The following is a 128,498-nucleotide window of genomic DNA, read 5'->3' as shown; positions in this document are numbered from 1 at the left end:
GAGTTCAGTCACAGGTTCGAGAACGCCCAGCCACAGAAGATACTTCAAATGTTAAACGACTCCTTTGGCACACCTGACGACGTTGAAAGGCACAAAACTAGTTGTGCCATTTTCAATGCTCGGATGAGGGATGGAGCCTCAGTGACTGATCATGTACTGTACATGATCGAAATGATTGAGCGCCTAAGTAAACTGGACTTTCCCCTGCACGAGCAGCTCGGTAAGGATGCGATCCTTAATTCATTGTCCAAGTCCTTCCTCCCCTTCCTTACTCATTTTCGGATGACAAAACCTGCAGTGAACTACCACGGCTTGTTGGGGTTACTGCAGAACTTTGAGAAGGATAACCAGCTCCATAAGAAGTCAGGGAATGTTGTGGGAGGGTCTTCTTCTGGTCGTCGACCCTTTAAGAAAGGGAAGAAGAAGAACAAGAAGAAGAAGAATAAGAAGGTGCAGCTGCATGCTGGGACGTCTGCACAGGGTCAGACCAAGAAGCACAAGCCCGATCAGAGCCAGGCAGAGTGCTTCTGTTGCAAGAAGTAGGGGCACTGGAAGAGGAACTGTCCTCTATACATTGCCTCCCTGGACCCGAACAGGCCGAAGAAGAAGCAAGGTTCTTATATGATAACACCTTGCAACTTTTTTATTTGTGATACTACTGCCTGGGTATTGGATATCGAAAGCCCTTATCATATTTGCAATTCGATGCAAGGTCTGCAGGTCAGTAGGAGATTTGATGAAGGCGAGAGATTCCTGAACGTTGGAGATGGAAGCAAAGTTCCAGTTCTAGCATTAGGAATCATGAACCTTGTAATCAATTCTCGAAACGTAATTCTGAGTGAATGTCATTATTGTCCAAACTTTTTATTAAATATTATTTCTGTAGGCCTTTTGGCCATAAACGGTTATCAATTTTTAATAAAAAAAAATATTTGTAATATCATTTTGAATGGTGTTACAATGTTTGTTGGACAACTTAATAATAAAATTTACTTTCTATCACAACCTGTTAATATGGTTCAAACCTCCGGTAAACGTCCTAGAATAGATAATGTGTCAGAAGTCTACCTTTGGCACTATAGGCTAGGTCATATCAATAAGAACAGGATAAACAGATTAGCTCAAGAAGGAATTCTTGAAGTAGGTGATTGTGAATCACTTCCAACCTGTGAGTCCTGTCTTCTTGGTAAAATGACCAAATCACCTTTTACTGGAAAAGGTAAGCGAGCCAGTGAACTCTTGGGTCTGGTACATTCTGATGTATGTGGAACCATGAGCTCAAGTGCAAGAGATGGATATTTTTACTTCATAACCTTCACAGACGACCTATCGAGGTATGGGTATGTCTATTTAATGAAGCATAAATCGGAGTCGTTTGAAATGTTCAAACTATTCTGAAATGAGGTAGAAAAATAAACTGAAAAGTGTATTAAAACTCTTCGATCTGATCGAGGAGGTGAATATCTTTCCAATGATTTTCTGACATATCTTGGGGAGAATGGGATTCTCTCTCAGTGGACTCCTTCTGGAACACCACAACATAATGGTGCATCTGAAAGGAGGAATCGGACCTTGTTGGACATGATTCGATCCATGATGGGGTTTGTTGGTCTGCCGATCTCTCTCTGGGGATATGCGCTCGAATTGGCTTGTTACCTTCTAAATAGAGTTTCGAGTAAGTTTGTAACCAAAACGCCGTATGAGATATGGATAGGACGTAAGCCAGTACTCTCGCATCTTAGGGTTTGGGGGTGTCCGGCCTATGTTAAATGTTTAATTATGGACAAGCTTGGACATAGGTCTGACAAGTGTAACTTTATAGGGTACCCAAAAGAGACCAAAAGGTATTACTTCTACCTAGCTGATGAGCAAAAAGTGTTTGTCAGCCTTAAGACAATCTTTTTAGAGAAGAAGTTCCTTGATGAAGAGACTGTTGCCTCTAAGGTCGAACTTGACGAAGTTCGGTAGGTGAAAAATCCGACGCAAATTGCTAAACCTGAACCAGATTTGATTAGATCAGATCCGGAGCCCATTGTTCAAGTACCCTTAAGGCGATCTGGTAGAGTACCACGTCAACCGAACAGATACTATGGTTTCTTGATCCGGAACGACGATCCTATCGAACTTGATGAAAATGATGAGGATCCGATCACCTACATGGATGCAATGCAGAGACCTGACTTTGAGAAATGGTTAGAGGCCATGAAATCCGAAATGGAGTCCATGAAAATCAATGATGTGTGGATATTGGTTGACCCATCCGAAGGAGTAAAACCCATGGGGTGTAAATGGGTCTTTAAGAGGAAGAGAGGCACAGACGGAAAGGTGAAAACCTATAAAGCCCATCTGGTTGCCAAGGGATATCGTCAACGTTATGGAATAGACTATGACGAGACGTTTTCTCCTGTGGCATTGCTCAAATCCATTCGGATTATGCTTGCGATAGCTGCCCATCTAAACTATGAAATCTGGCAGATGGATGTGAAGATAGCTTTCCTAAATGGAGAGCTGGATGAAGAGGTGTATATGATACAACCTGAAGGATTCATATCCACAGATGAGTCTAAGGTGTGCAGGCTACAGAGATCCATTTATAGACTTAAGCAGGCATCACGGAGTTGGAACATACGTTTTGATAAGACGATCAAGACGTATGGCTTCGTTAAGAATGGAGAAGAGCCCTGTATTTATAAGTGGGCTAATGGTCCAGTAGTAGTATTTCTTGTATTGTATGTGGATGACATTCTCTTAATCGGGAATGATGTCCCTGCATTACAGAGAATAAAGATTTGACTGTCGTCACAGTTCTCCATGAAGGATTTGGGAGAAGCTTCCTACATCCTAGGAATGAGGATCTATAGGGATAGATCTAAAAGGTTGTTTGGTTTATCTCAGTCCACGTACATTGATACTATGCTGAAGAGGTTCAGCATGGAGAATTCCAAGAAAGGCTATCTTCCGATAGGCCATAGAATTTCTCTCTCGAAAAGGGATTGTCCGACAACACCTCAAGAGAGAGAGCGTATGAGTAGAATTCTATATGCTTCGACAGTGGGATCTATCATGTACGCCATAACATATACACGACCAGATGTGGCATACTCACTAGGGGTAGTGAGTAGATACCAATCTGATCTAGGGAAGAATCACTGGAAGGTTGTTAAAACCATCCTGAAATATTTAAGAAATACTAAGGACCAGTGGCTTGTTTATGGTGAATCGGACTTGAGACTTATAGGGTTTACAGACTCTAGTTTCCAGTCTGATCACGATGACAGTAAAAGTGTGTCGGATGGATCGAGGTGACGTCGACCTTCAGAAGATCGACGGAAAGGAGAACCTGACTGACCCATTCACTAAAGCCATTGCGGTGAAGGAGTTCGACAACTACAAGTCGAAGATGGGTATTAGATATTGCACCGATTGGCTTTAGGCCAAGTGGGAGATTGTTGGGAATAGTATCCCAAAGTCAATCGTCAGTCTATTGACGGTTGTGCTCTTTTTTGTATTTGTACATGAATTATGAATTAATAAAAATTATTTTGGTATTTTTCATCACAAAATATTTCATCTTCTAATGAACTCCTATGTTGTGGTGAAGTCCTTAGGACTATTTAGACTTGACAATGAAGGATTTGTCATTTAGTCCTTAAATCTGTTCGCGACCAAATGATATGTTGTTACCAAGGACGACAATGTTTATCAAGCATAGGTCGTTGTGTGCCATATAGGTTGGTTGTCCTCTTAATCAATGAGTGTGGAAACACTGGTATGGCATACAGGTGAGATGTAAGGGTACATCTGCACTGAACGTGACCCACTCCAGAGCTATTTCTGCTGTCAAAATTTGCTCCGATAGAATATGGGTATAAATATCCCTCCGACCTGAGACCGCCATGGTGACTTGTAAGCAACTCACTATACTTAGGTACTGAACTACCTGAATTTTTAATTCAGTGACGGAAGGTTGCTGGGTGTAGTCAAGTACTTGACTTATTGGTGCGTGTGTCTAGATGGGATTGACCACTCCAGTTTAGGAGCTGTGTATAGTCATGTTTTAATTTAGTAAAATCTTGACCAGGGTAGTCCTTGTGAGGAGTCACAGGACTGTTTGAGTTGAGCACGATTCGGATGATCTGATCAGGGTTGACAGTTTAACCCTGAGTCGTCCTAAATACAGGGGTCAAAAGGATGAATAATACAGTAATCCTATTCATGTAGGTTCTGAGTGTTGCGATTGTGACTCTTCGACCTATCCGGATGTTGGGTACCATTGCTAGATGGTCACTTCGATTGGTACAGGAATTGGTTCCTGTGCTACCGGCTTAGGTTCGAACCTGCGGGGTCACACACATTAGAGGTTCCTATCTGATCTGATGGCTGGTGTAGAATCCTACATGTTTGGGACTCAGTGATCAAGAATCAAGATTCTCCGATCATGAGTTCCACACATTATGGGTACCGGGGTCAAGAGTCCCACTAGTTGGGACTTTTCGATCAGGGTTACATATCGATGAATTCTGATGTCCGATTGCCCATCGGATTTGGACTTAGTATTTATGAGAGATTTAATTAGTAATTTGATCACTAATTAACTCAATTTGATTGAGTAATTATTTTTGGATCAAGTCCAATTGAATTGGATTCAGTTGGGTTTGATCCGATTAGGTTAAGAGTTGACCTAATCGTCGAGATAGTTTGGTCCCTGATTTGATCAGGGGTTGGGCTTGGTCAATTCTTGATTTGATTAGGATTTTATTAATCCTAATTAAGCCTAATTAAGTTGGTCTAATTGGACTTAACTTATTTGGTTCAATTAGGTTGGTTTAAATATTGAAACCACCTTGACCCAATCTCCATGCGCCACCTCACTTCCATTGCACCCATTTGAATTCATGAGAAGAAACTTCTCATGAATTTTTTTCTCACGCCAAGCCCTCTCCATGCCCCACTTTAATATGCCAAATGAATGGATAAAGATGATTGGTTGGCCATTCAAATTCAAAATAAAGTTTGAATTTGAATGGGCAATCAATCTTTGCGCCTTATCTCTTTTTTTTACGTTCCATTTATTACATGAGAAAAATATTTCTCATGAAATCACTCCATGCATAATTTAAGCCATGCCTCACGCCTTTAGTGGATAAGAGATGAGTTGGTGTCCATTTGAATTCAAAATTTGATTTGAATTCAAATATGTAATTACTCATCTTTATCCTTTTCTTTTGGATAAGACATTTGATGTTGTTATAAAAGGAGGAGAAGAGTGGGGCGTGTAAGAAGAAGATTTTTGAAAAAAAATTTTGGGGCATGAGGAAGTCTTGTGCGTGAGAAGGAAGTCCATATCCTTTCAAGAGAAAAAGAAAGAAAAGAAAGAAAAGTGGGTGCAAGATTTCTGGTGAGTTTCCTAGAGTTTTAGCCTAGGGTTCGGAAAGTGAGAAAGTGAGCTACAAGTATCGTGAGCCCATAAAATCTCAGAGAGATCTTTAACATCCTCTCAAGCACATCTGTTGATGATCCGGAGTGTCCGAAGAATCGACAGACATCGATCGAAGGAGTTCGATCAGCATCGGCCGTCAAAAGGGCTCTACAACGAGCTAGCACTCGTGAGGAGTCGATCAGATCGGGAGCTTCATGTGGATAATCTGCAGAGGCCAGATATGCTGTGTGGCTGTATCGCGACGATCAGACTCTTTCAACGGTGATCAGATTGCAGCGATCTACTATCCGCACAAAGGTATTGTGTTTTGAACACATTACAGTAAAGTGTTTACTATTCGAATTTGAATTTCAAATTTAAATGAATGCATGCTATATATCATATTTAGATCCTAGTATAGGATAAATTCATATTAATTAATTAGATTAATTAATATTTTTCGCTATAAAATCATAATTTTGAAAAGTTTTAAAATTACCATTTTACCCCTGCACTGATTTTCCCCACAGTATGTCATTTGGTTGTGAACATATTTCAGAACTAAATGATAAATTCTCTTTTATTATATTTAAAATAGTCCTAAGAATTTCATTATAGCATAGGAGTTCATAAAAGAAGATGTACAGTTTGTGATAAAAAAGTCAAATAATTTTTATTAATTAAACAATTCATATATAATTTACAATAAGAGCTTAATCATCAATAGGCTGACGATTGACTTTAGGACACAATTTCCAACAGATTCTATTGTGATCTTTATGACTGTAAGACTGAAAAAGAAAGTGAGTCTCAGAAAATAGAAAACATATGCTAAAGGAAAGTTGAAAAATTCAAAGAGAAGCAAATTTCTACCTAAAGAATTAATCGGACTCAATCCAGCATCATACAAATACTGCTCAGACAATAATTCTTGCTACTTCGGAACCTTGATGCCAAGCAACAAGTGGTAGTGCTCCTTATCATCTTCAAGGACCACCTTATTTTTATTCGAAAAAAGATCGGGAGCACCCTAAATCCAGTCGAAGCCCCAGAGATGGCTGGTAGAAACAAAAAAAAAAATATTCTTCCATCTGTGAATGGAAGATGGTAATAAATTGATGACAGTACTAGAGATTGAAGAACCACCATCCTCTCTTTCAAAGATGTTTCTTCAACATAAATAGAGTTAAAAAAAGAGAGATTCTCGACTCAAAATAGAGAAAGAAACAAAGAACAATAAAAGAACAGAGAATCCTAATGGAATTCGGAGCCAATTGGATGGGAACAATTTGGTACCAATCAAAACACTATGGATAAATGAATGAAGTGGAAATTGAAGTCCAGACCAAAAAAACTCTTCATAGATGGTGAGACGACCATCAGGAGGATGAGTCACTCGACCATCTCAATCCGAAGTTGAGAATTGATTTCGACTTGGGATCCGATATTGGTCCCTCAAACACTAAACAATCGATCTCTGATAATTCTGACCTCTCATGTAACGGACCTAAAAGACTCTCAATGGCCGAATTATCTGACCCTTGAGAATCAGACTGGTTCCCATGAGAAGAGACCACCTTCTCGGGGTTGTCTCGAGAAATTGGCTTAACCCTATCCCATGAAGGTGGGGCTCGAGAACCTTGATCTCTCACAAGGTTCTCACCACTAGACTCATTTCTAAATGATGACATCTTAAAGAGCAAGAAATATGGAAAGAATTATAAAATAGAGAAGAAAACAAGAGAAACCCTATAAGAATTTGAGATTTGGATCGAAGAGGAAAGCAAAAGGGGAGGAATTTGACCTTAAAAATTAAGCAACTTTGAAGATGAACACAATGGAGATGACCACCCCTCTCAACTGTAGATTGGAAGGCTACGGACTGAGAGAAGCCAAAACAACAGTAAGGCAAATGAAAAGGAAAGTAAATGGAGAAGACTAACATGGCTAAAAATGTCATCTACATATAGGGAAACTGAACGGCTGAGATGGAAACCCCGAATCCCGTCTTTCTTAGTGATGCTGACATGTGGCAAAAATCTTAGCTAACTAACCCACATCCGTTCGGCGCACCACCATTGTGATCTTGCAACATAAGATTAATCTGGGACAAAAGTATCCAGACCATTACACTGTCGACACGTGGCCACATATGAGCAGTCCGAGGGCAATCACTTGAATCACTCAATCTTTCAAAATTTTATGAGATGGCACTTTCGCAGTCTATAATCATAACTACTATCGAGCTTCGAAATAACAAAACGGCTACATAACACGTAAAATGAAAAGACAACTGCATGACTTGTGAAACGACAAAATGATCCGACATGCCTTTTTGACACACTATAGATGCAGACAACGATATAAATGACACACCGAATATATATTAAAAATCGAGTAAAAAATCTAAAATCCTGACTTGCTCCTTCGCCCAATGCTTTCAGATTAATTCGGACTCGAGAGTAAGGGACGAGTGTTGGGGTAAATACATAGAGCTACAACCTCGGTATGATACCGACAATCTTACTAGATCTACTCAGATACTTATTGACCGAATTAGACTGGCGATGATCAAGGACTTATTTAATGATACGACTATGTATGGATCTATAATCATGTCAGTATTTGATCGATTATCTCATTCGGATAGACGAGTATCAAAAGAACAATTACAATACATGATATGAATACTACAGATACTAACTATTTTCTGACATATCATAGGCTGAAATAATTGCCCACTAAACTCATCTAAATTTGATAACTTCCACGTCCCTACGATCCAAGGGGTGGAAGTTACATGCAATGACAAGTTCAATCCCCATATAAAAGGAGAGGGGGGTGGGGTAAGAAAGAGATTAGCGTAAGCTTTTCTTGATATTAAGCTTTCTCTTCCTATGGTTTGCTCTACTATTCCTTTAATTTTAGCTGATTTAAGTATCGAAGGTTCTTCACCGAATAAATTTCAGTAAATAAATTTTCTTTTTAGATTCACCTCTTATTTAGGAGTAAGATGCGCTTACTTCGCACTTAACCGAAGGCCTCACTGAAGTTTTGTGGTAACAAATATAGATATAAATTTTTATATTTAATTAATATTTATATCTCTATCTATACTTATAAATAAAATAAATAAGAAATAAACATATCAGTATATTTGTATGCAATCCGATTTCAGCCTAAAACGGACACCCTGGCCATTACCCCTTGCCATCCAGCAAAAAAATAATTTACGCACTTTCCATCCGCAGCCTTGCGTGACGGCGCCACCCGCGCATTAGCGCTATCCGTCCGATATATTGCCAAAAAATAGCAAGGAAAAATGGAAAGCCGTGAGAAAAGAAAGGAAATAAAAAAAAAGGAAAGCCGAAAGCTTTCCAGCAAATGTTTTTTGTTTTGAAGAAATACACCAACCCAGCGGCCTTTTCTCAATCTCACTCCTACTGCTTCTCCACTTCCTCCGTGGATTCACCACGATCTCCACCTCCGGTGACCGCACCTCTCTCTCATCCGAATGTTCCGCTACTACCTGCTTTTCTCCCTGTTAGTTTTAACATGGAGTCCGAGTCCGGTCACCGCTAACCCCGAGACCAACCTCTTAAACATCGGCTGCAGCCAGTACAATGTCAGCGACCTCAGCGTCTTCCTCGCCAACCTCAATGCCAGCTACGCCGACCTCCGCGCCGAGATCTCCAACTCCTCCTTCTCTTCCTTCGCCACCGCCGAGCGGCCGCGCGCCTCCAACCCCGTCTACGCCCTCTTCCAGTGCCGCCCCTACCTCTCTCAGGCCGATTGCCTCGCCTGCCTTGCGGCGGCGGAAGACCGGCTCCGCAACTGCTCCGCCGCCAATGGCGGCCGCGTGATCTTCGACGGATGCTTCCTCCGCTACGAGAGCGCCCCCTTCTTTCACCAGGACACCCTCCCCGGCAATGTCGGCATTTGCAGCGGCCTCATCGGCCCGGCTGCCGCCGCATTCACGGCAGCGGCCGAGAGGCTGGTGCGCGACCTCGCTGCCGCCACGCCACGGATCCCCGGGTTCTTCGCCGGGGCGGAGAGGGGCGGGGTGTACGGGGTGGCGCAGTGCGTGGAGACGGTGAACGAGAGGGGGTGCTCCCAGTGTCTTCAGGTGGCGCTCGGGAATATCCGGGGCTGCCCGCCGGACTCCTACGGGAGGGCGGTGGACGTCGGGTGCTTTCTGAGGTACTCCAACGACCCCTTCTTCCCACCCAATGAGGGGTGAATCTCGCTCCCTTCTTGGATTCAGGTGATCAAACCCTTAAACATTATAGCTTTTCCAATAATCTACCGGAGATTTCTCCTAGCTGCTAGGGGGAAACGCCTGGGAAAGGACTGGAAGTGTCTTCCCCATGCGTTTTTCCATTTGAATGCGTTTCCATGAACACCTGGTTTTCATGCGGAAACGCAATGCTGCAAGCTGCTTATAGTACATTTCAGAGCTGCTGACTTGGGTGCGATGGTGGAGTAGGAGGGTGGAGAGCAAAGGGAGGCATCATTGGAGGAGTTGTAGGGGGACTTGGGGCTCTGTCGCTTCTAGGTCTGGTGGCATTCCTGTGGGTCAGACGGTCGAAAAAGCCCGAGAAGGCTCGAACAGGTAAAGAAAGTCCAAATCACTCGCCATCATGCGTTTGTCCTTTAATAGGGAAACTTATTACATTACTTGCTATCTTTTTTTTGAGCCTAATTTATAATTTAGATGTGTTCTTCTCCTTTGTCAGGAAGGTGTTAGTATCCAATTTGCATACCTTATGATTCTTTGGCATACTTGTTCATTTTGATTTCAAAAATCTAAGAAAGACAAATAGAGAAGAGAATCTTTGACACGTTTGCTTTTAGGAAGAAGAGTTGGAGCTCCACCAATTATTTATTTAAATGATGCAAGAATTACTCATGACAAAGTCAAATACTCAAGGCCAGTCCAAAACAAGTTGTAGGTGCTATTCTTTGCAGTTGAATGGCCGTGAGAGTAGAGCAAGTCTAGCGTTTAGGAATATGCTCTTTACTTTAAATTTGGCTTTTTTTTTTTTAATATAAAAGTAGAGCCAATTGTTTAGTCTTCTTTGACTGTACTTTTGCATTTTTTTGAGATCAGAATGGATATGGCCTGGTTGAGGTTGGGCTCGTTGCCTTTTTTATTTTGTTTTCTTCTTCTGGAAACTTATCTAGAATTCATTGAACTTATTTTATCTAAATCTAAGAGAAAGGAAAGAAAGAGCCCATGCTTAATTTTGTTCAAAAGCAGAAACAAGCAATATCTGATAAAAACTAAGTTACCTTTTTCAGATAATAAGCATTTAATCTAATAAATTTTCTTGGTTAACTTGATTCACGTACTTGAGGTACAAAGTGAGTACCGTATATGCCATGATCCTTGTAAAGACATGATTTTATTGTGTTGAAAATCCATTTGCTAATGATTGTTTGCACATGCGATTTCATTGTCATTACCTGCAGGATAATGTACCGATAATGTAGAAGGTTCTCAAACAGAGGCCTCTACTTTGATGAGAGTTATCATGCTTTTCATTCTCTGCAATGCAATAGTCATACTCAAAAATACTTTTAATAAGTCTAGCAGATGAAGAATTCAGTCTTTTATGGCTTTAGAAATATACACTAATTAATTATATCTTATGTCAAATAGACTCCAAGTCCATTCTCTTTATTTTCAAGTTGGAATATTTGTTAGTATAGTAGAACCTGCTGGTTTTTTCTTCTTTGATCATACTTTTGGCTTTTCGCTAGACCTGAATGAATGTTGCCCAGCTGAGGTTGGATTCTTCATAATTGTTTTTGGAACTTGTTCTCACTTTGTTAAACTTGTTTCAGTCAAACTAGAGAGATTGGAATAAACAGAGAACCATGCTTGGTTATGGTCAAACAAGGGAACAACTAAAATAAGTGAATATTGTGCCACTATATTCAAGTATGCTCCTTTTTAGGGGAAAAAGAACTACAAATATTCATGTCCTTATCAGTAAATGCTAGGTTTAGCTTGCATTAGTTTCTTGACATGGTGAAGAATGATGACATGAAAACCTCTTCTTTCTTTTATGTTGCCCTATTCACCTTTTCTTTTTTGTTACATAATTGGTTTAAAAAGCATCAATTTGCAAGAACAACAGACGTGATTCAAACAAAAAAATATCCATTTTTTATAGGGATCTCCAAATTAAAACAGATGAAATGTGGAAGTGATGCGAACCAACAGTTAAATTGTACTCCACAGTTATTGAGAAATATATTTAGAGGAAATTTCTCATGTACCACAATAATTTCAAACAAAGGCTACAATGTGAATGCCTTATTCCCACATTATTTTTTTATTTTGTTCTTAAAGTTAAAATATTGAATGTTAAAATTGCAAGAACAATAAAAATTTTCGATTGCAGCCCTTCTGCTTCTGATTGTTGGGCTTCCAGGCACCTTCCTGTTCTTTCTAGTTCACTTAGATGTCCATCGCATGCATAGATGAGTGAGCTAGTATAAGGGTAACAACTTTCAGATGTTCCATACTGCATCATTTTGTCTTTTTGGATGGATAAGCTGGGTTTAAACTTGTTATATGTATGAATATATGTATGCTTGTATGTATGTACATATGTGTAGACAGATGGGGGGGGGGGAGAGACTTTGTGCACATGAGTACAGATTCTTGTATATCTGCTGTACTTGTAACCTACATGAGAGGCCATAGACAATTGCAATTATGTATATGCAGCTATTTCTTTCATAATGAATTACGTTGCACTGTTGCAACCCATTAAATTATGGTTAATAAGTTCCATTCTGTCAGATTATTGGTATTTGTATTATCTGCCCAGGTTCATTATGAAAACATTTGAGTTATTGAGTTAAATGGCCATGAGTTTCTTGACATTACATTTCAACAGTAAGGCACTGATTTGATCTTCTGGAACTAGTATTTTTTCTTCATAGGTTTTTGTAGATTATTTTGTGGCGTTCACACAGTTTTATGTTCTTTTTAGATCTTATACTTCTTTTCAAGACAGTGAATAGTGTTACTTGGGTCTTCCGATAATTCTTCAAAGAAGGAGGTTTCAGAGCCTAAAGCAGACTTTTTGATATGATTGGTTGATCTGCATTTTTCAAAATAATCTTTAATTTTATTCCTTTACCTTGCTGTTCTTTCTCCTAGCATAAACATATCCATCAATCCTTTTGCCAACTACTTGGGGTTATCTTTGTCAATGTTTAAGTTCTTTATGTTTCGTTGTTCCGGTGCCCTTAAGCATTATTGATGGACTCAACCATGAGAAATCATGGTCATTTGGGGAAACTTAAAAGATTTTATGTTCTCATAGTATTGGAGTTCCTATTAGTCAGCAGCAACCAGCTCATCATTTGAGTTCATCAATGGAGTAATGGTGTTATTAAGTAATGAGTCTAAGCAATCCAACTGGCCAGCTATTTAGTTTCCATACTTCTTTTTTATGCAAAGTTACTATATGAATAAAAGATAAATTTCCTTTTTGTTTGTTTTCTATAAATATAAGCTTTTTTCTTGTGATTTATAGATAGTAAAAATCCTTAAACAATTTGATCACATTTAATTTTAGTTGTTTGCCACTTTTTAGGGAGATTACCATCTTTTAGTGTGGGAAACAAGTTTTTGATATCTCTCTTTTCCCTATTTGCTTAATTACTGTGTCTTCTCTTACTCCTGTCCTTTCATCCTCTTTTCCCTTCTCTACTTCTTTTTGAAGATAAAATCAATCAATCATGTCATAATCAGACATTCAGACTAATATGTCATAAAACCACTCAAAATCTATTCCAAACATTATGTTAGAACCAAATATCTATTCTTATCTATAGTAATCATGGAATGATCTAGAGATTTATCTGTTCTTCGTTTCCAAAATTTCTGAGGAAACCTGAAACTGGATCCTAGAAGCCCAAGAACACTTGTCCATACACATTAATCAAATTCTTATACTCTATTATAAACTGCAGTAGTCCCTAAATCCCTGATTATTTAGATGCTTTCCTCCTATTGTCTCATCATAAAAGATTACTCCCACTTCAAAACTTTTTTCTTATTCAAACACTAATCAGAAATTGCATCTCTCTAGAAACTTTAAGCAGCTATTCAAAGGCTTAAAAACATGAAACAAGGCTTGAAGGAAGAGATTTAGACTAACCTGAATCAAACTGAATGGTACTTGGACAAGCAGAGACAAAGATTAATGTCCAAAAAAACATATGGTAATATTAAGAGGACCTAAGAAATTGTTGTACATGATGATATAAAAGTGATGTAACCAGTTTTGGCTAACATAAAGTTGACCACCCAACCTATAATGTGCATCTTTTAGGGTCATGTACCTTTTGCTTGTTTATGACTTCATGTGTCATCATCATACCATACATGTATACTCAACTGGATTGCCCTTATAGTTCATTGAATTGCATTCATACAAATCCACCAATCTTGCTTGAGCTTTAAATGCTAGATGCCCATATCTTTTATCATATATTGCCTCTTTTCAGTCTTCCAAGGGTTCATGCTCGACTAGGTATATTCTTTTCATCTTCCTACTTATTATTATTTTTTAAAAACTGGTACCATGGCCTTATTAATCTAATTAGATGATTAAATCAGATGGTTTACTGAAATTAGCTTTGTTTTTCTTATAATAATTTCTCATGAAATTTGTTTTCCTGTTGTGTAACATAATTGCTTGTGCAGGAGACTTATTAGGGGCAACAGAACTCCAGGGTCCATTGAATTTCCATTACAAGGATCTAAAAACTGCAACAAAGAATTTCAGTAAGGAAAATAAACTGGGAGCAGGAGGGTTTGGAGATGTATACAAGGTGAGAGGACTTACAAATTCTATAGTAGCTTCTGTAGAATTTACAGTATAATTTCAGACCTGATATACAAGTCATCTCATTAGTTCCTAAGGAACAATGGGGCTGCTTGTTCCCTATATAAAAAGTCACTTCATCAGTTCATCCTCTTATAAAAAAAGTTGCTGTTCATGGTGATACAGGTGATTTGGAACCATCGAATCTCCTATAATGAGAGAAAATATCATGTGATCTTGCAGATCTGTTTCTTTAAAACCCAGAATTTCGAGGAGACACTCCCTTTTCCTCTTTTCCCTTTCCCTTCTTCCTCCCAGCCCCCTATTTGGTTGCATACTTTTAACACAGCTCATCACAACTCCATCTCCCTTAGTTCTTTCCACCACTAGGCACTCATCCCTCCACCTCCTTTCTCCATGGCCTCCTTGCTCTCATTCATCTTCTGTCTCTATTGACTTCATCATTCAAAATGGGTCTCTTGAAGAATCTGAAGTTGGGTATTGGTAAGATATTTTCTCCAGTTTCAGATTCCTCTCTCTTGCTTATTTGGATCGTATAAACTAGAATTCTTGGGTGACCCAAATCATTCTTTTTTCCAAAAAAATATTTTATGAAGTAATTGATTATGCGTATCATCATATTAGTGTCTATGCCAGCTGAAATTGGTGACCTCCAGTAGTTTCGTGTAGTTCATCCATTCCCACTTAAGTTTTTAAACTATTTTTATTGAACATAAATTTTGTGGAAAGTGGAATTCTTTAAGTTGAAGATGGAGAAATAATATGTTGTCAAATGATCTTTTCTCTTAATTTGTAGTGATTACTCTCTGCTATATTGGAAAGTTAAATTCCAAGTATTCTTTCTTGTGAAGGAGTAAAGTGTACTATGATGTTCTCCATATGTTGACATCTCAAACTAAAGCTTTCTTCTTATAACGGATGGCAAAACCACTACTTGAGCTGTATGAGGTTAAAATCCAAACTAGGTACATGGATGCTTGTTTGACTTAATTGCCTTTAAGCAAAGAAAGAGGGACCAACGGGAAAACTAAATCCATATACAACTGATATTAAAACTATACATTAACAGTTGCTTCTCATGGATGCTAAGAGCTCAGGTATGATTATGTTTATAATTGACTATTCAAGATTGCCTTAAAAAGTCATGTTTTAGTCTCTACAGTGCAGAGTCCCGTGCAAGGTAGGGTGAACCGATATTGGTGACGGTATCAATTGTCGGTCGGTATGGTACAATACCAACACTCAATACAGCATGGCATGGTGGTTTGACTAGCACGTCATTTTTTTTCTTTTTTTGATTTTTAAGATATCTAATCAATTTTTCATTATTTTTTGAATGATTTTTAAGCCCAAATTGATGTTTGTTGATGTTATTTGATATTGTATCACTTCGGTACACCCGCGATTAAGCATATGATGCAAATCTAAACTAATATAATGTTATGTCAGAGGAGAACAACCTTACAATGACTAGATATTATCGAACCCTAAATTACTCAAATTAATTAAAAAATATAAAAAATAAATAATTAATACATATTGAGATTTAGAATCTCGTCGAGTATCAATATCGTTCATAAATATCTGGATTATTTACATAATCTGATGGAACATCAGCCCATCCTCTAACCATGTAGCATTGTCGTCTTCTGTACTCATCGCATAAGATATACATGTTGGATTGTAACTTGTCCCAAATCTCTCGCTAAAGCTCTGACTTTGAGAAGTATTCTTGGGCTGATCTAATGACTGTGGAGGGGTCCATCCGAATATGCCGGCATCAAAATTCGATCTATAAGATGCTTTAGTTTGCATAGGATAGTAGTTGCTGAAAGATGATATCTCGGATGCACCATATCCATATTCATATGGATCATAAGCTGTCTATAGCTGTGGATAAGAGGATCTATAATATAATGAATCTGATACGTCTGTAGATCTAACTCTATGTATGAGCTGTAGTTGCATGATATTCTGAATGATCTCGAGGAGTCCATCGTTTGTATGAAATCGTATTCTCGCGAGCTTTATCAGTTTATATACCATGGTCCTATCCTGTGTGGCATGTGTAAATTAGAACTTACTGGTGAATCGAATATCATCTTATGACTACATCTCATAAACGGTGGTTTCCTATCCTTCGCTCTTTCTCTGACTACTAGATTCTTGCCGATCAGAAAAATTACTATCATTACTCTGTCTGGTCTCTAAATCTGAGTGGATCAATTGATTGCTCTACCCTCTCTATAGGGATTGCAACCATCTTTCCTCTTCCTTTGTCTTTGTGTTGAGTAGCATCTGTCCCTCTTGTCATGTCTTGTGAGAAAGCCTGCAGTGGTTGATCAACTGGAAGCTTGCGTGGAATATTAATGGTTGCCCATTGCTCAGCATGCATCCTAAGCTTGCTAGCTATGAAACTGATTGATCGTAGAGGCGATCCTATCTCATTAAGCTTGGCTCATGTTGCTAACTCACAATCTTTCGATCATCAGATATTCCTCATCATTAATAAAGTTATTTACAGTTGGATCCGAGTATTTCAACTCAACTTCCTCTTGAATGCATTTTGGTCTCAACTTTAGATTGTAATGAACATATGTAAGATTGTTAGGCATTTTTGTGTCACATGATTTCTTTGCTTGTTGTGGATAAAGATGAAGGTCAATCAATTGCGCTCATAGCTACTTGAGGAGCCGTTTGAGAGAGGATCCGGATGGCAAATCGCTTTAGAGTAGGAGCTACTAATTGAAATGGACCTATTATTCAACTGCAAAAGTATTAAGATTAAACAAAATTAAAAATAAAATTGTAAAAGCAATGAGGTGGCTTTTCTTAATCTGTAATAGTGATCGTTGTGTGTTTTCCATTGGTGCTTTAAGATTAGTTCTCGAAGGCTTTCTCGTGTGATCGCTGGTGATCGACCTTGATCCAGTGGTCTGTGGCACCGGAGGGGATGGCGAGCAACCCTGGGGGGTGGATCGGCTGGATTTGGGATGGAAGAGGGCGGTGAATGGGTTCTCTACTTGGGTCTTATTGGAGCCATCTTTGGAGGAGGTGGAGCTTGTCTGTCGCTTTCCGGAGGTGGTCAAGCTCTCGAAGGATGATGTTCAAGTGGACACGAAGGAGTTGGTGGCCTCGGTTGTGGTGGCCAAAGCCTTGGTTGGAGAGTGGTGGTCAAGGTGGTGATCAGAGAATTTTGGTAGTGGGTGGGTGTGAAAGGGGAGGTGGCGAGCTACAACCTAGAGCTAGGCCACCTCCTGTTCTAGTTTGCAAAGGCTGAGAAGAGGGATTTGACCCTCGAACAGCCTTGGGTGGTCGCCAGCTAGGTTTTGGTGGTGGAGCTCTAGTGGTCGAGATTCCTCCCATCATGAGTGATTTGATCGATTTTGGTGTGGGTTCGATTTTCGTGGCTTCTGGGGGAGCTCTAGGGGGAGGCAGTGATCTGAAGTATCCTTCATCTGGCTGGTGAGCTATCATCAGTGGATGACGTATGGTGGAGCGGAGACAGCTCGGCTTTGTTCGGGCCTACGTTAAAATTGACCTCTCCCGGCCATTGAGACTGGAGGTGCTGATCAATAGGTCAGAGGGACCTTGTGGTAGAGGTTTGTGTATGAGAACCTTGACAGAGTTTATTTTTGATGCGGCCACTTTCATGCTCCGGCGGCATGCCCTGTAGCGGGGAAGAGGGAGGTCAATAGCTGGTCTTCACTCGAAGAATGTGGTCCGAGCCGATGGAGAGGAGAGGCTTGGGCCATGGCTGGTTGCCGTCCGGTAATGGCTGCCTGGATCGGAGGTGACCAAAGGAGTGGGGAGGAAAGGGACCGAGTCCACTCAGGCCCCTGGGGTGGAAACTAGGTGCTGATTCCAGAGAGTTCAGGGAGCTCATCGGTGATTTAGGCTTGATTGACCTCGGCTACATCGGATCCAGATTCATCTAGTGCAATAACTGGCTTGGGGGAGCTAGGGTTTGGGAGATTGATTGGGATCTTGCTATCGCAGACTGACTTTAGTGCTTTTCGGAGCACCAGGTGCAGCGTCTTCCGAGGATTGCCTTGGACCACTGCTCGCTTCTCATTACTACTAATGGCCTGCACCTTTACAGGGCTCTGTTTAGATTTGAAAAGTTTGGGATTTTCTATCCGACATCGTAAGACTTGATGAAGGAGATTTGGAGGATGCCAGTTCGTGATGATCCAAGATACCAGATGACCAGGAGGCTTAAGCTGGCGAGGCGCAAGCTCATCCGGTAGAACCATCTCGATGTTGGTGACATTTTCAGATGGATCAAGTGGTGGAGGCAGACATTACGGAGCTTTAGAGGAGAGAGGATCGAGAAGGGGGGCCTTTAGGAGTCTTATGTGAGGGAGCTTCGTCACATGCTCTCCAAGCACCACTCTTTATTGAGATAGCAAGAGATGCTATGGAGGCAAAAGTCTAGGATGTGGTGGATCAGGGAGGGTGATCGGAATACCAGATTCTTCCATCAATCGACGATGGTCCGGAGGTCTATCAATCATATTAGACAGTTAAGGAAGAGCGATGGTAGAGGAGAGGATAGTGATGAGATCAGGGATTGGATCCTTTAGTTTTTCAGATCATGCTAGACTACTTTCTTGGACGGGGATGACCACCTCTAGGGGTCCGACCCTATGTGTAGAATTTCTAATGAGGAGAATGAAGCCCTAACTAGTCAGTGTAGGTTGAGAGGTGCATGGAGCCTTTTGGTCCCTCAGATAGGATAAAGCCCTAAGCCCGGATACTTTTTCCCTCTTCTTTTATCGTACTGGCCAATCATCGATGGAGAGGTCATTGAGGAAGTGCAGGTGGTTTTTGAGTTCAGAGGTATTCCTGAGTAGTGGAAGAGGATATTGATCACCTTCATTCCGAGGAGACCTGATGCATCGGCCCCAGGGTATTTCAGGCCAATCAATCTTTGCACCATTCTCTATAAAGTGTGTGCGAGGGTTCTGGTTGGACGACTGAAGCTGGCTATTTCACATGTGATCAACCAGGAGTAGGGTGGTTTGTCAGTGGCCACTGCATCACCGACGATATCTTGTTTGTCTAGGAGTTTATGTATGATCTGTAGCATGCCCTCATTCGTTGGAGCCTGCTGGCGATCAAGCTACATATGGAGCGGATTTATGATCGTATGAGTTGGCGGTTTCTACGATGGACGCTCCATGAATTCGATCTTCAGGACAGATGGATTGACTAGGTCATGGACTATGTGGAGGCCCCGAGTTATGCCATCCTGATCAATGGCATCTCGATGGAGTTCTTCCACTCAGCGGGCGGTCTTCGTCAAGGGTGCCCTCTCTCATTTATTTTATGTGCTGATGCTTTGTCTTGTACTCTTTAGATGGTGGTTCAGGAGCCAGAGCTGGAGTGTTACTGGCTTGCTCCTGGGACTTAGCTGCTCTCACACCTTCTGTTCGCAAATGATTGCTTGCTCATTGGTCGGTCCTCGATTCGAAATGCGAGTGCTTCGCATATGTTATTGAGGCCTATTGTTGGACGTTTGGTCAGTTTGTGAATCTACAAAAGTCTACTATCACCTTCAGCCTCAAGACGAAGGTTTAGATGAAGTAGGCCATTCGGGACAGATTGGGGATCTTGGAGCAGACAGGGACATTGACCTATCTTGGGGTCCCTATCATGGGGCAGAGACTTCAGATTCGGGATCGTCCAGAGGGCTGGCAAGCTAATGCCTTTTTTATAAAATGCTACTTATTTTTTTAATTTTATTCAAATTTAAGCCTAGGCTGCTATACATATGATATATCAAAATTTTGATAAATGGACACCAAATTTATATCGAAAGTAGCTTCAAAGCCCCGAACAATATTTTGATTTGACAATTAATTTTTGAATTTTATTTGTTTAAAATTTTTTATTTCAAAAATATATTTTTAATTTAAAAAATTATAAACTTAATTAAATTAATGATTTCATTATCATTGTGTAGATCATCTATAAATCTACAATATATAATAAAATCATATCAAAATCAAAAGTTTTGGCATAATCCCCTCTTGTTTTTTCAATTTTCATGGATTTTGAAGTTGAAAGGAACACAAAGAAGAAGAGGAGAAACGGAAGTGGGAGATAAACTCACGTATCTTTATTTGTTGAGTTCTCATTTTGCATCTTGCTTATATTGTAGAAGGGGGGAGTTCTCTTCGAGGATGAAAACGATGGAAGAGAAGTCTCTAACTTCTCTTCCTCCCACAATCTTTTCTTTTAAGATCCCCCAGGACACCCACTATAGCAAACAACAAGAAAACAAAAAATAAAAATTGGAACAAGGCCAAACTGGTTGGCTCGGCCCCAAACCATACCGAATTGCATGGTTTGGAATGGTTCAGGCCCTGTTTCGATTTTCAGGACTGAACCGATCCAATTCCATGCCAGTTTGGCTTAGTACAGATTGAACCGTGTGGTTCGGTCTGGTTCAGCGAACCATGGTCCTATGTGTATGATGAGATGGTCTCTATTTTAAGTCTCACATTCTGCTTTGGCAAACTAGCTTTGCTTCCCATGAGCTTAAATCAATCACCTATGGCATCATCTAAAAGTGGATTTATTGAATAATATTACTTTTAGAAAGATTCACTAATGCTTGGATGCTTGTGTTCATATCCATTGAAAACAATACCTTTTCCATCATAATGAACTTGTACATGACCACCTTCTAGTTCATGATTGTGAGAAGGGATTGATACATGTGTGCGCTGCCTAAACACCGCATTTTTGTACTTCAAATTTCAAAATAGAGAAGAGTACAACTTACCTGCTGTTGAGACAGTTCACGGATACTAGATATCAACTTGCCACAATCTCATTGCCTTGCAAGTTCTAAAAATCACATTCATGGTGATACTGGATAATTCAGCTACCATAATGTTTCTACCATGGTGGCAGAAGTTGAACTTAGATGGTGCAAAAGATGAGCAAATTGCAAAACACTTGGATTTCTTTGATATGGTCTTACATTTCTTTAATGCACATTACTCTTTCATAAGTGTAAAATTGAATGAATATAATTTAATGTCTTCCAGGGGGTTTCCCATCATCTCCATCTTCTAGGAAGATCATATGGATGCCAATAAATTTTTATTATCATTGTTTCAGATGTCAGTGAAAGGAGATGGGTGGTGAGGATGGCAGCCAGTGGGAGGAGAGGATGAAGAAATGAGGGTTTGTGGTAAGTGGCTGTGGAAGGGTTTGGGAGGTTGGTGACTGCTGGAGAGTTGTTGTTGGAAGGTGGAGTGTTGGAAGGTGGAGGGAAGAGTGCTTGGTGGTGGAAGATGAAAGGAATGCGGTGGTGTCTGGTGGTCTAAAAGTAACATGCTAGAGGAATGGAGTAAGGATAGAAGTAGGGAAAGAAATGGTCTCTTCAAAGCCCTAAAATCTTTATTGATTCTTCAGTTTAAATCTCATGAGAAATTAAATACCAGAATGTCCATGGTAAATTTTCTAATTTTGCACAGTGAACAACCTTCGAGGTTGTTCCTTGGGAACTATATGCCATCCCCAAATATGCAATGTCTCTGGATATTTGTATATGCTGATCTTGTTTTTTAGTATTTCACACAATTATTTTGGGTGTTTTAAATTGTTGATCTGTGGCAGGGTGTACTGAAAAATGGCAAAATAGTTGCGGTGAAAAAACTGGCAATAGCTCAAACCAGCAGGGCAAAGGCTGATTTCCAGGGTGAGGTGAAGCTTATAGGCAATGTTCAGCACCGAAATCTGGTCCGTCTTCTTGGATGTTCTAGCAAAGGTCCTGAGCTGCTGCTTGTTTATGAGTACATGGCAAATAGCAGCCTTGATAAGTTCCTATTTGGTACGAAACTTTCTAGCTTTAACTATAAACTTAATCATATATTGCTTTTCAGTTTTATTTTGTAGGTTGGTTTATAATTAGGCTATTCCCAAATAAAATCTGTGCATTGTAGTTTATCTGAAAATGCCTTGCATGAAGTTTACTAGCATACTAATTCCAAACAACACTTGTAAATATTTTCTTTTCCATTTTTAACTTAGTAAAAATTCAAAAACAATGAAGCTTGTTTTGTAGAGAGATGTCGTGGCAGACCATCTGATGCCTCATTTGTTAAGAGGCTTTGTGATGTCTTACGCTTTGTTATCACTTTGTTATTATGTATACCACTTAATTAGAAATGTTCTGTTGCCTAATTTCCTTTGGATTATTAGTATCACATACTAAGCTAGATGTGATTTAAACTCTGCATGGCATGACATGCAGAACTATATCCTGTGGAGTACTGTCTTATACCAACATCTAATGTACACCTATTTGCCAAATTATATTCTAAAAAACTTTTTAAGACACATTAGGAAATCTTTTTTTTTTTTAATAAAATAAATGTAGTCAACTTAAATTTTTTATAACTAGGAATATGAATGAGAAGTGCTAGGTTCAAATGGTGTTTCTCAGTATTAACTAAGAAATACTGTACACCATTTTTTGGGGCTGAAGTGTGGAAATGACTGTTCTGCAGCCTCATAGAAAAACTTCAGTTACTAGATTATTTTAAATTCCTAATAAATGACAGCCGTGCACTTGTCACGTGGCAGTGCATGATCAAATAGTTTCATGAAGTCAGTGTAGACTTTCAGCTGTCTAAATAAGAAAGCTAAAGAAAGCAGGAAGAAATGTCATAGTAAAAAAAGAAAAGATAAATATGAGTAGGTAAAAATAATAGAAACCCCATCTCTTTCTTTATGTCATTCATTCAGGTTGGTTTTTTAGAGAAACAAAACTACAAATTAAAGAACTAATACAAAAGTAGGAGCCCTTTAGGTCTTGATGCATGATAATGTAATCCAGACCTGTTGAACAATGAGAGGCCCAACGAATAAAATTAAATGAATGTTAATAAGTAGGAGCCATTTACCTTGGTGCTTGGTGGCCTAGACACTAACCTATTCAAACGTGACATGAGCCAACATGAAGAGATGACTTCAGGAAATTTTAATGTTGGATAAGCAAGTCATCATCTTTAAGGTCAAAATGGTATCATTGTAAATGTAAAATGATCCAACAATGCCCCCATAATATATAAATATTAAGAAAACTAGAATATTCTATTCTTAACTTATACTGTGTGGTAGTGTTTTTCGGAATTCTATATTTGCTTGGCGATTAGCTAACCCATAGAGATCCAAAAATAAATTTGGTTAGGTTAGGACTATGGCTTTTGGGTTCATATGGAGGCACATTGATATGCTTATGGTGTGGGATTATTTGAGGGAAGATTATAAATGCATAGGAGGAATGGCTCTACATCTATGAGAATCATAGCTGGTTAAACTCTCAATTATGGTTGGGAAAGGAATACTCTGTTGTGATCTGCTTTTGGTCTAAGTTTTACTAATTTACACACTTCGATCTGTAGACCAGTAGAACATAACACAAAATACAGGAAGCATAATGTGCGAGGTTATAAGAGACCATGATTAGAACAAAAGGCAAGTAGGATGGAGTAATAGTTCCACAGAAATATTTAAAATGGGTGCCTATTGATTCGGTATTTAGATGCATGATGAATGGGAAGAAAAAGACAAAAGCATGCATGCAATGTAGGATGATCTGATGAATGTGTGTGTATGAAAGAGTAACGACAACCAAAGTGGCCACATCCATTGATGTGGATGGTCTCCCGCATTGGATGGATGATGATGAGATATTGATATGTCAAAATGACATTTCTGTTTAGTAGTAAGATGTGCCACAGCTGGGACATGGCAATATGTGGATGTATATGCAAATTTATGTGTATAAAAGACATCCATAAAGTAGAGTGGATTATCAGAATATTTCATAAAGTAAATCGGCATCCTTAGGTGGCATTTTTTGATGATCATTCAAGTCCATAGACCATATTCCATACTCCATAAATTTACATCGGTGTGATAAAATCTAAAATTTAACTAACCATCATATCCATTCCAAAAAGGTTTTCATTCATCTGCAAGAAAACCCTCATCCTCATCTCAAAAAGATATCTAGGAAGTATCCTGCACATACTTGAAGTTTCATGGGCCTTTTATTAGAATGTGCCATGTATCCCAGCTGCATCTGATGCATATGGTCCTGGGATGCATCTTAGATATCATGTGAGCATGAATTTAGAGATAGTGCTGGTATCAACTTTGAATGTCTGGCTCCTCTCCAACTCAAAATTTGAGACAGCTGCTTGGTTCTATCAATGTGCCTTTAGCAGGTCTCTTAATAGCAGTGTCTTGATTATTTGCTGATTACTTGGTGAGTTGACGAAATCATTCATGATTTTTAATGCCTAAATATTTGGTATATGGTAGGAATATGCATTTAGCCACTACACTCAGTGTTCTTCCCCATTATGTATGGAAAATTTAGGATCCAATAGAGCACAATCAAGGTTTGACTTTCTAGCCATATTATGTTTGTTCACACTAAGTTCAGAAGAAACAAATCTTCCTCCTATATTGAAGTCACATCAGTAGATTCTTCAACACCGTTCCCACTGTTCCCAGTTTTGGATCACATGTACCTGTTCCCCCTAGCATGTTGTCTAACAGTAGTAGTAGAGTAATAGGCTTATGTCGTATGAAAAGAAGTTGTAGGCAATAGGGAGCATAATGCACTGTCTTGGCTGTTGAGAGAGGCTCTGGCTTGTGGTGGTATGGACTACTGACTCTGTTTCTTGTCGCAATATGGTTGATTGGCAGCTACAATTTGTTGTTTGGTTATTTAACAATATGATTTTCTCTTGAATCTTATTTGCTTAGTTATCGTGGTAAATGTTATCTGCATTGTTTCTCTTTTATTCATTCTGAGCAAACTAAACAAAATGAGATGCATATGTACTTCATTTATGAAGATTACCTGATCATCATTTATGAGAGCTCTTGGATCTTTCTAGTCTTTGGAAATTTTGGATCCTTGAGCATAGATATTCTGTGCGCTCCAACTTAAAAGGAAGTTTTCATATGTATGGATATCTGCTATCTGGGTATGGATGAGATGGGTAACTTTCTACCTGTCCGCATTGTTCATTGGGAAATTTTGACTTCTAGCACATTTCTGACCAATTATATAAAATTGATAGGATTGTTGTAAAAGACTGTAGCTAGGAGATGGGTGGCTATGGGACTGCAACAAAATATAAGCTAATCCATTTAAACAAAATGTCCAAAATAAACAATAAGCAATTCAATAACAAAGCTTAAACAATATTATTAACATAACTGAATATGAAATAAATTAGATGGATGAATTAAAGCAATTAAACAACAAATGTGAAGCAACAAAATAGAAGCTAGTCTATTTAAACATTCAAAAATGAAAATCCTGACATAGAACCCTCACTATGTGTCCAAAATGTATACATATTTATATACATTAAAATATATGTATGGAGGTAGACCAGGCTATGATCAAGTAGATATGGGGTTGGATGTGGCCGCCTCCTTAACCATAGGATGGGCATGGATCTTCAAGCAAGTAACATATGCTTAATCTCCTTTGCCTCTCTGCAATAGTGAAGAAAAAGTATAAGTAGTCACCACAGAAGGCTCGCCTCCCATATTCATGCCTCCCACCGTCTTCTCTTTTTCTCTCTCATCTTTCATAATATAGATCCCCACTTCCCCTAATTTCCTACCTCTCTCCTCTTTCCTCCCATTCTATTTATATACATTAACATATATGTATGCATGCGTGTGTGGATGTTTGGAGGCACACTTGGCTGTGATTGACCGGATATGGGGTTGGATTTGGCTGCCTTCCTAACCAGTGGATGGGCAGGGATCTTAAAGCAAATAATGTGCCATTAATCTCCTTCGCCGCTCCACCATAGTGAAGAAAAAGGATAAAGTGGTCACCTTAGAAGGCTCACCTCTCTCATCCATGCTATCTCCCACCAAATCTCTCTCCCCCTTTTCCTTGCTTTTTTGTCCCTCTCATCTCATAGATCCCCTCTTCCCTTGCTTCATCTCTCTCTCTCTCTCTCTATATATATATATATATATATGTATGTGTGTGTCTATATATATATATATATATATATGCTCGTGCATGTGTGCACGCATATGTTTGGAGGTAAAATGGGCTACAATTGAATGGATATGGGTTATTTGGCCACTTCCCCTACCATAGGATAGGTGTGGATCTTAAAGCATATAACACATCGTTAACCTCCTTCACCATTCCGCTGTAGAAGAGAAAAAGATAAAGTAGCCACATTAGAAGGCACTCTCTCCCTACCAAGGTTCCGATCGACCGACGGTTGTTTCGATCGACCGACGGCACGGTCTGGTACGGTTTTGTACCGGATCGAACCGGCGTGAACCGATAGAGGGAGGATCAGAGGAGAAAAAGAGAGGAAGAGAAAGATAGAGGAAGAGAAAAAGGGAGGAGGGTCTGCTAGAGAGGCCGCCGGAGGGCCTCCGGCTGGCCGCCGTGGCCGTCAAGTGGTGTAAATGCCGCCTGCGGCTCCATGGCGTGAAAGAGGGGCGATCGCCCTTATTTCATGGATTTTTAAAAAAAGTCCGATAACAGTGAAGCTGGCAATAGATTTGCCGGACATCACTATTTTTGGATTTTTTTTTAAAAATTTGAAATAGTGAAGCTGGCAAATCGAGTGCTGACATCACTATTTTTAAACTTTTTTAAAAAAATTCTAAAACAGTGAAGCCGGCAAATCAAGTGCTGGCTTCATTGTTCGTCTTCTCCTTTTAAAAATGGCTGATGCCCATCGCTTCCGCGCCTCTGTCCGCATCGCTTCTGCCGCCTGGTGGCCACGGCGGCCATCCAGAGACCTCCAGCGGCCTCTGCCGTCCCGTCCTTCCATCTCTGGTGGTCTCCCCCCTCTCTTTCTTTCTTGCTCGTTACGGCATCCCCATCGGGCGAACCGAGCTGCGGCGGCTTTCGCCACCTCGGGCGGTCACAGAGGGCGACCGCCAGCTTCTGTAGAGGGCCATTGGCCTCTCCCTCTCCTCTCTCTCTCCTCTTCTATTTCCCTCTCTTTCTTCCCTGGCACCGACGTATGCCGTTTTCTCCACCGGAACCGTCTCGGTTCTCCATCGGTCTGGTTCGGTATGCCCCGAGCCATTTGGTTCGGGACAGTTCTGAGAACCATGCTCCCTACCATGCGACCTCCCTCCAACTCTTTTTTCCCTTTTTCTTCTCCCTTTTGTTTCTTTCTCATCTCATGGATCCTCTCTGCACCTACTTGGCCTCCCTCTTTCGTTCCCTTCCCACCCATTCTGTGCTCTGCTTATATTCCTCTGAATCATATCTTTCTTCCAATCTCTCTCTCTCATATACTCCCCTTCCCTTTCTCTCATCCTCATCTTTGATCCATCTTGTATTTTCTAGTTGGAATTCATTAAGAGAGTGTTTGGTATGGGGTGATGACCTTAAGATCAAGGTTGATAGGGTGGAGGTGATGAGATCACCGTGTTTGGTTACACTAGTTATTCTATGTGGCAATGATCCCAAATCATTTCTACTCCTAAAATCACTGCCGAACATAGTGATCTTAAACCTGTCCTTGAGGATGGGTTTCCAAGGTTACCCTAGGGCAGCGATCTTGGGTTAAAATTTGGGAACAAAAATATTCTTTAGTTCGGTAAGAAAAAATTGGTATATCAATAAACCATTGATATATTAATCGATTTTGTATATATTATATGATGTTGATATTACATATATAGTATTCATGATATATATATTATATTATAATATATCATTAATCATATTATTATTTAATTATACTTTTATAATTATAATAGGAATATATTATTTACTTTATATTTATATTATGAAATTATTAAATATATTACTTATATTACCTGGTTAAAATAATAATAAATACAAGTATAAATGAAAATATTAATTCTGTTGGAACAATTAATATATATTTTTATAGGATTAATAATCTTGTTGTCAAAATTATAACTGGTATGCCAAAACAATTCAACATTGTATGGACTTGATGCTAGCCGTTCATGTGTACCTATGATTTATTTGGGAATTTTGATTGTAAAATATATGGAATATATCAAGCAATGGTGCTTCTACCAATACTGAGATCTGTGACAGTTGCTAAGTGGCACAATACTGTACAGTATTAGTATCGTGCCATTTTGGTCCATTTCAGTTTTTTTTTTTTTTTAATTTTTAACTTTTGAACTGAAGTTGGTATATGACTTTTTAGTTCAAAATTCAAAATTTTTTAAAAAATAGAAACGGAAACTGTCAACTCTCCATTATCCTGAAATGAAGATGGCAGGAGAGATAGGCAAGTGAGAAAAGAAGAGGAAGAGAGAGAAAAGGAGAGGGAGCAAGGAGAGAGAGAGGGAATCCCTAACTGAGAGGGAGGGGGATGGAGGGGGGGAGGGAGATGGTGGGATTTCTCAGTTGTGGTTGGCGAGACGGGGTTTCGAATGAGCAAATGGGTGAAGGGTGAGATGAGGGTATTGAAAGAGTGAATTGAGGGATTTCAAAGCAAATAGAAGTAGTCTACGGGGGAAGGGGCATTTGGAAATAAAACATCGGTGAATCGACTCGAGAGGCTGAACCATCCTAGGCCAGCTTTAGTACGATTTGTTACAAGCCGAACCATCTGGTTCGGGTTAGTTTAGCATTCTTTGATATTACGGGTAGTTTTGGTATTATGTAGTCAGTGATCTTGGATTCCTATGGTATACGCAACAGGCCACTTATAGACAACCGAGATCTTTAATCACTAGAATATAGCATACCAAATATGGTGATCTTAGATCATCAGGATCAAATTACCTTGAGATTGGGATCTCTAGTGACCTAGAATCACCATAGTGATTCAACCAAATGCCACCTAACAGTTAGGAAACACTAGTAAGTAGTGACACAAAAATTCGGTAAAGGGATTGCCATTTCTTTCTTTTTTTTTTTTTTTGAGCAATAACTATGTTTTGTTTGGAAAATCATATTTGTTACTTGGAATTACTTCTATTTATATGTTGCAGAAGACAAGGTACTTGATTGATGATGGTAGAAGACTTAATTACCACTATCAATTCATGGCCTTACATAGTATTGTATAGTAATCAATAGGTAATGAAAAGAAAGAAACTAGATGTCTACCATGCTGTCAACAGGGCTAGGCTGCATGAGGCTGCATGGCCATGGCCAGCGACAAGAATAAAAGAATAAAATTATTTTAGAAGACTCCTGTAGCACCATGTCTGATGGCCAGCAAGCAAGGGAAAAGAAAACATAGAAAGAAGAAAAGTTAACAAACAAAAATAACAGAGAACTGAAAATAAAATAAAAACAGGAATCCTGGCCTAATAAAGAAGAGACAGTAGCAAAAAAGAAATAGAGAAAAGGAGATAGTGGAAAAAGGAGTGGAGGATGAAAAAACAGGGGAAGATCAGGTTATCAATAGGAAGTAACAGAAGACAAAGAGGGCAACAAAACATGAGGAAGAAAGAGAAGAAAGAAGATGAATTAACTCTATGAAGAACAAAGAAAGTAAAGAAAGAAGAGAAAAAACACATCTGGCAACATCACTGGCTACTGGCATCAGCTCCACCACCCATACCACTAGTTGAACCACTAGTGGCTTTTGATAGATTGCTTTCCTACCTGTTTGGTAGTGGTCTCCACTGACTGGGAATCAAGGTTTTAAATCTGAGTCTTAGACCAGGTATTGGTCAGGGATTATGTTGGATGGGACCATCCAAAATTCCAAACAATGGTGATGGGTTGGCATCCCAGTGATCCCCATAGATGCCATTTTTTGTCATTGTCTGTGCTTTTAATTATTGTTCATAGGGCTTTTGGGGTTTATTTATCAAAATTTAGGATCAGGGTAGGTTTTTGGAGCTGATGGTTGGGTTTATGATGCTGGTACTGAAACTGAGTTCTTCTTCTTTCCTTCGTCCTCTCCTCTTTCTTCTCTCTTTTCCTCTTTCCACCAGGTGCAAAATTAGGCAAATGAGAAGAAGAGCTATTTTAACGGGTCCCTAGACCTGTCAGTTTGTACTAGTTTATGCACACTAACCCAGGCATGACCTACTGATACAGACTAGTATGCCCCAATTTACAAGGGTCCCGCGTCCCATAGTCATGATAGTTAAAAAATTTCTGCAATATACAAATGCTTTATCTGAATGACAATGTTCTGCATATTCTTCTTTCATGTCAATTGCATTGGTGTATCTTCTTGGCAGGTGACAAACATGGAACCCTCAACTGGAAGCAGAGATTTGATATAATTGTGGGCATGGCTCGAGGTCTTGTATATCTGCATGAGGAATTCCATTTCCGTATCATACACCGTGATATAAAGTCTAGCAATATACTGCTTGATGAGAATTTTCAGCCCAGAATTGCAGATTTTGGCCTGGCAAGGCTTCTTCCAAGCGATCAGAGTCATCTGAGCACCAAGTTTGCAGGAACCTTGTATGAGTGAAAGTTTTATTTACATTTTGTTGATAGTTGTAACTTATATATGTTTCCTGTTTTGTAGGCAGAAATGGTAACCTAGCAATGTTTTGGCTTTCCGTTTTACGTAATTCTGTAACAGGGGTTATACAGCACCTGAGTATGCAATTCATGGACAGCTATCTGAGAAAGTTGATACATACAGCTATGGAGTTGTTGTCCTCGAAATAGTTAGTGGTCGGAAGAGCAACGACATAAGCTTGAGCCTGAAACTCAGTACCTTCTTGAATTGGTGATGTTATTCAAAACCTCTTTTTTGCTGCACTACATTTACTTTCTAAACAAAAAGGCAATGATTTCACCTGGCAATATTGAACTATGCCTTAAAACAATGATTTTACTTTTTATACTTCATATTTCTCTTTAGATGATTCTTCTTGAATCTCTAATTTGTCTTGTTGGTTGAGGTCTTCATCCCATGCTTTATAAGGTCCTGCAACTTGATGGTAGTTTCGCATAAAAGAGGTTAATAATAATATCACTGGATTTTTTTAAGGCTTTATAGAGGGTTTTACTGGTTTTCTGAACCTGAACTTCTATTCAAATCCTTAACTACTAGAATCTGCCTCCAAATTCAATTGTCAATACGATTGAACTATAAATTATTAACTATTTTTTGTATCATGTAACATAAATGTAGCAATAATTTTTGAACCTTGTGTGATGTTTTACCTGGTGTATCAAACTGCTGGGGAACACAAAAGCTGATATTCCTCGTGTGATGTAATACTTAAATTGCCTTTGAGGCCTTCGGTTATAGAAGTTTAAAAAATATGTAAGCAAGTTATTGCAGTTGCACATACCAAAAGCTAGTCTATGATAAATGGAGCATGAACCTAGCTATCTATATCTGAAATTGAATTCATTATGACCGTTTATTTGGTTAGGTAGTCCTCAATCCAAGCTATGTACAAGAATAGATTGCAAAAACCTATACATACTAATTGCAAGTGGATTCTATTAAGCAATAGAAGTTTGAGTAAATGATCTTTATTCCTAATTTGTATTTGTATACACTGCTTTCCAACATGTTAAGTGGCCAAACTTTTGTGTAGGCTACAAAAGGAACAAAAAAATTGAAAAAAGCTGGTGTTTAAAGCACCGCTACTCATGTCAACTGACCAGTCACCCAAGTCCTATGTCAGATCAGGCCATGCAGCAATTGATAAGTTTGAAAAACCGCTCAACCTAGAGAGTTGGGCATCTGAACTGCTTGACCTGGGTGAGTCCAACCAGATCCCACCTGGCTGGTTCCTTGATATTAAAATTTCAAAATAGAAAGAAAGAGAAAAATGGGGAATGATGCAGGACCAATTGGGAATGGCATACAATGCATAAGAGGGCCTAGGGAATGGACTAAATTAGAGTTTGCATCAACAAGTTTCCTACCTGTCCCATCATAGAAAACACGGCAGAAAAGGTATTTTCTAGCAATTGTAAAATTCAAGAATACCAAAAAAATTGTTTGAATCTTGTAGATGAGTTATGGGCCTAGGGGCATATGTTTAATTGTAATCTATGAGGTTGGCCAAGCCAATATCGAGACATATTGATCGGCCACCTATTCAGTGCGGTACTGGCTAGGTAATTGGTACCATATTGACATACGGTTTGTGATGGCATGCTAGTTTCGAATGGGCACATCATTTTTTTCTATTTTTTTAATTATTTTTTAAGTGAAAACTCATCTTTTTTTTTTGTTTCTTAATGATTTTGAGTCTAATTTTATGCTTTTTTGATGTTTCTATCACTCTAGTATATCTTAAATGATGTTTCTTGGTGTTTTGGAGTTATTTTTTTGAGTCACCATGGCATTGCACCGAAATAAGCCAAAGAGATGCTCTGTGGATCCCAAGTCTAGAAAGGTGGAAGCCAACGGTGTGGTGGTGGGGTTGTGAAGAGTGTCATGACTTATATTGTTAAGGATGATATCATGGTAACACTAATGTCCATAATTTTGTCGAGCGAAATATCCTCAAATCAATTTATGAGATACAAAACATATAATGATACAATTAGTTGTATGTATGTAAAGTATAATATGCATACCGACATGTAGAATCTTGTTGAGTGCCGATATCTCTCGTACATGTCTAGATCATTTGCATAAGAGGCACATCAGTCTACCATTCTAACAAAGCAATGTTGTTGTCATATATGCTCATCCCATAAGGTACATGTTCTGGATTATAGCCGGTCTCAAATCTCTCGTTGAAGCTCTAGCCATGAAAGATGTCCTTCAATTTTACTAAGGTTATGGAGGGGCCCATCTAAATATGCTGATGCAAAATCTGATTCGAAAGGTAGGTCAGGCTATGTAGGGGAGTAGCCACTAGAAGATGATGCCTCATACGCACTATATTTATATCCATATGGGTCATAAGATGCCTGTGGCTATGGATAATAGGATCCAGTATATGACTTGAAATCTGATATGTCCATGGGTCTTACTCCATGTGCGAGGTCTTATGTAGCTGCATCATATACTAAACGATCTTGAGAAGCCTATGTCCTAAATGCAATTATATCCTTGTGGATTTTATCAGCTTATCCACCGTGGTCCCTATCCTGAATGGCATTTATAAACCGGGACTTACTAGTGGATTGAAGACCATCCCTTGGCTATGTCTGATAAGGGATGGTCTCATATCCTCTATTTCATCCCTGGCCACTAGATCTATCATCATCAGAATCATCATTGCTGCTTCCTTAGTCTCTGAATCTTAGTGAATTGACTCCTCCATGCTCTTTTTGGGGTTGCAACTACTTTTTCTTTTTTTTCGACTGTGTTAAGTAGCTGTCTACTTTCCCCTCATGCCCCTCTTTGCCTGGCTATGCTGGAAGGATGTCACCCTGTTGTCTAAGACGACCAGATTGTATGGTGACCTTATCTATGCAACGAGAGATCATGTCTTTGAGGGGATGTCTCGAATATGGAGCATGTGATGGCTGACTCCCTAGTGACCTCTTTGGCCCTGGCTGATCAGCTAGAAATATGTATGAAATGTTGTGATCTACCTATCACTATACATCCACCTGAGCCTCGATGGCTATAAAATTGGCCAGTCATGGAGGCAATCCTGGCTCATTAAGCTTTGGCTTTTGCTGCTGGCCCATAAGCCATCTGATCATCGAATCATCTTCATCCTCAACAAAAGCATTATGGATTTGATCCAAGTACTTCAGCTCCACTTCCTTTGGACGTATTTCAATCTCAACCTCAAATTATGATGAACATATACCAGGTCATTGAGGCACTTTTGTGTCAAATGGTTTCTCTGCTTGCTATAGATGAGGGCAAAGGTGGACCAGTTGAGCTAGCTACTTGAGAAGATCGTCTGGGAGAGGATTTGGATGGCAAGCCGCTTAAGATTTTTTGCCAATAAACCAAAATGAATCTATCAATGAGCCAAGTAATAATTATTGTCATTGATATCTAATATACTTGGATTCATATTTTTCTTGCTTACGTAGTTGTCAAGACTCCAAAGTGGTCGGTACTTTCCCTAAATATTTTCATCTATGAAAAGATACATGTTATAATATGTTGTTGATTGAAGATAGAGTTAACAAAAGCATGCCACTTAACTTATCTCTTATAGACACAAGGCTGCGATTTCTGGATTAGGCTCCATCATTTATATCATACTATACAAAATGATCAGAAGTTCGTCATCTATGTCAATCTCTGGTTTATTATATTGGAACCTTGGGTTCAGGTAGCAAGCTACAAATACAGTTCATAATTGTTTTAGTAAAATTGTACAAGTAGAGGAGCAGTCATTTTCAGATGGTTCTTGACTTCTTACTTGTGTGTTAGATGTGAGTCTCTATCTATCTAGTAATTCCACTGTTGCTCAATGATGCTAATGTACTCTTTAGCATGCTTTGAATCTGCCTCCCTATTTTGATTCTTTGCCCTCTTTATTATATAATATAGGAAGCCTTTCTAGAGGTATCTTTTGTTGTTCAAAGTCGGAAGTGCTTTGGTAACGGTTTGATAGCCTTCACTATCTTCTTGGCTCACAGTTAGAATGTCTGTCTCATCACCAAGTTCTCAACATTACTCCTCTTAATGCTAGCCCTTGCATATCTTCTCCCTTGCCATTCGGCACTTACAAGCATTTGAAGTAGGCTTGCTTTCCTCTCAAGGAGGCTATGAAGTACAATGTAGTTTGTAGTGAACCGTGTCACACTTGGTCTCAAGATTTCTTCTCCTATATATCTCATCAATAACAGGATCCATGTATAGTTATAGATAAATCTGATGATAGACTGAGTTGTCTTCACTGTCTGCATCCTATGAAGCTTCCCAATGTCTATTAATATGATGTTGATATATAATATGTAGCACGTAGGGTCTAAAAAATATGCATCTGCCTCTTCTTTAAGATCTTTCCCACGGTCTTATCTTATACCATGGCCCATTATCAATAATAACCTTCATGACATTTTCCTTTCCTATCTGGTCAATCACCTCCTCCATCAATTTGCGGATGTACATCATCGTGCACATGATCGGAAGCATCAACTGACTTATGGGAAAAGTCTTCGTATCACAGTATATCAGAAAATTGATGATGCTTTGTCTGGTCCAATTATCACAAATGACTACTAGTCTGCATGTGGGCCCCTTGGTTAGGTATGATGCTATCTTCTTCTATAGCTCATTGTTGTCAAGAAGCTCATTGTAGATATTCTTTGGTCTTGGAGGATCTACATCCGAGCCGGCAACTTGTATGGAGGAAATGATAGACCTAGAATATATGTTACCTCGCACATTCGCCAGGATGAGGCTCAAGTAGAATCAGAATCTAATAGCTTGTCATGTATTCTTCTTCTTATTCTTCTTCAATATGCTGTCAACTTTTTGTTGCTTCAAATCTTTGTCGAAGGAGGCACGTGGATCTAAGTCATGGATGATTTCTTTTTGTTACCAAAAGCCCCAACATAGATGTAATATGGCCACCATCTCCATTGATGACCTCCCTAGAGAGGAGGTCCTCCTGAATTCTAGCTCTCCCCTATTAGCTATAGAACCAAAGCTCAACTCACAGTATGACGGTCCAAATTGAGTCCTATGTCCAGCCACCTCATCTTGCTGCTACTTATCATCTAGCCTCACCTGAATGGTAGCCTGGATCTATTCTTTGTTATTTGGAGTGGAGATCTTCTCTGACTCTTGGGGTGATAAGAAGATGGCTTTGCCGCTTGGAGATCCACCATCTTTGTGGCAATTTTTTTTTTCACTATTTTTCATCAGCTTCAGACCTTCTGTGGGCATTTCCTTCACATAGATATATCAAGATAATCATCAGTCAAGCACTGCTTCATCCTAGTTATCTCTGCTTCTTTGAACTCTATGTTGCATTAGTTGCACCTCCAGTGGTATCGACTTGAGAGCATTTGTCTATAGTTCCAAAAATATTATGTTCTACATCTTTTTTTCTCATTGAATCCATCCTGATAGGTTTAACAAATGTGTTAGTTTATTAATTTAGAAATAATAAAGTTTCTTTATCATAAAAAAATATGTTTTCTACTTTAGAAAATACTTTTAAATTATATAATATATAGATTTAGTTTTTCATAATTTTTTGTGTTATTTAGATTTTTTAATTGAATAATTTTTTAAATGTCATAAATTTAGAAAAATATGTTTTCTACTTTAGACAATACTTCTGAATTATCTAATACATGGTACTAATTTTTATATTTTTTAATTAATTATATATTTTTAATAATTTTTAAATTAAAAAATAATTTTTAAATAAAAAATTTTAAAAATTAATTTGAGTTTAGATCCATGTAGAATCTGTCCTAGATACTACATATATTTTTCTAACTCCATGGACATGCATCAAAGGCTACTTATTTTCATTTTTGTTCAAATTTGGGCCTAGACATTTATGCACATGATTGCATCCAAACTTAAATAAATAGATACCCCTAAACAAGATTCTAATTTTATAGTAACTTTTGAATTTTATTTTATTTTTTATTTAAAAAATTATTTTTAATTTGAAAACTATAGCTTTAACAAAATTAGAAATTTTAGTCTCATTGTTTAGAACATCCATAGATTTACAACATATGATGAAATCATGCCAAAATCCAAAATTTTGGCTTGACCTCCCCATTTTTTCAATTTTTTGCTGATTTTCTACCTCAAAAAAGGGAAAAAAAAACCAAGAAAATGAGTGAGGCAGAGTGGGATTATGTGAATCTAACAATTTCTTGTTTAAATAAGCATTTATTGGAGGGATTTGAGTGGGTTTGACATTATTTTTTGAAAAAGAAAGGCATGAGAAGCAAATGAGCTTCTTATGGTCTCTCTCTTCTGTTATTTGAGGGGAAAGGCTAGTTCACCCATTTGAACTGGTGTGAATCGACCGACTTGAGCTGGTTCCACTTGAACCACTTGGTTCAAAGCAGTTCGCATTGGTTCAGGTGCCCTCTTTGTTTTAACTGCCTGAACCATGTTGGTTTCTAGGTGGCTCGATTCGGTATGCCCCGAACCACCTGATTTGGGCCGGTTCAGTGCACCATGGTAATCTGTCGATTGGTGAAGGTCAATAATTAACTTGTAGGAGAATTCAAATTTTAGGCATGAGAAAATAGCACAATAATATATTAGATTGTAGTGGAAATACAGAAAAGAGAATACTCAAAAAGAATAATAAATGGAGAAGAAGAAGATGAACAAGAGGAAGAAGAGGAAGAGGAAGAGACAAGATAAAGGTAGAGAGGAGGGCTGAACTTGGCCTAAAGAAATCCTTTCTGTATCCAAAACAAATCATGTAAGATGCTTTTCAATTCAACCCTAATAGACCTTTTATAAATTTTACGTGACTTGCTTTCCAAGCAAACTAGCACTCTTAATAGGCAAATAGCTGATCCCCAAAATATTTTCTGAAAAAATTCGAATTAACATGTGATCCTATATAAAGAGACAAGTAAAACAACCAAAAATCAAATTCTAATGATTTCATGACCTGTCCAACTCAACATATACCTAATATAAGACTCTTTTACACCAATTTCATTTAAAATAGGACTTAAAACTAATTCAGAAAATTACCTAAATAGAAGTTCTGAAAATACAAAAACTTAAACTACATTTTTTTAATTTGCCGGAGAATCCTATTGTTGTTGAATTCATGGGAGGGTGACCTTTCATCACTAGATTTGTGACAAAGGAGCTTCTTGTTATTAGCTCCATGGTAAGTTCATTGTCTCTGGATTTGTAGCATAGGAGCACATCATACTAGATCCAAGATGGAGAGTGCTCTCCCCACAAAATTCATGGAGGATGACTCGCACTCCAAGTCCATAGTGGAGGGCACCCTTTGACACCAGATCTATGGAGTAGGAGAGTTGCGTAGGATTTGGGAGGTGGGCCATTAATCTAGCCTAGGCTTAGAATGAAATCCTATTCTTCCATTTTCCTCTCTTGTCTTCCTCTGACATAGAAACGATAGTAAATAGGAAGTCTCAACTCATTGGAAACTTATGTGGGCAAGAGGAATTAAGTGACCTTCTCGAATGATAGTTGAACCACTTTTGGATCCATTTGCCATCCTAACCCAGCCATAATAGCGGGTTGGATCGGGTTGGTGACTCAGTGGGTTGGGTTGGGTTGGTGACGTTTATCAAGTCTAGAACATTAGTATAAAGTTTAGAACTCATAAGAGAACAAGATTTCAAAACCTCAGGCTATCCCTTTTTGACCATAGATGGGTAGGCATATTGGCAGCATTATTTTATCTATATCAAAATACACGTATTTAACCTTTTGGAAATGTGATGATTGATGCCAACTCAAAGATGTAAACATCATTAGAGATGCCCAACTTTCTAGGCAGATCATACTGTCTTAAATATATGGGTTCATTTAGTAGATTGCCAAACTTGTGGGATAAGACCAAATATTCCAAGGTTTGTTTAGTACCAGACCCTGTACTGGTTCTATCTTGTTATAGTGTCAGTACATGATACATATGAGACAATGAGGCATACTGAGTATTGATATAGTACGAGATACATACTAGTTGGTTACCGGTATGGTATAATATGGTACCAATCGGTATGATAAATCTTGATTCCAAGTGTTGGGACATAAAAGTCAGGTTGAAGGCAAGAATTCCAAGTGATGGGAACGATTTGAGTTGTGCCAAACCCACAAGAAAAAGGCCATACACTTTGAAAGAGAGTGGGCTAGCCTAGTAGGGAAAAAGAAAAATACTAATTTGATACAAAGCTAGCCCCATAAGGACAAGGACAAATTTTTAAATGTTGGATATAATTTGGTTATGGCCTACCTCATTTGAAGAAGACCAAGGATTTCTAAATATTTAAGTGAATCTTGTAGGATGAAACCTAGAATAGTATTATAAGGCCGACCCCATATAGAGAAGGCCTCTTAAGTGTTGGGAAATAATTGGAATAAGAGCCAGTCCAGCATGGAGATGGCCAAAATTCTAATTATTGAGGATAATTAGAATATGGCAAAGGCAAATCTCATATGAAGAAGGCTTGGTGGACATGCCTAGAGAGAGGGTCAAGGCATGATTTGAGGAAAGTTTGGAGTCGCCACCAGTTCTTTTAGGAGAAAAACCAAAAACCAAAAGGGGAAGGGTAGAATAGGTTGGATGAATGGAACTTGAGCTTTAGTTGAGGCTTGAGGGTAGTATCAGGGAAGACTTGATGAATAAGATACTCTGTCTAGCCCTGGATACAAAGACACAGCCCTTTACTCATCTATGTAGCCTAATTATGGCATCTGTGCCATGTGCCTATCCATTGGGCACATGGTGGCTAGGTCAAGAAATAAAAAGTTCTAGCCCCTCACCAAGCCCTTGGTTACTTTGATCCAGAGTGGATCTAGTGCTTGGGGACCTCTATAGAGAAAAATTAAAGGGCCTTAAATCTATTCTCCCATCTAGATGCCCAATTTTAGAAAGATAAGAAAGGTGTACAAGCTACTAACTAGAATTGCAGAAAATAAGAAAAAATGAAAAAGAGGCAAGCTTGCTTATCATCGAGAAACAAATTTTATTGTATCAGCATGTTTGGCACAATCTCATCCTAGGAGGAGACCGCAAATGGGATCTCTTCCTAGTTTGTTCTCCTTTGGCTCTTAGCCTCCTCGGATCTAAAGTAGAAGCAATGCTTCTTGGCTGGGGTGCATCAAGATTTAGATCAATTGGATGGAAAAGGAGCTTGATGGAAGAAATGGAGGGGGGGAGGAGAGAGCAGAGAGAGAGCTAAGAGAACCTAAGAGAACTAAAGACCTAAAGAAAGGGATTTTCTTCTCCTGGAGCCAATATTTTAAATCCCATAGAATGGGGCTATCTTGGTTTGCCCATGGAATGAGACATGCTGCCATCCTACCTAGTCCCACAATAAGGGCATGGGACATCTGAAGATGTTGCCAATCAAGATGCTAGGACAATGGTGCCACGGTCCTTTTATGGCACTCGATGTGGTACCCCATCATGATGTCCCTTGGGACATCCTGCCGAGATGTGAGACCATAGGTGGAGCAATTGCTAAGATTTAAATTTTTGAATTTGGAGAAGGGTTGAGATGATAACAAGTGACATCCAATCATTGATCTTTGGAGAGCCATGCATAATAATTCAAATTTTGAAAGTTGGATAACTTAGATGTGCTCTTATAGGTTTAATGGCTAGGAACTCTCCTCCAAGTTGCTTGTAGAGCGAAAGGTAGAGTCCAAAATTTCAAATCTATTTGATATTCTCACTTATTTTCCATTTTTTTGGAATTTTTTGGTGGATTTTATGGTGATTTCAAATGAGAGGTTAGAAGTGTCCAAAGTTTATGAAATTAAATCCAGATACTTCGACTATGGTGGAATGCCACAATTCAAACTTGAGCCTTATTTAAGCTCAATGGATAGAATTTCAAACGTAGCAACTCAAAACTGAACCAATCAGGTCGAATTGAATTGAGAGTGCAGGAATTTTATCTAATTGGGAATATTTAAGTGATGGATGGAAGGTGGAAATGATGGTTAATTAGAAAAGAATTGGGGTGGGGTTAGTGAACCAGGATGAATTGAAGAGTTGGGCTAAACCAATTCAAGGAAATTGGTGGAAGTAGCAGGGTTTTCCTTCAATTGAGCTCAAAATTTGTTATTTAGAGTTGAATTAGGTTAGGGAAGAGATGAATTAGATTTTGATTCGAGTAAAATGGAGTGAATGAATTTGGAGATGGAAATTTGGGATCAAACATTGGGGAATCAAGCAACTGATTCATTGGGTTCAATTGGGTGCAATTAAGTGTTCAATTAATCAATTGAAAGTGGAATTGCATGAAATTGTGCATACACTTGACCAATTTGAAGCTCAAAGCATGGAGGTAGTTTAAGCACATGACCACTTATTGATTTGGACTTAAGAGCCTTGGTGAGGTTGTCTGGGGTGGTCTACAGGCTGAAATTCTAATTGCTGGGAATAGTTAGAATAATGCCAACCACATTGAGAGAAGCTGAAAAATTATAATGTTCATACTTTATTAGAATCAAACTTACCCTATAGGAAGAAAGCCAATCAACTTTTAGGGCATTGTAATCAGGCCAGCCTTGTTGGAACTGGAAGAATGCCAAATTTTTAGTATTGAGACCATCAGAATGAAGCCAAGCCTACAAAATAAAGACCATCATATGCAAAACATGCCTTCATCTGATTTATGCAAATAGACAAAATGAAAGCCTTTTACTCTTGGCAAGTTGATAAAAGTGCTGGGATAACAATGTAAATAATTCATGACTTTAATAGGCTTTATGACTAATTAAGGCTTTGCAAGATGTGACACTGACTATTTGCTACAATGTCTAATTCCTACCAGCAGGGAACATGTGTGTGCTTAAGAAAAAGTGTTTGAAGGTTTCGAAACGTGGGTTCTCATATTCAGTCTCCCAGATAGAGTTTGGCAGTTTTGGCTGTTCCCTCTGAATTTTGAAGTTTCATAAAGAATAAAAAAAATTGAAGGAAAAAAATCAGGGCAAGTTATTTTGAACCATTTTATTGTTTTTTGACTTTTGAACTATATAATCATAATTTGTGTAGTTTGGGTGGTTTTATGCTAAAATTGAACTTATGGAAGTTATTGCATTAAACATGTCAAGGAATGTACTGATTTAGATTAAACATGCCAAGGAATGTACTGATTTAGAATAACAAATATTATTAATTCAAGCATAAACTAACCCAAGTATACAAGAGTACAAAATTAATTACATATACCCATTTAATACCACTTTCAATGATCAAAAGAAGAAAAGTGGGGGACATTGAGGTGTCATTACCAGCCCCCCGTCTTCCAAAATTCTGCAAAATAATATAACATTCCTGTCTGCCAAAACAGCCTGCTGTCAAGCCATATAAGCATATGCATCTTTTCATGTTTCAATGATCTTGGTAGCTTAATGATGGGCATCACACAAATGTCTTGATACCTTGATGGATTAAAATGCAGTTAAGTCACTATAATAAATTGACAGCAAAGCGTAAATAAAAACATAACTTAAATAAATGTGTGATTTAATAGATATTGATGGAATTGATAAAGAAAAAAATCTTCACTTGTTAAAGCAAAAAGAAAAAAAAAGTTATTTTAGGTTAAGGTCTCTATGCCACTTGTCATTCATTTTTTTTAATTGCCCTTTACATCTCTGGTTTCTTCATCCTCAAATATGTTGCCATACTTTTTTTTATCTTACAATCAAATAAAACGTGACTGTTCTATCAAAAAAAGGTGATTATACATTTACCGTATTGTTTCACTTGATTTAAATGTCTGTCATATCAGTGAGCTTTGCTGTGGTACTTTCCTAGTAGATCATGATTATTTTTTCACAAATTTCAGGTATTCTATGTCCTCAAACCAAGAGAACATCAACTCATGTTAGATCTGTAGCGAAGTGGAATATCACTTCAAACATTTTAAATTCAGTTAGCATTCTTTAGACTTGATTTTATCTCAAGTTATTTTTGAACTACCAGCATTGCTAGTTCAGGATATTCTTGAGCAAGTAAGACTATGCACTAGATGCCAAGAGTATATTTATATTAATGTCATATTCATTTTTAGATAATGAATTTATGGCTTGAGTTTTGGATGAAGCTCCAAAAGTGAAACTAAAAAAGGAAGGCACTACCGTCCTAAATTGCCTGGTTCGAGGCATACCAAGCCATATCGAGGTGACCCGGCGTGGTTTGACTTTGACCCCTCAGTTCAAGAAATTGGTGAGGGAGGGGGAGATGGAGAAGGAAAGAGAGGAAGAGACAGAGAGAGAGAGAGAGAGAGGAAGAGGGAAGAGGGCTTTCAAGTCCCCTCTCCTCTGCATGTTGCATAACAAGGGCAGTGTAAGAAATTGGCCGGCGTTTCAAGCATGCTTTTCAAAAATTTTAAAGCGGAAGACAGATCAGATTAAACTATTTAATCTAATAAACATGCTTTAGATCTAGTCTTAAACGCCTATCCTAGGATCTATAACATGTTATATTGCATATATGAGATCTGAAAATAAAAATCTGCATGTATGATCATATCAAACATGTAATAGTAGATCACATCTACATCATAGATTGTATCTATAATAAATATGAGTTCAAAACTTATCATCTGAGCGCGGGTTGTAGATCACCGTATCTGAATATCGTGGTCTTGTTGGTTGTTCGTAGCCGCACAGGATGTCCGACCTCTATGGATAGTCCACTCGAAGCCCTGCGCGAATCGATCTCCTCGAGAGTGCTAGCTTGCACGAAGATCTTGTGGATGGCTGTTCTGCACCTTTCTTTGGATCTCTCGGACTCTTCTGAAATTGAAGAACGAACGAGAGGATGAAGGTTTTGTGGAAGGAAGGAGGAGAACTCTTCTTCTCTCTTTATTTTCCACTCATCCAAAATCCTAGAACAGATTCTAAGTCTCTCACCCAAGAGGAGTCGGATCTCCTCTAATGTCACATGCCAAAAAGGCTTCCCACCCCAAGACCTCACACTCCACTTAGATCATCTCATGATAAAAAAGTATCTGAATTTTGTCGCACAAAATTTAGCCCTTCTTAAGGTGGGCGTGGATAGATAGATAAGGATAAAGATCTAGGTAGTTTTTATTTCAAATTCAAACTATTATGAATTCAACCCCTAACCACTTAATCCTTATCCTTTAGGGCGTTAAGATGGGGTGACAAAAACACTTTTGGTGTGATGTTTTCTCACGCAAATTCTGAATTTGCATTGAGATAGATGGCGTGGGTAAAGGGTGTCGCATGAAAGGATGAGTCCAATCAAAATTGAACTTTAGGGTTTATCCATTTAGGTCTTCATCTTAATCAATTAGGTTAGACCCAATTAGATAACTTGAACCTAATCTAATTAGGCACTAAATCAACTTGATTAAATCCTAATCAAATCAGAATTTAATTGAGCCCAAATCCTGATCAAATCAGGAATCAATTACCCTTAGTGATTAGGTCATCTCATAACCTAATCGGATCAAACTTAATTGAATTCAATTTAATCAGACTTGAATCAAACCACATTGCTCAATCAAATTGAGCTAATCAGCAATTTAATTGCTAATCAATCTTTCTATAATTCACTAATCCTTAGCGAATTAATTTATTGCAATTTTTGTATAAGACTAACATCAATTATATTGACGATTATACCTCAAACGATTCTCAATCGTTGATCAACTACTTGATCAGATAGTAATTTCTTTTGAGTATAATCCCATAGGTTCAAACCTAAGCTGGTAGCACAGGAATAAATTTCTGTACTAATCGACGTGATCATCTAGCAATGGTATCCGATGTCCAGATAGGCCGAATGTTTGCAAAAAAATATTCAAGAACCCTAGACTATGGTTATCGTATAATTCGTCCCTTTGACTCTCAGCACTTAGGATGACTCAGAGTTAAACTGTTAACTTATAATTAGTTTATCCATAATGTGCCTCAACCTCATAAATCTTGTGACCATCACAAGGACCATCCTGGCCAAGATTTTGCTGAATTGAAACACAATGTAGCACTAACTCCTGAAACCAAGAGCGATCAATCCCATCTTAACTCACACACCGACTTAACAAGTACTTGACTGTGTCTAAAAATCTTTCATCACTGAATTAAAAATTCAAGTAGTCCGACATCAAAGCGTAGTGAGTTGTTTGCAAGTCATCGTGGTGATCTCAGGTCGAGGGATACTTATACTCATATTCTTTGTGAGTAACTCTTGACAGCAGAGTATTCTGTAGTTGGATCATGTTCAGTGAGTTGTACTCATACATCTCATCTGCATGCCATATCAGTGTCTCCATACTTCTTGATTAAGAGGACAACCAACCCATATGGCACACAATGGCTTATGCTTGATACAGCTATCGTCTTAGTAATAGCATATCATTTGATCATGAATATATTTAAGGATTAAAAATAAATCCTCTTTTATCGATCAAAATAATCCTAGAACTTCACAACATAGGAGTTGAAAAAGAAGATGTACAACTTTACGATGAAAAAGTCAAATAACTTTTATTAATAAATAATTTATATATATTTATATATATGAGTACAATCATCAACAACTGACGATTGGCTTTAGAACATAATTTCCAACAACTCCCACTTGGATTAAAGCCAATCGGTACAGTATCGAATATTCATATTTGACTTGTGATCATCGAACTCTTTGACACCGAGCGTCTTAGTGAATGGGTTGATCAGGTTCTTTTCCATCGATTTTCTGAAGCTCGACGTCACCTCGATCCACGATCTCTCGAACAAGATGGTAGCAGTGCAGAATATGCTTGGTGCGTTGATAGGACTTTGGTTCCTTCGCTTGAGCAATTGCTCTAGTACTGTCGTAGTACAACAGGATAGGATCATCAATGGAGGGTGCCACTCCGAGTTCGTTGATGAACTTTCGCAACCACATAGCTTCCTTCGCAGCATCAGATGCCGCGATATATTCGCCTTGCAAATTGAGTCGGTCACGGTGTACTGTTTGGAACTTTTCAGCATATCGCTCTATCGTTTAGGATAAAAATATATCCTGACACACTTGCTATCTTCATGATCTGACTGAAAGCTGAAGTCTGTAAATCCTATAAGTTTCAAGTCAGATTCTCCATAAACTAGCCACTGGTCTTAGTATATCTCAAATACTTAAGGATGGTTTTTACGGCCTTCTAGTAGTTCTTATCCGGATCAGACTGGTATCTACTCACCATCCCTACGGAATAATCATGTCTAATCTTGTACATGTCGTGGTGTACATAATAGATCCCACCGTCGAGGTATATGAAATTTTATTCATATGTTTTCTTCCTTAGGAGTTGTCGAATAATCTCTTTTTGAGAGAAATTCCAAAGTCTATCGGAAGATAGCTTTTTTGAAATTTTTTATGTTGAACCACTTCAGCACGGTATCGATGTACGTAGATTGGGATAATCCAAGCAACCTTTTCGATCTATCTCTATAGATCTTCATCCCTAGGATGTAGGATGCTTCTCCCAAATTCTTCATAAAAATTGAGATGATAGCTAAATCTTTATTTCCTGTAATGTAGGGATATCATTTTCGATTAAGAGAATGTCATCCACATACAAAATAAGAAATACAACTACAGAATCATTTGCCTACTTGTAAATGCAGGGTTTTTCTCTGTTCCTAACGAAGCTATACGTTCTGATCACTTTATCAAAATGCATGTTTCAACTCTACGATGTCTGCTTCAATGCATAAATAGATCTCTGAAGCCTGCACACCTTAGACTCATCTGTAGATGTGAACTCTTTAGGTTTATCATATACAATTTTCTTCCAGCTCTCCATTCAGGAAAGCGGTTTTCACATCCATTTATCAGATTTCATAGTCTAGATGTGCCGCTATCGCAAGCATAATCCAATGGATTTGAGTATTGCCATAGAAAAAATGTCTCGTCATAATTAATACCATAATGTTGACGATATCCTTGACAACCAGACGGGCTTTATAGGTTTCTATATTTCCGTCTGCACCTTCTTCCTTTTGAAGATCCACTTACATTCTATGGATTTTATCCCTTCAAGTGGATCAACTAATATTCATACATTGTTGACTTTCATGGACTCTATTTCGAACTTCATGGCCTCAAGTCACTTATCAGAGTCGGATCTTTGTATTGTATCCATATAGGTGATCGGATCTTCATTCTCATCGAGTTCAACAGGATCATCGTCTTGGATCCAAAAATCATAGTATCTGTCTGGTTGATGAGGTATTCTATCGGATCTCCTCAATGATGCATCTACAACGGGCTCAGGTTTGATCTAATCAACTCTGGTTCTGTAGGTTCATTAGATTGTGTCGGTTCTTTTACATGTCGAACTTCATCAAGTTCAATCTTAGTAGTATTAGTTTCTTTTCAAGAAACTTCTTTTCCAAAAAGACAGTTCTAAGGCTGACGAATATCTTTTGTTCATCAGCAAGGTAGAAATAATACCTTTAGTTTCTTTCGGATACTCAATAAAAAGATATTTATCAGTCTTAGATCCGAGCTTGTCTATTATTAAACGTTTGACATAAGCCAGACATCCCCAAATCTTAAGGTGTGAGAGTACTGGCTTACGTCTTGTCCATATTCATATGGTATTTTATTTACAGACTTACTCAGAATCCTATTAAGTACATAACAAGCCGACTCGAGTGCATATCCTCAAAAAGAGATTGGCAGACTAGCAAAGTCCATCATGGATCGAACCATGCCAATAGGGTTCGATTCCTTTTAACCACACCATTGTGTTGTGGTGTCTCAGGAGGGGTCCATTACGAGAGAATTCATTCTCTTCTAGATATATTAGAAACTCACTGGAGAGGTATTTATCTCCTCGGTCAGATCGAAGAGTTTTAATATTCTTTCTAGTTTGTTTTTCTATCTTATTATGGAACCGTTTGAACATTTTAAATGATTCAGATTTATGTTTCATCAAGTAGACATACCCATACTTTGATAGGTCGTCAGTGAACATCATGAAGTAGTAATACCCGCCTCTGACATTTGTATTTATGGATCCACATACATTAGTCTGTACGAGACTTAGAACTTTACAGGCTCGTTCACCTTTTCTAGTAAAAGATGACTTAGTCATCTTCTCAAGAAGACATGACTACAGGTTGGTAATGATTCACAATCATTGGCTTCATAGATTTTTTCTTGGGTCAATCTGTTCATCCTGTTCTTGTTAATATGATCTAGCTTACAATGCCAAAGGTAGGCATCCGAGATATTATCTATCCTAAGGCGTTTATTTGATGTGTACATTACACTAGGTCATGATACAATATAAATGTCATTGTTTAATTGTCCATTCATCACAGTAACACCATTCAAAATGATATCACAAGAATCTTTTTTAATTAAAATTTCATAACTGTTCTTGGCCAAAAGGCCTACAGAAATTACATTCAATAAGAAACTAGGACAAAAGGAAAACCACTAAGAACAACGACATAAGAATTGAATACAATCTTGATAATTTCTAAAGTTAAAATTGGAATAGATCTTCCATCTCTAACGTTCAGGAATATCTTACCGTCTCTAAATCTCCTACTGACCTGAAGTTCTTGCAATGAATTGCAAATATTAATAGGACTATCAGTAATACCTAGGTCATAGTATCATAAATAGAGATGTTGCAAGGTGTTATCATATAATTATCTTACCCAGCAACCGCTTGCTTCTTCTTATTCGCCTATTTGGGTCAAGAGAGATAATGTACTGAGGACAGTTTCTCTTCTAGTGATCCTGCTTCTTACAGTAGAAGCACTCTGCCTGACTCTGGTCGAATTGGATTCTTGGTTTGACCCCCAGTATGCTGCACTTTTTTATTTTTATTTTTTTTCTTAAAGGGACGATGCCCTATCGAAGAAAATTCTCTCACTAAATTCATCATCTCTTTGTGGAGCTGGTGATCCTTCTTAAAAGTTTGCAACAACCCCAGCAAACTGTGGTAGTGGACTGTAGGCTTCATCATTCTATAATGACTGAGAAAGGGAAGATAAGTCTTGGGCAGAAAATTCAGTATCGCATCCTTCCCAAGCTGATCGTGCAAGAGAAAGCGAGTTGTTCTGGCATTCGATCTGTTCGATCATGTATAATATATGATCGGTGATCGACGCTCCTTTCCTCATTCGAGCACTGAAGACGGCACAACTAGTCTTGTGTCGCTCAACATCGTCAGGAGTGTCGAAGGATTCGTTCAACACTTGCAACATTTTCTTCGGTTGAGCCTCTCGAACTTGCGACTGAACTCGTTGTTCATCATAGCCCACATAATGCAATGCACCGTGGTGTGATCGTTGAGTCACTTCTGATAAGTATCTCGTACCGCACCATGCGCGTTCGGAGTAAGTTCCTCTGGTGCTGGATCTGTAAGGACGTATAAGATCCACTCGTGCTTCAAGATTATCTTCAATTTTCGATACCAGCTATCGAAATTGAGTCTTGTCAACTTATCACTGTCCAACAGTGATCAAAGTGACAAGGTGGTGGTCATAACTGCATAAAAGAAAAACAAAAGCCTAATTAGTATATGAATTATTAAGCCTAAAGGTTTAGACTTTAGTCTAAAGGTTCTCTCACTATTTTATACGAATTGGTAGTCTTTATCTTCAATTTGAGGAATTATCTCAATTCCTTAATGGGTATTAGAATCCACACTGACTGCACACAGGCCTGACTTTGGCCGGCCAATCCATATGTATCTATGGGTAGATTTTTAATCAATTATTTTTTTAAATAATTTTTAATAATTAATTTTGCCCAGATTATTTTTTAGTAGACTTTGGCCTTCTTTACAAGTCCTGATTAGATCCAACCATTAACATGACTATACTCAGCACATCTAACTAACGAATGATTAGGCTCGATTTTGGTCGGTCAACTTGACTACCCATCAGAGAGACACATCTGAGTCATCATATTATGAATGATAATTCCAATAGTAGATAAGCACCAGGCATTTGCGTCTCTAATGATCATCAAACTATTGGACCCATTATCACTCAATTTAATGGGAGGCTATAATCTAGTTATCTCATAACTATTTTATTTTATGAATCTAATAATTTAAAGGGCTTGGTTAACATATTTTAAGAGAAGAGATTGACCAGCTAATCATAATCCTCTTACTAATTTTACCAAGTCAGATCAAAGAAGACTAGATACAAGCAGTCCAAAGGCACCTAAATCATCATACTGATTTCTTAATGACATGGGTCAATTTGAACCACTTAGCAATCTAATCAAAACATAATTTATCATGTTGGCTAGATAAGTGAGATTGGTGGGAGGGATATGTCATTAACTCTCCATAGACTTAATCTAGGTGAGTAGCTCCCAATTAATGATCACCGGTCAGACTGTCAACTTATCTTAGACACCAACTGGTTAATTAGTTTTGATTTGATCAGTTTAATGACTCAGGCTCGACCACTGAGCCATAATCAAGGTCTATCTGGTCTAATCAAAGATATGGACTTGACCAACTACAACTATTGCATTGGTTCTAGAGAAATCCTAATTTAATTTAATTCAACTTTTGATTAGATTTAATCAATTCTCTATTTAGTCTATTTGATTCTAACCTTAGGTCTAACCCAATTAAAAGGACTGATTTGAGCTAACCTATGCCCTCATATTTTATGCAATATCATTAGATCTTTAATTTACAATTCTAGATCTAAATAATTCAACCCTTAATTCACAATTAAGTGTGTAATCAACATGGATTTAGGTTGGGTTTGAAACAATTTCAATTTGTATACATTTTACATCATTTTATGCAAAAATTTTCTGTTATGAAACTTAGTTGGCTCACCCTTGGACTGAACCGGCTCACTACAGTGGGTCGACTAAGTCGCAGACTTAGTCGACTCATTGTAAATGAACAGTAATCTATTCCATCCGCCTGCTGCAAGTAGATTGGCTCAATTAGAAACTGAGTGACTAAATCAGAGGACTAAGTCGACTCAGTTTAAAATTGAGTCGGCTTTGCAGGCATGCCAGCAAATTTTGTAAAGTTTTAGTTTTGAAAAATTTCACTTAAGCAGAAATAAAATCAATCATAAATGAACTTTTAGATCTAATCTAAATTTTTTATGATTTCAGATTTTATTTTTCATGGTTAAAATAATTTTAATTATAAAGATTAGATGTTTTACTTTTCATACAATTTGTATCATATATAACAAAGTCTAGGATTTTTAGATCTAGGATTTTGCAGAAAAGTAAATTTTTTCTTTTGCGTTCTTCGTCATGGGATGTAATAATATGGCACCTCTACACGCCATAAGAGCACCCAATCGAATAGGAAGAGAGGTTTTTAAACCCTTCTGCTTCTATGACGGACGGCCTGGTGATATATCCAATTGGAGTACTTGCTACTAGGATCATCTAATCTAATTATATCACATATGAGACAGATCAAAATCAAATTTGATCATTATTTAGATCCAATCTAAATAATATCAGATCTGACCATGAAAATTATTTAGATCTAATTTAAATAATAAAAATCAGATCTATACACGCACATATATCATATCACAACGAACCTAGGCTTTGATACTACTGTAGGAAATCGGCAGACGTTTCAAGCATGCTTTTTAAAAATTTTAAAATGGAAGACAGATCAGATTAAACTATTTAATCTAATAAACATGCTTTAGATCTAATCTTAAACGCCTATCCTAGGATCTATAACATATTATATTGCATATATGAGATCTGAAAATAAAAATTTGCATGCATTATCATGTCAAACATGCAATAGTAGATCACATCTACACCATAGATCGTATCTATAATAAATATGAGTTCAAAACTCATCACTTGAGCATGGATAGCAGATCACCGTGTCTAAATATCGTGGTCTTGTTGGTTGCTCGTAGCCGTATAGGGTGTTTGGCTTCTATGGATTGTCCACTCGAAATCCTGTACTGATTGATCTCTTCGAGAGTGCTAGCTCGCGCGAAGATCCTAGTGATGGCTGATTTGCACCTTTCTTCGAATCTCTCGGACTCTTTCGAACGAAGAAAGAATGGGAGGATGAAGGTTTTGTGGAAGGAAGGAGGAGAACTCTTCTTCTCTTTTTGTTTTCCACTCAGGCAAAATGCTAGAACAGATTCTAGGTCTCTCACCTAAAAGGAGTTAGATCTCCTCTAATCTCACATGCCAAAGAAGGCTTCCCACCCTAAGACCTCATGCCCCACTTCTTAGATTATCTCATGGTGAAAAAGTATCTGAATTTTGTCGCATAAAATTCAGCCCTTCTTAAGGTGGGCATGGATAGGTAGATAAGGATAAAGACCTAGGTACTTTTTAGTTCAAATTCAAACTATTTTGAATTCAAACCTAACCATTTAATTCTTATCCTTTTGGGCGTTGAGATGGGGCAACAAAAACACTTTTGGCGTGATGTTTTCTCACGCAAATTCTGAATTTGCGTTGAGATAGATGGCGTGGGTAAAGGGTGTCGCATGAAAGGATGATTCCAATTAAAATTGGACTTTAGGATTTATCCATTTAGGTCTTCATCCTAATCAAATTATGTTAGACCCAATTAGATAACTTGAACCTAACTAATTAGGTACTCAATCAACTTGATTAAATCCTAATCAAATCAAAATCTAATTGAGCTCAAATTCTGATCAAATTAAGAATCAATCCCTCTTAACGATTAGGACATTTCATAATCTAATCGAGTCAAATCTAATTAAATCTAATTCAATCAAATTTGAACCAAACCGCATTGCTCAATCAAATTGAGCTAATCAGCAATCTAATTGTCAATCAATTCTCTTATAATTCACTAATCTTTAGCGAATTAATTTATTGTAACTTTTGCATAAGACTAACTATCAATCAATTGATGATTATACATTCGAACGATTCTCTATCGTTGATCAGCCACTTGATCAGACAGTAACTTTTTTGAGTGTGACCCTATAGGTTCGAACTTAAGTCGGTAGCACAAGAATAAATTTCTGTACTAATCAATGTGACCATTTAGCAATAGTATTTGACGTTCGGATAGGCCAAATGATTGCAAAGTAACATTCAAGAATGCTAGACTATGGTTACTATATAATTCATCCCTTTGACTCTCAGCACTTAGGATGACTCAGAGTTAAAAAATGTCAACTCATAATTAGTACATCTATAATGTGTCTCAACCTCATAAATCTCGTGACTCTCATAAGGACTATCCTGGTCAAGATTTTGCTGAATTGAAATACAATGTCGTACTAACTTCTAAAATCAGGAGCGATCAATCCCATCTTGACTCACACACCAACTTAATAAGTAATTAACTGTGTCCAGAAACCTTTCATCACTGAATTAGAAATTTAGGTAGTCTGGCACCCAAGTATAGTGAGTTGCTGCAAGTCACCGTGGTGATCTCTGGTCGGAGGGATACTTATACCCATATCCTTCGCGAGCAACTCTTGACAGTAGAGTGCTCCATAGTTGGATCACGTTAAATACATCTCACCTGCATGCTATACCAGTGTCTTTACACTTCTTGGTTAAAAGAACAATCAATTCATATGGTACACAATGACCTACATTTGATATAGCTATGGTCCTAATAATAGTATATTGTTTGGTCACAATATGTTTAAGAACTAAATGATAAATCCTCCTTTATCGATCAAAATAGTCTTAAGGACTTCATCAAAAACAGGAGTTCAAAAAGAAAATGTACAACTTTGTGATGAAAAAGCTAGATAACTTTTATTAATAAACAATTCATATACAATTTATATACATGAGTACAACCATCAATAGGCTGACGATTGGCTTTGGGATACAATTCCCAACAGACAGAGCCCTTGTTTCAAAATTGCCAACTTCATTTTATAAAAAAAAAAGAAAAAAGGGGGATGGAGCCCTGTTATGCAGTGGCCGGAGGATGGGGGGCCTCTCTGTCTCTCCCTCCCTCTCCTTTGCCCTCTCCCTCCACCTCTCTCTCTTTTTCTTTTTCTCTCTCTCCCCTTCCTTATCTGGCTCCCCTTTGTTGGTATGCTGTGAGTTGGTATGGATACCATACCGTACTGCTAGGCAACCGATAGGGGTTCCAGTACTAGTGCTGCTGCCCTTGCTCGAAACACCATAGGTTTCGTTGAAACCAAAAAATGATCATCGCCATCTCTGAGTTTCGACCAAGATTCACTTATAGGATCAAAAATTATTTTATATATTTGCATATGTGAACAATTTCCATGTTTCTTCATTTCTTCAAATTCTTAGGAGAGATCGTCAAAACTACATTTGAAATTTGCAGGTTTTAAGAATGGCTTTGAAAATATTTTAGTTTTAATTTTTACTTTCCTTGGCTTAGATTTGTCTATTTTAACAGTTTAAATCCTCCAGACACTTGGATGTCCCTAGTGAGATTCTCATTGAACAATAAATTATATGTGATAGTTCTAAAAGATGTGAATCATGAATTTTAGCTTTTATTCTTTAAAAAAAAATTGTTTCAGCATGGAACCACTAAAACAATTGACTCAAACATTTCAAGCAGTGAACATATTGCTAAATGACACCTAATTTACTATCTTGATTTAATTTGTTTTCCTTATTTTATAATACCCCTAATTATCTGATAGATATCGGCTTCTTGCTTTCGGCGGAAACTAGTAAAAATGAAGCCAAAGTCTGGAACTGTTTAAATTGCTCAAAGCAACCTGCTTTGGTCTGGATGAAACAGAAACTAAAACCAGTTTTTTCGACCATAATGGCATCAACTTTGGTTGTGCTCTCATGTTATGATGGACCGATTATCCTCTTCAATATCTAATTCAATGAGCAGCTCTTTACAATTCTTTTGTATGCCTCTCTTGATAGCAGAATTTATGCATGTATAAAGTGTCGAAGTAGTTCCTTAGATAGTGTTAATAGTTTAATACCAGCTTTTCAGTGGAGGCTTCCCCTTGTTAACTAGAAGGATATGTCTTCTTTTGCATTGTGAAACTGTCTTTTGACTTGAGTGAGAAATATGTGCTGCTCCTGTGGTTAGCTTCTATATTTCTTTAGCCTATGTTTTCTTACACTAGAGTGTTTTCTTTATGGTTAGCTTCTATATTCTGGTTTCAGCAGTGAAACCAAAGATCATGTACTCTCTAAAAACCATAAAGCATATTCATTGAACAAGTCCCATGTCCTGACTGGAAGCAGGGTTTACTTAAAATCTTATAATAGTTATCTCCTTTGCTCGGTCTATCTACCAGTCTTCTCCCACAAGTAGTTGACAGTCTTCTTAAAAGAGATTCCTTGTGAAGCACTTTAGTAATTGTATTGTGTATGTAGCATATGCTTGTCACTCTAATCATGTCAAGCTCACTTACTGGAAATCCACTAGGGCCATAAATCATATACTTCTTGTAACTTGCTTTTATCCGATAGATTTTACATTAATATCATTGATTAACAGGCTTGGAAACTATATGAAAATGGCAAGTTGATCAATCTGGTGGATGAAACTTTGGATCCAAATGGATATAAGCCAGAAGAAGTGAAGAGAGTTATTGAGATAGCTCTCCTTTGCACCCAGTCCACAGTGGCTGCAAGGCCTACCATGTCTGAGGTTGTCATTTTGCTGCTGAGCGAAGGCGGACCCATACTGCAGCCTACAAGACCTACCTTCATAGATGCCACAAGTAGGGTTCGTGGAGACACATCCTCCTCCACTGGCTTTTCTTGTGGATCCAACGCGACTGTTTCCATATCACAATTTTCAGCTCGATGAGGTTATTGTCATGAATTAGAAATGATTCTCAGGTAAAAACATGGAGGACATATTTGAAGCTGGAGCATGCATAGAACATATAAATAGTTGGAGCATGGAATGCAATGTAATATGAAAGGTGATTATAATTTCAAATTTGCAGATTGCTAGGTTAGCATAGGAAGCAGTGTAAGTGACATTGTGCAGTTCCAAGGATAAGTTTTTGCAGCAAATAAGACTTCATATTGGCTATAAGCATGTTAGATGATAGTGTCCTCTATTCTCTGTATGAGAAAAGGCCTGGAATTTTAGCAGTTGGAGCAAACTTTAGAATCACCACGGAGCATTTTGAGTATTGGATGATTGGCCTTGATGATTGGTTCCATGGTTTAAAACACCAGCTTTTGAAGCTCCCTTGTTACGTTGTGTACATAATGGATATTTGAATTTTGATTATTTAGCTATTATCCTCTTACGGTGGCCACTGTATTGTAAGAATGATGGCTATTTCATTTTAAACTGCTCATTTGATAATATTATTTGAATTCAAATTTTTGAGGAAATTCAGAAAACAACTTTTGATCTTATGGTAAGTACATAATTGCATATGTTTTACCATTATTCTTATTTTCTGTTACTATGGTTATGATAAAATACATGAAAAAACCAATCAGAATTTTGACCAGGCAAATGAGTGCAACTGTTATAAGAGAAAAAAATTGGTTTAGATGGTGTTCTGTCATTAATGGATACTGGCGTTACCGAGAAAAAGATTTACAAAGACAACACAAATTACTTGAATGCTATCCATTTTGTTCCTTTGTACTTAGAAGAGAGGCATAAGAACACTAATTGCCTGACTATCACGTAGCAAATACTGCTATATCAGCTCGGACTCTCCCAAAAACTGAAAAATCACATTTGCAGTTAGAGGCTATTGCTTTTTTTTTTTTTTAAATTTTATTTTTACGATACAAAATTCCAGTACTATGCTCAGCAATTTGCAGATGGACCTTGTTGTTAACATACTTCACTTGATAGCTTGTTTTTAAGGTATCAAGTATAGGGGTGATAGTTTTGTCTTTCTTTATAATTTTATCAGTTCATACTTCTACATGTTCTAGCACTGTAGGCTTCATAAAAGAAAAAGAAATCTGTAGATTTATTGATGCTAAGTGGACGATTTAGACCTAACAAAACTTGTTTTTTAAGTTCAATTGTCAGGGCTCCAACATTTCAACTTCCTTTGAGAGCAACATGCTAAGAGAATGCTCCAATTATCAATCTCTTTATAATTCTTTCCAACCTCAACAACTTTTTGTTGTGGGGGTTGACATCTGTGGTTTCTTCACAAGCTTATTTAACTGATTGCATGATAATCTCAATTTTTATTTTATTTTTCTTTTTCTTAAGTTGAGAATTGAGATAATATGGATTGATAGAGATGTTATTTATTTTTTGTTTGCGGATCTAATGTTAACACTCAACGCTAAAAAGTCCTTATCAGTCCAATTTGTTTGGGATCTCTTTGGATTGTTCTACTCTTGTCACCCTGATCTATTTGCTAATTGACAAGAGATCAATCTGTTTTGATAATGAAGGTTGCTTATTAAAATCTTCAGATGTTAACTGCAACCAATGCTAGATTAGTTTCCTTCTTTTTAGTTGTTTACTTGCTAGAATATACCAAAAGAGCTGACCTAATTAATCTTGGATATATAAACAAAAAATAGCAGTTTGCAGATGATTAGTTGAATAATGATTGGTGGTTTTTGGCTGCTAAAATTGAAAAGGATAAGCTTGACATGGACAAAATACCTAATCTGATCCCAAATCACTTTTTTTATTAATATATGTTGTTTTCACTTAATGTGTAGTCTAGATTATAATCCTGTGTAGGAACAAGATAGAAGTCATATCATATTCTTAATGGAGATTTTTCTTTTTCTTACGAAGCTAGCATGGAATGAGATGCTTGTTTAAGGTAAAACTCCCAAGTCTTGTATAATTAATATTGACCTATGCTGTAGGCATATGTTGTCATGAATTACTTGTTGACCACAAACTTGCAATATGCTTTGCATTTCGAAAGCTATAATGTTGGAAAAGCTTAATGTGATTTATATTGTTTTTCTTTTGTATATCAAACAGTGTATTTTTTTCACTAGGAGGATTTTGAATTGATATAGAAAAATCGAAAGGTAAAACTAAATCATCAGATGAAGGATTTGATTTCATGTAGTGGATATTATTTAATTCATAGTCACGAAAATTTTGGTTCACCTTTCCCCAAAAGGTGGTATTGTAAGCAACAAAACTTGGACCAAGGGAAATGGTCCCATGAAATATATGTGTATTTTGTAATTGTGATGTTATGAACCATGGTTCAATAATAAACATTCAAGTGGGCTCTACTTCATCTGTTGCCCCTGTATTGAAATCTTTACCGTATCATCTAACAAGTTGAACCAGTCAGAAGGAAAATGATAGGTTTGCTCTGTGGATTTTCCTTTTGGAGCGATAACGGACATGTAATTTGGCTTTCTCTTCTGTCCCTTGAGACAATATAAAGTGCAAACAATCTTCCTTTCTCCCTTTGTGTCAATATTACAATGTATAAGTCCATGTCATGGGCAGGGTGTCCCTGTGCTCTTAGGTAGGAAGCATGCATATATTTGGATCTTAGCAGTTGCACCACCATGTGCAATCAAGGCCTGAATGTCCAAGAAACAAATGGCAAGCAACTGACAAAGTATTATGCGCTCAAATTAAATGGAATGCTATTGTTGTTGAATAGTATGAGAACACAGTGCAGAAAAGATCAACTTTTGGGGAAGGAGGACTCAAGTTGATAACTTAGTCATTTAATACTTCTGTATTCCAGGATCTTTCAACAGGCTTGAGTAAGATACAATTTTAAATCTCTTCTCTCATAGACTTTTCTATCCTTCAATTTTACATGTTCAACAGAAAAGCTTACATGACAAGATTAGATTAATCCATGGAATAAGTTCGTTCTATTTATTTACTTATCTGAAAACAAAATCCTGTGTGTAACCATTGCAAGATCCTGCAGCTCAAACTGACACAGGGTGTTGATATTATCTTCAATCTTTTATGCAATTTTTTTTTGGTTCTTCCCTGTGTCCCAGACAGTTGCACAAGATGTCAAATCCTCATAAATGATGCAATTGCTACTGCTAGAGGTCCCATGCAAGTTAATGATCCAGACAATCATAGTACCTTGGGATCCCTGAGCAGTAGTCAGATAAAACAAATGCTGCTACTTGTTGGGCCAGTGAAGATCCTGTTGGTCTCCAAGCAAGGATTTCATCTTAGCCACAATACAGATAGCTCTGACATTACATCCTCATGTGCCTCATCCTCAACATTTCAGACTCCAGAAATGACCTGAGTGGCGCAAGTTGGGATCGATTCTTTGTTTTAGCATCGGTCGTGTCATGTCCATGAGACATGGATTCAAAGATTGCAGATTAGATAAGCATGGAGATCGATGAACGTGGAGGTTGGGGTCCACTCAAAGTTGACTCTGTTCATGAGCAGCTTCGTATGCTCGTGTCCACCACCAAGAGCACAAGATTGTCCATCAATTGATCATCTTATAGATGAGTCATACTCAATACTTTGAGAGGGCTGAAGACCTGAAAGCATTCCATTTTACATTTTGTTTGACCAGATATTGACTAAAACTACATAGGAAACAATTAAGTAATTTGGTGGAAAAAAGATGTTGATGAATTAAGAGATTGATTTCTTGTTGGCTATATTAATGTATAAATCTCTCTTTTTTTTTTACATGAGCAGATGTCTGCATGCATGCATTTCTTTGTCAATCATGGAAAACAAGCTATGGATTCACATTCAAGGTTGGTTAGTATGAAACAGATTGTTTGAGGCAAGATATCATTTTCCTGACCAGGTTTGATGGTGGAAGATACCTAGCAAATTTATTTGATATCAGGTTTGCATAATGGGGAATGGAAGACGTTGTCAAAATAACTAATATAGTGGTCATAATTTATGTATTCTAACATCCAAGTATTTAATGATTTGGGTGTCTCTCTAGCCCATTATAGGATAAAATAAGTCATGGAAGGCTCCCTGCCCTTTCATTTCAGAAGGGGATCAGTATCAGCTGAAGGACCAAACAACGAATAAGGCTGCTTCTAGGTTGGTAAAGATGACCTACGCCTCAAGCTCTTCATTTCATACGTTAGCAGAGTGGAAAGCCTGGCCAAACTGGCAAGCGAGGAAGAGTCCAAAAAAGAATTAATACAAAGGAAAAGATAGAGGCAATCTAGACAACTAAGCCTGATATAAGATAGCAACCAACCATCCGAATAAAGCAAACCAACAAGAGAGGACAGCAGCATCTAATGAAATGTTGCACTTCTGTTTTATCTTAAAGCAAGTGGGGAAAGGGTGCTCCCTTGGCCAATTCACATTCCTTCTCATAGACTGTTTCATTTGGAGCTTATGCAATCTCTCCCTCTCTCTAGAATATTTGTGATTAACTGAAAACAAAAGATTGAGTGATCGAAAGAAATATCAAGGAGAGTCCATAAGGAACGTTGCTTTTTCTTCTTGGTGGTTTGAATGTTCACCATTTGAGGACTTGAACAATAGTGTTATGATGGATATATTTAGGATCTATTTGGATTTTTCTATAGGATTAGGCTGAAAATCCTTGAGTAATTATAAATTTTAGATCGATGAGATTGGAAGGAGTGACCTATCATCTATGAAATTAGGGGAGGATTGTGGATCCTCTTGTTGTTCAAATCAAGAAGATGGAAAGGTGACATAATGGATCATCAACAGAAGATCCTCAACTTAAGTAGCTTATCAATGATGTCGGAGTTGAAGCTGAAGAAATTGGAGGAGTCATGACAAAGATCAAGTTGATCAGCTATATTGGCACTTGAGACCATGGAGATGGAATTGGCGACGGAGTATTCAAGGGCAAGCTCTCATAGCTAGAATCAAAGATGGAGTTAGTTAACTTTTCGGAGATGGTAGTTGAATTATAGGTCTCCTAATTTATTGTTTCTTATTATTTTTATTTTATAAATTAATATTAAGGATATATTTTTTATTTGATCTAGTTTTTTAACAATGTCTAGGGACAAACGAATGGTTGGACCACATTGGCATTAAAAAATATTTTCAAGAGGCTAACTGAAAATTTTTAAATTTTTGTAGTCAAAGTATTTTTTGTCCGAAGTCGAAGGAATGTTGCTATAATTTTTCCTAGCCTAAAAATAACTTAGCTTAATTTTTTTCAAATATTTATATCCTTAGTCCTAGACATACAACCAAGCCCATAAATGTTCTCAACAAATATATGCATTTATCCTTAGTCCCACAGATACACACATAAATATATATATTTATTATAACAAACAAATGTATTTAACTGTGATTAAAGTAAAGCTGGAACATACCCACTGGGGCCAAGGGCAAGATAATGTATTGAAGCATCCAAAAACTTGGAAAGCTAGGTAAATCCTAATGAAATAAAATAAAACAAGGGAGGCTGCTTTTTGCAAGATCTCCAAAAGGAGGAGACGAAAGTGACGAATAGAGAAGGTGGACCAATGACAAGAAGCTAAAGCACTTTAACGTTGATGCTGGCAAGATGCCCACCTTTTGAGGGCATATTGCACCAGTTCTGATAGGAAAAAAATTAAAAAATTTTCATTTTGCATGCACTCTATCTACTCCCCACTCACATGCACTTTCTTGGCCCTTAAACAACCATTAACTAGGGTATTTTAGTACCCATCTTATCTTTTAGTTAATTACATGGTGATGTCATGTCATCAGCCTAAGATCTTGCAAGTGAGCTGCTTGGCACTAAGGTTGTTGGGGTAATTGAGCATAGCTAGGAATATCTATCTATCATCTGACCTTAATGAGAAGAATCCACAAGCAATGGGTTTTACCATGTGTCTTTATGAATTCATTATGAATATGATCATTAACTAGATTCAGCTAATGAGCTTTCTGTGGTGACAGAAGAAGAAACAATCATGGAAAAAAAAAAAGTGCCTTCAAGTGGGGACTGATGATATCAGCATGTGATCTACTGAAAAAGGAGCATTAAATTGACATGATTGATGTTATCAGATAAATGGCATCTCCAATCTCTCACCGCTTGTGTTATTATTCAGACGGGATCAGCACATGGAGGACAGAAACTTTACCAACTCCAGAATTTCAATAAAAATTTGAAAAGATAATGCCATTAGAAAAAAAAATAAAAGTTGGTGATGCATGGTAGTATTTAAGCAACTTACAGTGTGTCTATCAGCAAAGTCACTGAAGCAGTTCAGTGGATTGAATCATAAATTCTGTATTTGTAATTTGTAGTATGTAAAAAAAAAAAAAAAAAAAAAAAAAAAAAAAAACGACCTGATTTGTTCTTGACAATGCTCAACTTTCAGAATTCATCTAAACTTTGTGTATGAAATAATAATAATCCTTAATTTTTTTTAGTTTTCTTGAAAATTAGTAGATGAGGGAATCGGGGGTCATAAATCAGTGATGACAGGACTGAAACTAGCAAAAATTCCAAAGAAATAAAGAACAACTGTAATCAAATAAGAGTGTTTGGATGAACCAGGCCTCTAAGACTACTAGGATCTTATCATCTTATTACTCATCAATCTTTATTAGTCTGTCATAGGCAAACTTGTGTTAACTACTATAATTAAATATGGACATCTTGCCTTGTACTCAAGGTGATAAAGCAAAGAATTTGTCCATATGATCTAGGAACTGCTTGCATAGGAGAAGAATAGACTCACGCAATAGTTTTTTGGATTATTCTCCCAACAACTGCCATAGTGTTCCCAATCCAAATTAAAAGGACAAGGAAGCTAATGGGATGGTACTGTATAGTTAATTTGATCAGGTCTTGCATGTTGACGCTGTAGGCTGAGGACCACCATTATATCTCTATCAGTTTGAGTGGCCTATGTGTGGTAGGCTGTAAAAGTCTGAATCTTCTTGGGCCCAACGTAAAGGTTTTGATAGTCCCACTTTTGAATAGTTCCAAAAGCAAAAAAAGGGTGTGAAAAGGGTATGCTTGCTCATTTTATAGAGATGGTGATTTCCTATGGCAGAAGATCTGATAGCATATTTTGGTCTTAAAAGTGGGAGGAAAAGAGAGGATCTAATAAAGAGTAGTTAGACCCACTTCTCCAAGGTGCCAGCCTTAGCTTATTTGAAGACTTGCTTGTGGTGAAGAGAACCCAATAAAGATGACCAAAGACATTCAAATCCATAAGGGGATCCTTATGTGTTCCCTGCCACTCATTTCAGGAGGTGTTTGAGATATGTCTGTAAAGAAAAATAATTATGTTCATGTACGTACTGAAAATGAATATCTTTTAACATGTAAATCAGAATATGATCCCATTTCATTAGAAATACCCATTTAATATTACACAGGCTGTGATGCATGTTTATATGTAAGGTTATTAATTCCTAAGCTTCTTTAGTGGTATAAATGACTGCCAATATTTTGAATCTTAAATTTGGTGCATCCACCACTGATGCTAAGGATTTAAAAATTTTTCTCAAAAATTTAAGAATAAGCATGTTGTCCAACTCAACTTAATTAACTCAATCTCAAACTAATTGCTGCTGACTACATGAATCTTTTTTCTCCATTCTACTTGGTTTTGAAAGTGTATAGTCCAACTTAAATTGTATATCTTATTTTTTTTGAGCTTTTTCCTAACTCTATATGAATCAGAAGTGTATTTAGTTTCACATTGCCCGAGACCAGGAATACCTTTCTCAGCCTTTTGGCTAGGATCAAGTGTAGACTTGCAAAGACTGGGAAATAGTTGCGCTACTTGAATCAGTAGGAGGCCAAGCAAGTGAAGTTTTGGTAAGCAAAATATCAAGGCACAGTATTCAGAAGTGCATTAGGTAAGGCATGATCAGCGACATCAAATAAATTGAGACATATATGAGAGCAATCATGTTTTACTCCACAACTACTGCTCTTTAAATCTAGTCCTTATTGATGAAGGGTTAAACAACAACTAGTAGCTAACTACCATCTACCACTTTTTAACAAGTTGACACACATCAAGGCAATGTTGCTATTTCAAAAAAATGCTACTACCTTACAATCTTACATCGTGATAAACTTCAGGCTTTCACCATTTTACACAAGTAAGAGGCAAAGGAAAATCTTCACTGATCTAACGGTCAGCCATGTTCTTCTTGATGAACTTTGGACCTGCAGCTTCTCTCCAAAACAAAACAAAAGCCATACAAAACAAAGAAAGAAAGACACCTACAACTACTACCACTTGAGGCCCATGGCCAGCTCAGGAGAAGCAGTCATTAGCATGACATGGTCCACTGCGGGCCTATGTAGGCTGGCTGAGGTGAGCAGCAGAAAATGTAACCCTTTGTTATGACTTTGCAATAAACTAGCTAATGAAATCATGCATAATATTTTGCTTGTAAGCTACACTCTTGCATGTCTTTATCTCAGAATCAATGTTCCAATGATCTCAAAATAAGGGTGTATTAAGAACTAAATCTTACATTGAGAATGACCCAATTAATAAACTTTCCTTTTTTTTTTTGGTTTAACATGTATCTTAGCCATCAATTAGACAACACATCTCTTGCTTAATCTCTTGTTGCTCCTTGACACAGCCAACCGCTCTTTTAAAGGAGAAATTATATCATATATTGCATATATTATGTAGCCATGCATGCTGCCGGTCATAATCATCCGTTTTTGTTTTGTGAGTCTTATTCATTAAGTACTTATCTCAGTACACTCCTATAGAAATGGTCTGTTGTAATATATTTCCTTCATAGCCAAATGGTGCAATGGAGTATAAGGTATGATTTCTCCTTTGAAGTGGCTCAAAACACAAAATCCACACTTTGAGATAAGACTCAAATTCTAAATCTTGTACATCGTATTGGATAGTGGTAAGGTATCTTTGGTGGCAAGAATATGGCTTGAAATCATAATAAGAAAAAAGTGCTTCAAAATGCTAAGCAATGCATTCATGGTCAAGCAACAGTTTTAAAGTTTAAACAATAAAATATGGAAGAGTCCACCGCAAGCAAAAAGGTAGTGCTTGCCAATTGTACAAGGCTCACAGATTCCAACCACACAATCTATTGGCATCCTCTTGGATGGATGGTGGCCAATCATCATCGGTGAGACTGGGGACCTTGCCATGGGAGTAACAAGCACAGTACACTGCAAAAGATTTTGTTCCCCGGGCTTTACTGCTACAAAGCCTTCCTGCTTCCCTGTTGGACAATCCAAGCCATTCACCAAGCGACCCTTGGTCAAAAAACAACAGAAGGAATCACAGGCAAAGGTCCCATTAAAGCTCATCATCAAGAGGTTGACAGAAAAGATCACCAATTGGATGGCAGAGGAGGCCGAAGCACCCACAGAAATAGGTGGATGAGATAGAAATATAAATAAATAAGAGGCCAGGTGTATCCTAGCAGTAAGATCTTTTTCTTAGTAAGTCGTGAAGCCTGTCCTTGTGACTACTTGATTATAATATGTTCAAGCTAGAGAAGGATCCTAAGAGGAATCAGATTAGGGGATGGGGGTGTGGGAGGTGAGATGGTTAGGCTAACATGCAGTCCTCGTGTCTGGGTTTGGGGTCCCATAAGATTCTAAGCCAGAACCCGGAATTCCCCTCACCCACGAACCATCTATAAATACAAATACCCTCATAGAAGGGGGGTGGAGTGAGATCTAGCCTTTGCCCTTTTCCTTGACAAGAGAGTGCTGTTCTTGTCCTCTTTCTTTCCATTTTATTGTGGGATTGTTCCATCTCCATCTCTTTCCATGAGAGGAGGAAGAGGGGTTTGGATTTCTTTGGCATAAGTGAGGGCATATAATAAAGGAGGGTGTACAGAGTAAAGATCACATGGGAGCTTTTTGGCATGTGACAGCTCCTTTTGGGTTTCTGGTTCCACCCTTTCTCTATTTTTCATGAAACCCAACTGAGCGCCTCTCACTTCCTTCTTCCAACTACTTGGAATATCTCAGTTATTTTTTCCACCATTTTCTTGCAGGATTCTCTTCATTCATCTACGTTCTCTCTCATTCTGTCTCTTCTGCCTGTTCATCCTCATCTATTTGTTGCTAGTCCTGCTCTCTTTCCTAGCCATAAAAATGCAATCCATGGTTTGAAACACCCAGTTCTATTTTTTGTTGTGAAGGAACAGAAATCATATAGATCTAACTGATTCTTTTTCTCTACTGTTTTTTTTCTTCATTAAATTCCAATGTGTTTGTTTGGTTGTTTACTGACTTTCATGTAAAGAGTGACAACACGTTTTCTTCTTCATCTTCCTAGCCCACCTTCTTTCAAAGTTGGTACACAAAATCCCTTTGTCTCAACTTGTCTCTCATTGCACCTCATAAATATATTACAATATAAAATATCAACTTCTTCCATCTCTCTCATGGAGTTTGCTCTGTTCTGCACTAGAGTCAATGCCCTTGTTCTCCTTCTAGCTCTTTGTTCTCCATACAAGTTCATTCAGAGCCCCATGGACTTTGGGCCCTTGAACTTTCTTCAGACCACAAACACAGCATCCCTTGACTTTGGGAGGATCCTCTTCAACTCTCCCTCAGCAGTCCTCAGGCCTCAATCCCCCAGAGACATCTCTCTTCTACTCAGCTTCCTCTCTGCTTCATCCTACAGCAAGGTCACAGTTGCAGCAAGAGGAGCAGGTCACTCCATCTATGGCCAAGCCCAAGCACTTGACGGCATTGTTATTGAGATGGACTCCATTCCCTCCAACGTAGTAATCCGCGAGAAAGGAGAAGATGAGGCTGGCTTCTCCTATGCTGATGTTAGTGGTGGGGCTCTTTGGATTGAGCTGTTGGAGGAGAGCTTGAAGTTTGGGCTGGCCCCAAGGTCTTGGACTGATTACCTCTATCTCAGCATTGGTGGGACTCTCTCCAATGGTGGTATCAGTGGCCAGACTTTCAAATATGGCCCTCAAATCAGCAATGTCCTGCAACTAGAAGTGGTAACAGGTACATCTGAAAATTATGTGGCCAGAGATTTCCATAAAAAAGAACAAGAAGAAAATTGTATATGTATGCGTGCATGTTTATGTATGCATGCATGTATATGCATGCATGTATATGTATATCTATATGTACATGTAGCTGTATATATACCTTTTGATATGGATAAAAAGAGTTAATTTTTTGCGAATTTCCTTCTACAAAATTTACAGGAAAAGGAGAGGTGGTGACATGCTCACCCAACAAAAGTTCAGATCTTTTTTATGCAGTCCTGGGTGGGCTAGGCCAGTTTGGCATCATAACAAGTGCCAGAATCCTGCTACAAGAGGCTCCACATAAGGTAGAACCCAAAAATGTCTTCCCTTTCCACTCAATAGTAGCTTTCCTGTTCCAAACTTTCAATTTCCTTCGTGAGTTGAATCTGGACTCTAATGGTTCTTGACAATTTCTAGGTGAGATGGGTGAGAGCCTTTTATGAGGACTTCAGTACCTTTATCAGTGACCAAGAATTGCTGGTCTCCATGCCAAACTTGGTGGACTATGTTGAGGGCTTCATAGTTCTCAATGAACAGTCCCTCCACAGCGCTTCTATTGCCTTCCCTGCCCACCTAGACTTCATCCATAAGTTCCAGAGCAAAGGCAGCAGCTCTAAAGTCTACTACTGCGTTGAGTTTGCTGTCCATGACTACCAAACCAAGGGCACTGATGTAGAACAAGTCAGCAGCAGTCTTCAAATATAAAACTCATTCATTCTAAGATTTTAAAACAAGAAAGAACAAAAAATTGGTTCATGGGCTTCCTCTTGTTTCAGGTTGTGGAGGAGATTTCAAGGCTGTTGAGCTACTTGCCCTCTCACATCTACAGTGTGGAGGTCTCCTACTTTGATTTCCTCAACAGAGTCAGGATGGAAGAAATGAGCCTTAGAGGGAGAGGCCTATGGGATGTTCCCCACCCTTGGCTTAACATGTTTGTGCCCAAGTCTGGGATCAAAGAGTTCAGGGACTTGCTGATGGAGAATATTTCCTCTGATGACTTTGAGGGCCCTCTTCTCATTTATCCACTCATAAGAGACAAGTAAGAAAATTACTCCCCTTCACCTCTATATGATGTCTATGTTTCTTGCAAATAGGGGTGAAAATGAGCTAAAGCATAGATGCTCGGGCTCGACCTGAGTTGAGCCGAGCTCGACTAACAAAATAACTCGCAAACCTAGAAAGTATATATATATTTTTTTATTATATTATATTATATTTATAATATATATTGTTAATTTAATATTTTGAAATATAATATCATATTATATTTTGTTTTAACCATTTTTCTAATTATGACTTAGGTATGAATTTGAGTCGATTTAGAGCATTGCTTTATTTTTGTTTAATAAAATTTGGATATGAAGATTCAATCGATCTTAAGTCAAGTTTCAAGCTTAGGTATTTTGAAATGTGTCAGCCTCTAGCTATTTGGCTGGATTGCACCTCTAATTATAAGCCTTCAATTTGAGCAATCTGATTACTCCTACTCACTCTCCTCTCCTTATTCCATATATGTCAACTTGCTGGGCCAACTTTTACATGCTAGGGTAGCTTGGAAGCCATGTAGGGTCATTTTAGACCATTAGTAGTGAGTAGTTTGTTATCCTTTAATACTTCTGACCTACATTTCTCCCGTGGGCTACTCTTCCTCTGTGGACTCTGCTACGGTTCTGTATAAAAGATAGAGGGCAGAGGGACCTTTTTTACTTTCCTTTATGGGCGAAAACATAGGGAGATCTCATGCTGACATTGCTGCAGAAGAACAGCTTTTGTATTCTGTTTTCATGGTCAGGAGAATAAGGCCAGGTTAATAAATGAAACAAAAATCTGACACTATGGATTCTTGCTTCCCTGTGGTGGATACCTCTGTCCCATCAATAATATCACCACCAACCAGTTTGAGGTCTGAACTTCTCCACAGTCTGACCCTCCTGTTTTGACTGAAATCCTCTCAGCCATGTATCATAACATATGAATCAGTATTCTATTATATTCTATGGAGTGCTTCTTGCTTGCCCCCACTAGTTCCATGTGGAAAGAGGGGATTGGTGGCTTCGCTCAGGGACAACAGACCTAACTGGGGTTGGGCCATTCAAGGGGCGCCAAGAAGGATTGGTTGCTGAGCCTCATACAAAGGTCTAGTTATAGAAACAGGAAGAAGCTATGTATGATGGTACTTCAGTACAAGACTTATTATTTCTAAACATGAGTCAAGGGCCACCCACCTTCAAATAAGCTTGTTTTCTTCCCAGTTTTATATATGTATTAATATCTTAATATATTGATTTACTATTTGAAATGACATTTATTTTTGAAGGTTCCCAAACATATGTTATGTGAAAAGAAAGCTAATTAGATTGAGGGTTTTTAGCAACCAAGATCTAGTTATATGTATCTTTAAGCCGCTTTGCTCAAAATGGGTTTGCTTTCTCATGGAAGATAATTTTTGTAAGATTTTGTAATGTTCATGGGCAGTTTAAATTTGGTTGGGAACTTGGTTTATTTTAGTTCAAAATTTAGGTTAAGAATTAACCCACTCACTTTGTAGGGTTTGCTAGGTCTTGGATTGAGTTTAGAGAACAAAACCAGAAATAAAGCTCGGCCCATCTTCAAGATCTATATCCAACCCATTAAGCATCTGGGCCTTAAATTGGCAACTACTGTATGAGCAGTTCAGTCTGATGGTACACAGGTGAACAATAATGTCCAGATCTGAAAACACGTTTCAGTATCCAACCAATATCCATATCAATGGTAAAAATTTCTGAGTGGCATCCAAATATGTGAATCTATTTTGAACCCTATTCAATCACATAAAGGCCTTCTTAAACTCTAAAGAGAAAATAACAAATTTTTAGTTTGGATTTTCTTTTTTCTTATATCATTATATTTAATTAAGTGGGCTGCATCTTAATAAAGATGACTCAATCTTTAAATTCAAAGTATGTAACTTAGCAAAATGAATTAATTGTATGATTGAATAGATTTAGTCATTTCTTTATTTCTTTTAAACAATCATTTCGGTAACCAACTTCAGTCACCTTATGCATTCTCTCTTTTTTCAGGTGGGACATGAACATGTCTGTAGTGTTGCCGGAGGCCGTCCGCGAACAGGTGGTGTATGTGGTGGGAGTTCTCCGCTCGGCCAGTCCGGCCAGCTGCTCCACCCATTGCCTCAACAACCTCCTCCACCGCCACCGCCATGTCGCAGAGACTGCTTCTAGGCCTCACATAGGAGGCAAGCAGTATCTGGCCCACCACCCCTCTACAGCCCATTGGCAGGACCACTTCGGCCCACGTTGGGACCAGTTCAAGGCCCGCAAGTCCCGGTTCGACCCACTTAGCATTCTGGCCCCGGGCCATGGCATCTTTCCAAGGCTCTATGCCCCTTCACATTGATGTCCATATATGTCTCTCGACAGAGAGAAATTAATGCCACTGTCATTATAAGAACTACATATATACTATAAATGGTTAGAGAAAGGGGTAGGAAGAGAAGGTTGGAAACTCTTTTGGTGATCCAGCTCTGTTCTTGAGTTTCTTTTATGGGGATAACTTTTTTGCTTTCGTTCATATTATGAAAGTTTTGGAGAGGACCCATGTAAGAGATTTAGGAATAATGTACAGGGAAGGGAGTGGATCACCTGAGAGAGAGGAAGTTGGAGAGAGATTGGCATATTATTCTGCTTAGTTTATGAAAAAAATGTCTTTTTTTTCCCCATTTCTTCAAAGTTCCAGTCTGGTTTTCTTTACATGGTCACATTATTGTTTGCTCGGTTCTTAACTCATCTATGGGGATCCAAGCTTAGAGATACCATGGTTGAAGCACTTTATCCTTTCACACTGATCCAAATCTTGTCAAACTTGAATATAGTTGGTCAAGGGAGAAAGCTGAACTATCCAAGCCCACTGGTACATGATCGGGACTTGCACTATGGAAGGAAATGTAGCTGTTGAGAGAGAAAAACTTCCATTCTAACAAAGTCCAGAATATCTCAAGCTGAGCTAGGATGTAGAATTCATTGTTGCTACTCCATGTGAATTTTCTACCTCCAGGTGGAGGATCCATTAAAATTTTACCCACTGGTACATGATCAGGACTTGCACTATGGAAGGAAATGTAGCTGATGTTAAGAGATAATAACTTCCATTCTAACAAAATCCAGAATTTGTATCTCAGGCTGAGCTAGGATGTAGAATTCATTGTTGCTACTCCATATGAAATTTCTACCTCCGAGTCGAGGATCCCTTAAATTTCTCTCCGACAAATGTGGCAAAACCTAAAAAAATCCTCCAATTGGCCGAAGGTATCATGCAAATAGCAGACAGTTCACCACTTGCGTTTCAGAATTCTACTAGTCGGCCCATAAAAAATAATGCAAACTTTATTCACAAAAGCTGTATGGAAATAGAAATATTCTTGAAAAATGACTACCTATGCTGTACCTCTCCAAGAGAGTAACTTGAGCAGCTGGAAAGCTAGTCTCTCCACTTCTCCCAGCTGCTCTTATGTGGTCTTACCGACCTACTTCTCCCTTGAGCCAGGCCTATGGCATGAAGGCTGCTACACAACCCAATTGGTAACCTCTCTTGCTCTTTTTTCATATTTGTTTATTTCTCACAAAAATTTAATTGCTTTTTGCCTTTTTTTGGCTTTTCTTTTGTGCTTTACTTGCAAGCAACCAGCACTACGCCGCATTCTTTGACTAAATGATGGGAAAAATAGGTTGATGAAAGAAATATCCTATTTTTTTCACTTAAAAAGATACAACAATATATTTTAGAAAAGATTATCGAAATATCTCCTCAATTTTAATCCAATTTTATTTACACCCCTATACTTTAAAAAGTGTCAAACTAACCCTTCTAGTTATCGATATGTTTCAATGTGGTCCAGCTATTCATTTTACAAATAAATGGTATTAGCTTTTTCTTTCAATGGATAAAAATATCCTTCGCTCATGGGTAGGTTTGGAGGAGAAAAAAGACAAGAAAGAGAAGTAGATAAGGAAGAAAGAGAGGAAAGAAGAGCCAAATAGGTTAGAGGATGAGAATGAGGACAAGGAGGAGAAAAGAATGGGGAGAAAGGGAGGGGGAAGATGGGTTGCCGGTGAAAAGGGGCAAAGGTGGAGGGCCAGTCATAAAGAGAGTGGTTAATGGGCAACTTAGAAGAGGAGGAAGGGAAAGAGCTGGAGAGATGGATGGAGGTGGAGGGAGGTGCCATTAAGGAGGGGATATGGGTGAGGAGAAAAAGGAGGGGGAAGGATGAGTTGTTGGTGAAAATGGGCAGATGTGGAGGGGGTCATCGTAGAAGGGTGGGGTCATAGATGGGTTTGAAGGAAAAAAAGAATGATGAGGAGGAAGAGAATGAGGAAGACAAGTGGATGAGGAGGAAGAAAAAGAGAGAGTGGTTGCCAACCGCAAGAAATGGATTGGAGGAGGAGGACAAAGAGGAGAAGAAGATGGAGAGAAAGAAGAGGAAAAAGGTGGAGGAAGCCGTCATGAAGAAGAAAAAATAGGTGAGAAGGGGAGAAGAAAGGAGACGAGGAGGGAGAAAAAGGATGCCGGTGATGGAGGAGGGGATCAATTAGGAGGAAGGAGAAGGAAAGAGAGAAGAGATGTAGATAAAAATATTTTCATCATTTTATAAAATTATATTAACGAAGATAGATAGCTAGACTACATTGGAATATATCGATAACTAGAAGATTAGTTTGATACTTTTTAAAATATAAAGATGTAAATAAAATTAGACTAAAGTTGAGAGGATATTTCTATAATTTTTTTTTATATTTTATTGTCAAGAAACTTAACTTCATCCTATTCTTCATCTCCTATGACTTCTTTGCTTAAACTGAAAAAGAAAAAAGAAGATTGGCTGAGATTATTATATATTTACTAGGGTTTGGTAAAGTCAATACTTTTAATATGTAGGGATGCAAAGGGGTTGGGATAGTGACATAGGAGCACAATGATTGAGAGAGTGCAAGTGAGAGTGGGAGTGAGAGTGAGGAGTTTCGGAGAAGCCACAAGCTTCTCTCACCATGACCGAGGGAGGTTAAGGAGCAAAGATCCACACCATAGATGGAAAGCAACCAGGACGCCAGCAAAGTATACGAAAGGAGACAATAACACCCTTGTCCCAAAAAGAAAGCGATGAAGCGAGAATGTGAATGGCCACATAAGCTTCACCTATTAACTAGCATTGATTCAGTACCTTTGAGTGGCCTTTGCCATTCACAACTGGCCACAATAGGAATTCCACCTCCCATAGAGTAGGAATACTAGGACCTATCCCATCGCATCCACAGCCTCACTGTAGAGGCTTCCATTCTCCTCACCTAGGCTGGTTCCAAGCATGTTTAGCACTAGCACATACTTGGTGGTACAACAGATGCAGCATATCTCAAGCATATCTAGAGAATGGCCAGAAGATCCTCAAAGCTTGCACCTACATAGAGATGGTTAAAGAATCCCAAGCTAGCCAGACATCCCCTAACACTGCACCAGACAAGACTTGGCTTCCTTTCACTGCTACTCCAGGTATGCCATTCATTATCTCTCGAGTTAGTCTTATTATCTGGCTCACACACCCTCCTACTACTGTCATATCCCAAATATGGGACATAACACGACTATGCTATCGAGAGATACATCCCTTAATAACATGAAGCCTATCAATTATAATCAGCTAAAATCCATCACAAATAAAATATAATAAAAGATTCAATTCTATTATTCAAGTAATTAAATCAAGATTGGTTCAAATCATCTAAATCCAAAATCAAATATCAAACCCACATCTGAAAATTCATAACTAGTTAATTACAAGTCCATGATCATTTGATAAATTAAGTTTTAGCTATAAAATTTTCAAGCTTATAATACAGATCTCTAAGTCTGGATCCTCCATCATTTCTAATCTTATTGCTTTGTATAAGAACAAAATAAAGAGGTATGAGCTACACCAACTCAGTAAGTAAAACCTACACTTCCTTACTGGATCAAATATAACTTTTTTCATGGTAATACAATATTTAAAAAATAACAGATATTATGATATAAAATATTTCATAGGACATATAATAAAAAGAGGCATAAAGATTATTATGCATGCATAAATCATGAATATTTTGCAAACATGATTCATAAATCATTCTTGTCATGTATTCATGTCATAATTTAAAATATTGCTCATGCTATGGTCATTTTATACCCTTGATAGGGCCAGCATATTTAGTCGACAAAGTCCTTACTTTATATGCCAACTTTATACTTGCTATCAAGGCTTATGTTTTACGAATGCTAGCTCCGGATGTTGATCTTCTTAATTTTAGAAATTTATTTATAACTATCTAAGAGCCTTTAAAATCTTTATATCTTTTTTTAAAACATACATATACATAGATTGAAAAATAATAAAATTTATATTTTATAAACATGTTATTTTCATGAAATATATTTATAGAATCATTTATCATAATAAAACATACTTTTTCATATCTTATATGCTAATTTTTATTTTATAAAAAATATGATTTCATCAGCAATAAATTATTTGTATAGAAAATATGATAATTTAAAAATAAATAAGGAGCATAAGATTCACTTATCTTGTTTGTCCTAGATCTTCAGACCTTGTTAGAAGAGGCAGTTAATCTTATTTAAAATATCAAAAATATAATTAATTTTTTATTCAATAAATTTAATGAAATTAAATAATATGAAGAAAGGATCGTTGATCGATGGTTAGTCTGACAGATTGTCCGAGCATCGAGATAGTTCAGGGCCTCTTAATCGAGGGTCAGATCTAAGTGACTCGATCAAAATTCATAAAGTATGAATTGAATTAAGATCAAGATTGATCAATTTATCAATAATAAATTTCAAAGTACTCAATGTAGTCAGGATAATTAGTTCGACAAACTACATGGATATCAAAGTGATGCCAGGCTTCCTTTCTAAAAGAATTTTTTGGTTCATAATTGGAGAGTACAACAACAGATACTGAGATCCATGGATTAGAGAGAGAATTAGAGAGGATAGAGATAGAAACCCTAGAGAGAAAGAGAGAGATAAGAGAGAGAACCTTTCTCTCTCTTTTTTTCTCTTTTCTTTTCTTCTTCCCTTCTTTGATCGAATAGAGGAGGAAGGGGGTTGGTGACTGGTGGCCAAAAGATTGGCAGCGGATGGCAACATACGTGGATGGCAGTAGTGGAGTAGAGGACAGCTAGCAACAGTGGCTATCAATCAAAAAAAATCATGGAAAAGCATGAAAAAAGGGATTTGACCACCTCCCTTTCTTGAAATTATGGTTGTTGGCCGCTCATCGGCAGCCATGGCCTCATCGGGACAAATTGTAGGGAGGTTGGGCTGTTGGAAATAGTGTCCCAAAGCCAATCGTCAGTCTGTTGATGGTTGTGCTCTTTTTTGTATTAGTATATGAATTATAAATAAATAAAAGTTATTTTGGTATTTTTTATCATAAATTATTTCATCTTCTAATGAACTCCTGTGTTGTGGTGAAGTCCTTAGGACTATTTAGACTCGACAAAGGAGGATTTATCATTTAGTCTTTAAACCTGTTCGCGACCAAATGATACGTTGTTACCAAGGACGACAATGTTTATCAAACATAGGTCGTTGTGTGCTATATGGATTGGTTGTCCTCTTAACCAAGGAGTGTGGAGACACTGGTATGGCATACAGGTGAGATATAAGGGTACATCTATACTGAACATGACCGACTCTGGAGCTTTTTTTACTGTCAAGATTTGCTCCGATGGGATATGGGTATAACTGTCCCTCTGACCTGAGACCGCCACGGTGACTTGCAAGCAACTCACTGCACTTAGGCACTGGACTACTTGAATTTTTAATTTAGTAACGGAAGGCTGCGGGTGTAGTCAAATACTTGACTTGTCGGTGCATGTGTCAAGATGGGATTGACCACTCCAGTTCAGGAGCTGTATACAGTCGTGTTTCAATTTAGCAAAATCTTAGCCAGGGTAGTCCTAGTGAGGAGTCACAGGACTGTTTAAGTTGAGCACGATTCGGATGATCTGATCAGGGTTGATAATTTAATCCTGAGTCATCCTAAACACAGGGGTCAAAAGGGATGAATTATACAGTAACCATATTCGCGTAGGTTCTGAGTATTGCAATTGCGACTATTCGACCTATCCGGATGTCGGGTACCATTGCTAGATGGTCACTTCGATTAGTATAGAAATTAATTTCTGTGCTACCGACTTAGATTCGAACCTGCAGGATCACACACATTAGAGGTTCCTATCTGATCGATGGCTGGTGAAGAGTCCCACTGGACTGAGACTCTTCGAGCAAGAGTCCTAATGCTTGGGGACTCTGAGTCCTACGTGTCTGAGACTCTATAATCAAGAATCAAGATTCTCTGATCATGAGTTCTACACATTTTGGGTACTGGGATCAAGAGTCCTACTGGTTTGGGACTCTTCGTTCAGGGTTTCATATCGATGGACTCTGATGCCCGATTGCCCATCGAATTTGGACTCAGTATTTATGAGAGATTTAATTAGTGATTTGATCACTAATTAACTCAATTTGATTGAGTAATTATTTTTGGATCAAGCCCAATTGAATTGGATTCAGTTGGGTTTGACCCGATTAGGTTAAGAGTTGACCTAATCACCGAGGTGGTTTGGTCTCTGATCTGATCAGGGGTTGGGCTTAATCAATTTCTGATTTGATTAGGATTTTATTGAGCCTAATTAAGCCTAATTATGTTAGGTTTAACTTAGTCTAATTGTGCATAACCTATTTTAATAAGGTTGGTTCAATTAGGTTGGTTTAACATTTGAAACCACCTTTGACTTATCTCCCTGTGCCACCTCACCCCACCTGCGTCTATTTGAATTCATGAGAAACAAGTTTTTATAAATTTTCTCCCATGCAGAAGCCTTCCCGTGCCCCTCCTTTTGTGCGCCACTTGCTCTACACGAGAAAAGGTTTCTCATGTAGACTCTCCACGCACAAAGAAGCCCATGCCCCTCTCTTCTTTCGCCTTAAGTTGATAAAGATAGGTTGGTTGGCATTTGAATTCAAATTTGATTTGAATTCAAGTGAGCAACCACCTAGCTTTATCCTCTCACACGGTGAAGACGCGGTCTTGCACTGTTTTAAAAGGGAAGTGAAGGTGGGGCGTGCGTAAGAACTTTTCTGAGAGGAAAAAGGTTGCGTGAGAAGGCCTTGTGCGTAAGTTGAAAGTTCAAAAAAATTTTGAGAGAAAGGAAAAGAATCAGAGTTGGCACAGGGTTTTCTGTGTGTACCCTAGGATTACTGCCTAGGGTTCGGGAAGTGAGAAGGTGAGCTACGAGTGTCATGAGCCCACCAGACTTCAGGAAGAGCTTCATCAACCTCTCAAATACCTCTGCTGATGATCTGGAGCATCCGAAGAGTCGACAGACACCAATCGAAGGAGTTCGACCAGCATCGGCCGTCGAAAGTGTTCTGCAACGAACTAGCATTCGGGAGGAGCCGATCAGATCGAAAGCTTTGTGTGGATGATCCACGGAGGTCAGATGTATTGTGTGGCTGCATTGCGATGATCAGATCTTTTCGACGGTGATCAGACTGTGACAATCGACTACCCGCATAAAGGTAATGTGTTCTAAACACATAACAGTAAAATATTTACTGTAGAAATTTAAATTTTAAATTTAAATGCATGCTACATATATCATATTTAGATCCTTGTGTAGGGTTAATACATGTTAATTAATTAGATTAATTAATAATTTTCACTGTAAAATTATAATTTTTGAAAAAGTTTCAAAATTATCATTTTACCCCTGCACTGAAATTACAACAATTGATATCAGAGCGGGTTCTAAAATATGATATACGACTGCATGCATAGATTAAGTAGTAATCTAAAAGTTTAAATTTAAAATTTAAAATTTAAAATTCAAAAATTTAAAATTTAAAATTTAAAATTTAAAATTTGTTTGAAATTTCAAATTTAAAATTCAAAATTTGAAATTTAAAAGTTAAAATTTAAAATTTAAAATTTAAAATTTGAAATTTGAAATGTGTTTGAAATTTTAAATTTGAAATTCAAAATTTGAAATTTGAAATTTGAAATTTATTTGAAATTTTAAATTTAAAATTCAAAATTTAAAATTTAAAATTTAAATTTTAAAATTGCTATATTTAGATATACTTGATCCAAGTAGCAAGTAGTCTAATTGGGTTAGTTGTCATGGTCGTCCGGTCATAAGAGAAAAGTAGGATTTAAAGGCCCTCTCCTCCCATTCGATGGGGTTCTCCTCTGGCGATAGGGGAGCCGAGCGATTATATCCCATACAGACGAAGCAGCGAAAGGACTTAATTGTAAAGATTTAATTGTAAAATTTATCATGAATGTGTTAGATTAGATCTAAAGGAATATTCATGATTTATTTTGATTGAGTTATTTTCTGTTATGCAATTAGCAATAGGATTGCTGTTTATGAAATGTACTGATCCGTTTGTGAAATGAGTCAACACATTTGGTGAACAAAAAATAAAATCTTTCAAATTTAAAAATTATTTTCAAAATGCCAAACCCTGACCCATCAGCCCAAATACTTAATTAAAAGAATTAAGTGTTGTCTAGTTGGTCTAGAATTATGAATTAAGACCTAAGATAATTGCATAAACTTGTGGGTCAATGGGTTAGATGGATTAGGTCCATAATTGGGTTAGACCTAAGGTTAGCTTAAAGAAATAGACTAAATTAGAGTAATTGATCAAATCTAATCAAAAGTTGAATTAGATTAGGTCAAGGACACTCTAGACTCAACTCTAATAGTTGTAGTTGAATGGGTCCATGTTTTTAACTAGACCAAGATGGACTTAATTCATGGCTACGTGGTAGAACCCTATTTACTAAGTTGATCAAATTAAAACTAATGAACCGGTTGGTGTCTAAGGTAAGTTCGGCAGTCTGACCAATAGTTTTTTTAATTGGAAGCTACTCGCATTGATTTGATCTCTGATGAGTTAATGGCATATCCCTTCCACTGATCTCACTTACCTGGCCAACCTGGCGAGTTAGATTTTGATTAGATCACTTAGTGATTAGGGCTCACCCATGTCATTAGGTAAATCAGTGTGACTGATTTAGGTGCTCCTAATGTCGGCTTTAATTAAATTCTTTTTAATCTGACTTGGTGAAGTCAGTGGGAGGATTGAAATTGGCTGATTAATTTCTTCTCTTCTATCCTTTAATAAAATCCTCAAAAATTATTGAGTCCCTAAAAATGATTAAGTTATAGTGATAACTAAGTCATAGCCTCCCATTAAGTGAGTGATAATGAGTCCATTAGTTTAATATGTTAGATGTGTGCCTTAGATGCCAGATCGGCTGACACATTTCTGTACAGATCTAAGGGCAAATTTATAATTTTAACTATAAATAAATAAAAAGGTTATTCTTCTATCACATTGTGTACATTGTGTCTGCGATACATCCTTTGAGTTAGTGGGAATGTAAATTCATATTTTCAAGAGTTGAAAATTTAAGGCATGAATTTACATAACTAACTCATAAACAGCTCCTGACCATAGGATCATCACGAGGATGGTGATCGATCCGAAATGTTGGTGTACAATCGCTTCCTTAGGATAGATGTGTCTTGAGTCTACAGTGTGGAGACACCAGAACGAGAGTACAGGTATTCATTGATAACAAGAGTACTGAGCGTGACCACTTCGAGCAGTTATAAGGAAGTTTACCTTCTCGTCAATGACTAGCTCGATGCTGCAGTTGTGTGTCTAGTTCTTTGACCTAAAGTGCATCGACAGTTCACCTTGAGTGTGTTATAGTTTGACTACACCATAACTCGGTCTCCTAGCCATTTAGAACCCTGAGGTGTATGTTGGCTGTAGCATATTCATTGTAGGAACTAGGTCGCACCAAGATGGGATCTATCAACCTCGGTAGATGAGAGGAGTAGTCCTATGATGATCGAAAGATCGAGTTCTTAAGCTCATGGCTATGGCAGAGTGAAATAATGGAAAAAGAATTTTTCATTGGAGTTTCATATCGGACTCGGATCGATCGATTAATTCATATGACTGATGTTGGGTTTGACGAGTTCACCTTAACCTTAATTCAGTCGGGACTTATGATAGAGGAACTCAATCACATAGGTAGCTGCACCGAGAGGTTCATTTTTAGTTCTGATGGGTTGCCACCATATACTGCTAAGTGTCACTAGTGGATTTTGGGAGCAATTAGAATGATATTGATGATCGATCATTCTAATTGTCTGAATCAGAAGAGTTCTGATCCATCGAAAGGAGTTTCGATGATGTCGATGATGAGATCACGATATGTCTCATTACCATACGAAATTGAATCTAACTGGATCACACAAACAAGAATTAGGGTATGGATGTCATCAATTAGGCTAACCCAATTGATTTGGATAAGATCCAATTAGGTTCAAGAAAATCGTGCTAGCACACGATTGAGCCTAACTTTCTCCTCCTGTAATCTTTTCTATCTCTATTTAGCCAAATGTGATTTGACTCATCTTGAGAACCTTAGGAAGGTTTTTCTTAGTCTAAATGAAGATTGTCTAGCTCAGAAAAGGCTTGTCTTAATTCATGAGATGAATTTAAGACAATACCTGCTAATTCCTAGCACCTGCCAATTTCATTTTAGGACATCTGTCAAAAATTGACATATGGGTCTTAAACTGAAAAGGGCTCATTGAAGGATTTTTATGGAGTATCCACATGCCAAAATCTAATTGAATTAGGTGTCATAATCAGATTATGGTATGAGCCCAATTGGATTTAAGTGGGTGTCCCAAATGGATAAGAACCAAAGAGTCTTGATAAACATGGACTCTTTGGCGCCACCTTGATTGAGCTTATCCATTGTTGGTGCCAACTTTGGAGATAAGGTGGGATTATTATCTGATATGATCAGATAACATCACTCCACCAATCAAAATTTTTTCAAAATTTATTGAAATTTTTTGATTGGTTGAATGATGTGGCACTGCGCAGCATACAGGGTCTATATAAACCCTGCTGCACCTAAGGTTTCATGGAAGAAATTATTTTTTGCACAAAACCTAATAGCTGCTGCCCCCTATCCTCTTCTCTATATCCTCCCTGCTCTCCTTCCTCCCCTCTTTACATCCAAAAAGTTGGACATCCATCTGGCAGAGATCCAAGGCGTGGTGACGCCTGGAACAGAAGGCTGCAGGACATCTTCGACAGGCTGCTGCTCCAACTTCAGAAGGAGTTCTGAAGTATTTTCTAATCAGATTTAGATCTGATTTTTGGAGCATAGATTTGTGAGGAGAATATGTTCTAAATCCTATCTGAGTGGATATCGATAGAGGCCAGGCACTTGCGTGGCTACATCAAAACCTCGAGCTGTGCAGAGATCATCTACAGGATAATCAGATTACCCTTGAGGTACTTCTTCTTTCATCATAGTTTTAGATTTAATTTTATATTTTAAATATCAGATAATGAAATTAGATCTTGAGAATTAGATTTAAAATATGTATAATATTTTTTTTTAAAATTATTCTACCCCAGATTTGATAAAATCTGGAAGATCCTACGTGGAGAAAATGTTTCTCATCCTTCAAGTGGTATCAAAGCCAGATTGTTGGCTCTATTTCAGATCTATTTTAGATCTGATTTTAATTTTAATTTATTTAATATTAAATGATTTCAGATATCACATCAGATATAATAGAATCTAAAATTAAAATATTTAAAATTAAATCTAAGAAGATATAACATGCATAAGATGCATGACTAGACTTGGATTAATTGAATCCATGAATAGTCTTAAGTTTTATATTTTAATGAGATTAAAATATGAATTAAATATAATTTATTTTTTATTTTTTTGATGTTATAATTATTATAATCATATCAAAAAATAAAAAATAAAATTTTAATTATTTCATAAAATTGATCTGTTGCATGTCTAGACTAGTTGTAGAATTGTTCTAGTAACTTGTCTAGAATAGTTTTTATTTTGAATAGTTTAATTTAAATTTTATTTTTAGATATTACATATGATGTATCAAATCTGAAAGTATATTAATTAGATTGATTTTTGATACATTAGATGTATGCAAAGCATGTATTAGTTAGATCTTAAATTGTATATGTAATATGTTAATTTAGATTTAACTAGTTTTGTAGTTAAATTTATATTTCTGATTAAGGTGTTCCTCATGACCATCCGATCATAAGAACAAAGTAGGATTTTAGGACCCTCTCTTCTCATTCAATGAGGTGTTCATATGATGTATAGGGGTGCCACGCGTTCATCCTTAATCAGAAATCAAAACTTACTTTTCTGTAAATCCCTAGATCTTGAAATTTTAGGATTTATTTTACATGCTTTGTTTATCAACCCAAACTTAATTAATGAATTAAGCTTATGAAATTAAGTTAGTTCTAAAATTGAAAATTTTAGATCTAAGATATTTTCATAAAATTGGGTTCGGACTTGGGTAGCTCAATTAGGTCTAGTGGTTGATCAAATCGAATCAAGAGTTGGTTAGGTGGGATCATGAAAACTAATAATTGACCAGCCTAATAGGATTAAGTCTGGGTCAAGGTCGAATCACATTTAGATGTGACTCAATCAAGTTAAGACCTAATTTGGCTCAGTGGTTAGAGTCTGGATTGTAGGCTAATTGAATTAGTTTTGGTTCGATAATTTGGTGTCTAAGGTAAGTTGGGCAGGTGTGTCCGACTGATTTTTAATTGGAAGCTACTCGACTCGAATGCATTCTTGTCGAGTTAATGGCATATCCCTCTCACCGGTCTCACTTACCTGGCCATATGTGTCGACTCAGTTCTGATTAGAGATGGCTAACAATTCAAGCTAACCCATACCACTTGGTTAGTCATAATTGTTATGACTATGTGAAGTCAAGTTTAATGAGACCTAATAAATCTTCCTAAGAAAATATTAAGTCTAGGTCTTCCACCATTGTGGATGTGCGGGCCTTTCTTGGGGTTGATTGTTCTCGACTGGTTACAGTGGCTCAGTTGCATCAGAAAGATGCAACTATGTCCATTAGGCATTGGATGCTATGGATTAGAGGATGGGTTGGGCTCAATATTTCAGATACGGTGAGGGACCCAATCAGGAATCTAGTTCGTACAAATGGTAGGTGTGACTTAACTAAGGATTGGAGCAATATCCCAGACACGGTGAGCTTCATGAATTAGAGACCAAGTTTTGGGTGCACCATGATTAGAGAATCATTGGACAAGAGTTGTCCACTCATCGGTTGACCCATCACCAATAACTGTTAGGTGAGGTAGTGAGCCAGTCGGTGAGACCGCACCACCCACTAAAAATTACTGATCACGGAGATTTTCACATCTCTACCAAGGGAGTGTAGGGATATGAGAAAATAGTGAGAGCCTAATTTATTTTAAAATAAAAATTCTAAACAAATTGGATGAGTCTGATTACAAAATCTAACTAGAAGCTTTTGACTTTCTACAGAAAATATGTCTGTCTCAAACCTCCTGATCAAAATTCTAGACACCCATAGACTGACTGGACCCAATTTCAAGGACTGGTTGAGGAACTACAGAATTATTCTGGGTTTCAAAAAATTAACTCATATCTTGGACCAGGACCCACCTGCCATACCAGCACGTCCGACTGCTGAACAGAGATCGTCTCTGGAAAAGTGGATGGATGATGATAACAAAGTAAGGTACTACATATTGGGTGCAATGTCTGATGACTTGCAGCGCCAATATGAGAATATTTTGACTACCCGCTAAATGTTGGCTCACCTACAAGAGTTATTTGGTGAACAGAGTCGCGTGGCCAAGTATCAAGTCTGTCAAAGACTTTTTAAGGCTAAGATGCGTGATGGATAGTCAGTCCAAGATCATTGTTTGACAATGATCGAGGATCTTGAGGAGCTTGAGAAGCTCGGTATCATCTTAGATAAAGATTTTTAGATTGATGTGATCTTTCAGTTCTTGTCTGATGCATATGGTCAGTTTTTCATAAACTTTCATATGCATAAGATGTAGTGTACCTTGGCTGAGTTAATGAACATGCTGGTTACGGCTGAGCTTTCTATGAAGGGTTCAAAAGGCTCAGTTCTTACTGTAGAGCGGACTTCCTCCAAGAGAAAGTCTTTTAGAAAGAAAAAGAAGTCTGCGAAGAAGCAGAAGGTAGATGGCAAGAAGAAGAAGATAGAATCGAAGAAGAAGGCTGCTGATAGGGGAAAATATTTTCACTGCCAATCAGACGGCCATTGAAAGCAGAACTGTCCTCAGTACCTGGCAACCCTGAAGAACAAGAAGGATGGTCCTTCTGGAGGTATGCTCATTTTAGAATCTCATCTTACGATTTCTTCTACATCCAGTTGGGTGCTTGACTCTAATTTTAGTGCTCATTTGTGCACTTCTATGCAGGGTCTTGAGGAGAGCAGAAGGCTGAGGGATAGGGAGATGATCCTATGCATCGAAAATGGAGCAAAAATTGCTGCTGTGGCCGTAGGAACCTATCCTCTGCGATTACCATTAGGATTAGGTTTAGTTTTAAGAGACTATTATTATGTGCCTACAACAAGCAAGAATTTGATTTCTGTTTCATGTTTAGCACAAGAAGGCTATGTGATTAGCTTTCATAAGGACCATTATAATATTTTTTATGAAAATAATAAAGTTGCAGATGGTTTTCTTATTAACGGTCTCTATCAGCTACATATTGATGTATCTGTATTTAATATTGAGCAAAATATGAATGCCATAAGAATTAAAAGGCCTAGAGAAGTCTAAATGATAGATATCTGTGGCACCTAAGGCTAGGTCATATAGCGGAAGACAAGGTTAACAAATTGGAGAAATCCAGGCTATTGAGTTCGTTGACTTTCGAGTCATATCCAGTTTGTGAATCATGCCTTCAAGGCAAAATGACCAAGCTTTCTTTTGTGGGACATGGGGAAAGGGCCACAAACCTACTTGTCCTAGTACATACAGATGTGTGTGGCCCATTTGATGTGCCGGCTAGAGGCAACTATATCTACTTCATTATCTTTATCGATGATATGTCTAGGTACGGATATGTATTTCTAATGAAACACAAGTCTGAAGCTTTTGAAAGGTTCAAAGAATTCAGACATGAGGTAGAAAAATAAACAGGAAAGCCCATTAAGGTTCTTCAATCAGATCGAGGAGGTGAATACCTTTGTCGGGAGTTCCTAGACTATCTTAAAGAAAATGGCATAATCTCTCAATGGACTCCACCTGGAATGTCTCAACTCAACGAAGTTTCAGAATGGAAAAATCGGACCCTATTAGATATGGTTCGTTCCATGATGAGCTTCACGGACCTCTCCGAATTTCTTTGGGAATATTGTCTCATGACAGTAATTTATGTATTGAATAGGGTTTTCTCTAAAACTGTTCCTACCACATCATATGAGATATGGCATGGTAAGAAGTCAAGTCTGAATTATCTCAGAATTTGGAGTTGTCCAGCTCATATCAAGAGACAGCAGGTGGACAAGTTAGAGTTCAGATCTTTTAAAGCTCGATTCATAGGATATCCTAAAGAGTCATTAGGATACTATTTCTATATTCTGGAAGATCACAATGTGATTGTGAGTCGAAATGCTATTTTTCTTGAAAAATAGTTTATTCAAGATGGTGGCATCAGAAGAATAATTAAGCTCAAGGAGAATGTCTCCCAAGAGCAACGAGCTAAAGACCCTGAGGAACCTAATCAATTAGAACCAGTCCTAACACAACCTCTTCCACCTCGTAGATCGACTAGGGTTTTTCGTTCTCCTGAAAGGTACTTAGGTATCATACAAGAGGATATAGAGGAAATATTCTTCATGAAAAATGGGGCTCATGGTGATGACCCCAAGACCTATGACGAGGCGATATTAGATATCGACTCTAAGAAATGGTTAGAGGCAATAAGATCAGAAATTGACTCAATGCACTCAAACCAAGTCTGGACCTTGGTAGATCCACCTGAAGGTATTGTACCTATTGGGTGTAAATGGATCTTCAAGAGAAAGATAGGTGCAGATGGAAATGTGGAGACATTCAAGGCTAGGCTCGTAACGAAAGGTTATAGTCAGCACGAAGGCATTGACTATCAGGATTCCTTCTCGCCCGTAGCCATACTAAAATTCATCCACATATTGCTTGCTGTTGCAACCTATTTCGATTATGAAATATGGCAGATGGACGTGAAAATGGCGTTCTTAAATGGACATCTTGAGGAAGATATCTATATAGAACAGCCGCTTGGTTTCACATCCAGTGATGTTGATCACAAGGTCTACAAGCTGTAAAGGTCCATTTATGGACTTAAGCAAGCATCTCAGAGCTGGAATACTCGATTCAATGATGTAATCAAAACGTTTGGTTTCATCAAGAACGAGGAGGAACCATATGTGTTCAAGAAGGTCAGTGGAAGCGCAGTTGTCTTACTTGTACTGTACATAGATGACATCCTCCTGATTGAGAATGATATTCCCATGTTGATCTCAGTCAAAGTATGGTTGTCTAAGGAGTTCTCTATGAAAGATCTAGGAGAGGCATCCTTTATACTGGATATTAAGGTCTATAGAGATAGACCAAATAGGATGCTGGGACTTTCACAGAAGATGTACATAGAAGAGGTGCTAAAGAGGTTTAGCATGAAAAACTTCAAAAGAGGTTTATTACCCTTTAGACATGGCATTCATCTCTCCAAGAAGATGTGCCCTAGCACACCTGAAGAGATTGAACGCATAAGCAAGATCCCTTATGCTTCAGCAATAGGGAGACTCATGTATGCCATGCTATGTACACCACCTGATATAGCCCATGCTATGAGTGTCACAAGCAGATATCAATCGAATCCAGACGAAGAGCACTGGACTTTCGTGAAATGTATTCTTAAGTACTTGAGAAGGACTAAGGATATGTTTCTAGTCTTTGAGAATGGAGAACTCCAGATTCAAGGATATACAGACTCAGACTTTATGTCTAATATAGATGATCGAAAGTCAATATCTGAGAGTCTGTTCATTTGCAATGGTGGTGCAGTCAGCTGGAAGAGTTCCAAGCAGACGGTGATTGCTGATTCCACCATGGAGGCAGAGTATATTGCTGCATCGGAAGCTATGAAGGAGGTATTCTGGTACAAGAAGTTTGCTGCAGAACTTGGAGTGATGTCATCGGATGCCATACCTCTTTACTGTGACAATAATGATGCCATAGCCCTAGCTAAGGAGCCAAGGTCTCATTAGAAGTCCAAGCACATCGAGTGGCGATTCCATCTGATCCATGATTACCTCGAAAAGAATTATATTGAGGTCAAGAGAGTTGACCCCACAGATAATGTGGTAGACCCGCTGACTAAGCCATTGGGCCAACAGAAGATCGAAGCCCACCTTGAGAAGATGGGACTTAGATATGTAGCCAATTGGCATTAGGTCAAGTGAGAGTTTGTTAGATATGTGTCCTAGATGCCAGATCGGCTGACACATTCCTGTACAGATCTAAGGGCAAATTTATAATTTTGACTATAAATGAATAAAAGGGTTATTCTTCTATCACATTGTGTACATTGTGTCTGTGATACATCCTTTGAGTTAGTGAGAATGTAAATTCATATTTTCAAGAATTAAAAATTTAAGGCATGAATTTACATAACTAACTCATAAACAGCTCCTGACCATAGGATCATTGTTGATCGATCCGGAAGGTTGGTGTATGATCGCTTTCTTAGGATAGATGTGTCTTGAGTGTACGGTGTGGAGACACCAAAGCTAGAGTACAGGTATTCATTGAGAACGAGAGTACTGAGCGTGACCACTTCGAGCAGTCATAAGGAAGTCTACCTTCTCATCGATGACTAGCTCGATGTTGCAGTTGTGTTTAGTTCTTTGACCTGAGGTGCATCGACAGTTCACCTTGAGTGTATTATAGTTTGACTACACCATAACTCGATCTCCTAGCCATTCAAAATCCTGAGGTGTATGTTGGCTGTAGTATATTCATTGTAGGAACTAGGTCACACCAAGATGGGATCTATCAACCTCGGTAGATGAGAGGAGTAGTCCTATGATGATCGAAAGATCGAGTCCTTAAGCCCATGGCCATGGCAGAGTGAAATAATGGAAAAAGTATTTTCCATTGGAGTTTCACATCAGACTCGGATCGATCAATTAATTCATATGACTGATGTTGGATTTGACGAGTTCACCTTAACCCTAATTCAGTCGGGACTCATGATAGAGAAACTCAATCACACAGGTAGCTGCACTGAGAGATTCATTTTCAGTTCTGATGGATTGCCACTATATACTGTTAGATATCACTGATAGATTTTGGAAGCAATTAGAATGATATTGATGATCGATCATTCTAATTGTCTGAATCAGAAGAGTTCTGATCCATCGAAAGGAGTTTCGATGATGTCGATGATGAGATCACGACATGTCTCATTATCATACGGAATTGAACCTAACTGGGTCACACAAACAAGGGTTAGGGTCTGGATGTCATCAATTTGGCTAACCTAATTGATTTGGATAAGATCCAATAAGATTCAAGGAAATGGTGCTAGCACACGATTGAGCCTAACTTTCTCCTCGTGTAATCTTTTCTATCTCTACTGAGCTAAATATGATTTGACTCATCCTGAGAACCTTAGAAAGATTTTTCTCAGTCTAAATAAAGATTGTACTGCTCAAAAAAGGCTTGTCTTAATTCATGAGATGAATTTAAGATAACACATGCTAATTCCTAGCACCTGCCAATTTCATTTTAGGACATTTGTCAAAAATTGACATATGGGTCTTAAACTGAAGAGGGCTCATTGGAGGATCTTTATTGAATGTCCACATACCAAAACCCAATTGAATTAGGTGTCATAATCAGATTATGGCATGAGCCCAATTGGATTTAAGTGGGCACCCCAAATGGATAAGAACCAAAGAGTCCTGATAAACATGGACTCTTTGGCGCCACCTTGATTGAGCTTATCCATTTTTGGTGCCAACTTTGGAGATAAGGTGGGCTTCTTATCTGATGTGATCAGATGACATCACTCCATCAATCAAAATTTTTTCATAATTTATTATTTTTTGATTGGTTGAATGATGTGGCACTGCACAGCATACAGGGTCTATATAAACCCTGCTGCACCTAGGGTTTCGTGGAAGAAATTATTTTATGCATAAAACCTAATAGCTGCTGCTCCCTACCCTCTTCTCTATATCCTCCCTGCTCTCCTTCCTCCCCTCTTCACGTCTAAAAAGTTGGACGTCCATCTGGCAGAGATCCAAGGCGTGGTGACGCCTGGAACAGAAGGCTGCAGGACATCTTCAACAGGCTGCTGCTCTAACTTCAGAAGGAGTTCTGAAGTACTTCCTAATCAGATTTAGATTTGATTTTTGGAGCATAGATTCATGAGGAGAAGATGTTCTAGATCCTATCTGAGTGGATATCGGTAGAGGCCAGGCACTTGCGTGGCTACATCAGAACCTCGGGTTGTGCAGAGATCATCTACAGGGTAATCAGATTATCCTTGAGGTACTTCTTCTTTCATCATAGTTTTAGATTTAATTTTAGATTTTAAATATCAGATAATAAAATTAGATCTAGAGAAATAGATCTAAAATATGTAGGATATTTTTTTTTTAAATTATTCCACCTCAGATTTGATGAAATCTGGAAGATCCTATGCGGAGAAAATATTTCTCATCCTTCATAATAATCACCGGAGGCCCAAAGGCCTGGTGCTTATTGACTAATGGAATTATCATTCATAATATGATAATTTAGTTGAGTCTTTCTGATGGTGGTCAGGTTGGGTGGCCAAAGTCGTGCCTGATCATTTATTGGTCAGATTCACCAAATCAAGTCATGTTAATGGTTGGACCTAACCAGATCTTTTCAGTGGAGGCCAAAGTCTACTGATTAGATTTTGGGATAAAATAAATTACTAGAAGTTATTTAGAGAAACAACTGGTTATGAACTTACCCATAGATGCACATGGGTTGACCAGCCAAAGTTGGGCTCGTGTGTGGTTTGCGTGGATTCTAGTACCCACTAAGGAATTAAAGTAATTCCTCGAATTGGAGGTTGAGGCTACCAATTCGTATAAATACTGGGAGAAACTTTAGACTAAAGTCCAAGTCTTTAGTATTAATAATTTATGTACTAATAAAGGTTTGATTTTCTTTAATACAGCTATGGCCACTGCCCTGTCGCTCCGATCATTATTAGATAATGACAAGCTCATGGGATCTAATTTTGATAGCTGGTATCAAAAATTGAAAATCATCCTTGAGCATGAGCGAATCCTTTATGTAGTAACGGATCCGGCACCTGAGAAGCCAGTTCCGAACGCTAGAGGGATGGTCCGAGATACTTATCAGAAGTGGCTCAACGATCGCACCATCGTTCGATGCATAATGCTAGCGGCAATGAATGATGAGTTCAGCCATAGGTTCGAGAACACCCAGCCACAAGAGATGCTTCAAATGTTGAACGACTTCTTTGGCACGCCTGATGATGTTAAAAGGCATAAAACTAGTTATGCCATTTTCAATGCTCGGATGAGGGATGGGGCCTCAGTCACCGATCATGTACTGTACATGATCGAAATGATTGAGCACCTAAGTAAACTAGGCTTTCCCTTGCACGAGCAGCTCGGTAAAGATGTGATCCTTAATTCTTTGCCCAAGTCTTTCCTCCCCTTCCTTACTCATTTTCGGATGGCAAAGCCTGCAGTGAACTACCACGGCTTGTTGGGGTTGCTGCAGAACTTTGAGAAGGACCACCAGCTCCATAAGGAGTCGGTGAATGTTGTGGGAGGGTCTTCTTCTGGTTGTCGATCCTTTAAGAAAGGAAAGAAGAACAAGAAGAAGAAGAATAAGGAGGTGCATCCGCATGCTGGGACATCTGCATAGGGTCAGACCAAGAAGCGCAAGCCCGACCAGAGCCAGGCGGAGTACTTCTTTTACAAGAAGCAGGGACACTCGAAGAGGAACTGTCCTCTATACATTGCCTCCCTGGGCCCGAACAGGCTGAAGAAGAAGCAAGGTAATTATATGATAACACCTTGCAACTTTTTCATTTGTGATACTACTGCCTAGGTATTGGATACCAGAAGCCCTTATCATATCTGTAATTCGATGCAGGGTCTGCAGATCAGTAGGAGATTTGATGAAGGCGAGAGGTTCCTGAATGTTGGAGATAGAAGTAAAGTTCCAGTTCTAGCTTTAGGAATCATGAACCTTGTAATCAACTCTCGTAATATAATTCTGAGTGAATGTCACTATTGCCCAAGTTTTTTATTAAATATTATTTCTGTAGGCCTTTTGGCCATGTACAGTTATGAATTTTTAATAAAAGAAAACATTTGCAAAGTCATTTTGAATGGTATTACAATATTTGTTGGACAACTAAATAATAAAATTTACTTACCATCACAGTCTGTTAATGTGGTTCAAACCTCCGATAAACGCCATAGAATGGATAATATGTCAGAAGTCTACCTTTGGCACTGTAGGCTAGGTCATATCAATAAGAACAAGATAAACAGGTTGGCTCAAGAAGGAATTTTTGAAGTTGATGATTGTGAATCACTTTCAACCTGTGAGTCCTATCTTCTTCGGAAGATGACCAAGTCACCTTTTACTGAAAAAGGTGAGTGAGTCAGTGAACTCTTAGGTCTGGTACATTCTGATGTATGTGGACCCATGAGCTCAAGTGCAAGAGGTGGATATTTCTACTTCATAACCTTCACAGACGACCTATCGAGGTATGGGTATGTCTACTTAATGATGCATAAGTCGGAGTCATTTGAAATGTTCAAACTATTTCGAAATGAGGTAGAAAAACAAACTGAAAAGTGTATTAAAACTCTTCGATCTGATCGAGGAGGTGAATACCTTTCCAATGAGTTTCTGACATATCTTGGGGAGAATGGGATTCTCTCTCAGTGGACTCCTCTTGGAACACCACAGCATAATGGTGTGTCTGAAAGGAGGAATCGGACCTTGTTGGACATGGTTCGATCCATGATGGAGTTTGCTGGTCTGCCAATCTCCCTTAGGGGATATGCGCTCGAATCGGCTTGTTACCTTCTAAATAAGGTTCCGAGTAAGTCTGTAACCAAAATACCATATGAGATATGGATAGAACGTAAGCCAATACTCTCGCACCTTAGGGTTTGGGGGTTTCCGGCTAATGTTAAATGTTTAATTATGGACAAGCTTGGACCTAGGTCTGACAAGTGTTATTTCATAGGGTACCCAAAAGAGACCAAAGGATATTATTTCTACCTAGCTGATGAGCAAAAGGTGTTTGTCACCCTTAAGGCAATCTTTTTGGAAAAGAAGTTTCTTGGTGAAGGGATTGTTGCCTCTAAGCTCGAACTTGAGAAAGTTCGACAGGTGAAAAAACTGACACAAGTTGTTGAACCTGAACTGGATTTGGTTAGATCAGATCCGGAGCCCATTGTTCTTACACCCTTAAGACGGTCTGGTAGAGTACCATGTCAACCAGACAGATACAATTATTTCTTGATCTGGGACGGCGATCCTGTCGAACTTGATGAAAATGATGAGGATCCGATCACCTACATGGATGCAATGCAGAGACCTGACTCTGAGAAATGGCTAGAGGCCATGAAATCCAAAATGGAGTCCATGAAGGATAACGATGTGTGGACATTAGTTGACCCACCTGAAGGTATAAAATCTATAGGGTGTAAGTGGGTCTTCAAGAGGAAGAAGGGTGCAGATGGAAAGGTGGAGACCTATAAAGCCCGTCTGGTTGTCAAGAGATATCGTCAACGTTATGGTATAGACTATGACGAGATATTTTCTCCTGTGGCAATGCTCAAATCCATTCGGATTATGCTTGCGATAGCTACCCATCTGGACTATGAAATCTGGCAGATGGATGTGAAGATAGCTTTCCTAAATGGAGAGCTGGACGAAGAGATGTATATGATACAACCTGAAGGGTTCACATCCACAGATGAGTCTAAGGTGTGTAGGCTACAGAGGTCCATTTATGGACTTAAGTAGGCATCCCAGAGTTGGAACATACGTTTTGATAGGACGATCAAGATGTATGGCTTCATTAAGAACAGAGAAGAGCCCTGCATTTATGAGTGGGCTAATGGTCCAGTAGTGGTATTTCTTGTATTTTATGTGGATGACATTCTCTTAATCGAGAATGATGTCCCTGCGTTACAGGGAATAAAGATTTGGCTATCGTCACAGTTCTCCATGAAGGATCTGGGAGAAGCTTCCTACATCCTAGGGATGAGGATCTATAGGGATAGATCTAAAAGGTTGCTTGGCTTATCCCAATCCACGTACATTGATACTATGCTGAAGAGGTTCAGCATGGAGAATTTCAAGAAAGGCTATCTATCGATAGGCCATGAAATTTCTCTCTCGAAGAGAGATTGTCCGATAACATCTCAAGAGAGAAAGTGTATGGGTAGAATTTCATATGGTCCCTGATCTGATCAGGGGTTGGGCTTAGTCAATTTTAATTTGATTAGGATTTTATTGAGCCTAATTAAGCCTAATTGTGTTGGGTTTAACTTAGTCTAATTGTGCATAACCTATTTTAATAAGGTTGGTTCAATTAGGTTGGTTTAACATTTGAAACCACCTTTGACTTATCTCCCTGCACCACCTCACCCCACCTGCGTCTATTTGAATTCATGAGAAATAAGTTCTCGTGAATTTTCTCCCACGCAGAAGCCTTCCCATGCCCCTCCTTTTGTGTGCCACTTGCTCTACACGAGAAAAGATTTCTTGTGTAGACTCTCCACGCACAAAGAAGCCCACGCCCCTCTCTTCTCTCGTCTTGAGTGGATAAAGATAGGTTGGTTGGTATTTGAATTCAAATTCGATTTGAATTCAAGTGAGCAACCACCTAGCTTTATCCTCTCACACTGTGAAGATGCAGTCTTGCAAGGTTTTAAAAGGGAAGAGAAGGTGGGGCATGCATAAGAACTTTTTTGAGAGGAAAAAGGTTACGTGAGAAGGCCTTGTGCGTAAGTTGAAAGTTCAAAAAAGTTCTGAGAGAAAAGAAAAGAATCAGAGTTGGCGCAGGATTTTTTGTGTGTATCCTAGGGTTACTGCCTAGGGTTCAGAAAGTGAGAAGGTGAGCTACGAGTGTCATGAGCACATCAAACTTTTGGAAGAGCTTCATCAACCTCTCAAGTACCTCTGCTGACGATCCGGAGCATCCGCGGAGTCGACAGACATTGATCGAAGGAGTTCGATCAGCATCGGCCATCGAAAGGATTTTGCGATGAACTAGCATTCGAGAGGAGCTGATCAGACCGAGAGCTTTATGTGGTCTGTCCGTGGAGGCCAGACGTATTGTGTGGCTGCATTGCGATGATCAGACCTTTTTGATGGTGATCAGACTGCGACGATCGACTACCCGCACGAAGGTAATGTGTTCTGAACACATAACAGTAAAATGTTTACTGTAGAAATTCAAATTTTAAATTTAAATGCATGCTACATATATCATATTTAGATCCTTGTGTAGGGTTAATACATGTTAATTAATTAGATTAATTAATAATTTTCACTATAAAATTATAATTTTTAAAAAAGTTTCAAAATTATCGTTTTACCTCTGCACTGAAATTACAACATGGGCAACTCGATCGAGGGTCCAGCGTCAAGTGGCAGTAGCATTGGTAGCTAAAAAAAGTGAATGAAAGGTCAAAAAAATAGGAGATTCTTTTGTGATGGATTTTTAACAAAGCCAGTGGCTGGTGGCAGTGCACAAGACTGTGAGAAGAAAAGAAAGAAAGAGAGGAGGTGAGATCATGGTTTTACCTCAACTCTGGTGGTGGCAATAGCTTTAGTTTCTATTGGGTGTAATCATGGGAGATCACAGCTTTAACAGGAGAAAAGAGAGAGAAAGAGGCTCAATGTTCGCCTGTGGAGGGTCATAAGGGGATGTGGGGGCTATTTGTAGAGAGCCCTAGGATCCTTTTTGCTATAAAACTCTGACTGTTCTCAAATTCAATTAGAGAAGAAGACTGCTAGACTCCAAATATTTTTTCTTTTTCTTTTGACCGCTTGAAGCTTCATGTGGCTGATTGGGTTATCATATTTTTCTACCCCCTTTAAAAGAGTTTCATCCTCAAAATTTAAGGTACCTTCATTCTCAAACTAGTGAGGATGTTTAGTCTTTGAGTTATCTTTATCATACTCTTGCTATGCAACTCTGATCTAAATCTATGCTTAATTAGAATTTGATATTCTGGATCAATTTTTGTTAACCCTGCAAATCATAAACCTCAACCTAATTTTCTATCTATGTTCAAATCTATTGCTCTAAAACCAAAAAATATCACATCTAAAATTTAGGATATAACATGACCATACTACTGAGGGGTATTGCCCTCAATAACACAAAGTCTATCAATCATAATCAGCTAAAATTTATCACAAATAAAATATAATAAAAGATTCAATTCCATCATTCATTAAGTAATTAAATCAAGATTGTTTCAAAGAATCTAAATTCAAAATCAAATACCAAATCTATTTCTCAAAATTCATGAATAGTTAACTACAAGTCCATGATCATTTGATAAACTACATTTCAAGCTTACTACGTAGATCTCCAAGCCTAGATTTTTTGATGTTCATAACATTATTCTTCTATCAAATAAAAAAAATAAAAAGATATGAGCTATACTAGCTCAGTAAGTAAAATCTGTGCTTCCTTATCGGATTAAGTATAAATTTTTTTATGATAATATAATATTTAAAAAATAATAGATATTATAAAATAAAATATTTCATAGAGTATATAGTAAAATGAGTCATAAAAATAAATATAAATATTTTATAATTATGATTTATAAATTATTCTTGTCATATGTTCATATTATAGTTTAAAATATTACTCTCAGATATTCATGCTATAGTCATTTTATACCTATGACAGGGTTAATATTTTTAATCGATAAAGTTTTTATTTCATATGCCAACTTTATACCCACTAGTAGGGCCATGTTCTTATGGATGCTAGCTCTATATATCAACCTTTTCAATTTTAGAAATTCATTGATAACTATGCAAGAACTTTTAAAATCTTTATATCTTTTTCTTAAAACATATATATACATAGATGTAAAAATAATAAAATTTATATTTTATAAATATATTATTTTCATGAAATATATTCAGAATCACTTGTCATAATAAAATATATTTTCTTATATATCATATGTAGATCTTTATTTTATGAAAAATATGATTTCATCAGTAATAAATTATTTGCATAAAAAATATGGTAATTTAAAAATTAATAAAGAGCATAATATCCACTTGCCTTATTTGTCCTAAATTTTTTAGCTTTATTAGAAGAATTAGTTAATCCTATTTAAAATATCAAAAATATAATTAATTTGATCGTTGATTGGGTGGGTGGTCAGTTTGATAGGCTACTCGAGCATCGAGGCTGTTCAGGACCTCCTAGCTAAGGGTCAGATTTAAGTGACTTGATCAAAAATTTGTGAAGCACATATTGAATCAAAGTCAAAATCGATCAACAGGATTCATCAATAATAAATTTTCAACGTACTCGACATAGTTGGAATATCAATTCAACAAGCTGCATGGATATCAAAGCGATTCTAGGTCTCCTTTCTAAAAGAATTTTTTGGTTCATAATAGGAGAGCATAAGACTGAGTAGGGAAGGTGGCTGGTAGCCCGAAGACCTACAGTGAGCAGTAACACAGGTGGCTGGCAGTGGTGCGGTGGAGCAGAGGATGGCCAGCAGCAGTGGTTGATGGTTAGAAAAATCGTGAAAAAGCATGAAAATAAGAATCCGACTACCCCACCTTTTCTTGGATTTGGTCGTTGGATGCTTACCGACAGCCATGGTTTCATCAGGACAACTTATGGGGAGGCTGGGCAACTCGATCGAGGGTCTGACGCCAAGTGGTGGTAGCATCAGTGGTAGAAAAAAATAAATAAAAGGCCAAAAAAATAGGAGATTCTTTTGTGATGGACCTCCAGTGAAGCCAATGGCCAGTGTGTTGTACCTCTAATACAACTCTCATACCAAATGAGGATCACCTTGCATGGACCTGGGTGTTAATCTAGAAAATGAAGAAAAAATGTGGAAGCAAATGATGGAGACACGAGGAGATGCTAGGGTTTTGACATTGAAACCAGAGAGAAAGAGAGAGAGTTAGGGAGAAAAGATCAATTGGATTCCACTGTATTAAATCCTAATACAATCTATGTGTATATATATAGCCAATATGACCTGACCAAAAAACTCCCTTGGCGAACTCATATATGAAAGTACTCACCGAACTCATGTACATCCATGTTTCACATGTTCTCATCTCATGGACTTAATCTCAGTCCAAACTTTGAGTTAGCCTCCTTAAGACCTCTCAAACTAGGCCTTAAGATCCCTAGGATCAAACTCGATCTTAGACACAAACTAAAAATCCATCTTCACTGTCAGCCCATGCTTGAGTCAGCTCAGACTGGGACTGAGTAGACTCATTTGAGATGAGTCTACTCAAACTGATCCTGAGTCGACTTACCTGCGTGCCGTGCCACAGTTTACCTAAGATCCTGCTTTCTATTCTTTGAGACATAGTCAATCCAGACTGAAACTGAGTCGACTCACCTTCAACTTTGTCAATCCAGTCTCGTCTGAGTCAACTAAGATCTTGAAATTGCTCCTTCCTGCAGTCTTTAGCCTTGGCTCTGGTTCCTTACCCTACCTTGTATCCTCAAGTTTCTGGAGCACCAACCAAGCCCCTCGAAGTCCTTAATATCTGAACCTCAAACCCATGGAGAGCTACACACCATCTCCACTCTAGGACCACACCTGTCCTAGTCTCTCGGAGCCAACACCCTAACTCCTTTTGTGGTCTCCCAAGGCTTGGGAGCACCACACCAACTCCTACAATCTCCACCTTGGTGCCCTCAAGCTTTGGCACATCTAGCAATGTCTTTCTACAAGAACTCACTGTCGTTGCATACCTTTACAGCCCCTTATATGAACAATCTTGCCACTGCCAACCTTCTTCAGCTTTTGAGCTCCCTTGGAGACCTTTGGGATGACCACCTCTATAGCTGAAGACCTTTACTTACTTTTTGATACCATCTTGAAGTTTATTGTAGGCACCCTTCTGCTTGACAGTTGCATCAATTGTTGCTCTGGACTTCCTTGGAGAAACTGTAGCATTCTAATGCTGGCACTCACTGCAACTGATGCTCCACCTGATATGGTCTCCTTAGAGCTACGCTTCTCCATTTGCACACTCCGCTCCACCTGGCTCTGTGCAGCCCTGGTGCTGGTATTGGGATATTGCTCCTCCTCTTGCACCCCTCCACTCTGAATTCATGCCAAAATCTTGTCTACCTGTGAAGCCATCTTTGTCCGGTGCTCCATCTGAGTCTGAAGTCCCCCTGATGCCACAGAAGTGGACTCTATCTCTAAGGCCAACCATCCAATGCTGTCCTGCTGGGCCTGCCGCTACATCTCAATCATCGCTATCCTTTTAGACCCTCCACACTCTATGGATCTCTCTGAAATCATTTCGGACATTGCACCCCGCAGACTCCTCTGAAGCCATCAAGAGCTCATCCGGCTCTTCTGAATCAGCAACTGAACCAATGGAATCTGAGCCGTTCCTTTTTCCTTCCTTGCACTTCTTCCAAAGTAGACACTCCCACTTAAAGTGTCCTGCTTCACCACACTTGAAGCACTTTCTAGCCTCCTTGTTGCCTTTTTTGGACTGTCTCTATCCCACCCAATCACTATTTTTCTTTTCTTTCCTAGGCCTCTCTGAAACCACAAGACTCTCCTGGAAGACCTCCCCCTTCTTCATCTGCTCCCGCTGCTTATTGGACCTGAGCACTGATACGATCTTCTCATACACCAGTGTATCCTTACCGTATGGCAGTGTCATCACCAATGGATTGAAGCTCACGGATAGCGAACATAGTAGCAATAAGCTCTTGTCCTCCTCTTTGAGCTCCACCCCAATGTTGATTAAGTCCATGCTCATCCGTCGAATTGCTGAATGTGTACCATAACATCCTCGCCTTCCTATATCCGAAGGCTATACAGTTGCTTCTTCAATATCAACTTATTGCACATGTTCTTCTCTATATGCAACTAATGCAACCTTGACCACAAACCCTTGAGTGTTCTCTCCTCCAACACGCCATATAAAATCTCATCCACCAAATAAGCGTTAATCGTGGCACATGCCCTTTTCTCCAAGGACATCCACTACTTGTCATCCATCTCCTCCGACCTATGCTCCAAGGCCAAATCTAGCCCCATCTGAACCTGTAGATCCTCCACCCTAACCTTTCATATAGTGAAACTCTCCTTTCCATCAAACTTCTCAAATCCCACATTTATCCTGCTGCTATCCATGATCACACTGAATCAAAATAGTACAAGATGTAGATCTGAAAAAAATATCTGACTAAGGAGGATGGATAGTAGCCCCCAGATCTCTTCCTTCCTCACAAAATCTGGAGAAACCTTTATATCTAAACCTCTGCTGATCCTTCTACTAAAAATCTAATCTTCTTCTTCCTCCTCTATGCTCAACCTACTGTGCTACTCTGATATTAATTATTGAACCTCTGATACAACTTCCATACCAGATGAGGATCACCTTGCATGGATCTGGATGTTAATTTAGAAAATGAAGAAGAAATACAGAAGCAAACAATAGAGATATGAGGAGACGCTAGGGTTTTGGTGTTGGAACCAGAGAGAAAGAGAGAGAGTTAGGGAGAAAAGATCAATTGGATTCCACTATATTTAACCCTAATACAATCTATGTATATATATACATAGCCAATATGGTCTGATCAAAAAACTTCCTTAGCTAACCCATACATGAAGCACTTATCAAGCTCATGTACACACATGTCTCACATGCTCTCATCCCATGAACTTAATCTCAGTCCAAACCCTAAGTTAGCCCCCTTAAGACCTTTCAAACTAGGCCTTAAGATCTCTAAGATCAAACCCGATCCTAGACACAAACAGAAAATCTATTTTCACTATCAGCCCGTGCTTGAGTCGGCTTAGACTGAGACTGAATCAACTCATTTGGGACTGAGTCTACTCAATCTGGCCCTAAGTCAACTCACCTGCATGCTGTGCCATAGTTTACTTGAGATCCTGCTTTCTATTTTCTAAGACATAGTCGATCCAGACTGGGACTGAGTCAACTCACCTTCAACTTAGTTGACCTAATCTCAATCTGAGTCGACTAAGATCCTGAAACTGCTCCTTCCTGCAGTCTTCAGTCTTGGCTCTAGTTTTTTACTCCACCTTGTATCTTCAAGTCTCCGAAGCACCAACCAAGCCCCTCGAAGTCCTCAATACCTGGATCTCAAGCCCTTGGAGAGCTACACACTGCCTCCATCCTAGGATCATTCCTATCCTAACCCTAGGACCACACCTATCCTAGTCTCCTAGAGCCGACACCCTAACTCCTCTTATGGCCTCCCAAGGCTTGAGAGCACCTCACCAACTCCTACATGATAACAGTGTGCAAGGCCATGAGAAGAAAGAGAAGAAGGAGAAGAGGTGAGATCATGATTTTACCTCGATTTTGGTGGTGCTAATAGCTTCAATTTTCGATGGACATAAGCACAAGAAGCCACAGCTTCAATAGGAGAACAGTGGGAGAAAGAGGCTTAATGTTCACTAGTGGAGGGCCATAAGGGGACATGGGGGCTATTTGTAGAGAGTCCAAGGATCTTCTTTGCCTGAGGACTCTGGCTCTTTTCGAATTCAATTGGGAAAGAAGACTCCCAGACTCTAGTTTCTTTTCTTTTTTCTTATTCTTTTTTTTGGCTGCTTGAAGCTTTGTGTGGCTGATTGGGTTATCATAATCACCTCCTCCACCTCTCTTCCATCTCTAAGGCCTTTTTAAGAGGGATCCTGCTTCTATTACAAAAACCTCAACCATACCAAGAGCACTTGTAAAAACTTGATTAAATGTTTTTGATGCCTTTGCTTTGGCTACTCATATAAACACTGTCAAACTCTCCATCTCACTAAAACCATGTCTCTCCCATCATAAAACCTGATCTACACCAAACAAATCCAATACCCTCCAAGGGATCAGTAGCGTTGAATACTTCCCTCTTGAAAGGTCCTCAATGGCAACCCCAAGCTCACTTGTGTGCAAAACCAAAGCCTTCATACCTCCTGATACATCTTGAGATGGACTGTCCACCTTGGCGTTGATGGCCTAATGGCAGCCCAACATATGTCCTTAGTAGAAGATGATGGAGCAATTGCTTAGCCTCTACCATCTGATCTTTTACGGCCATGCTAAGGAGTTCCAAAGTCTTATGCCTGCAACATGATAAGTAGCTGGTCCATTCGCTACTCCACTTCTTCCTCTATCAAGTGAGATTCGTAATCTCAACAACTCTTGAATGTGCACGTTGTTATTTCCTAACAGTCAAAGCAAATCTCTATGATCGTTACTCTTTGGTGGATGGTGCACATTCGTGAAGATGATAGGTATCCACCTTTACCTGTAAAACTTTACTCTTTGCGACCCTCCAGGTGAGTGAGCACTTACTTCACATGCTTGCTTTCAAAGATGGACTCCATATGAACTGGAACCCAACTCCCATATAGAACTCTAAGTTCTCCCTACTTCACCATCGAGATCTCCTTTCTATGCACAACATCCTCCATCTTCCATTCTCCACTCTTCTACACTGATCTTCCACACTTCACACTCGACACCACTTCTAATTTCCATCCAAAGCTCAGATGTTTTCTATTTTCTTCTATAAGGATTGACATAGGCATTGAAGGGTCTGCCATCAGATAAACCCTAGTGAGAACTTTTTTATCTTTGGTGGTTTTGCAGGATGCAGCTTAGGGGGATTAAACGAAGACCCAACACTAGCATTCAGCTTGGAAGACCACAACCATCTATCTTGCACCACCATTCTTTCTGAGCTATGCTCAACAGCCTTAGCGAGCTCGACTCTCTAGCACTAACTAATTGACATTAGAAGGAATGGCCCTGATTCACATTTGAGGTCTTGAGCTTTCCTTCTCCATTGTTTGAGTATGAAGAATAAAAAGACTTTGGCATTATCATCCACCACCCTTTTGGAGGTATCTGTGGAACTCATCGATCTTAACCAGTATTATCAAGATCTCAACATTCTAGACATATTAACTATCTTGGTTGTCACCTTTGAGTAGTTCTAGCAGCTCTTCTAATAGGTCCAAGCACTAACTGCTATAGTGTAAGGCCTGCAAGCAGGTGGCTCATCACTCAGCTTTCATGCCAAGCAATCACCTGGCACCGGTTCATCTTGATTTTTCTTCTTTTTCAAGGAGCCTAACGTAGAGCAACCAGTTCCACCCCGCCAGCCAAAAGAAGCTCCTTGAATTGTCTGATCTGCCCATCATAGCCCTGAGCAAGATTTCCTTTGTTATTGTCCTTAATCATCTAGTTCAAAAGGGATGATTCGTGTCCCTTGGTCTTGCCTCAGGGATATAGAGTGAGTGAGTGCCTCAGGGACATACAAGTTGTCAGCCAATAGGAGATCTAGTCAGCAAGATGAGCTGGATTAGAAACTCTAAGAGTTGAATCACTATATCAAAGCCCTCCGCCAGCACCAGTTGGTTTCAGAGGGAGAGCCCTCATTCACCACCTATCCTCCCTTCATAGAGTAGATCATAAGGGAGCTGATCCCTCGCTGATTCAAAGCACTTTCTATGGGGTTTATGATGGTACTACCAACCTCGACCATCCATCAAGGCCCAGGCTCTGGAAGTTCTTATGGAGTGTGCACTCCCAAAGGAGATCGAGACTACACCAAAATCTTCTAACTCTGCATGTACAAGCCCTTAGACACTGCAGGTTGATGGATCATCTAATGTCAGAGGCACCGGGGCTGGATTGATCCTCACCAATCCCGACGGCATCGTGGCAAAGCACATCCTCCATTTCAACTTCAAGACTTTGAATATTGAAGTAGAGTATGAAGTACTCTTGGCTGGGCTGAGGCTCACCTGAGAGCTCAAAGTTCCTAACCTTTAGGTCCTCAATAACTCTCAATTGATGGTTGGCTAGATTTGAGGGGAGTATGAGGTGAAGGCACCCTCTACGAGGAATATCTACAAAAGATATAAGAAATAATTTTTTATTTCAATAAATTTAAGATTTTGCAGATACCTAGATCAGAGAATGCTCAAATGGATCTACTTCTAAGCTGGCGATCTCAAAATACACTGATATTAAGAGGCTGGCTTATGTGAAGATCCTCGATAAGCCCAAAATCAAGGAGGAGCCAATCCGAATGATATAGGTGGACCATGAACTAAGCTGGATGAATTTGCTGGTCTGGTACCCATAGGAAGGGTTACTGTCAGAATACTGGCCTGAAGCTCGAGAAGCCAAATTTAGTCCGCATAGTACATGATAGTCGATAGAAAGCTCTACAAGCAATCCTTTTCCATGTCGTTTGCTGTCCCCAACCCTTCGATGCCGAGTATGCCCTGCATGAAGTCTGTGAAGGCATTTACTGGAATCACTTAGGAGGCAAGACTTTGGCATACAAAGTTCTATGGCAAGGATACTACTATTCTAGCATCCATGGGGATGCAATTGAGTTTGTAAAACACTACGATCAGTGCTAGTGATACTCCAACATTCAGCACTTGTCGGTGGATCCGCTCTCTCCAATTAACTCTCCTTGGCCATTCGTTCAAAGGGGAATAGACATACTCTGCCCTTTTCTTTAGGCCATTAGATAAAGAAAATTTCTTATTATGGTGATCGACTATTTCGCTAAGTGGGTTAAAGTCGAGCCACTTGCCTGGATCACTGAGAAGAATGCTCATGACTTCATTCGAAAGAGCATTATTTGTTGCTTCAGCTTGTCTTGGGTCATCATAACCAATAATGGCTAATAGTTTGACAATGCCTCCTTTTAAGACTTCTGCCAAGATCTCCACATCGACCACCATTTCACCTTGGTTGGATGTCCCCAAGCAAATAGAGAAGCCGAGGTAACCAACCAGACCATTCTTCAGGGCCTAAAAATTTGATTGGGTAAGGCCAAAAGACTAGGTGGATGAACTGTATAGCATTCTTTAGGCTTACTGCACCATACACTAGCTTTCGACGAGCGAGACACCATTTAATCTTGCTTTAAGGACCAAAGCAGTCATTCTATTAAAGATAGGCTTACCGTCGTATCGGATGGTGGCCTTCGATGCTCAGAAGAACTCTAAAGACCTATGGACGAATCTGGATCTTCTGGAAGAAGTTAGAGAGAAGGGGCGAATCCAAATGGTGATATATTAGTGGTGTACCACATGCTACTATAACTCTCTGATGAAGGAGAAACACTTTCGACCTGGAGACCAATTGTTCAAGAAGGCTGAAGTCAGTTGACCAACTACACAAGGAAAGCTTTTGCTAATTAAGAAAGATCTTACCATGTCACCAAGGTAGTATGCTTCGGAACCTATCATCTGGAGCAGTTGGACGAAATACACCTCCTTGCACCTAGCATTCTACAAATCTCTGACCTTATTATCAGTAAGGTGCATTATGTAAAGCTGATCCTGCAATAAAAGTCCAATCTTTCTTTGCGTGAAAGAAATATTGTAAAATGATTGTTAGATGTGTGCCCTAGATGCCAGATTGGCTGACACATTCCGATACAAATCTAAGGCTAAATTTATAATTTTGACTATAAATAAATAAAAAGATTATTCTTCTATCACATTGTGTATATTGTGTCTGTGATACATCCTTTGAGTTAGTGGAAATGTTAATTCATATTTTCAAGAGTTGAAAATTTAAGGCATGAATTTACATAACTAACTCATAAACAGCTCCTGACCATAGAATCATCATGAGGATGGTGATTGATCCGAAAGGTTGGTGTACGATCGCTTCCTTAGGATAGATGTGTCTTGAATCTATGATGTGGAGATACCGAAATGAGAGTACAGATATTCATTGAGAATGAGAGTACTGAGTATGATCACCTCGAGCAGTCATAAGAAAGTCTACCTTCTCATCGATGACTAGCTCGATGCTGCAGTTGTGTGTCTAGTTCTTGGACCTGAGGTGCATCGATAGTTCACCTTGAGTGTGTTATAGTTTGACTACACCATAATTCGATCTCCTAGCCATCTAAAACTCTGAGGTGTATGTTGGCTGTAGCATATTCATTATAGGAACTAGGTCGCACCAAGATGGGATCAATCAACCTCGATAGATGAGAGGAGTAGTCCTATGATGATCGAAAGATAGAGTCCTTAAGCCCATGGTCATGGCGGAGTGAAATAATGGAAAAGAGTTTTCTATTCACATCAGACTCGGATCGATCGATTGATTCATATGACTGATGTTGGATTTGACGAGTTCACCTTAACCCTAATTCAGTCGGGGCTCATGATAGAGGAACTCAATCACACAGGTAGCTGCACCGAGAGATTCATCTTCAGTTCTGATGGGTTGCCACCACATACTGCTAGGTGTCACTGATAGATTTTGAGAGCAATTAGAATGATTTTGATGATCGATCATTCTAATTGTCTGAATCAGAAGAGTTCTGGTCCATCGAAAGGAGTTTCGATGATGTCGATGATGAGATCATGATATATCTCATTACCATACAGAATTGAACCAACTGGGTCACACAAATAAAGGTTAGGATCTGGATGTCATCAATTGGGCTAGCCCAATTGATTTGGATAAGATCCAATTAGGTTCAAGGAAATCGTGCTAGCACACGATTGAGCCTAACTTTCTCCTCGTGTAACCTTTTCTGTCTCTACTGAGCCAAATGTGATCTGGCTCATCCAGAGAACCTTGAAAAGATTTCTCTCAGTCTAAATGAAGCTTGTATAGCTCAGAAAAGGTTTGTCTTAATTCATGAGATGAATTTTAGACAAGCACCTGCTAATTCCTAGCACCTGTCAATTTCATTTTAGGACATCTGTCAAAAGTTGAAATATGGGTCTTAAACTGAAGAGGGCTCATTGGAGGATTTTTGTGGAGTGTCCACAAGCTAAGCCACATCAAATTGGGTGCCATAATCAGATTATGGCGTGAGCCCAATTGGATTAAAGTGGGCGCCCCAAGTGGATAAGGATTGGAGAGTCTTGATCAACTTAAACTCTTGGGCGCCACCTCTATTTGTGCTTATCCAATGTTGGTGCCATCTTTTAGTGATAAGGTGGGATTTTTATCTGATGTGATCAGATGATATCACTCCACCAATCAAAATTTTTTCAAAATTTATTGGAATTTTTTGATTGGTTGAATGATGCGGCACTGCGCCGCATACAGGGTCTATATAAATCCTGCTGCGCCTAGGGTTTCGAGGTAGAAGTTATTTTATGCAAAAAATCTAATAGCTACCACCCCCTCCCTTCTTCTTTATGTCCTCCCTGCTCTCCTATCTCCCCTCTTCATTTCCAAGGAGTTGGACATTCATCTGGTGCAAGGAAAAGGCATGGTGATGTCTGGAACAGAAGGCTGCAGGACATCTTCGACAGGCTGCTGCTCCAACTTCAGAAGGAGTTCTGAAGCACTTCCAAATCAGATAGAGATTTGATTTTTGGAGCATAGATTCATGAGGAGAAGATAATCTAGATACTATCTAAGTGGATACTAGTAGAGGCCAGACGCTTGCGTGGCTAATTTTGAACCTTGGGCATTGCTGCGATTATCTACAGGGTAATCAGATTACCCTTGAGGTATGTCTATATTTTCCATACTTTTAGATTTAATTTTAGATTTTAAATATTAGATAATAAAATTAGATTTAATAGATATTAGATCTGAAATAGTGTAGAATAAAATTTTTAAATTATTCCATCCCAGATTTGATGAAATCTGAAAGATCCTACACAGGAAAAAGGCTATTTTTCTTTTAAGTGGTATCAGAGCCAGGTTGTTGGCTCTATTTTAGATCTAATTTAGATCTAATTTTAATTTTTATTTATTTAATATTAAAGGATTTTAGATATCACATCAGATATGATTGGATCTAAAATTAAAATATTTAAAATTAAATCTAAGAAGATCTAACATGCATGAGATGCATGACTAGACTAGGATTAGTTGAATCCATGAATAGTTTTAAGTTTTATATTTTTAATGAGATTAAAATATGAATTAAATCTAATTTATTCTTTGTTTTTATAATATTATAAGTGTTATAATTATATCAAAAAATAAAAAATAAAATTTTAATTTTTTCATAAAATTGATCTGTTGCATCCCTAGACTAGTTGTAGAATTGTTCTAGTAACTTGTCTAGAATTGATTTAATTTTGAGTAGTTTAATTTAAATCTTATTTTTTAGATATTACATGTGATGTATCAGATTTGAAAGCATATTAATTAGATTAATTTTTGATACATGAGATGTATGCAAAGCATGTATTAGTTAGATCTTAAATTGTATATGTGATATGTTAATTTAGATCTAACTAATTTTGTAGTTAAATTTATATTTCTGGTTAAGGTGTTCCTCATAGCCATCCAGTCATAAGAATAAAGTAAGGTTTAAAAGCCCTCTCCTCCCATTCAATGGGGTGTTCATATGATGTGTAAGGGTGCCACGCGTTCATCCTTAATCAGAAATTAAAACTTACTTTTCTGCAAAATTCTAGATCCTGAAACCCTAGGATTTATTTTACATATTTTGTTTATGAACCTAAACTTAATTAATGTATTAAGCTTATGAAATTAAGTTAGGTCTAAAATTGAAAATTTTAGATTTAAGATATTTTCATAAAATTGAGTTCGGGCTTGGGTAGCTCAATTAGGTCAAGCGGTCGATCAAACCGAATCAAGAGTTGGTTAGGTGGGATCATGAAAGCTAATAATTGACCAGCCTAATAGAATTAAGTCTAGGTCAAGGTCGAATCACATTCAGATGTGACTCGATCAAGTTAAGACCTAATTTGGCTCAGTGGTTAGAGCCTGGATTGTAGGCTAACCCAATTGGTTCTAGTTCAACAATTTGGTGTCTAAGATAAGTTCGGCAGATGCGATCGATTGATTTTTAATTGGGAGCTACTCGACTCGAATGCATTCTTGTTGAGTTAATGGCATATCCCTCCCATCGGTCTCACTTACCTGGCCATATGTGTCGATCCAGTTCTGATTTGAGGTGGCCAACAATTCGAGCTGACCCATGCCACTAGGTTAGTCATAATTGTTATGACTATGTCAAGTCTAGTTTAATGAGACCTAAATCAAATCTCCCTAAGAAAATATTAAGTCTAGGTCTTCCACCATTGTGGATGTGCGGGCCCTTTTCGAGATTGATTGTTTTCAACTGGATACAGTGGTTCAGTTGCACCGGGAAGATGCAACCATGTCCATTAGGCATTGGATGCTACGGACTAGAGGATGGGTTGGGCTCAATATTTCAGATATGGTGAGGGACCCAATTAGGAATCTAGTTTGTGCAAATGGTGGGTTTGGCTTAACTAAAGATTGGAACAATATCCCGAACACGGTGAGCTTCATGAATTAGAGACCAACTTTATCTACTTGCCCTAGTACATACGGATGTGTGCGGCCCATTTGATGTGCCGGCTAGAGGCAACTTTATCTACTTCATTACCTTTACTGATGATATGTCTAGATACGGATATGTGTTTCTTATGAAACACAAGTCTGAAGCCTTTGAAAGGTTCAAAGAATTCAGACATGAGGTAGAAAAACAAACAATAAAGCCCATTAAGGTTCTTCGATCAGATCGAGGAGGTGAATACCTTAGTCGGGAGTTCCTAGACTATCTTAAGGATAATGGCATAGTCTCTCAATGGACTCCACCAGGAATATCTCAACTCAACGAGATTTCAGAACAAAAAAATTGGACCCTATTAGATATGGTCCGTTCCATGATGAGATTCACGGACCTCACTGATTTTTTTTGGGGACATTGTCTCATGACAGCAATATATGTATTGAATAGGGTTCCCTCTAAAATCGTTCCTATGACACCGTATGAGATATGGCATGGTAAGAAGTCAAGTTTGAATCATTTTAAAATTTGGGGTTGTCCGGCTCATGTCAAGCGACAGCAGGCGGACAAGTTAGAGTTCAGATATTTTAGAGCTCGATTCATAAGATATCCTAAAGAGTCATTTGGATGTTATTTTTATATTTTAAAAGACCACAATGTGATTATGAGTCGAAATGCTATTTTTTTTGAAAAATAATTTATTCAAGATAGTGGCATCGGAAGAATAATTAAGCTCAAAGAGAATGTCTCCCAAGAGCAACGAGCTAAAGAACCTGAGGAACCTAATCAATCAGAACCAGTCCAAACACAACCACTTCCACCTCGTAGATCGACTAGGGTTTTTCATCCTCCTGAAAGGTACTTAGGTACCATACAAGAGGAAGTAGAGGAAATGTTTCTCATAGAAAATGGGGCTCATGGTGATGACCCCAAGACCTATGACGAGGCGATATCAGATATCGACTTCGAGAAATAGTTAAAGGCAATGAGATCAGAAATTGACTCGATGCACTCAAACCAAGTCTGGACCTTGGTAGATCCACCTGAAGGTATTGTACCTATTGGGTGTAAATGGATCTTCAAGAGAAAGATAGGTGCAGATGGGAATGTGGAGACATTCAAGGCTAGGCTCATAACGAAAGGTTATAGTCAGCACGAAGGCATTGACTATCAGGATTCCTTCTCGTCCGTAGCCTTACTAAAATTCATCCATATATTGCTTGCTGTTGCAACCTATTTCGATTATGAAATATGGCAGATGGATGTGAAAATGGCGTTCTTAAATGAACATCTTGAGGAAGATATCTATATAGAACAGCCGCTTGGTTTCACATCCAGTGATGTTGATCACAAGGTCTACAAGCTGTAAAGGTCCATTTATGGACTTAAGCAAGCATCTCGGAGCTGGAATACTCGTTTCAATGATGTAATCAAAATGTTTGATTTAATCAAGAACGAGGAGGAACCATATGTGTTCAAGAAGGTCAGTGGGAGCACAGTTGTCTTCCTCGTACTATACATAGATGACATCCTCCTGATTGGGAATGATATTCCCATGTTGACCTCAGTCAAAGTATGGTTGTCTAAGGAGTTCTCTATGAAAGATCTAAGAGAGGCATCCTTTATACTGGGTATTAAGGTCTATAGAGATAGACCAAATAGGATGCTGGAACTTTCACAGAAGATGTACATAGAGGAGGTGCTAAAGAGGTTTAGCATGAAAAACTCCAAAAGAGGTTTATTACCCTTTAGACATGGCATTCATCTCTCCAAGAAGATGTGCCCTAGCACACCTGAGGAGATTGAACGCATAAGCAAGATCCCTTATGCTTCAGTAATAGGGAGACTCATGTATGCCATGCTATGTACACCACCTGATATAGCCCATGCTATGAGTGTCACAAGCAGATATCAGTTGAATCCAGGCAAAGAGTACTGGACTTCTGTGAAATGTATCCTTAAATACTTGAGAAGGACTAAAGATATGTTTCTAGTCTTTAGGAATGGAGAACTCCAGGTTCAAGGATATACAGACTCAGACTTTTTGTCTGATATAGATGATCGAAAGTCGACATCTGAAAGTCTGTTCATTTGCAATGGTGGTGCAGTTAGCTGGAAGAGTTCCAAGCAGACGGTGATTGCTGATTCCACCATGGAGGCAGAATATATTGCTGCATCGAAAGCTGTGAAGGAGGCATTCTGGTACAAGAAGTTTGCCGCGAAGCTTGGAGTGATGTCATCAGATGCCATCCCTCTTTACTGCGATAATAATGACGTCATAGCCCTAGCTAAGGAGCCAAGGTCTCATCAGAAGTCCAAGCACATCGAGCGGCGATTCCATCTGATCCATGATTACCTCGAAAAGGGTTATGTCGAGGTCAAGAGAGTCGACTCCACAGATAATGTGGCAGACCCGCTGACTAAGCCATTAGGTGAATAAAAGATTGAAGCCCACCTTGAGAAGATGAGACTTAGATATGTAGCCAATTGGCATTAGGTCAAGTGAAAGTTTGTTAGATGTGTGCCCTAGATGCCAGATTGGCTGACACATTTGTGTACAAATATAAGGGCAAATTTATAATTTTAACTATAAATAAATAAAAAAATTATTCTTCTATCACATTGTGTACATTGTGTCTGTGATACATCCTTTGAGTTAGTGAGAATGTTAATTCATATTTTCAAGAGTTAAAAATTTAAAGCATGAATTTACATAACTAACTCATAAACAGCTCCTGACCATAGGATCATCACGAAGATGGTGATTGATCTGGAAGATTGGTGTACGATCGCTTCCTTAGGATAGATGTGTCTTGAATCTATGGTGTGAAGACATCAGAGCAAAAGTACAGATATTCATTGAAAACGAGAGTACTGAGCGTGACCACCTCGAGCAGTCATAAGGAAGTCTACCTTCTCGTCGATGACTAGCTCGATGCTACAGTTGTGTGTCTAGTTCTTTGACCTGAGGTACATTGATAGTTCACCTTGAGTGTGTTATAGTTTGACTATACCATAACTCGGTCTCCTAGCCATCCGAAACCCTGAAGTGTATGTTGGCTTAGCATATTCATTGTAGGAACTAGGTCATACCAAGATGGGATCTATCAACCTCGGTAGATGAGAGGAGTAGTCCTATGATGATCGAAAGATGGAGTCCTTAAGCCCATGGCCATGGTAGAGTGAAATAATGGAAAAGAGTTTTTCATTGGAGTTTCACATCGAACTCAGATCGATCGATTGATTCATATGACTGATGTTGGGTTTGACGAGTTCACCTTAACCCTAATTCAGTCGGGGCTCATGATAGAGGAACTCAATCACACAGGTAGCTACACCAAGAGGTTTATTTTTAGTTCTGATGGGTTGCCACCACATACTGCTAGGTATCACTGGTGGATTTTGAGAGCAATTAGAATGATTTTGATGATCGATCATTCTAATTGTCTGAATCAGAAGAGTTCTGATCCATCGAAAAGAGTTTCGATGATGTCGATGATGAGATCATGATATGTCTCATTACCATACAGAATTGAACTTAACTGGATCACACAAACAAGGGTTAGGGTCTGGATGTCATCAATTGGGCTAGCCCAATTGATTTGGATAAGATCCAATTAGGTTCAAGGAAATCGTGCTAGCACACGATTGAGCCTAACTTTCTTCTCGTATAATCTTTTCTGTCTCTACTGAGCCAAATGTGATCTGGCTCATCCAGAGAACCTTGAAAAATTTTTTCTTAGTCTAAATAAAGCTTGTCCAGCTCAAAAAATACTTATCTTAATTCATGAGATGAATTTAAGATAAGTACCTGCTAATTCCTAGCACCTGCCAATTTCATTTTAGGACATCTGTCAAAAGTTGACATATGGGTCTTAAACTGAAGAGGGCTCATTGGAGAATTTTTATGGAGTGTCTACAAGCTAAGCCACATCAAATTGGATGCCATAATCAGATTATGGCATGAGCCCAATTGGATTAAAGTGGGTGCCCCAAGTGGATAAGGATTGGAGAGTCTTGATCAACTTAAACTCTTGGGCGCCACCTCTATTTGTGCTTATCCAATGTTGGTGCCATCTTTTGGAGATAAGGTGGGATTCTTATTTGATGTGATCAGTTGACATCACTCCATCAATCAAAATTTTTTCAAAATTTATTGGAATTTTTTTATTGGTTGAATGATGTGGCACTGCGCAGCATACAGGGTCTATATAAACCCTGCTGCACCTAGGGTTTCGAGGTAGAAGTTATTTTATGCAAAAAACCCAATAGCTGCCACCCCCTCCCTTCTTCTCTATGTCCTCCCTGCTCTCCTATCTCCCCTCTTCACGTCCAAGGAGTTGGACATTCATCTGGTGCAAGGGAAAGGCGTGGTGACGCCTGAAACAAAAAGCTGCAGGACATCTTCGACAGGCTGCTGCTCCAACTTCAGAAAGAGTTCTAAAGTACTTTCAAATCAGATAGAGATCTGATTTTTAGAGTATAGATTTGTGAGGAAAAGATGATCCAGATTCTACCTGAGTGGATACCGGTAGAGGTCAGGCGCTTGCGTGGCTAATTTTGAACCTCGAGAGTTGCTGCGATCATCTACAGGGTAATCAGATTACCCTTGAGATATGTCTATATTTCTCATATTTTTAGATTTAATTTTAGATTTTAAATATCAGATTATAAAATTAGATCTAACAGATATTAGATCTGAAATAATGTAGGATAAAATTTTTAAATTATTCCATCCCAGATTTGATAAAATCTGGAAGATCCTACACAGGAAAAAGATGATTTTTCCTTCAATGATGCTGTCCAAAGATACAAAGCCTTGGACCTAGCTGACTGGAGGAGGGGGGGCATGTGAAAAATCATTCTCCATCTAGATGAGGTCATGAGGATGGACTGAGAAAGTCTTGGATGAGCTATGAACCTCAGGTTGAGTCACCACACTTGCCAAAAATTTCTGGATAAGCTACCAAGCCCCAATTCAGATTGCCATGCCTGCAAAGTCTTGGCTGCCTAGTATGCCTCCAATGGCTGAAAGCTTAGAGCCTTGGGGATAGAGTAAGCTCATGTTGGCTAGAACTCTGAGAAAACTCTGGATTAGCTGCATGCCCTAGTCCAGGCTGCCACACCTACCAGAAGGTCTTGGACAAGCTACCATACCCCAAGCTAGGTTGCCATGCCCATAAAGTGTCAATTTTCCTGTAGCCTCCAATGGCAGAAGACTCCGAGCCTCAGGGCTAGCATAGGCCAATGTAGATCAGAAACTCTGAGAAAGTCCTGGATGAGCTATGCGCCCAGGTTAGACTACCATGCCTGCCAAAAAGTCTTGGGTGAGTGATGTATCTTAAATTTACCGTCAATACACGGTGTGCAATGTAGCACGTTCGATGAGTACAGATCGATCCCACGAGGAATTAGACTTTTAAAGTATGTCAAATACTTGCTTAGGTGGGCTTTAAAGAAAAAGAGAAGAGATTATTTATTAGATTACTAACTATCAAAGTAATAAATTAATTAATTATAAAGGTAAATGATCCAAAACATCTAGGGCTTTTGAATCCACTAAACCAATGAATTAGAAGACCTTTGTATGATTTCTCTCATGATGTCCCTTGATTAAAGTGTAAAGTATGAACAAGCATGAACCATAAAGATACTTAATTTGACTATGATCTATCAAGTATTTTGCTTTCACCCTAATTAAGAGATTTTTTCTTTCAATCACTTCTCTTGTGTTACCCAAGTATGGGCTATGAAGGGACTCAAATCCAACTATAACCCATTAAAATTTTCACAAGAAAGAAGAAGAAAGGAATTAGAGATTTGTGAGCCTTTTATTGATCATCTCTTCTTACACCGATTCAAGCATGGACTATGAAGAGATTCTGATCCAATGATAGCCCATCAAATTTCTTAGCAAGAGAGATGAAGGAAGAAGGACTCTTAAAAATTAAAGCATAAAGATAAATTTAAAGAAGAAGACTTCTATTCATAGTCTAGCTTCATCACAAATCTCAGAGAGATTACTTTGTCAGATATAGTTTGATTTGAAGGAAAAAACATAAAAAATAAAATCTTATATTACTTGCTGGAATTTAACTTACAGAAATTAAAAATTACAAAATTAAAAGATATAGAAATTTAGACTACTCTATTGTAGAAATTAAAATTATAAAAATTAAAAAAAAAAACTAATTTATTATTGAATAAAAATTTTGATGTAAAAAAAAATTTAATTTCTAAGCTATTAACAAGGCTTGGAGTTGGAATAAAAAATAAAAATAAAATAAAATAAAACTCTTCCACAGAACCTGACTTCTCTCCCTCTCTTGGTTTGGGGCCAACCTCCTCCTGGCTGACTCTCTTTCTCATGTGTTGGAAGGGTAGAAGAAAGTAGGAACAAGGTGGTGAAAAAGATTTAAAAGATGGGTATGCCCCTCTATCACACATCCCCTACAAGTGTTATGGTATGGAGAGAGATATTTTCAATAGAGAGGTATAGAGCTTTATTAATAGGTGTAGGTAGAGAGGAAGTTTTTATTTTTTTTTAGATATGGGACTAAAAGAAAGAATGCATCTTAAGAGAATGGATGGTTGAGATTGGAGTGATAAGGAGGCTTGGATGAATGGGATGAAGGGAGAGGATGGCATGATTAATTTTCTAAAAAATTTTCCTTTTCTGTGTTGATCTGCTTGCACCTCCTTCCGCGTGAAGCTCCCGCGTGAAGTGCACGTCGCTTCTCCAAACTGATGCGTGAAGACCCATTCCTTTTATTTTGTAGCATACATAGTCCAGTACCCTGCGTTCGTGCCATTTGATTGTTTTCCTTTTTTCTTTTTGTCGCACAAAAGCATCAGCCCACGTCTAGCCGCACAAAGCAAAGCGTATGTCATTTTAAAAGAAATTTCCATAAAGAAACATTTCTTCCTTCTTAATCCCACATGTGTCCCATTTTAAGATGTTACTGTAGTTTCTCATAGGGTTCACCAGGCTTCTCATGGACCAAGTGGTCCATGGTGGACCACCAGCTTGCTGCGGATCGGGCTCTTCACTTTGTTGCACCTCTTTTCTGTAAAATATACGAAGAAGCATCAATTTTAAAAGAAAAAAGATAATTTGATCCATAAATTAATATTTTTATAGATAAATTTACATACTTATTAGTAAGCTTCACTCTAGACTGGGTCACCATGCTTGTAAAGCCTCAGCTATTCTGTACACCTCCAATGGTGAAAGACTCCAAGCCTCAGGGCTAGAGTAAGCCCATATAAATTGAAAACTCTGAGAAAGCCCTGGGTGAGCGACGCACCCCGGGTGAGGCTGCCATGCCTATTGAGAAGTTCTGGATGAGCTGCACGCCCTAGATTGGGTCGCCATACCTATCTTCTTCACATCCTAGAGGCCTCGATGTTCTTCAACTCTACGCCCCAAGATTGAAGCAAGATCGAGTTTCAATTAAGAAACGTCAAGCTTCAAATGATCGAGCCTCGTGAAGGCTCCCTCCTTTAAGTTCGCAAACTCAAACTGGGGTAGGCCAATACCTTTGTAGCCTCCCACTAATGTTGGGATCCAAAGCCTTGGAAGATCATCACCAAAGTAGCAGAACTAAAATTTGGGAAATGCAAAGCCCCGGATCTCTACACATCCACTTAAGGCATCCATAATGGTCATCCACAACAAAACATAGAAGAAGGTCTAAAGAAAAAATGTTTCTTTATTAATAGTTTAAGAGTGCAAGACTTTGGCTTGATAGTCAAGCTATTGTACATATGGACTTAAAGTATAAGAACAGATGCCGAGGGGCAACATCCACCCCATGTGGAAGAAAGCTTCATTTAGAAAAGACTCCCTTGGCAGTAACTAGTTCGCACCAAAGGATATCAGGGATGGCATGCTTCTAGCGGGTCAGCTTACCCGTAGGTCCCATCCATCTTCTTGATATTCCTTTCAGGAGGACTAGGTAGGCTGCTTGGGGATGAAGGATTGCTCTCTGGAAAGATCCAAAACCTTTCAGGAAGGCACAAAGTTGAAGAGCCCCCCTTTAAGGTCACTCACTCCTCTCCTGGACCAAAAATTTATGTAGTTCAATCAAGGATGTTACTGCAATCTCAATGGAGCCAAAAGCTAGGAGAAAGAAAATCAACAATTGGCCCTGGCTAAGGATGTTCAGACCTTAGCAGCTTCCTCAGGCCAATGTCGATCGTGATTTCACAATTAGGACGGTGACAATTTCCAACACCTCCCATGCTAGGCTAGAACACCTGTAGGCATGCCCCTTTTGGGCACCTTGCAATTGGCTAAGAGATAGAAGAAAATCCCTCCATGGTGTAGCAGATGTTGATGATCGTTGTGCCTCTGGTGGAGGATTGCAACCACAACATCTTCTCCAACACTTTCATTGGTATGGGAGTTGGGGAAAGTCAGCTTGACCACAATCGATGGGCCTTTCCTCCCATTATAGAGGACCTAGGTGGGGAAGTACCCCTTCACCTCCCAGATCATGCACCAAGTGTGACAATCCTAGTGGCTTGAGGGGTCACACTTGTTGGGAATTATGTTTTAAAGCTAATCGTCAGTCTGTTGATGGTTGAGCTTATTATTGTAATTGTATATGAATTATTGAATTAATAAATATTATTTAGTTTTTTTATCAAAGTGTACATCTTATTTTGAACTCCTGTTATGTGATAAAGTCCTTTGGACTATTTGATTCGATATAAGAGGATATATCGTTTAGTCTTTAACCTTATGTTCATGACCAGATGATATACTATTATTAGGATGATAGCTATATCAAGTATAGGCCGTTGTGTGCCATGTACGTTGATTGTCCTCTTAACCAAGAAGTAAGGAGATACTGGCATGGCATGTGTTGGGGCAAAAATCTGCTTGCACCAGAGAAGCTGGAGTCGAGGGAGTCGCGGTCGCCGTCGGACCTGCAAAAGAAGTCTAAACTAGAGGTGGGGTTGCTCCGGCAAGACCCTCCGACGCTCAAGTCAGTTCTCTGCCTCAACAAGAATGGAGTGCTCGAACAAAAATTTTAGCAGAGTTTCTAAGTAAAAATGAGAGCTTATAGAATAACGTATCTGGGGTTCCCCCTTTTATAGGCGGAGGGGGCAACAAACTGATGGTGACGCCTGTAACCGTCTGGTAGTGGGCCGCCCATGGTCAGAAAAAGTTTGTTGCGGAGAGTAGTGGGGTGGACCCGTGGCTATTACCGGGGCGTGCCACGTGGAGTCTGCCATGAGAAGCGGAGCGGCGTCTGTTGTCGCGACTTGCCAGAGGATAGAAGAATCGTGCGGTATCCGTCACAAGAAGTGGAACAGGGCCGTGGCCATTATTACGGCCTGCCAGGGAGTGATGGAGCCGCATGGAATCCGTCGCAGGAGGTGGAGCAGGGTCGTGGGGTGATGGAGCCGCGCGGAATCTGCCGCAGGGAATGGAGCAGAATCGCGGCCGTTACTGCAGCGTGCTAGGGGGCGAAGGTCTGCCGGCTGAAGTCCGGTTGGAGTGTCTGGCGGAGAGAGGTAGTTAGCCATCTGTCCAAGAGGAGCTCAGAATCCAACTTTTGCAAGAGTTCGGAGGGAGTCTTCCTTCAGTCACAGCCGGGGGTGGAGTCTGGCTCCCGTAGGGGTCTGGGCGAAGCTCACCGGCAGTTGAAATCGAAGACGAGGCCCGGCTCCCGTAGGAGCCCAGGCGGAGTCTTCCTGCAGTTGAAGTCGGGTGCGAAGTCCGGCTCCCGTAGGAGTCCGGACGGAGCTTACCAGTGGTTGAAGTTGGTGACGGAGCCCGGCTCCCGTAAGAGTCCGGGCGGAGTCTTCCTTGCAGTAGAAGTTGTGGACGGAGCCCGGCTCCCGAAGGAGTCCGGGCGGCTGCAATTGGTGGTGGAGCCGAGCTCCCGTAGGAGTTCGGGCGGAGTCTCCCTTGCAGTAGAAGTTGTGGACGGATCCTGACTCCCGTAGGAGTCCGGGCGGAGTCTTCCTGCAGTTGAAGTCGGTGATGGAGCCTGGCTCCCGTAGGAGTCCAGACGGAGCTTACCAGCGGTTGAAGTTGGTGACAGGGTCCGGCTCCCGTAGGAGTCCAGGCGGAGCTTACCAGCGGTTGAAGTTGCTGACGGAGCCTGGCTCCCGTAGGAGTCCGGGCGGAGTCTTCCTTGCAGTAGAAGTTATGGACGGAGCCCGGCTCCAGTAGGAGTCCGGGCGGCTGAAGTTGGTGGCGGAGCTTGGCTCCCGTAGGAGTCTGGGCGGAGTCTTCCTTGCAGTAGAAGTTGTGGACGGAGCCTGGCTCCCGTAGGAGTCCGGGCGGAGTCTTCCTGCAGTTGAAGTCGGTGATGGAGCCCGGCTCCCGTAGGAGTCCGAATGGAGCTTACCAGCGGTTGAAGTTGGTGATGGAGCTCGGCTCCCGTAGGAGTCCGGGTGGAGTTTTCCTTGCAGTAGAAGTTGTGGACGGAGCCCGGCTCCCGTAGGAGTCCGGGCGGCTTAAGTTGGTGGCGGAGCTCGGTTCCCATAGGAGTCCGGGCGGAGTCTTCCTTGCAGTAGAAGTTGTGGACGGAGCCCGACTCCCGTAGGAGTCCGGGCGGAGTCTTCCTGCAGTTGAAGTCGGTGATGGAGCCCGGCTCCCGTAGGTGTCCGGACGGAGCTTGCCAGCGGTTGAAGTTGGTGATGGGGTCCGACTCCCGTAGGAGTCCGGGCGGAGCTTACCAGTGGTTGAAGTTGGTGATGGAGCCTGGCTCTCGTAGGAGTCCGGGCGGAGTCTTCCTTGCAGTAGAAGTTGTGGATGGAGCCCGGCTCCCATAGGAGTCTGGGCGGCTGAAGTTGGTGGCGGAACCCGACTTTCGTAGGAGTCCGGGCGGAGTCTTCCTTGCAGTAGAAGTTGTGGACGGAGCCCGGCTCCCGTAGGAGTCCGGGCGGTTGAAGTTGGTGGCGGAGCCCGGCTCCCGTAGGAGTCCGGGCGGAGTCTTCCTTGCAGTAGAAGTTGTGGACGGAGCCCGGCTCTCGTAGGAGTCCAGGCGGAGTCTTCCTGCAGTTGAAGTCGGTGATGGAGCCCGGCTCTCGTAGGAGTCCGGACGGAGCTTACCAGCGGTTGAAGTTGTTGACGGGGTCCGGCTCCCGTAGGAGTCCGGGCGGAGCTTACCAGCGGTTGAAGTTGGTGACGGAGCCCAGCTCCCGTAGGAGTCCGGGTGGCTGAAGTTGGTGGCGGAGCCCGGCTCCCGTAGGAGTCCGGGCGGAGTCTTCCTTGCAGTAGAAGTTGTGGACGGAGCCCGGCTCCCGTAGGAGTCTGGGCGACTGAAGTTGGTGGCGGAGCCCGGCTCCTGTAGGAGTCCGGGCGGAGTCTCCCTTGCAGTAGAGGTTGTGGACGGATCCCGCAAGGGTCAATCCCGCTGGAAACTTCGGCTGAGGGTATTTTATATCCAACACCAGTCCCCCTACTTTCGAGTTTGAATTTCGAATGGAGGAAGTACAGAGAGATTGGCATAGCCAAAGTTGTCCCCTCGAATCCTGCGCACGACCGCCCCCAGATATTTTGGCATTAAATGTGCGCATGCTAGAGTCTTTTCGAATTGGGGCGATACGAAGGGACCCTTCAAAATTCTCGCAGGTACACTAGCCCAGGTACGACACAATAATGGCCTTGCCAACCGTCAGCCGCTTTTTGCCGCCTGCCATGGCGAGTGGGACACGTGTCGAGCGTGGGCCGGTCTGGGGGGATTCGCGATCATTATGGCATCGGATCTCAGGGTCTATTTAAACCCGTCCTTCCACCTTTAGGGGCCCTATTCCACTCTAGAGTTCTACCAGTATCTGCCCTTCCTTCGAGAGCTCTATTTCTGTTGGCGTCTTCTCGGGCCATAGGTGCCCTTCAAGTCATCCCTATCCTCGCCCCTCTGCATCCCTCAGAGCGATCTAGGTTAGTCCCAGAACCTTCATCTTTCTTCCCACCACTTAGGGGCCTTTTTTTTGCCATTTTTTTTTCTCTGTTATATCCCTCTGAGTTAGTCTCCTGTGGCCTCTCGTCCTTTGTCTTGTTCGTCTTCTTCGGGATCTTTAGAGTCTTCATTCGAAGTTATTCGAAATGTCTTCCGGCTCTTCCGCTCCCAGCGATTCCGGGAGTTCTTCCGCCTCGACCCCCCAGGTCTCTCATTCTGTAGACGAACCCGCATCTGGGGCTGGGCTTCACTCGGTTTTTGCATCGGGCGCCATTCCATGCTCCCTGACTCTGGATGAACTCCTTCTGATAAGGGTTCAGTATGGAGTTCCTCCAGAGTACGACCTGGAGCTGTCTGGCCCCTCCAATCAGGCTAGCACTCCCCCACCCGATCATTTTTGCCTGTATCAGGAGGCGTTCCGTATCGGACTCCGGCTTCCGCTTCCGTCCTTTGTTGTCGCCCTCTTCCGCTTCTTAGACATCTCTTTGGCTTCTGTTGCTCCGAATTCTTTTAGGTTTTTGATAGGGTTTCTCTCCCTTTGCCACATAGTCGAGGTCCAACCATCCCTCTCTCTATTTAGGCACTTCTATACCTTCAAGTGTCATCCTTCGACGAAGGACTGGTGGTATTTCTCCCCTCTATTCGGCAAGAAGGGGTTGCTGAAAGGTGCCCCTTCTTCAATCCACAACTGGAAGGAGAAATACCTCTTCGTCCACTGTCCAACCCTGAGGCTGGGCCTGCCCCTTGGGGCTCTCTGAGGGATTCTGTCCGCCGGGCTCCCAGCCTGGGGGAGGACGACCTCCAGGCTGCCTGAAAACTTCTCGCCTATTCCACTCCTTCCCTTCCCAACCTTCTGAGGGAGCAATTTTTGTTCAACGTTGGCCTGAGCCCCCAGGATCCTGCGAGTACTTCATCTTTTCCTTTCTCTTCTTTTCTTCTGTCCTTCTTCTTTCTCTCTTTTTCCTCCTTTTTTTTTTTTCGTGCCACTCCTTTTTCGTTCCATTATTGATTTCTGACCTCTCTCCCCTTTCTCTCTCTTTTTTTTTTTTTTAAGAAATGGACGCCGAAGCAGCACGGATGCTTGCTAGGGGCCTCAAGGCCCACAAAAGAAAGGGTGCCGCGGCCTTCGGATCGGCAAAGAGGGCCAGGGTGGAGGAGTCGAGCTTGGCCACGCCCATCCAGGCAGCTCCAGCGATCGACATTCCCTAAGACGCCGAACCTACGGCCCCCCGGGCTTCTTCGAGGAGTCCACCGACTGGGGCTCCCGTTTCGGGGGTCCGCCCCATGGAGGCGCCCATAGTCGAGAGGGGGAAGAGAAGGAAGTCGGTGGCCCACAGGGTGAGTGGCCGTCGAGCCACCACTGACGAGTCCCTCTGTTCCGAAGAGGAGTCGGAGAATCCCTTCAATGACAGGGACCTGATCAGACGGTTGATCGACGGCTGCATCCTGCCCGAAGTCGTCGAGAGGATCGACCGCACCGATCCTGAGCAGCGGGTTTGGGACTCCCTAGGGTCCTTCCTCGAGGTAAACAAATCTTCATTTAACCGGCTATTCGGCCCTTGTTCTGATCCCCTTGTCGCCCTTGCAGATTGGGCACCAGCTCCTCATCAATATCGAGGCGATGAACCGGGCGAGGAGGGACACCGTCCAGGTGGAGGAGCGTTGCCGGGCCGAGGTCGCTCGCCTCAAAGAAAAGGCAGCCGAAGTGGTCATCCTCCAAGAGGCCCTGGAAAGAGAGAAACAAGCCTAGGAGGAGGAGAAGCAGACCTTGGAGGAGACGGTGAGAAAGGCGGAGGCCGAGGTCGCCAACTTGGCTGAGCAGATTCCAGTCCTGGTCTTGGAGGCCAGAGTTTTTATGGTAGAGAAATTCAAGACCTCCGCGGAGATGAGGGACCTGAATGTCCAATTCGGCCAGGAGGCGTTCATCAAGGGGTTCGAGCTCTGCCAGGAGAAGGTGGCCAGGAAATTTTTGGAGCTCGACCTCAGCTTCCTGGGTGAGGAGTCTGAAGACGAGGCCGGTTCCTCTCCCGCTACCACTGCTACCGCAGCCCCCCTTCCAGGAACGCCGAGCTCTCCAACTCCTGCCCCTGAGGTCTGAGACCTCCGACCTTGTATTTTTATTTTACCGTAATTTTTCTTTTCCTTTTTGTCTTCAAGAATCATCCAATCAATAAAGTTGAATTTCTTGTCGTGGGTGGCCTCTCCCTCCTTCCTTTCTTCTCTCTGCTTTTCTTTCTGTGATGAGGCGTGTTTTGATGCTTTTGCCTTCCGATGGCAGTGCCCTGCTGAAGCACTTCCTCTGCCCCTGGGGATTTTGCTGAAGTCGATGATCCAGCAGCTGAAGAAGGAAGTCCTTCACTTGACAAAAAGGTCAAAGAAGATGGAAGGCGAGCTTCGCAGATTGAGAGAGGGTCATTTTGAAGCCACCGTGGAGGCCACCCGCTTTCGGAATCTCCACGTGAAGGGGATCATGGAGTACAGCCAGAGAAAGGCAGACTTCGCGAAGGAGCTTGAGGAATGCAAGAAGAGTGCCAGCGGCCGAATTTGGGCTCAAGCTACCAAGATTAGCGCTCTCAGGGTGGAACTGTCGGCTGCGATGGAGAAGATCGGCCAGCTGGGAGGAAGTTCGTTCCGGCTCTTGGCTCGGGCCGATGGCGATCGGGAGTGGTCGAAGAAGATCTCCGACCTTCAGCAGCAGCTTCAGGATGCCGAGGTGAGCTACGACGTGCATCGGGCCGGTTGGCGCAGGCAGGTAGAGGAATATAAAGGGAGACTCAGGATGGCGACCGACGAAGTTGCCCATCTTCAGAGGTAGCTGGCTGACAGGGCTCAGCTAACTTTTGCCCAGGATTTCAATGAACTCCAGTCCTTTGAGAAGAACCGTCGAAGGGCTTTCTGTCACCCTTGGGGAAAGGACGGTTGAGCTGCAGCAATTGAAGATCCAGTTGGCATACGAGCAGCAGGCCATCACGGACGCGGAGGCAGAATCTGAGGTCCTGAGAAAGTGGCGTCGAGAGGCGGAGATCGAGAGCCAGCGACTTCATCAGACACTCCAGAATACGCTGCTAAAAAGGAGAGAGCTAGAAGAAGAAATTGAGAATCTAAGGCAGTCCCGGATGAGGGGTGGAGCAGATAATTCTAGGTCGGAAGGAGCAGAGCTTCCCTAGGGCTCTTTTTGTCCTTCTGCCTTTTCATGTATACATTTTTTTTTTGTTGTTTTGTCCCGCTTTTGTCGTTTTGCTTTTCTTCCTTTGGCCTTCTGGGCTTTGTGGTATATATTTCGCAAATGGAATGAAAAGAGAATTTTGTGTTACCTCGCCCGCATATTGTATTAAATTATCATCCGTCGAACTTCTCTTATCGTTCGACTTGTCCGACGTTGACGTCGTTGGGGGTGCCCAGTCTTCGATGCACTGGTTTGCTTTCCTCGTCGTTCATGGCCGCACGCTCGAGCTTGGTGGTCCGAACTTCGCACTACTTTGGAGACATCACTGTCTTCTTGACCTGTGTTGAGAGCCTTCTTAGAGGCCGGGGGTGTTTGGTAGGAACTTTCCGTCTTTGTTGAGATGAGGTTCCTTGGTCTTTGGTGTGGTTTGTCCTTCATCTGTTTCTGACGTTGCTCGTTGCTCTTCTCTTTATTTCTCTCCTCTTTTCAGAGTGAGGGCCCTCCCCTCACTTTTTGCGGGGTTCGTTAGGAGTGTGAGGTGCGCTGAGGGGCCTTTCCCCTTTATCCGATCTTATCGGGCGGCCGGCTTTGTCACCGTCAGGGCGAGGTTCTCCTCCTGTTCCCAACGGGGCCGCGGGGCACATAAGGGCCATTGCAAGGGTCTCTCCCTCCATCCGATCTAAAAGAACCGGACCTTCACTTTGCTCATGTCAGGACGAGGTTCTCCTCCTGTTCCTGACATGGCTGTGGGGGCACATTAGGGCATTGTAAGGCCTCTCCCCCCATCCGGTCTAAAAGAACCGGGCCTTTGACTTTGCTCATGTCAGGACGAGGTTCTCCTCCTGTTCCTGACATGGCTGTGGGGGCACATTAGGGCGTTGTAAGGCCTCTCCCCCCATCCGGTCTAAAAAAACGGGCCTTCGACTTTGCTCATGTCAGGACGAGGTTCTCCTCCTGTTCCTGACATGGCCGTGGGGGCACATTAGGGCGTTGTAAGGCCTCTCCCCCCATCCGGTCTAAAAGAACGGGCCTTTGACTTTGCTTATGTCAGGACGAGGTTCTCCTCCTGTTCCTGACATGGCTGTGGGGCGCATTAGGGCGTTGTAAGGCCTCTCCCCCCTCCGTCTAAAAGAACGGGCCTTTGACTTTGCTCATGTCAGGACGAGGTTCTCCTCCTGTTCCTGACATGGCTGTGGGGGCACATTAGGGCATTGAAGGCCTCTCCCCAATCCGATCTCAAGATAATCGGACTTTCATTTTAGTTATGTTAGGATGAGGTTCTCCTCCCGTTCCTAACATACTTTGTTTAATTGTTTGAAGGGGTTATACCCAGTCGTGACAAATCCATGCCAAATGGGAGAGCATGCCAAGTCGAAAGGAATTTAGATTCAAGGCGAAATCGTAAGCGATACATTTACAGGTTTCCTGAGTTCCATGGTTGTGGAAGGTCTGCTCCTCCTTGAGGCCCTCCGGCGATGGAGTCGATGGTCCCGATTGGAGGCCGATCTCCGGGCTGCTCCTCCTCCTTGGCGGCTCAGGTTGCGGCAGGGCCCTTGGCCGATCTTCTCTACCCTCGGCCGGCGTCGGATGAACCTGTCGAGTCGACCTCGCGGATGAGCTCCTCGATCTCGTCTCGGAGCTGGATGCATTCCTCGTGTCGTGGCCGTGGTCGCGGTGGTAGAGACAGAACTTGTTGGGGTTGCACTTCTCGGGTGTGTGCGCATCCTCTCTGGCCTAGGGAGCTGCTCCCTGACCTCCATCAGTACTGGGTCTTCGAGGCATTGAGGGGGGCGTAGTTGCGAACCTTCCCGTGGAGAACCCCACCGAACCCCACGATCCGACTCCTCTGCCTGCGTACCCGGGGTGGAGTATGGCACGCTTGTGCCCAGGAGGGGATCGAGAATGCGGTCGAGCTTCTCTCGACCTTTTTTCGATTGCGGGCTTACTCGAGTCTCCCGCCTGCGCTCTCTCGCGGTCTCCTCATCCTTCATTTGAAGGCTTCTTCCCTCGGGCGTACCCTTCAGCCCGAGCCAACAAATCATCAAATCCTGGGGTACTTCTTCTCCAGGGAGAACAAAAGGTCATTCTTCTGAAGGCCGCCCTTCAGAGCGGCCATTGCGACTGATGGTCCAAGTTTCGGACCTCCAGCCGCGACGTTGAAACGGTTGATGTAGGCCCGAATGGACTCCCTTCCCTCTGCTTGATATTGATGAGGGACTCCGAACCCTTCCGGGGGCGCGGCTGCTGACAAAATGGGCCACGAATTGGTGGCTCATCTGATCGAAGGAAAAGATGGTACCCGACTTCAGAGCCGAGTACCAGTTTCTCGCCGCTCCCTTCAAGGTGGATGGGAAGGCTCGGCATAGAATGGCGTCGGGAGCGCCATGAGCAGCATCATCATCCGGAAGGCTTCCAGATGATCAACCGGGTCCGAAGTCCCGTCGTAGCTTTCGAACTGGGGAGCTTGAAGTTTGGCGGGATCGGTTCCTGCATGATCATTTGAGAAAAGGGAGGGTCAGTGCAAATATCCTCACCATAAGCGGGGGGGCATGGCGGAGTTCTTCAATCCGCGGTTCATCTCTTGGAGTCTCCGTCTAGGAAATCCTCTCGACTTCGAGTCTCGAGGGTCCTCTGGCAGAATGGGGCAGGGATCTTCCAGGGGTGGAGTCGTGATCCGATTGAGGGCTTTCCACCCTCGGGTTCATTTTTCCAGGAAAGATGGGACGGCTGGCCCAAGTGGCCCCCCCCGTCGGATTCTGGTGTTCCGGACACCCTTCCAGGCGCACTGATGCCTGCGGCTGCTGCTGCTGCATAGCCTGCACAGCTTCAGTGAGGCCTCTGACCTGCTGCGCTAGCAGATCAAACTGCTCGCACCGACCGTCATCGTCGGAGGAGGAGGAGGAGGTTGGGAAACAGGAGGCGAGGTCGGAGCCTGAGATCTGGCCGTGGAGGCCGTGGATCGTCGCTGGATGCCTTGCGGGGAGGCATCGAGCAAGGATCAAGTGGAGAAAGGAGGAGGGACGCCGAGAGAAATGCCCGGGGGTCCCATTGAGCGCTCCTTTAAGAACAAGGATACTGCGAAGACACAGCCCCTTCCTCTAGCGCCAATCTGTTGGTGCAAAAATCGCTTGCGCCGGAGAAGCTGGAGTCGAGGGAGTCGCGGTCCGCCGGGACCTGCAAAGAAGTCTAAACCGGAGGTGGGGTTGCTCCGGCAAGACCTCCGACGCTCAAGTCAGTTCTCTGCCTCAACAAGAATGGAGTGCTCGAACGAAAAATTTTAGCAGAGTTTCTAGGTAAAAATGAGAGCTTATAGAATAACGTATCTGGGTTCCCCTTTTATAGACGGAGGGGGCAACAAATTGATAGTGATGCCTGTAACCGTCTGGCAGTGGCCGCCTAGAGTCAGAAAAAGTTTGTTGCGAGAGTAGTGGGGTGGACCTGTGGCTACTACCGGGGCGTGCCACGTGGAGTCTGCCACGAGAAGCGGAGCGGCGTCCGTTGTCGCGACTTGCCAGAGGATAGAAGAATCGCGCGGTATCCGTCCAGGAAGTGGAGCAGGACCGTGGCCATTATTACGGCCTGCCAGGGAGTGATGGAGCCATGTGGAATCCATCGCAGGAGGTGGAGCAGGGTCGTGGAGTGGTGGAGCCACGTGGAATCTGCCGCAGGGAATGGAGCAGAATCGCGACCGTTACTGCAGCCGCCAGGGGGCGAAGGTCTGTCGGCTGAAGTCCGCTGGAGTGTCTGGCGGAGAGAGGTAATTAGCCATCTTCCAAGAGGAGCTCGGATCCGGCTTTCGCAGGAGTTCGGATGGAGTCTTCCTTCAGTCACAGCGGGGGTGGAGTCCGGCTCCCGTAGGAGTCTGGGCGGAGCTCACCGGCAGTCGAAATCGAGGACGAGGCCCGATTCCCGTAGGAGCCCGGGTGGAGTCTTCCTGTGATTAAAGTCAGGTGCGAAGTCGGCTCCGTAGGAGTCCGGACGGAGCTTACCAGCAGTCTGGAGTTGGTGACAGAGCCCGGCTCCCGTAGGAGTCCGGGCGGAGTCCTTCTTGCGGTTGAAGTCGGTGATGGAGCCCGGCTCCCGTAGGAGTCCGGGCGGAGTCTTCCTGCAGTTGAAGTCAGGTGCGAAGTCCGGCTCCCGTAGGAGTCCGACGGAGCTTACCGCAGTTGAAGTCAGGTGCGAAGTCTGGCTCCCGTAGGAGTCCGGACGGAGCTTACCGCAGTTGAAGTCGGTGACGGAGCCGGCTCCCGTAGGAGTCCGGGCGGAGTCTTCCTGCAGTTGAAGTCAGGTGCGAAGTCCGGCTCCCGTAGGAGTCCGGACGGAGCTTACCCGCAGTTGAAGTCGGTGACGGAGCCTGGCTCCCGTAGGAGTCCGGGCGGAGTCTTCCTGCAGTTGAAGTCAGGTGCGAGTCCGGCTCCCGTAGGAGTCCGGACGGAGCTTACCGTAGTTGAAGTCGGTGACGGAGCCGGCTCCGTGGGAGTCGGGCGGAGTCTTCCTGCAGTTGAAGTCAGGTGCGAAGTCCGGCTCCCGTAGGAGTCCGGACGGAGCTTACCCGCGTTGAAGTTGGTGACGGAGCCCGGCTCCCGTAGGAGTCCGGGTGGAGTCCTTCTTGCAGTTGAAGTCGGTGACGGAGCCCGGCTCCCGTAGGAGTCCGGGCGGAGTCTTCCTGCAGTTGAAGTCAGGTGCGAAGTCCGGCTCCGTAGGAGTTCGGACGGAGCTTACCCACAGTTGAAGTCAGGTGCGAGTCCGGCTCCGTAGTAGTCCGGGCGGAGCTTACTCGCAGTTGAAGTTAGGTGCGAAGTCCGGCTCCCGTAGGAGTTCGGACGGAGCTTACCCGAGTTGAAGTCGGTGACGGAGCCCGGCTCCCGTAGGAGTCCGGGCGGGAGTCTTCCTGCAGTTGAAGTCAGGTGCGAAGTCCGGCTCCCGTAGGAGTTCGGACGGAGCTTACCCGCAGTTGAAGTCGGTGACGGAGCCCGGCTCCCGTAGGAGTCCGGGCAGAGTCTTCCTGCAGTTGAAGTCAGGTGCGAAGTCCGGCTCCCGTAGGAGTCCGGACGGAGCTTACCCCAGTTGAAGTCGGTGACG

General features: G+C 40.0%; 2 protein-coding genes across 2 annotated transcripts; both read left to right on the top strand.

Annotated features, from left to right (window-relative positions):
• Positions 1 to 8,625: 8,625 nt before the first annotated feature.
• LOC105034260 (cysteine-rich receptor-like protein kinase 2) lies at positions 8,626 to 56,478 on the top strand. Its single transcript, XM_010909336.4, is given in 9 exon segments — positions 8,626 to 9,651; positions 9,654 to 9,683; positions 9,906 to 10,031; positions 14,151 to 14,278; positions 21,928 to 22,141; positions 30,526 to 30,757; positions 30,882 to 30,991; positions 30,994 to 31,031; positions 55,310 to 56,478. Coding segments are annotated over 9 exon segments (1,911 nt in total). The 5' UTR covers positions 8,626 to 8,933; the 3' UTR covers positions 55,625 to 56,478.
• Positions 56,479 to 65,263: 8,785 nt separating this feature from the next.
• Positions 65,264 to 70,455, top strand: LOC105034257 (cytokinin dehydrogenase 3). The gene is made up of 5 exons (XM_010909333.4): positions 65,264 to 66,683; positions 66,890 to 67,017; positions 67,130 to 67,393; positions 67,489 to 67,751; positions 69,778 to 70,455. Exons 1-5 carry the CDS (start codon positions 66,104 to 66,106, stop codon positions 70,109 to 70,111), a joined length of 1,569 nt encoding a protein of 522 aa, XP_010907635.1. The 5' UTR covers positions 65,264 to 66,103; the 3' UTR covers positions 70,112 to 70,455.
• The last annotated feature ends 58,043 nt before the right edge of the window (positions 70,456 to 128,498 follow it).

Source organism: Elaeis guineensis, chromosome 4 (genome assembly GCF_000442705.2).
Source record: "Elaeis guineensis isolate ETL-2024a chromosome 4, EG11, whole genome shotgun sequence".
Taxonomy (NCBI): domain Eukaryota; kingdom Viridiplantae; phylum Streptophyta; class Magnoliopsida; order Arecales; family Arecaceae; genus Elaeis; species Elaeis guineensis.
This window is presented reverse-complemented; position numbering and strand designations above follow the sequence as displayed.

Coding starts and splice junctions, on each gene's coding strand:
- LOC105034257 (XM_010909333.4), top strand. CDS start 66,104: ATGGAGTTTGCTCTGTTCTGCACTAGAGTCAATGCCCTTGTTCTCCTT. Junction 66,684..66,889: donor GCAACTAGAAGTGGTAACAG/GTACATCTGAAA, acceptor CAAAATTTACAG/GAAAAGGAGAGGTGGTGACA. Junction 67,394..67,488: donor AGGGCACTGATGTAGAACAA/GTCAGCAGCAGT, acceptor CTCTTGTTTCAG/GTTGTGGAGGAGATTTCAAG.